Genomic DNA, 115,393 nt, shown 5'->3' with positions numbered 1-115,393 from the left:
ACCACCTACTGAGCTTTATGAATTATAACTTAAATTTGTAACAAAAATGATTATACAGTGGATATAAAAAGTCTACACACTCCTGTTAAAATGGCAGGTTTTCGTGATGTAAAAAAATGAAACCAAGATAAATCATGTCAGAACTTTTTTCACCCTCAATGTGAAGTTTCAAAGTGTAAAAGTTAAGTTAAAAACACTCAGAAACATTTTCCAGAAAAACAGGAAAATAAAAACTTTCAACAACCTGGTTGCATAAGTGTACACACTTGTTTATAATTGGGGGTGTGGCTGTGTTCAAAATGAATCAATCACAATCAATCTAATGTTCAAAAGTAATAATCATACAGCAATTGTCAGTGAAATTATTCTGATTAATCCCAAATAAAGATCAGCTGTTTCTGTAGGATTTTCTTGACATCTTCTTGGTGTCACCTGACTGCTGAAGCCATGGTCCACAAAGAGCTTACAAAACCTGTACAGGGTCCCTGTACAGAAAGGTTACAAAACCTGTACAGGGAGATGGGTATAAAAAATTTCCAAAACATTAAATGTGCCATGGAACACCATGAAAGCCATCATCAGCAAGTGGAGAAAATGGAGCACCACAGTTACATCAACAAGAACAGGATGTCCTGCCAAAATTTATAAAAGGACATGACAAAAACTTACCAGGGAGGCTGCCAAGAGACCTACAGTAACATTACAGTAGCTGCAGGAATATCTGACAAGTAATGATTACTCTCTGCGTGTAACAACAATCTCTCATATTCTTCACGTCTGGGCTATGGGGTAGGGCGGCTAGACGGAAGTCCTTTCTCACAAAAAACACCAAATAAATCACCCCAAGCCTTGTGGCAAAATGTGTGAGACCAATTCCAAAGGGTACAATAATTCCATAATTCCAAAAGGTATGTTTGGTGCAAAGAAAAGCACATCACCAAAAGAACACCATACCCATGGTGCAGCATGGTGGTGGCAGCATCATTCTTTAGGGCTGCTTTTCTTCAGCCAGAACTGGGGCTTTTATCAAGGTGGAGGGAATCAGCAGTAACTACAAATGCCAGTCGATTTTAGTGCAAAACCTTCAGGTGTCTGCTAGTAAGCTGAAGATGAAAAAGGAATTTCCCCTTTTAGCATGACAATGACCCAAAGCATACATCCAAATCAACAAAGGACTGACTTAACCAAAAGAGCCAGAGCCCAGACCTGAATCCAACAGAAAATCTGTGAGGTGACCTGAAGCAGGCTGTGCACAGTAGATGCCCTCACAATTTGATGGATTAAAAATGTTTTTGCAAGAAAGAGTGAGAAAATATTGCCAAGTCAAGATGTGCCACGCTGATACACTCTTACTTAAAAAGACTGAGTGGTGCAGTAAATTCAAAAGGTGCTTCCACAATGTATTAGTTTAGGGGGTTTTTACTTCATTTTTATACGTTGTAATTTCACACTGAGAGTGGAAAAAGTTCTGACATGATTTATCTTGGTTTCATTTTTTTTTTTTACATCACAAAAACCTGTCATTTATATATATATAGCATTTTGTTTACTATGTACATTTTATGTTTCTCAATCAATCATTACAGTCCGTTATGAAATTTGGTATTTCTGTATTATCCACTGAAAGGTTAAAAAATGCCTAAGTAATGTATGTTATACAGTAGTGTTCTCCTTTGTTTTGTCTTACTGCTGGCTCAGTGAGAAAGGTTGATATAATCATATCTGAGTGATGAGCCTAAATACTGTACATAAACATAAAAACAGAAGGCAATTCAACCAAAATATTCCAAATTATGGGTTTACCATTTTTGTAGTGTTACAGCCTGGAACTGACTTTTATATTAAAGTGGGGGATCAATACACACTAAAATAGTACATAATAAAATAAAAATACAGTTTGTTAAAATTATTTACAAATAAATAAATTTTTTAAAAAAACATAAAAATTGTGAGTGCATAAGTATTCGCCCCCGTTGCTGTGACAGCCCTAAATTCATTGGAAAGAGACATGGTTATCTTGAATCACATTTTTGGTTTGCTAATGAAGAGTTACATTTTGTCATAGTTTATGGCCTAGAGGTGTTTTTTTCCCTGGCTAGTGAAATAACAGAGAACCCGTGTGCTGTATGTTTGTGACCCCTGATCTACACGTTCACTGTGTGCGTCTAAACTCTCCTACAAGACCCGCTGAACAGCGTAGTCACTATTTCAGCATACACGTTATTACGCAGCAGCACTTTACGTTGTGATTGAATGACGTCACCGGCGCTTGTTACTCTGATTGGACAAATCCGCGCGAGCTCATTGAATATTCATGAAGTTGTGCGGCGCGTGCTAGGGAAGAAATAGAGTCGCGCGCAGTGAGCTCGAGCGCCCCCACCTGCCCACTGGTGAATTTAAACGCTCGCGGCCGGTGCGTGCGCGTAACGGTTTCCGAACAGTTTTAACGGTTCTGAGAAGCGATAAGAGAACAGAGAACTCCCGAAAGGAACCAAATAGCAGGTATATATACTCATATATGAAGAAATAATTCACACTTTATAGTGTAATTCTTACAGAAATTACTTTGGGACTGTTTTTGTTTGATTATTTAGGCTACCGGCCAGGTGGCTTGGCAACTCTAACGGTCAGCTTTAATAGCATTCATGCTAGCTTGTTACTGATAGTGATTTTCAGCTGTTACTGAACATGAATGAATAAATGTTATGTGTTAGCTAGCCACCTACTATCTAGTTAGTGCCAGAGTTCTAGTTCTAGATGAATAAATAACTACAGTTGATCTTTTTTTCCACCTAAATTCTTTAGTTGGTATGGAAATCGATGAGACATCTGTCGTCATCTCGATCAACCCCAACAACTTCCCTGGTAAGTTGTGGCGTTTGGTGAACGATCCTCAGATTTGCTCAATCTGCTGGGACGCCAGTGGCGAAGGAATACTCATCCATCAGCAACCCTTCGAAGCTGAAGTGCTGTTGTCCCACACCAGGCAGATGAACGATTACTTCAAAACGACAGACTTCACCAGTTTCATTCGCCAGCTGAACCTGTACGGCTTCAGAAAAGTGCGTCCAGACCATGACATCTCAGAGAAGCAACTCGACAGCTCGTCCGTCATGGCCCAACCGCACCACTTTCACAACCCGAACTTCAAACGGGATCAGCCAGAGCTGCTAGTCAACCTAAAGCGACTCACGCCTGTCAACAAGGCCAAGCTCGCCGCTGGGATAGAGCTGACCAGCAGGTCATCAAAACGTTTCCCTCATGCAATGCTGAATTCGCCCCAGGAAAACTCTGCTGCGATGAAAAAGGGTTGGTAGTGTTTCAAGAAGCAGATTAAAAGAATAGACACCACAGAATATATTCATTCATTCATTCATCTTCAGTAACCGCTTTATCCTGGTCAGGTTCATGGTAGATCCAGAGCCTATCCTGAGAAAACTGGGCATCCTGAATCGGACGCCAGTTCATCGCAGGGCGCCGTGCACACACACATTTCACACACTCATTCACACCTAGTGGCAATTTAATGTAACTACTCTACTTACTGTCATGTGTTTTAACCTGGAACATGGAGGAAACCCACCTCAACCCTAGTCCACAGATTTCTGGGCCACTGTGCAAATGCTTTACACCTTGAAACTTCTTTTAGGTTTGAAGGACTATATAGGGAAATCCACTAGCCCTGAAAAAAGATTAGTCATATACAGGAATGTGTAGAAAAAAAATAGAAAATGAACAAATAGAGAGAAAAGGTAATCATTTTGTTAGTACAGTGCCAGCTTGCTAACTTTGTGGCCTCGGTCATCATTCGAAATTTTAGTTTATTAATATTTGACTTGTCTCTATCTGTTCAGGTTCAGTCTTGGTTGGACATCAGGGAACTCCTTACCACCATCACTGTAATGGCCCTCAGCAGGTGAAGGAGTGCGACAGAACGCCCAAATCCTCTCAGGCATTTGTAGTGGGCCATGGTGATCCATCTCCAGTTACTTTATATACTAATAAAGTTGTGCCAGTCTCCGTGTTCCACCACTTCCCGATGGACTCGCCGTGTGCACATCCCTCCAGCCCCGCACACGTGCAGCAGGGCATCATGCCTCATCACTCACAGTACAGGTTTTACACACCAGGTGAAGACGCTTTAATAAATTTTGTCCCCTTTCTAATAGTTGTGAGCTCAGCTTTAATTACTGTAAGCCTCCTATTCACATGCTACTTTAGTAAATACAATAGTATGATGCTTTATTTTGACATCTGTAGTTTAATTGTAAGCAATTTAGGATGGAGCCCAGTCCATTGTTTCATGATTCCAGTGTGTATCTATCTATCTATCCATCTATCTATCTATCTATCTATCCATCTATCTATCTATCTATCTATCTATCTATCTATCTATCTATTCATCTATCTATCTATCTATCTATCTATCTTTCTATCGTCCCAAATGTAGATTTTTTTCGAAATATCAGTCAGTCATTCAGTATAATACTATATGTTTAGAAATTAAACCTACAATACAAAATTTGGATATACAAAATAAATCATTTGTTTTACTTTATTCTTGAGCACTGGGAGTCTATTTAAATATCTATTAACAACTAATAATATCTATCTAGCAGCTAATATTTTACTTGAATGTGTCTCCTTTCATCAGCTCAAACTTCTCGGTATAAAATTAAAAGGGCTGTAGGAGTGTACATGAGCGTGGCATCAACACTGTCACAGTCCATTTTAGGAACATGATTTTCCTTCATGTCTTTGGTCATATAACTATAAGCAGGAATTCCCACAATGCCTTGCATAAACTCATTTTTAACACTACCTGAATGATCAGTGCCCCCTAGTGCTTGACAATGTGTTTGGCTTTTGTTTAAAATCACATTTTGGTACTTTATGGACATGATTTCATCATTTAATGGAAGCTTAATTCAGCCAACAATATATCGGTCAGATCGTCTCTTTTAATTTATCTCTAATGTCCATTTAAAATATAGAAATTAGTCTTTATAGCACAACTACTTTAAAGGTGCATTAGGTAATATTTGTCTTTTTTTTCAAGATTAGGTCTCTAAGAGTTAGGTGGGTTCAACATTTGAATGATTTCCGCCCATGTTTGTGAAGCTCCGACCCCCCAGGATCTTCAGTGGTAGAGTGTCTATAAAATGACTGACAGGAGGCGCATCCAAACCCAAACAAACTTTCAGGAGCGGAAGTCAGTTTTCCAAACGGGTTTTCTCAGCGACTTAATACACTTTTGCTAAGGCACAGCTTAATGCACTGTTTTTTTTGTTTTTTTTTATCATGGTCCATCATGGTTTTATAATTTTACATATCTTCCAGTTTATTTGTACAAGTCAGGAATAAATAAAATTGACTTTTGCACCTTTAAAGCTTGATATTTCAACATGATATTTAGTAGAATAGGAAAAGAATGAACAAGAAACTGTGTGCAGAGGGGCCGCAGGAGCTGTTTTGTTATTGTAATATCGCTCCAGAATAATCTACTAGTGATGTGTTGTTATTGTGTTACCAAGCAATGAATTGTTTGTTAACCTTTAATGTTTTTTTTTTTTTTCCAGTGTATCAGTGCTGTAGCCCAGGCTTCCTGGATTCAAAAGTGCCATGCTCTCAACAACCAGCTGCTTCCTACTCTCATTGTGGCTATTACCCTGTGAGAGCTGAGAAAATTTTTTAAGTTTATATACTGATCAGTAGAAATGGTTATTTTAACAGTGCTGTTATTTTAGCCTGTGTAGCCGCATTAAGATTTGATGGAACATGTCGCAGTACGATGGGAATGCTGGGACGTCAAACAGTTAAAATTAAAACCTTGATGTGTAAATAATATTAATATGAATTTTACCACTCATTCCTCAGGACTACTCAGTCAGCTACCTTCATCCCTCTGATCAGGATCCAGACTGGAAAGCAGGTGATGTTCCAGATTCCAGGAAGAGCGACATGAGAGTGAACCTGGACACTGTATTCAAAGTGGCAGATGAAATGCAGGTCAGACTAGATGATCCCTATCAAGAACAGTCCTGAGTGTGTATCTGTGCTTACAGTGTAGTCAGTGCTGCTGTAGTGCCACATGGTCTAAAAGTCTGAATCCAGCACCAAGAACTGTTTACACAGTTCAAGAACATGAGGTTTAAATCTCTCGTTCTCATACGAAACTCATCCGAAATCATACCAGGGGCTTCAGTTTAAAATCGAAACTTTGAAATTGAAAGAATTGTGATGCAAATGCTAATAAGTGCACTTCTACCACACACTGTTAAGTCTCGTTGTCTTTTAATACCCAACTGTAGTGATGCACCAAAATTTATGGCAAATTCCAACACTCTTTTCCGAGTATTTGTTAGACTATTTGTTTGCATAATTTATACAATTTTGATTTGACTTTCAGGAAAACTGAATTACAAAACTACAAGGTAATGAAAAACACTGACACCAAAACGTAACCATAAAACGTTTGCAGTGTAAATCAGTGTGTAGTCACCATCGTTAATCTATATTATTCATTACACGACCCCCTTCCTTATTTCTGTTCAGCACATGACTGAACAAAACTAGAAATTTGTAGATGTTTTTAGTAATGCATTAGCACTCAGAAGTCTATAGACTATAACTCAGCATTTGGCTTACCAGATAGCATTAATTTAATTTTATTCATTTCTAAAATTTAATCTAACTATGGCAATTGGAGGCTGGTTTGGAGGAGATCAAGAGGAGCGAGTCTCTGTAACTAGACAGCAGCAGTTGAAGTGTGACTGTGACACTGGATCCCAGGGAATGTCCTAACAAAACAGACAGACTTGTTTGTGAGGTGATGGATTTGAGTTTATGTTTAGTGTAATGCTAAGCATTTGTGCTGGTGTTTTCTCTTTATTCAGGCTGCTGCTGATGTCAGAGAAGTTGCAGAGGCGACCAGTCACCTGGGAAGACAGCTTGAGTAGGGACTTGGTTTTATTTTGAGTGGAAATGTTGACTGAGTGCCTTTAATCCGTTTCCTGACAGTGAGTCACGTGACGGCAACTTGATTTATTGAGTTGATTATTGTCACTTTCCAGGTATATTCCTTTCTGAATTAGTCTAGTTTATTAAACAGTGTTTGACATGTAATTATAAATAGCACAGCTTTAATTAATCCAACCAATGTGAGTATTTCCTGAATAATTTTTTTTTGAAAGATACCTGTGACGTATTTACTGCAGACATAATCTGTCATTTATTTAACAGCTCACAATATTTATATCGTTTTAACATTTGTACATGTATTTTATTTAAGATTTAACTTAAACAAAATGCTTTATCTATTTATTATACTTTTTAGATTTAAAAATAATTTTTAGCTGTAGCTTGATTCAATAACGTAGCAATATTTTTAATGCAACCTTGTCTTAGTAACAAATTCTAACCATATTTTAAATAATACGCAGCCATGGGAGCACTGAGGCGCTTGATTTATTAAATGAATTAAATCGATTTATTCAGTGAAACAATTTCTCTCTTGTAATTTCTGTTCACTCCTGTGATGAGGTTTTGGAAATAAGCTATGAGCTCTGCCTACAAAACTGTCTAAGAATAAATCTGAAACAGAAATAAATGAGGTACATGACTTGATAATGCACAGGCATCAGAGTTATTTGTGGTGTGATGGTGCTGTAGAGCATCTATAAAATTTTATACACTGCCACAGAGGTTTAAGGCACAAAGACTGATCAGACCTTACGAAGAAGTCGAAGATTTAAAATAGATCACTATATACTCGCAATACACGCCTCACCAAAACAATTGCAGTTTGGTAAGAAATAAAACACAACAGGGCATGCTGTTTTGGGAAAATAATCAACGGTGGGGTGGTGTGATGCAGCATAACGTGAAGCGGAGTTACTGTTACCACCCTGAAGTTGATTATTTTCCAATATCTGATGATGTATCCTGAAGTGTTTTATTCTTCTTATACCAAAGCAACTTGCCAACTATGACAGTTTTTAATGCATTAATGAACAACATGTCTTTATTAAAGAATGAATCCACTTACATGAATGTCATTCCCTAAGCAACCTTTTGTTTTTCTCTTTCTTTAAGTTAACAAAACAAAACAACGCATCTTGTTGTACCAATTTGTCCAACTAAGACCTTAATATATAAAAATACAGTACTGTGCAAAAGTCTTAGGCACATGCAAAGAAATGCTCTAGAGCAAAGATGCCTTCAAAAACAATGAAACTAAATGTCTGTACATTAAAAAAATACTTTAAAGAGCAGCAAACAGTAATAAATGAAACGAAGTCAATATTTGGTGTGACGATCCTTCGCTTTAAAAAAATAGTAGTCTCAGGTACAGTGTGTGCAGTTTTATAAGGAAATGAGCTGTGAGTGTTACTGAGCATCTTGCAGAACCAGCCACAGTTCTTCTGGAGACTTTGACTGTCACACTTGCTTCTTATTTTTGCAGCAAATCCCAGCAGCCTTCATTATGTTTTTTTTTTTTTTTTTTGTCTGAAAAGTGTCTCTTATGTAATATGCTGCTTTCTTAACTGACATGCAGACATTTAATTTTGTGCTGGAAAACTAATGTTTGGAAATCTAAAATGTTTTTGTACTGAATCAATAATTTAGAAGTCATAAAATAAAAATCTATAACAAAGTTTCTACTAAAAACAAAATAGAGTGCCTAAGACTTTTGCACAGTTCTGTATAAACACAGGAACACCGGAGACCAGAAACAACCGAACAGAGAAACTAGGATAGCATAAGAACAGAATAACTCAGATCAGTCATTGATGAAACACTAATTTTGACAACATTTTGAAATTTTATTTTTCTCCTAGGAAGAGCAGTGGTGTAGATTTACATTAATTTACTTGGCAGACACTTTTGTACAAGGTGACCTAGAAACGGGGCGTAACACAATCCAGACACAGAGCTGTTAAAGGAGCCTGCAGTGATAAAAGGAGCCAGAAGATTAAGGCTGTGTTTATATTACAAGCTTTATTGCTCACTTCCAAGTTTTCCTGCCTTGCTGTTTCACACTGATATTTGTAAGTTGTATATTTTCCTATAACCGCACGGTTATATTCCGTACATCATGTGTTATTCCTTACTTACTTACAAACTATATTTCTGTGTTGTTCTTGATGAGGCTGAAATTTAACATAACACCTATTTCTTCAAAGCAAAAATATCAACATGGATTTTCTCAAATACAAAGTTTTTACCAAAATAGACACTAGTTTCATGGCTGCTGTCACAGAAAACACATTTATCATCTATATCTATCTTAAATCGCTAAACCAGAAGGGTTTAAACTGGGTAATTTCGATGAAACAATGTGTTTATTCCAATCCTGTTAGTTACAATGAATTAATCAACACCTTCTGACCAATCAGATTCAAGAATTTGACGGTGCTGTGGTATAATATGTGATCATACACATTTAGGATGATAAATCTCAAATGTGAGGTAAGTTTTTAATTTAATTAGTTTTTAGTTTTTAAATAACATTTGGAATGGTATGATATAAGGGATGTAGGTAGCAAATGATCCTTAATGATCAGTAAATTTCACCAAGTTTAAGTTATTCTACTGGCAGATAATTTAGCTTAAAAACTTTTATTTCTTAAATGAAGCAAATGAAATGAAACAATGTACAACTTGAAATTAGTTAAAATGTCTAGAAATAGGCTTAAAAATCTTATAATAATAATAATAATAATAATAATAATCACAAATTTGCCTAGATGAAAGCTGTATTAAGTTTTCAGACGTGGAATCTCTTCATGACAGAGGACTTCTGCGATGTCGGTTTCTCAGTAACATGACAAGCAGCATTTCTTCATTTTAATAACATTAGAGAAAGAGAGAGAGAAAAAAGAGAGGCTACTCCTAGTAAACTGTAAGCGATTACAGGAACTAACTTCTCTTACTGATGTTCTACAACATTAAATCTAACTATAAACAAGGTTTTGTTCTTTATTTAATAAAAAGAATTGGAATAATTGGCAAAGTGCTGCGATATAAGAGGAATAAAGCACTTCAGGAGGTATTAACTGCAAAATAATCAACTTCCGGGCATCAAAATCACCCCGACATTGATTATTTTCCTGTGACAGCACACCCCTTCGTGTTTTATTTCTGACATGCCATGTAGAAAGCCTAAGCTTTTATTTTGAAAGCTGCAGCGGCGGGTTTTTGGGTAGCAACCAGAAGCATCAGCGACAAGACACACAACATTAAAGTAAGTAAGTTCTCTAAAGCGATGAGATGAACACAAAGCTGATACAAAACCCTCGGAAACAGCCACAGAACTGATACAAAACTCCCGGAAATATCCACAAAATTGATACAAAACTACCGGAAATAGCGCGAGCAGCACTCACTGTTTATAACGGAAATGCTAATACTTTTAGCAAGTAAATGCTATTTTCAGTTTCATTGGATAACTAGCTGTATATAATTATATAATTGGATATAATTAGCTGTAGGTTTAAACTGAGCAATGTCACAACTCTTTAGAGCGGTCTAGTCTGTGAGGAATAGCCCATAAACGCTAAATGATACTGTGTTTGTTTGTTAAAAGCCTCGAGGAGCTACAAGCTACTCGAGTACGTCAACACATCCGCCATATTGGGAGGGGCGAGATTGGATTATAGCTCCACACAAATCTAAAGAAAGGTGCAGGTCGACCCTGAAAAAATTGTCATTTATTTGCTTATGTTGATTTTTTCCCCCCCCCAAGACGGCCTTTGTTACAGGCGTAATAATTATTCTACATATATAATATACAGTTGCTATTTTGGAAATCTGGAAACTGTAGCAAAGAAGTGGAAATTGAGAGAAAAGTTCATAAACTAAGATATAACCTGTCAGTCTTTGCAAGTGTTTTACTCCTATTCACGTTTAAATCACTTTATATGAAAAGCAGTTTATATATATATATATATATATATATATATATATATATATATATATATATACACACACACACACACACATATATATATATTCTCTATGCATATAACAGTGATTGCATATTGCATATATGGTGCTACTGTATGAGTGATGGCAGCTGTGAATGTACAGTGTGTGTTCACACAGGCCTGAAACACTGGCATTAGATCTGATCCACTGACATTTTACACAGAGAACACGTTCAGTTTACTAAAACAGCCCAGATCACTCACGTAAATGAGCATAGTACACAACATGACTTAAAGCATGGCTTCTCAAACTGTTTGCAGCCAGGGACGGCTTTAACTGTGAAATAATATCAGATCATCTGTTTTATGAACATGATCCCACTATTAGGGAAATTAATTAAAAGCCTAAAACATAAAACACTTTGAGAAGCACGTTGTTAAAGCATGTCATCATTGTGCCTCTGGTTTTTCACAAATCTGGGATCAGTGCATCTCTGATGGAAAGCCGAACACTACGACACCTTTAGGGGAAAAAAAAAACATTACATGTAGAACCCTAACGAGTTTTTTGGTGGAACCCTTAAAGGTTTAATGCAGAACCCTACAACACACGATCTCACTTTCAAAAAGGAGCCGTTTCACATGGACCCCTTCACCTTTTAACTATCTGAAGATTTTATTTACAAGTTCCGCAGTCCTGAGAAACTTCACATCCTTTACATTTTGAACATTTTGAATTTATTATTGTTCCTTGAACATTTGATATTGTTCAGCTTTGTGTTCTGATTTTCTTAAAGCATTTTCATTTTTGCACAATGTATAGTTTTTTTTAACTCACAAATTTTGTTACTAAACAAGCCCTAGACAGAATAAGTTAATAATCCTGCTCTATTTTTACTTTAATGTTGTATTAATGTTGTATAGTTTCTGCCTTCTGAATTTCATATCACAATAATAACCTCAACCTCAACGTCCTAGTATTGTTATAAATACTCCTGTTACTTTGCTCACTTAAAATTATTACACTTCAATTCTAAAAAGCCTTTACTGCTGCTTATACTTCTACATTTGTTCACGCTGTTTGCATTGCCGTGCAGCAATACACACTATTTATGTTAGTATATTTATAAACCAACTCATCATTGTAGAGTTATTAATGTATACTAATAACATCCACTAAGATAAGATAAGATAATCCTTTATTCGTCCCCCAATGGGGAAATTTGCATTGTTACAGCAGCAAATATAAAGATATAAAAAAATAAAAATATATATAAGTATAAAAAATATAAAAGAGAGACACCAAGAATGCACAAAAACACAAACACACGACAGTATTAAAGTGACCCTGCATTATTGCACTGTTCTCATGAGATGGGGGGGTTACCAAAGATTTACTTTGCAGTTAGTACCAGGGATTTATTGTCCAGTTAATTGGTGGGGTCTGCTGGGAGCAGTGCTGGTTGTACAGTCTCACAGCAGCAGGGAGGAAGGACCTGCGATACGGCTCCTTCACACACTTAGGGTGGAGCAGCCTGTCACTAAAGGAGCTGCTCAGTGCCACCAGAGTCTCATGCATGGGGTGGGAGTCGTTCTCCAGCATACGTGATAGGTTGGCCATCATCCTCCTTTCTCCTGCCACCTGCACTGGGTCAAGAGTGCATCCCGTGACAGAGCTGGCCCTCTTTATGATTTTATCCAGTCTCTCCCTGTCTGCAGCAGAGATGCCATTACCCCAACAGACAACCCCATAGAAGATAGCAGATGCCACCACAGAGTCAAAAAAAGTCTTATGAAGTGCTCCCTGCACTCCAAAAGACCTAAATCTCCTCAGCAGGTACAATCTGCTCTGTCCTTTGCAATTCAAAAGGAAGTTGCAATTCAATTTCGTCGTACTTGTACAACAGCAATAATAACAATAATTCAATTCTATTTTGCTTACTTAGACCTAGGGTTGGGTGATATGAAGATATAATAGTGATATTGTGCTAAATTAGGTCAGTATATTTTTCTGAGATTGCAGTCGTGGGTATTACAGTATAATTCTAACAGTCACTGATTATTTATGATTATTTATGTATTTATTAAACAGTGACAAACTCTGTATTTGATGTTAAAGTTTTCTACTGTTCTGAATCTTCAGAGATAACAGGAAAACTTTTCCTCCTATTCAGTCTTAACTGACATTCGTAGACAATAACGAAGTGTCATCAAAGTCAAAGGTTTATTTTTTTTAAATGCAACACTACTGGCAGTTTCTTAGCAAACCAGTATATAATGATATTGGTATATATGTTGTGTATTATAGAAAGACCTGATGATGGTTTTGCCGTATCCCCCCCATTACCCAGCTTACCAGCTCAAATTCAGCTCTGTGAAAATCTGGATAAGTTGAAATCAGCTACCAGCAGGTGGCATCACTGACCCATAACACAACCTTTCCCCATCATGTGACTGCCCAGCCTTCCTGTGAGCTAACAGCAAGCTCCATCAGTGCCACTGGGTGCTTCTCATTACTTTAGCTGAACCTCCTGGTTTAATTTCCTTGTTTCTTAGCTCCTCCTTCTGATGAGGCGATGAAAGGGTAGGATACTAGGACAGGAAGAAACCAAGAACAAACATATTTACAGTAACTTTTATGTTCACAACATCTTTCCAAGCTTTATTAGCAAATCTGCATATACACACTACATTATCCTTAATTACACATTATTATATATGTACATCACACGCTTAAATGTAAATATTTTAACCTAAACAAGATTCTGCTCATCACCTGACTCTTTAAAACATGGCATAATAATTGACGTTCGTGCAAGAATTTTGTTCGTACCCATTGTTTGTTTAATTAAGTATACTAATTTTGTATTTATGCTTCTTATATTGTAATTTGAGATGGCCCATTTGTACAGTAGGTGCTATAACAAATACTACTAACTCTGCATAGGAAGCACTTGCGTATCCTCACTCTGCAAATCTCGTATCTCCAGCTTTCCTTGATTCCTCAGAAGGTGTTTTAATAATTGGTCCATCCTTTAAGATGGTGGAATGCCATCGGTCTTAGGCTGAAGGAGGTTCAGGAATCAAGGAAGCATCAGTTAAAGTTTTGATAAGCACCCATTGTTTATGGTCCTGCTGCCCTGTTAGGTGGCATTTTTGACATGGACATTTACTTCTGATTGGGTCTTGGAATCCAAGTTGTTCCACATATAGACGATACACCCACCATCCACTTTATTAGGAACACCTGCACATTCATGGGTTATTGAATCAGCCAATCATGTGGCAGCAGCGTAATGCAAAATAATAATTATAATAATAATAAATCATGCAGATACAGGTCAAGAGCCTCAGTTAATGTTCACATCAAACATCAGAAAGGGGAAAAGGTGTGATTTCTGTGACTTTAACTGTGTCATGGTTGTTGATGCCAGATGGGCTGGTTTGAGTATTTCAGAAACTGCTGATCTCCTGGGATTTTCACACAACAGTCTCTAAAGTTTACACAGAATGGTGTGAAAAACAAAAGACATTAAATGAGCGACAGTGTACAGGTGTACCTAATAAAGTGGACAGTGAGTGCATTTTGCCACATTATCAGGACACCACTGTTTCCATATTGACAACTGGAGGCTACATGAGAGGTGAAAAATAAAACCATGCAAAAATAACAAGATCCAGATGGCTGGTGTCGTCATAGATAGTTGGTAGATATAGATAGTTTAGATAGCAGAAATACCGTACCTTGAAGACACGCTTACAATATTTACGTCTTAGGAAACCATTAAAGTCTTTTAGTAAATGACTTCAACAAAGCAACATTTACAACCAAACCTAAAATATCAATCATTAAGCTACTTTTTTTTTTTTTTAACTTCAGCTACCATTCAGCTACTTTCTCCATACTCTCAGCAAAGTGTATCAAGACATCATATAGCACAATATAGCATTTCTTTAGCACGGGCTTTGTTTATCAGTTGAAAGTGATTTTTTGTTTATTCAGCATTTAAAACAAAGTCAGCACTGTCCTAAGCAAATTGCAAATATCTCCATACTTGCATCTCTTCTCAAATCTGATTTTCATTTATGAGCTGTGGAATCAAAATGGGCTCCAAATGAAATTGTTCCCTGTTGCTTTCTCCACTCTCTTTCCTCTCCACTTATCCTCCCGCAAACCACAGATTTTTGAAACAGCAACTCATAAAGTTTTGGTTTTTTTCCCCCCATGTCCAGGCAATTTCTTGAGCTAAGGCAATCTCACAGTCCATTTAGTTTTGTTCCCCATGCCATGTTCTTCAACGCTATTTAGATAGCTTCACTTAGCTTTGCGCCTAAAAAGTGACCACCCCATTCCCAAGTTTACTGAGTCCCTGTTCTTTGCTTTTGCTTTTCAGTTTTCCCCTGATGAACCCTTCCCCCATCACTCCTTCCAAAACTCGCCTTCTGCCTGAAAACAAAAAGGCGACACAAAACAAGAGATTCGCCCAACCCATGGCTCGGGTGGCAGCTCAGCCTTGCCAAGTGTACGGTTCACTGTCCGGTCACCCCAATCTGTCAGTTTAGCACGTCTGAGGTCGCAATCAGCGCTGGGCTCCCGCACCCGAGGTCCCAAACATTGCCTGGCTCATTATTCCCCCTGGAGGAGGTCGTGGCCTTGGCTGCCTAGACGGAACCTGCTCACTAATTAAGCGCACTGCTTTGGCACTGGACGTGTCATGTCTGTGGGACTTCCTGCTGGGATTAATGCTACCCATGTTCACTTTTTTATAAGACTGCAGGGGGGCAGATCCATTCAGAGCCGGGGGCTCCTTTCTTGCTGGATGGAAGCCCTGAGCCTCTGCTGTTGTGCATGGCTTAAACTAAGTACAGCATTTCAAGTTTGTTGGATTTGGACAAAATGAACAGCCTATTGCTCGGTCAGCTTTGCTAGACTGTAGATAAAGATGGTATCTCTTCAATTGTATTAAGCTTCAGTACTCGGCTTTATGGTGGATGAAGAGAGGGGGAAGGAAAATTTGCTTGTCTGGCTTTGGCCTGCGGTGGCTAATGTGAGCTGTCCCATATGCGCATGCCCAGCCAGTCCCATGGCATCTTCTAATGTATCCGTTTATTGATCGCATCTCTATTTTCCTCCTTCTTTCTCTCTGTCTCATGTTTTCCTCTCTCGCTCTTGCTGTGTCTGATGTGAAAGTCATGCTCTGCGAGAACAGGGCCCTAATCGTGTACAAGTTACCAAATGTTTGCATGCAGGGTTCCACACAAAGTCAAACGATACCTCTTGGAAATATAAGGCCACCTGAGCCGGATTACAAATCGTTCGCTGATTGCTCAGTGAATGTCCAATAAGATCTGCAGCCAAAAACAAATGAAGAAAAAAATGAAAGCAGAGGACGCAGCTCTGTGGATGCCATATGTAGAGCAGCTATTGATCAGTGCTCCGTCTCTTTAACATGATCCTTTCTGCATTCTTCTAACACAGCGCTAGGAGATACAGCACGCCAGCCCAGCTGCTACGCTTAGATAAGCGCTGGACATTGGGAATGGTTGATTAAAGGATTTGGAGAACACTAAACACTTCCCGAAATCTGCATGGTCAGGGATTATAACGCTGCCTTTAACGCCGTGCCAGGGGAAAGCAGACCTCCAGTGATGTCCAAATTGTTCTGGAATCCTATTAAAGCAACAGCCGAGGCTTACAAAACATCTGAGATGTTCGGGTTAAAAACCAGTCGACTCAGCCAGCAGCTGGGTTCGCGCTTTTTATATTTGGACAAGTATGCTGATCTCAGATGACTCTTTGTACTGAGTGGAACAGAAATGATTCCAGATCTTGGGCCCTAGCTAGTGGTCATTAAATTACTGTTGGGTGATGTTCTTTTTTTTCTTTCCTCAGTACTTTAGCGCCTTTGGCCTGCTCTGGCTTCATAAATTACCAGGTCCTTACACATACAGAGAGACACTGACAGTCCACACATTTTAAGATTTAATGCAAACCCACCACCAGCAGCGCCTCTAGGCTGCAGTGACTCTTTACTTGTCTAGATGGCACTGTTCCCTAATACAGTTCACCAGATAATCTGTTTTGATTCAAAGGGCAGGCAGAAGCAATGCACATTCTGCTTTGTTAGTTTCGGTTGGAAGAGCAGCCTGAACGTTCCTCTGTGAAATCCAGATGTTTAGTCCTTAGTAGTGGGCAGTATGACTGCTGATCCCATACTTCTGTACTTTGCTGTAATTCTTTTTTATTATGGGAATACTCTGGGTATACTCTGGGGTATACATTGTTACAGATGTCCAGTTCAGTAAGAGTGCTCATTTCAACGTAAAATATAAAGTCCAAAATACAATCTGTGTACCATAAAAATCAGCAAACTGTAGGTCTCGGTTTACTTGGGTTAGAAAGAAATGTATTAATTAATGGATTAAATCACTAAGTCAGACAATAAAGTAGCCAACTGATCAAAAAATAAATATATAAAATAATATAGACAGCCATCCTTGACCAAAGGGTACAGATAATAGTACATTCCTAAAACATGTGAAGCACTTCATCAACTACTTTACTGTTGCTTAATCCACAGCACTCTTGAGTTCTTGAGTCTGATTGGTCAAAATGTTGATTAATTTTCTTTCACAGCAGCTCTGATAGTAATGTTGGCTGTGAGGCGAATCACATGAGCTTACGGGGCTTGTATTCTGAATGTTCCATATAAATAGATTTAAAAAAAAAAAAAGCATAATAGTTGATATGGTGAAGTTTCCAGTGAGGATATGTTTATTTAGCATTTCTATAAGGAGTCTCCCGTCTCAGTGGTTTGTAACAGTAAGAGGTAAAGCCGTAACTTTACGGTTTTCATCCTAGGAAAGTGTAAAGATAGAGTACTTTACTCTGTAGTAACTTGAAGAGAAAGTGTGAGAATAATCCTTTATAGCTGCTGCAGTGTAAGTGATAACAGGAAGTAATTTGTCTGTAATGTAATGTAACTATAAATGGTTAATAAGTACAGTGTGTTAGTCATTAATGAATATAAATTGTAATAATTGGAAAATTGCTGTGGTATAAAAGGAATAAATCACTTTGGGACGTGATGTTATAGGAAAATAATCAACTTTGGGGCAGTAACAGTAACTTCACATCGGGGCGCTTCACACCACCCTGTCGTTGATTATTTCTTTATTTATTTGTAACAGCACACCACTGATGGGTTTTATTTCTTTATGTAAGTGACAGTATGGATTGTCATCCTGCCATCTGATAGGGTTTTGAAGGAGTAGTATATTCCATGTGGTCGAGCTTAAAATAGATTTGCAGATGAGCTAGATTTCCTGACAAGAAAAAAAGGCAATAAATCAGACCCTGTGCCATGAAAGATCAGCTACTGCAGCTACTTTTCCCTCACTGCCGACTTTCCTTGACCTGCAAAACTTTTACACAAGCATACTGTTGCCCAGTAATAAGTTTAAATTAAAGGACGAGTAGTTAAATGAGCATCTAAGGGATGTTACAAGCCTGGAATGAAGTCCAGTTTAATATGAATCTGTAAATAAAAATATTACTGATGTTCTGGGAGAGAATAGGTTGTTTTTATGTCTTGGAAAGAGCGCATGCCATTATCGTTAAAAAGATTGCCCAAAGTTAATATACCCTTAGAGAACCAGATCATGCTCCTGAAAGAAATGTGGGGTTGTACCAGAGAAGGGAGGATGATAATATTTGTTCTGCAGTTTCTTCAGGACCATACAGCATGGCTTCTAATGAGGTCACATGATTTAGTTAATGTTGTATGAAAAATCAATGTGATGTAATCGCTGTGGTTACATTCTGTATCACAATATGCTGTTATCTCAGGTAAAATATAACGGACAATATTAAGGATGCATCAATACCAATACTGGAATCGGTTATTGATCTGATACGATCATTTACTCCACATACCATCACACGTAACAACATCCAGTATCAAGACAACATGAAACGACAGCGATCTGAACACGTTTCCTGATTAATGATGGCAGTCAAGGTAAAGCAGACTGCAAACTGTGCTCTGCAGAAATCTCACCTGGAGCCACAACAGCGTCGCCCTACAAAAGATATAACCTGATGAAACAACTTCTCGTGTTTAAAGTGTATCTTTAATAAAGAGTGTGAGGAAGGCCGACCTGAGCACGCAGAGCACTATCAGTGAGTGTGCTCATTAAAAATGTCCACACTCCGTGAATTGTGAATTGTGTGTTAACAAAGGCGAGTGCGGAGAAACTGTTGCACGGGAGAGCACTTCATTTCTGCGAGCACTGAGCACTGAGACACATGCATTCTTCTACATCAGGGGTCTTCAGTCTTATCCACAAAGAGCCAGCGTGGCTGCAGGTTTTCATTCCAACCAAACAGGAGCCACACCTGATTCCACTTGTATAATCAGTTCATCTTGGTTTCCAATCAGCTATGAAGTGTGCTTTCTATTTGGCTGGAATGAAAGCCTGCAGCCACACCGGCCCTTTGTGGATAACACTGATGACCCCTGGCCTGCACTGTGTATTTGTCTACACTTTGCTTGCTTGCAAATTCACGGCACCTTGCGCTCATTGTTAAGGACCACACTCACTGATATTGTTCTGCGAGCTCAGGTTGGCTGTCCTCAGCATACTTTATTAAAGAAACTCTTTAAAGTGTCATAACAACTTAAAATTTAGTGCGAGGAGCTCACTGCTAGCAGCACACAGCAGCAACCAACATAAACAGAGCTAAATAAAATGTTCCGGGATGTTCCTGATTGCTTAATAGAACCAAAACTCGTGTGCTTGTGTTTGTACTTGGTCTTAAAAATATGGACAAAATCCATGACTTAAGAAAAATTATAATCAGTGGATTTCCAGCATGAAAACTCAAGATGGCAGCCTGAATAAGGCGCTCTGTCTCTCAGAGCACATTTCACCTTATTCTAAATAAGATTCAGGTTTAATGAGCTACACACTATGTACACTCTGAAGAAGAGATCCTGATTACACACTCTCCAGCAAAGAGAAAAGGAAAATCCCTTATTGATTTGTTTTCCCACTGCTATTAATGCTAATCCCTCTGTCCTCAGTAAAGCTGTGCCTCTACCTACTAGTGACACAGCACTTAAAATATATTCATATTTAATGTTAGCAAGAAAACAGTTATTTAGTAAATAAATATAATCTCTACAAATGTAGATCGTAACATCCAATCTGGTAATTGTTAATGTACATCTCCATATGGATACCACATTTTCACATACTGCTCATCTTTGGCATTTTATTTTATTTTATTTTATTTTATTTTAAACCAAAATGTCAGTTGCACTTTAAGACTCAGTGTGTTTACATGTGCCAAATGATTGCAAAAGAATGGAGGGAAAAAGATTATGGAATATTTGATGCAAGTTTAAATGCATTTAAAGCAAACTAACAGTGAAAACTGTCTACATGAGTCAGTCAGTAATCAGATTTCCTTTAATGACGAAGCTCTAACTTTAGAATTTATTGCTACTTTTTAAATTAAGCACCTTAAAAGATGTTAGCATCTAAGTAGCACTGTTTCATTTTCTACCATTTGTGTTTTTGAACCTATCCTATGATGTATTTCTTGTCAGTTGGGTGGAAGCTCAGTTGATTTCAGGTTTTTGGCTGCTAACACACATTTATACAGAAGATTTTATGGTTGCAATTTGCACAAATGAAAAGCCCTATTTAGACGGGATTAGTTTTACTTTAGTTTTTATAGAGTTTTTATATATATATATATATATAGATACACAGGATTTTACTCCCATCCAAATCATTCATTTTTTATGGACTACTCATGCAAAGATTACACAGTATTTTAAAGAGTAGAAAGTATATAACATCAGGTTATACGTGTGTATACACACACACACACACACACACACACAAACACACACACAGACATACACTGTCTGATTTGACTGTTGGTCAAGTTTCTGTTACATCCTGTTTTTCTTCAGTATACAGTCCAGGAAGCAATCTTTTCTATCATCTGTCATCTTTTATCAGCCGAAATCGAACTGAAACCAAGTATTGGCTGAGTTTAAAACACAGAATCATCATCAGAGAAGCGATCCTCCCGGTGTTTTAAGTAAATTGAGTTCCTAGCACTGACATATTATGGCCATGCACTTCAAAAGAGCAATATCTTAGCAAGTGAAAGTGTCGTGAATATGGGCAAATTTGTCTATTTCTTATTAAGAGATTATTATAAATCAGATAAATTCTACTTTTAAATGCTTTTACTACAAGATATTGTGTTATTCTATTGGCAGATAATGTTTGCTTAAAATTAAGACTATTTCAAGCTTGAAATGAGTAAAAAAATAAGAAATAGTTCTGATAATCTTTCATTTACTTTATTGTAATCTTATTGTCGGAAATACTAGATAAATATGATTAAATTCAAGATATTTTCACTTGCAGTGTCATCTTTTGCAGTGTGTGACCTACTTATGATCAAGCTTGCAAGCACTTGCATCACAACCGGATATAATAAAGTTAAAAAAACAATCAGGTTGTATTAGAGTGAGGTGGAATAGACTGATGTATTCATGCTGGAAATAATTTGATTATTGGGCTAAATTCCAGTATTGTATTCCACAGTATTTATACATATTCATTAATACAGATGGCAGTAATTCCCCCCTCTGTCTCTTCTTCCATATCTGCGTCATGACAGAAATGCATTTGAAAAGTCGCCCCACCTCCCAAAGGAAGTGCGTACCACTTCGACGTCACTGATGAAAACCCCAATCAGTGCGTCAGTGTGTCAGTGTGTGTGTGTGTGTGTGTGTCATGGCTTTGTTTTAGGTTAATGGGCTGTAGTGTGATGAGACGCTGCCTCTGCAGCAGTCAGGTACAGAGCCCTGGAGGCAGGAAAGCATGTGTTGACCTGTAATTCTTTCCAGCAGCTCACACTTCTCTCAGATGGCACTGCACGGATTAGAGCACACGGCCCACTGGCCTGTTCCCACACCTCACACACCGGCCGGGCCAGATGTGCACAGCCACGAGCATTTGTCACACTTCTGCTCACTCTGTCTCTCTTTTCTTTCTTTTTTTTTGTGGGTTCGCTCTCTTTTTTTGACGCAGAGAACGAAAGAAACAAGGGAGAGCTTTCGTTTTTTTTTTTTGGCAAGTATCTTAAAAGAGCTTCAGCTGTAAATGAGTCTGATAGCGTCCTAATCCGCTGGAAAGTGGTAGAGTGGACGGGGGCGGATGGGGGTGGAGGGGGGTGGGGGTATTGGGGGCAGATGGGGGCAGGGGAAATCAAAGGGGTTGAGGTCATCACAGGAAGTTTGGCCCATAAATTACCATTAATATCTCCAGCTGTCTCTCTCTCTCTCTCTCTCTCTCTCTCTCCCTCTCTCCCTCTCTCCCCCTCTCTTTTCCTCTTTTCTTACTCTCTGCCTCTTTTCTGTCTCCCTCTCACTTCCCCACGTCTTATCTCTTGCTCTTCCTTCCTCTTCTCTCTCTCCCCCTCTTTTTTCTCCCCACCTTCTTTCTCTCTTCCTCGTCTCTCTGTCCATCTCCCTCTTTTTCTTCCCTCTGTCTCTGATTTCTCTCTCTTTCTCACTCTCTTCCTCATTTCTCTCTCTCCCTCTCTCGCTCTGCTCCTCTTCCTCTCACCCTCTTCTCTGTCTCTACCCTCTTCTCTCTCTGTCTCCCCCTCTCTCTTTCTTGCTCTCTTCCTCTTCTGTCTCCCCTTCCCTCTGTCTTGCTTTTCTATCTCTTTCTCCCTCTCTCTTTTGCTCTGTTCCTCTTGTCTCTCTCTCCACCCTCTTTCCTATCTCACTCTTGTCTCTCTCCCCTCTTTCCTATCTCACTCTTGTCTTTTTCCCCACCTTCTTTCTTTTTTCCTCTTCTCTCTATGTCTTTTTCTCTCTTTCTCTTCCCTTTCTCTCCTTTTGTGTTCTCTCTCTCTCTCTCTCTCTCTCTCTCTCTCAAATGTTGCATAAGTGCCAGACGAATGATTTTCATGAGAAATCCCAACTTGGAAAAAAACCTAGCAAAGGGTTAAAATAATAAAAAATAAATGAGCTCATTAGTTGTGTTGCAGCTGAGGAGGTGGAGCTGCTTCAGTTATTGACAGATCAGTGCTAATGCAGCAGTGTGCTCTTCTGGATGCTTCTTTGGATGCTTTTGTTTATAGACATGCACTTGCTTTCGTATGTAAAATGTCGACCCGGATTAAATGGATATTATTTTCATATTTTGCATATTTGTTTGCATTGTGTTAAAACACATCACCTCAAATCCCATAGGTTAATAAATAATAACTAATACACCAAATAGACTTGTTGCTGGATTCATTCTTCATCTTCAGTCTTCAGTCTTGTTTCTCTTTCTTATTTCCAGATGGCGCTCAGTAGGGGGAAGGGCTCGCTGGACAGTAGCTCATCAATCAGTAGTGGTCTGGAGAAATGTTCCCTCAACGCACACGCCGAGGCTAACGCGGTTATTGTAGAGGTACAGTGACTCATGAAAAACGCAAAAGGAGATGTGTTGTTCCTGTGACTGTGTTTATACACACAAAGATTTTCATCAGTCTGGAGTAAATTGGTTCTGATTGCAGATCAGTCAAATGACAGATAATCTGAACCAAATGTGTGCTCAAGTGATGAGCAGCCTTTAGTGTCACTGTTACCATAGCAACCAGATGCTCAATTGGCCTATGAGAGTGTAACAAGTAGCTAACGTTAGATCCGTAAGTGTTCAGTACCAGGACAAGCAAGGTGTTAAACAGAAGATCACTGCAAAGTGAAAATATCTTGAATACAGTCAGATTTATAAAATAACATTATTAAACTTATTGTTGGTCATTTTTTCAAATGTTATGTTTGAAATTCTCTTATTCTATTGGCAGATAAATGTCTTCTTTCTGGAAATAAATGCATCAAATGAGCAAAATTACCTGCAAATAGAAAATTTTAAGCTTTAAATAAGAAAGAAAAATTGGCTAGAAATAGACTTAATAAGCATTTTAATAAGCTACTAAGTTGAACTCTATTTTTCTTCCTTCAAATGTCACTTTGTTTTCATACAGAAACAGTACAGTTTGGTCATTGTGCACAGCATGAATACAAAGATTGTGACTGTGACTATATTATTTTTCTGTTTCACAGATTATTCAAAAGATTACCCACCTTGTTTAATCAGACAATAATTTTAATTCATGCCTCAATGTGCAATCCTGTCTTTTGTAATATACATAAGTAATGAGTAAATCAAGCAGGACGTGCTGTTATAGAAAACTAATCATCAGTGCAGTGGTTGATTTTGGAAAATAACCGGGATGCGCATCCCAAAGCGTTTTATTCCTCTTATACCACAGTAAACAATTTTTTATTTAATAATGAGCAACACATCATACTTTCTTTCATTTAAATTTTATTCCGTGTTGTGGAACATCTGTGAAACAGGAGTTCCCTCACCAGCTTTTCTTCTGTCTCTCTCTCTCTCTCTCTCTCTCTCTCTCTCTCTCTCTCTCTCGAAGTTAATAAGACAAAAAATGCAGCTTGTCATGTTACCAAGAACCCAACTTGAAGACTTTCCTGTGTTGGAAAACTTCAGCTCTGACTGAAGTTGACACTGAAAGTTGATACTCCTTCCAAAAATCCAAACGTGTCCTCACAGAAAAAATGCCATATCAACAATAACACACATTTTTAAAATCTGTGTATGTGGAGCATCCACCGTACAAATCCCTGGGTGATTTGGTTCTATACACTGTATTAGAATGAGTACATTAAAATAAAGCTGTGAGCTAAACATTGCTAGAGCTTTTGTTGTAGAAAATTACAACCAATCAGAACAACCTTCTGACCAATCAGCATTGAGAATTTAAGAGCTCTGTGATATAATGTTTATTCCAGTTGACCTATCAGTTAGATAGGGTTATTGGCTGGGTTATTAGATGACAGATTATTAGGCTGCATGTAAACATAGCTGCTGTTTAGTGTAGATGGAGTAGGATAACACATTTTTATTTTTAGTTTTAATATTCTAATGTGTACTAGTCATGTTTGGTACTTCTGATAGTCTTCATGACAGTCTTTTGTTATGGTGTTGGCCTCATTCATGTTTATGTGCTCTTAAACTTTATTGCAGAAACTCGAAAAGGAAAATGCCAAGCTGAAAACGCAGTACGAAGAACTGAGGTAACAGATGGATCTTCGTATTTGCCTTCCTCAAAGCCTGTCAGTTTACTTTATAAAGGACTCCTCTGAGAACAGTCGTTCACATCCTTCCTGCGTGGCACCACCATCTGCCTCTGTGTTCAGGTGTCAGTATGTGCAGCTCCTAGAGGAGGCCAAGGAGGAGAAGTTTGACGAGAGGAGAGTCAACCTGCTCAAGGCTCAGGTCATGCAGCTGGAAAGACAGGTACAGAAGTGCTGTATTTGTCACCGCGATGCACACAATGCACTGTAACTTTTTCCTATTGCTTGTTTGCAGCTTCACCGACAATTAAAGTGAAGTCAGGCCTCATACAGAGCACTCATCAGATACATAATTCACACAAGAGCCACAGTATGGACAGTAACATTCAGCTTTGAATTTGTGTTTTCTATTACCTACACTCTCTGGATAAACTGTACCTTTCCTCATCACTGATGTGGTACCGTCAAGGATACACCTTTATCTTTAATGTGTATTTTTTTACCCAAAATGTGAGAATTGGATCTTAAGGACCACTGATGTACCTTTAAATCTTTACTCTAAAAAGCTAGTTAAAGTTACACCACATGCAGGTGTAATATACTTCCCGGGTAAAAGACATACTAAAGGTACAAATGATGTACCCTTGATGGTACCACCCCAGCAACAATGATAAATACAGCTTGTATTTATTATATCTGACAGTGCACAGACCACTTCAGCCCTCTTACAACCCCGGATTTGTCTCTAGTAGAAATCTCACAATGAATTTCGCTATTTGAAATGATGTAAAAATGTTCAATTCTGAAGGCAAAAACAGTCATATTTGAATGTTTAGGGTCCCACATTCCATGATTAATGTCCTAATGTGAGTCTAACACAAGTTTTCTACACTTTTCCACTAAAGAACCCTTGTTATTGCCTGATGTAGGAAAACCTGTGTGTACATGCATGACATTTTATCCAGATTTTATTTTCTCACGTTTTAAAATAATGTACAAGTTTCCTGATTAAATTTACAAAAATGAATAAAGTATGTGTTCTAAAATTGATATTACATGCACACAGTTTAGATTTCAGCAGGCACTTTATTCCCTAAGTAGTGAGCACATACATGCATATACATTATGTTCTACCCTATGTAGTGAGCACATACATAAGTATACATTATGTTATACCCTATGTAGTGAGCACATACATGCATATACATTATTTTATACTCTATGTAGTGAGCACATACATAAGTATACATTATGTTATACCCTATGTAGTGAGCACATACATGCATATACGTTATTTTATACTCTATGTAGTGAGCACATACATACATATACATTACGTTCTACCCTATGTAGTGATCACATACATACATATACATTACGTTCTACCCTATGTAGTGAGCACATACATACATATACATTATGTTCTACCCTATGTAGTGAGCACATACATACATATACATTACCTTCTACCCTATGTAGTGAGCAAATACATACATATACATTACGTTCTACCCTATGTAGTGAGCACATACATAAGTATACATTGTTATACCCTATGCAGTGACCACACACATACATACACATTATGTTATACTCTATGTAGTGAGCACATACATACATATACATTATTTTATACTCTATGTAGTGAGCACATACATACATATACATTATTTTATACTCTATGTAGAGAGCACATACATACATATATATTGTTATTCCCTATATAATGAGCACATACATATACATTACGTTCTACCCTATGTAGTGAACACATGCATAAATATACATTGTTATACTCTATGAAGTGAGCACATACATACATATACATTGTTATGCCCTGTATAGTGAGCACATACATACATATACATTATGTTATGCGCTATGTAGTCCATAAGAAACTGACACAATTTTTGCCTTCTGTGGTTTATGCAATATGAACACATAGCACTACTATGAATGTTCACCTATGTGTCTGTGGCAGTACAAGAGACTACTACTGTAGATTCTCCAGATACTTTGTATTGTTGCTTTTTCAGCTGGTTTACAAGTCAACTTTTACAAGTTGGCCTGCACCTGCCACCTGCCAAATGAGTAATATAAATGTAATTCAGTACAGACCTACTATCATCATTTTCACTTTTCCCTGTATCCATCTTTATGCATTCTGCCTGCATCCTGATTGCTTTGCAGGTGATTTTGCTGTCCGAGGGCTTGAGCTCACAAGTCTGCCGCTGTCAGGATGTGGAGAAAGCCCTTGATCCTCTAACTCAGAGATTAAGGTATGCTTACTGAGGGGTGAGGCTACAATACAGTGACCTGACTGCAAATAGCATTTGTTCGTCCTCCAGTCAGGTTACCATAGAAGCAGAGTTGTTTGATTTAGGCAGGAATAAAATTTCAAGCGACATTTCAGTCCAACTTGAAAGAAAAACTGACTGCAGCTCGATAACATGGGAATGTTTAATCATTTCCCTTAGAAATGTGTGAAATTCCTGAAACAGGCCCAAGCAGTAGTGGGAGGTATGAAGGTTGAGCTTGTGTATCAGCTATCATTCTTCTTATGCTATCGGTTATATCTGTAACATTATACTGGTATGGAACTTGAGAAAACGTATTACACATAATCTATATCGAATGTAATGCGACAGAGAAAAAGACTGAATGACGGTCAGAACATGGGTTTATATTGCAACATGCACACTGGTTATGCGTGACAACAAGCACGCAGCATGACGTCACTCAAATACCTGTCTCTATTCAGTGGCTTTCCACTCATCTTCTCTCGCCTCCAAGGCACTGTCATTAGTAAGTCAGTAATAGAACAGATTTTGCTCGCTCCCGTGTAGAAAAATAACAAATATCATGTTTATCGTGGTTTTTAATAACTGTTATAATCACTAAGAATATTAAACATGATTTGAATGTATTTACAAAAGTAAAAGTGGCTATTTATTCTAATGATAAGTAATAATGAAGGAGTGTTCATTCAATGTTAGAGTAGTTTGCTAAACAGTTGGAGAAACAGTTCCAACCCTGAAAACTGTCTAGTTTGGGTGAGCCTGTGCCCACTGTAGCCTCAGATTCCTGTTCTTGGCAGACGGTAGTGGAACCCGATGTGACCTTTTGCTGTTGTAGCTCTTCCACCTTAAGATTTGAGGTGTTGTGCATTCTGAGATGCTTTTCTACTCGCCACATTTGTAAATAGTGGTTATTTGAGTTACCAGAACCAGTCTAGCCATTCTCCTCTAACCTCTCTCATCAACAAGATGTTTCCACCCACAGAACTGTTGCTCACTGGATGTTTTTTGGTGTTTTTGCACCATTCTGTGTAAACTCTTGACATGTTCATGCCTGAAAATTCCCAGGAGATCAGCAGTTTTTAAAATACTCAGACCAGCTCATCTGACACCAACAACCATGCCACTGTCAAAATCACTGAGATCACAATTTTTCCCCAATCTGATGTTTGAGGTGAACATTAACTGAAGCTCCTGATCTGTATTTGTGTGATTTTTTGCATTATGCTGCTGGCATATGATTGGCTGATTGGATAATTGCGTGTATGCCCAGCTGTACAGCTGTTCTTATTAAGTGACAGGTAGGTGTATATGTGAAGTTCATTTTATTTTTGTTATTTGTTCAAGAGGAAACCAAAGTATACCAAAAATGGCACTCAATAAATATGTGTATGTATGTATATGTATATGTATATATATAGATATAGATATAGATATACACACACAGAAGCTGCAGCCAGCCATAGGCATGACACCACACAGGACTGATCAGGCTCTGCGTCATCTGGCTTACTGATCTCAGATCAGCTCTGCCTAGGCAAAACATCCAGCCCTCCTCAGATCAGCTATAGAAATCAGGCCAGTGTGAGCCAGGTAGGGTCTCTGGATCTGTACAGCGGGGGCTGAAGTGATACAGTGTAGTTAATCAGCTCAGCATGCCGCCTCTAAGTGCCTGTTATTGGGGCCTGTGATTCAATAAAGGCCGGGATTACGGCACTTTGCTCTCACATAATTTCATTTGGTTACACCCCACAAAAGCACATTCGCATCTCCTCTCCCTGCTGACAGCTTGACGATCAGCAGAAACAAGCCAAGAAATGGGCTGGCCTCTATAAAAAGAACACAAAGATGCCACCGTCATGGCTGTCAAAGCTCTCATTTTGACATGTCTGACATGCTACGTCAAGGCGTTTGATTGTTCTTTATGAGTCGGCTGAGATGAATTTCCCTCTGTCCCTGCAGAGCAGAGGCTGTCATCATGAAGACACTCTAGGGTTAATGATATTATGTTTCATTTGCCAGCTGTAATATATCTTTATTACTGGCAATTAAAGAACTAATTAAACATTTGTTTGTGCTCAGATCGCTGCTGTGCTCCGAGGATCCTGCTGCTGGTGTGGTGATCACTCGGGCAGAGCTCACGCAGCTTACAGAAAGCTGTGAGGATGTGAAACAGAAGCTGCACAGAAATAATAAGGTAAAGTGTGTTCGGAATCAAACACGTTGGGGCGTGTGTATCGGAAAATAATCAGTGATGCGGTGGTGTGATGTGGCTCGACGAGAAGCAGAGTTGCTGTTACTACTCCAAAATTTATTATTATTTTCCTATAATAGCACATCCTGAAGTGTTTTATTCCTTTTATAGCAATGCCAATTACTTTTTTTTGTTAATTAGCAAATGGTACATTGCACTTTTTATTAATTTATAGTTTAATGTTGTGGAATATCTGCGAAACAAGTTAGTTCCTGTTAGCACTTATGTTACAGCAGTTATAATCAGTCATTCCTTCACCAGCCACTCCTTTTTTTCCAATCTCTCTTGAAGTTGAACAAAAAACCCAAAACAGCTGGTCATGTAACTGGAAAGGGCAAAGGCCTAAAAACCTAAAAACCTAAAAAATCTCTCCTGAGACAAATAACTTACTGATTGTTATAAAGCACTTGTATTAAACACCTGAAAATCGTCCAGAAATTTTACATAACTGTCTCTTATATCAGCGATTACATGTTTTCTTTGTTAAATAACACATTTTTTTATTTGTTTATTATTAACCATCGATATACTGTACCATTAGACAACAGCTGCAAGCGATGCTGCTAATGCGTTACATTTGTTCTATCAGATCCTGCCTGTAAGTCCTGTCCACAGTTATTCCTGACTATTATGCTAGGATTTGTTCCACTGTTTTGCTATGGTTGCTATGGTGATATGGTTTTTCAACCAATCAGTGAGCTCTAAATGAACATCAAATCATTTCTCAAAGCATACAAGCTTTAGGAACTGCAGATGCAGAGCGTCTGTTTGAACACGAGTAAGGGTGTCTTCACAGCATCTGCGCTCTGATTCTGAGTGGGTGTTTGGGGAAGGACAATATCATTGCAGGTTTGTTGTCACAAAAATGAATTCCCTCTGAGCTGTGGATTGATTAGATAATCTGCTGTACGTGAAATCTTTGCAAACGTTTGACACTGATTAGCGGTTCGGGTGAAGCCTTTCTTTCAAAGCTGCTTGTTTTGAAATTCCTTCTCACTCATTTAGGCTAGAAGTCGTCCTGTTTAATCTGCAGACACAACATGCCTTTCTGCACCACTGTAAAACCTAAAATAAAAAAAAGTAACATTATGGTGCTTGCAGTCATGAAAGAAACTCCAGAAGATGGTTTTCATGTGGACTGGAGATGCATTCCCGGGTTGCAAAACAACTTGACCAAGCATCTCACAAATTTAAAAACAGGGTCTTGTGTGGTGTTAGATCTTTTTGGTCCTTCACATTTATTTTCCCTAGTACTGCAGGCTAGGAATGAGCTGATAATACACTATATTCCAGTGTCATTTTGTGATAATACCCTGATAAACCTTTTATCACTGTTTATATTATGAAATGATTTAATAATTCCATCTAGCATTCAAAAGGGTTTGTCCCTTAAAGGAAAAATCCACTCTGACTTGACATGACTTGCAGATTAATCTTTAATATTAACAAGATTCAAGATTTATTATGTAATGACATAGAGTTCACTTTTTTTTTTTTTTAGTTTAAACTTCTTTCATGGACATGCTGTTCTATTTTCACTTATCCTACATTACCCACAATGCTGTTCATCTACCGGCCACTAGTAGTGTCAGTAAAGATAGTGATGCAGCAGTACTTTATACCGTCCAGCCCTGTCACCTCCTCATCTGTACACTCTGCTCAAACAGTTCAGCTTCCAAAGCTAATTCTAAAGCTATTCATTCTAATACCGCCGTCTACGCCATCACACTCATCATCTCGTAGCTCTCTAACTAGCTGAGCTGAATCTCCGCTGTAACTCAGAACGATTGTGTCATATAACTGCATTGCACTGTGGAACATTGAGTCCAAAGCTTCCTGTGTCCACTACTTCTACACTGGACTTCTTATTAACATGTCAATGAACATCGTTGGAAAATGGCGAGAAATTAGCACCAAATTAGCACCAAAATCATTAAGCACATCACACACAATTCAAAATTCAAAAGAAACGTATTTACATACGTCGTATTTAATATGTTTCAGGGTGGAGTTTTACTTTAAATATTGGCGCAGGAATATTGTTTCTCATTTAGAAAAGACATCAAGATTCCCTTTCGAAAGAAAGACCTTTAGATTTACAAAAAAGCCCTTGAGTAAACATTTTTTTCTTTTTTGGTTGTATGAGCTTTATGATAGTGGTGATAAATTAATTTTCATTAAATCCTCATTACTGCATGTAATAAAGGAAAATCTCACCTTACATACACTCTAATGAAATGTTTACTTTATTACTGGCAATAATAAACGGAACAATAATCATGTTTTAAACACCAAATAATATTACTGAACTAATTAAACACTGTGTGTCCTACTTCTGAATTGTCAACACAAACTGACGAGAGGTTCTGCAGCCAGTTTCATATTAGTGATACAACCTGAAACAGCAAGTGTCTCTAATCTACAAACCTATCATCCGAGAACATAAGCTCATCACCACAACCCCACTACCACCACAGATGGATCTTCTACCACCTGGAGTGGCATGCAGCTCTAAGAGGGAGATTTGTCCTCCTGACTGATCTAGAACCTGTTCGTCATGTGCTATCTGTGTCTTTCCCATCACTTTCTTTTGTTGAACATACACCAAAATACAAAGTCTATCTTTCTTGCTCCTCTCTCCCTCTCTCGCTAGATAATAACATGCCACAATGATAGAAAGTCCTGTTAAATAATAGGCATGGTGTTATTACACGCTCTGTCATTTATGTGCTTCAGGGGAGGATATTCTGTATACCTGTCAGGATGAAAGAATGGCAGCGGCCCAAGAGGTTTCTTTCTTTCTTTTTTTTTGTTTTGTTCTGTGAACATGTCAGAGAAGCACCTTGTCAGCGGAGATGTTCTTCTTGTCCTCGCTCTCACACTTCTTTTATTGTCTTGCTTTCCATTCTCTTCCCAGTGGGACCATCGAGACATAGAGAGCAGTTGCAAATAAAAGAGAAGCGAGAGCTTTTGAATTTCCTCTTCAGGTGCTTCATGTTCACATGCAAACGGTTAGCTATAGCAAAAGCATGTTTGCTAAGCACTCTTTGTTTATGCATTTCTTTGAGAAGTACATCTGGTGTATGTGTGGGTTTATGTGCTGAGGTGCCATATTGCTCATATTGAGCTGATTTCTACTAATCAGCATTGTTTATGGCTTTGTTAACTTAACAGGTGAGGAGAAAGAATGAAGTCTTTAACATAAGGTGTGCTTGTTTTCAGATGGAGAGCAGAAGCGCTTCTTGTTGCTCACATATTTGCTTAAAAACCTTAAATCAATATGCTGAGATGCTCCTGATACTTTATTTGTTTAAAAGAAACCTCCACCCTGAAACACATGACATATGTTTGATCCACGAGATGATGAGTACGATGGTGTTGACAGCGGAATCAGCATGAAAGCTGGAGTTGGAACATGATCTCTTTGAGCAGAGTGTACAGATGAGGAGGAATGAGAGCTGGACATACTAAAAGACTAAATCGCTGCTGCATCGCTCTCTATAGCCCACTGGTGCCACTATCAGCAGGCAGTCAACTGGAATTGTGGGGGAGATGCTGTGAAAATAAACCAACATGTAGACGAAAGAAGTTTAAACTAAAAAAGTCACCTCAAGAAATGTAATTAAAGATTAATATGCAAGGACCCCTAAGATCAGTGGAGCATTTTAATAGTTGTCTGCTTGTGATTTATTCAGGCATGCTGTACATGTTTGATGAAAGCCTTCATGGCTTTTTTTTTTTCCTTTTCCACCCCACACTCCCTCGACGTGGTTTCAGAGTCATTTGTTCTCCTATTAAGGTTGAACAGGTTGAATGGCTGTTAAGCAGAGCTTTCACAATCTCCTGCGTAATTGAAGTAATTACAGGTTCCAGCTGCTGCGTGTAGAACACGGCACCATAAACATTGTTACAAGGAGAATTAGGGAAGCACTAGATCCAGCGCAGGAGACTGCATCTTAATGTGCTCTTTCCACAGATTACAATTCAGAGAGAGTAGTGAAGCTCCCTTTCACCTTATTATTGGAAACTGTTATGTTTGGTATAAAAGTGGTGAGGCAATTTTGTCACTTATTTGATAGTAAAACACTTCCAGTTGCGTCTCCTCGCTCAGCTGCCTTGGATGGTGATTATGGGTGTGAGAGGAAAATCACTTCCCTTTCCAGCCTGGAAATTGTCTCCAATTTAGCAATTTTCTTTAATTGAATTCGTAATCTTGTCAAGATGCTAAAGCTGTTGATTCAAACAAACTGCTGTTTGTGGGTTTCTGATGCACGATGACAATTTTGTTTTTTTGTGTCCATGATTGCAGGCTTGTTTAGACAGAACTGCAGTATGTCCCTAATTACAAGCCTGTGAAACATACCGCTGTTTACCCAGCACAAATATAAATGACACAAGAACGTGCAACCTTTTCATAAAAGAATTCTCATGAAATTGTGTAGTGCATTTTACTGCATATTACAAACGTTGAACTACATGTAGAATATATACAGTATATTTAGATTCTTGTAAATTCATGTATATTGAAGATTTTGATTTAAGGTTAATTTATTGTTCATAATAAAAAAAAAAGACAATATTGCCAAGGACAATACAGTGACTTCATTCTACAATTTAACAGTATAATCTGCCAATTAAGAGTCAGATCCATTAATTTAAAGAGAATAAAAAATATTTCACTACATAATTACATAACACAAAGGTTCCTGGAACTGACTGTCTTATTTAAGTGCTCAAGAGAAGAGTTTAAAGCAGGGGTGTCCAATATTATCCACAAAGGGCCGGTGTGGGTGCAGGTTTTCATTCCAATCAAGCAGGAGCCGCACCTCACTCTATTGAAAGCCAATATAAGCTAATATAAAACTGATTAAACAGGTGGATTCAGGTGTGACTCCCATGGAATGAAAACCCACACCGGCCTTTTCCCGATAAGACTGGACACCCCTGGTTTAAAGGGTGAAATGGGTCTTCTAAGATTTTATTAGTCTATGAACAGTGACTGAATGATACAAAGACTTTTTATAGTTGCCTGAAAGTGTTGCTTGTCTGTTTTGAATAATAATAAACCATGAAACCGAACTAAAAACCTGAATGCTCTTCACCAAGAATCTATAAACCATGTAAAAAAAATTAGCCTCAATATTTATGTAGAAATTGTATATGTACTATAAATTGAATTCTAAGCAGTGTAGCTAGGCCCAATTCATATATAACTGAGCAATTGGGACAAGTAATTATGATGAAAAGATGAAAAGAAAGCAGAAGTGGCTAAACCTTAATTTCAAACACTCACACACAGCATTCTTGCAGTATTGAATTCATTACTGTTTGTTCCTACAACACATTATGAGCAATAGGAATATTAATAAATCAGTGAATTCATTTGCATCTAATACATTTGTGATGAAAATGGTGACTGGCTTTTGTGAGCTACAAAGGTAATTTGAAGCCCTACTCCCTTCCTCATCACATCTAGGATTTTGTGCACGTGATGTGTTTACTCGCTTGCTTTTATCTACATGCTGACATCTACGGTTTAGAGGTAGCGTTTATGATTTTGCCACTGCAGCCAGCTGAGAGCTATTCTTTTTTGCTTAACATAAAGCAGCAGTCAGACCAAACACAAATAAAATTCCCCTGGAGGAAAAGCCATTTCACTGAATGTGAATGAACGTGGCGTGTAAAAAGACGCATTTGTTCCTGGTAGCGGTTACTTTTGTTTCACACTGACTTTATCAGTGACTTTATTTGACCTATGAATTTGTGAACCACGTCCTCCATTTCAGTATTTTTTTAACACGCCCTTGTCACAGCGCAGGAGAAGATTTTAAAATAAGAACTTACCCATGGGACTCCCCAAGGGCAAATGGCAAGGGCATGTTAAAAAGAGTATTGAAACTGGGCCTCGTATTGAGTCAACAGAAAACAAGAAAGCAGGACTGTGGTATCTAGTCTGTTAAAAAACAAACACACAAACAACCAAAAAAAAAAACGCTACAGTCCATTTGGTAGTGATGAACCCTACTTTGGATTCTTGGAAGGGAGACCACCCACAGCAGCTATTTAGAGGGTCATTCCAAGCTCAAGTGATGAAAAACATTTACTTCAAATTCAGCTCCTAAATGAAATTGCTGGCAGTTTCGGGAAGTTTTTGTTGCTTAGTCTATTTGTTCATGTAAAAAAAAAATGCTACAGAGGCTATCCAGTATCTATCTTGTTCTTGCTCCTGGAGAGCTCTCTAGTGACGCAACAGAAAAATCTTCTCCCACTCATGACCGGAAGCCAAAGGAGCAAAATTGGCCATGATCTCTACCTCCCCTCAATCACATCGACACTAGCCAATCACATCTGCACCTGTGACCTCGTGTATGTGGAAGAGGGCGGATAGAGCTTTCCACAGAATGTGTTACACTGCCCTGTGATGCAGCATGAGCAGCAGTTTAAAAACATATGGTTTGTCGGTTTCGTGAGTTTCAGAGGAAGCACGTGTTAGGCTTCACCCTCCCCTTTTGGTAGCTGCTGTGTGATAAAGGAGAGCTGGCTGATGGGTGAGAATTGGCAGGTGACCAAACTGGGGAGAAAGTGCAGAATAGTCCAAAGGTCTTGCTTCTTGCTGTGAAGGGTGGACAAAATAAATATTATTTTCAAAAAGCATTTCTCTGATGTTTATTTTACTGTATATTAATGTTTCTTCACTTATGACAGACTTAAGGTTTTAAAAAAATATTTGTGCTTCAGGGAGCTGTTTTCTTTTTTTTCTCATTTCCTTTGATTCATGCCAAAAATTAGAGCAGCAGGCCAATTTTTTTTTATTTTGCACTTATCAGATGAGAGAAATGTCATCTTAAGTAAGCTCCTTAACAAGAGCAGTTTATCGGCCTGGCCTTGAGGACAGAGGGAGGATGTGTTTCATACAGCCGTGTCTGAGGCCATATTTGGTGCGAGGGCAGCGACTGGGATTCTCATCTCCTCTGCATCTGGATATCATCATATTAGCGTTCCGCCTTGTTAGACTCACACCCTGCCTACGCAAAGCTGCTGCTGATGTGTATTAAGAAGGATGATATGAATTATATCTAGGAGGGGTGTTTAAAAGCCTTGGTATGATGGTCCTTATTGACGCCTGCAGGATGATATCAGAGGTCATATTGCACAATATGTGATCCCAGGACTGATGTTTTACTGTCTCGGATAAGCTCATTGGTTCCGCTTGAAATCTGATGGAGAGCAAGCAGCAAATACTGAGCATAGCCTATCGAGCTTGTGATCTTCTATTCAGTGATGTATTTAACTGCAACTGCAGCACTGCCTTTGTCCGTCTTAATTAGAGCAGAGAATCATCTGTTTGTTTAACTCCAGCACAAATCCTAAGAGAGCTCTGTTGCTAAGAAAAGATGGCCGTGATACGTGATGAATAGCTGGGTGATATTAGGTGAGGTATGAAGATAGCTTGAAAGATGGATGTGTACACATACACAGCCACAGAAATGCTCTTGTGTGTTGTGATGTAGAAACGCGTTCTTGTGATAAGGCGCTGACCCCGGTAGGCGCAGGCCATCTGGATGGATTGCTGGCACCGAGCATCTGCAGAAGCCCTTATGTGAGTGAGAGAGAGCGAGAGAGGTTGCGATTGAGCTGAGCACATCCGAGTCAGTGCGGCTGTTCAGGGGCCGTGGCTGACACATGGATCACTGTAATTACTGGGCAGTCCAGGGCCGGTTATTAGTTTAGGGAATGTCAGGGGCGTATATCAAACCCAATTTGCTCCATAGCTTGAGAGGTCACTCATCTTCCTGTGCCTCGTTCCCTCCCTCAGAGCAGCAGGGCGGGTAGCCTTCGCTATATGCACACGACGACAAAGACTAGGCTGTGCTCTTATGCTATTGTATTTTTATTTATTTATTTATTTTTTTTTACAGAACTGTTTTGTTTGTAATATCAGTAATCCAACTGTGCAAATTGGCTTTATGAAAAAACAAAGTTTGTCAAAGTCAAGATAATGATATTGCTGGCCAGTTGCTCGAGCTGAAAAGGAATCCTATTTTTCCAATTTTTTATTTTATTTTATTTTATTTTATTTTTTTATAAGAGTTTACACTTGCAGGGCTTAAAAAGTCTAGTGAATTAATGTTCAGAAGAAATGTTTGTCTGTCTGTCTATCTGTTTGTCGGTCTGTTATTCTATCAATCTATCTGTTCATCTATCTATCTGTCTGTTGGTCTGTAATTATGTCTACCTATCTATTTGTATATTTGCATGGATGGAGGGATGGATGGATGGATGGACGAATAGATATTTCAAGCATTCTGTTAGTCATTCTATCTTTTTTGTGTCTTCTTGTTCTATCTATCTGGCACAGCTATAAACAGTCCCTGAGGTGGAAAAAAAAAAGTGCTGACACTGGAGACTCCTTCCATGAATGTTAAATAAACGTCTCCGTACAGAAATCTTGGTTTTGTTAAATCAGAGTACATTTTTAATCTGTTTATTATTCATTTTTTAGTTATGTGGAACATCCACCATACAAGTGAATTAGTTGTTACTATAGAAACGTTAACACTTTATAATGAGTGCATTAATATAAACTTGTGATAAACCCGCCACTATCGCCAGTGCTGCTCTTATAGAAAATTAAATAACACTTCCAATTAGAGAATTCAACAGTTGTGAGGTATAACTCAGTCTAACATATTCGTATTTCTGCCCTCATATTATCAATCAGATGATCCCTGTACAGTCAGTGTTTCCCCCAGCAGTGTGAAAACCCTGCTAAATACCTCTGCTAACAGACTGCACAGTTATGTGCTTCCTCCTCACCCCTTTGTTTTAACATGTTTCTTTGAACCCTCTGACTGCTTTCTGACAGCTTTATGCTAATTCAGCATCCTGGTCATGCCAGCTGTCAGGTGGCCTCGAAGGTGGCAGTGGAGCTGCTGTCCCCTGGAGGCTGATTGAATGTTTAACGGTTGTTCTGGAGTCTGGAAAGGCATGACTTGGGGCTAGGAAAAGGGTGCTGTCCTGGTTTGTGTACCTGTATCAGAGGAATGCAGCAGATGCTGGACTTGGCATGCCCACATGAGCACAGGGGAATGACGAGCCTTCATTTAAATTACGCTCCACTGCCCATGCTATGAGGCTGAGCCCACCTGGCTGCTCAGTGTACGGGAGATGGAGAGGAACTTCATTATGTTCTCTTTGTCTCTGCACTGATGCGCGACTGCTGGACCTGTCGTCAGTGGTGTTTGATGGGAGGCTGAACAAGCTGAAACAAGCTGGACACAGTTACGTTTGGGTTGGATTGGAGAAGGATGTTTAGTAACATACTCTTGGCTGTATTAACAGTTACCAAATTAAGTTCAGAAGATATACACTATATGGCCGAAAGTATGTGGACACCTGACTATCGCACCCGTATATGGGTCTTCAACACATACAGCTGTTGCCACAGAGTGGAAAAGACACAGTTGTCTAGAATGTCTTTGTATGCTGTGGCTTTAAGTTTTCCCTTCGCTGGAATTAAGGGGCCCAAACTTGTTCCAGCATGACAATGTGGACAAATCAAGGTTCATAAATACAAGGTTTGCCAAGTTTGGAGTGGAATAACTCAAGTGTCCTGCACAGAACCCTGACCTCAAACACGCTGAACACCTTTGGGATGAACTGGAACGCCGACTGCACCCCACGCCTCCTCTCACGGCATCAGTGCCTGACCTCAGTAAAGCTCTTGGCTGAATGGGCAACAATTCCCACGACCACACACCAACATCTAGTGGAAAGCCTTCCCAGAAGAGTGGAGGCTGTTACAGCAGCAAAGAGGGGACCAACTCTGGAATGTGATCTTCAACAAGCACAAATGAGCACGATGGTCAGGTGTCCATAAACTTCTGGCCATGTCGTGTATTAGTATTTAGATAGGGAAAGTTGTAAATGTAGTGATTCTATAGCATCTAGACCATACCTTTTAAATCAAGCGCTTGCCTTAGGCCTCAAAAAATCTGGGGATAGAAAATACCGACTCACATATGGCATTTTCTAATAATATTATATTATTGCAAAACATATTGTAAATATATTGTACTTAGGCTAGTTTTCATGAGGCATAATTGTCTATCTGCAATGAAAACAGAATTTCTCATTTTTATTTACTTCTTTAAAAATTATCCAGGGGGTGAAATGTGAGCTCATTTTATGGACTATGCTTAATTATTGTCCAACATGATTATTATAAGACAAGGTCAAGGTACTCAGGAAAACTTTTAGTTGCTTAATTGGTGTGGTACACCAGGCTAGCTCAAGCGTTAGAGCCTGAGACTCTTTAACTGAGGTAGCACGAGCTAGTGCACTCTCAGAGCCGGTCCCAAGCCCGGATAAAATGGGAGAGTTGCGTCAGGAAGGGCATCCGGTATAAAACCTGTGCCAAATCAAATATGATAATGGAGACAGAGGAGCAGTCGAAAGAACAACAACAACAATCTGTGCGCTATGCTAGTTAAATAACTGAGCTGATGTTTGCGATAAACATACCAACATATTGGTTATTATGCCAAATTTTGGCTTGTGATACATTTACTAATAATATTACTAAGCCTCAATGTTGTGAAAATCTGTGACAAAAGTGAGCTAGTTTACTAGCAGTCAGCTAGCTGGCTAGTTATTTGCAATGCCAAGAGGGCATGTGGATGTTTTCCATTTGCATATCATGTATATTTATAGATCCTTTTTTTTTTTTAAATGAGAATAGAGGTGTAGAGATTTTTTAGCCATTTATTTTTTTTTTTACTAGTTTCATGGAATTAAGTACTAGAAAACAGCTTCACAGAAATTTAAATGAGAAACATGAACCCGCACCTATATATAAATCCTTTAAATAAACATGCACATAGATTTATTCTTTATTCTATGGAGTCTTCACAGAGGCATGATTGTGATCGAACACTGCGCCATTGATTGCGAATGGTAATTGCAGCCTGGAGAAATGAAGAGCTAAAGTCTGTGGGCTGCTTATTTACTGACAGGAACAGAGTGTGTACAGTTTGCCTTAAAGTATTTCTGCTATGCAGAGCTCTGCTCCTGAGCGATAAGCTGTGAGGAGTAGAGGAAATGTTGTTTATTACAAAGTCCAACCTTGTTGTGAGCTTAGCATACAGACACTGATTAGCTTCCTCTGGGAATTTACACTAGCCTTGTTTGCACTTAAAATAAACGGCAGACTGCAAAGACAGCTAGAAAGCAGTTTTCCATGTAAGAGCAATGAACATATAAATCACATTTTATAGGCATCATTACATGCGTGATTGGATGTTGATGCAGATTCTCAAATTAGTACACATTCTGTAATTATTACATATTTCTTCAGTAGAGCTATCAGTGTAGGGGTTAATATGTCACACCTAACCCTTAGAAATAAAAAAAAAAAAAATACAATACTGTGCAAAAGTCTTAGGCACATGCAAAGAAATGCTGTAGAGCAAAGATGCCTTCAAAACCAATGAAATTAAATTTCTACATTTAAGAAATACTATAAAGAGCAGTAAAGAGTAATAAATGAAACAAAGTCAATATTTGGTGTGATGACCCTTTGCTTTAAAAAAAAAAAAAATAGTAGTCTCAGGTACAATTTGTGCAGTTTAATAAGGAAATTAGTTTTACTGAGCATCTTGCAGAAGCAGCTACAGTTCTTCTGGACACTTTGACTGTCACACTTGCTTCTTATTTTTGCAGCAAATCCCAGCAGGTTTCATTATGTTTTTTTGTCTGAAAAGTGTCTCTTACGTAATCTGCTGCTTTCTTTACTGACATACAAACATTTTTCTGTAGCATTTAATTTTGTGCTGGAAAAATAATGTTTGGAAATCTAAAATGTTTTTGTACTGACTCGATTATGTAGAAGTCATAAAATAAAAATCTATAACAAAGTTTCTACTAAAAAAAAAATAGGGTGCCTAAGACTTTTGCACAGTTCTGTGTGTGTATGTATATGTATATATATATATATACACACACATATATACACAGTACTTTTCCCCAAATACACCCCAAAAACATTTATATTAAAAGAGAAAATATGTATTTGGGGAAAAGGTTGAAACACTGCAACAGCAAGGGTATTCATCTAAAATCTGTTGATCAAGCTACATAAAAATTCTGGCTTACAAAGGTCTGAGTAGGCAACTCACATGACTGAATGGTGACGCAGTTACCTTTTAATGCGTAACCATTAGTGATTAGTATGGCTATAAATAAGACATCAATTCAAAGTGGTTATGTTTTGTAATGGCAATACGTGTTACCACTTTTGACTAGTGCCGTGGACTCTGAACAGATGAGACACCTTAGTTGAACTTGAAATGGAGAAAATGTATAGCTCTCTGTCCAATCATCTTTAAACATTCTGTTTTCCTGTTAACTTTTTCTTCTTTACCAAGCCATATCATCACTTCATTAATCAGACTAGTCGGGTATGTGAAATTAAAAACTCTACGGATATCTGTGAACTCTCTTACCTTTCTCGATGAGTTACCTTCAGTGGCAAAGTCAGAGAATCTGCTATAGAAGCCATGATGGTTCATTTTCAGAAAACTAGAGACATTGAACTACTGCCAGTTTATTATATGTTTATTGGTTCACATACAGTATTTCTCAAGTACTCACTTCGATCCTCTGAAATACTTTGTTGGGTCTTGTTCTGGTCTATGATACACCATGTAACAAGCCGTGATCTATTGTGTGATTCAGTTTTACCTCACTGCTGGCAAGGCAGTGTACATACAATACAATACTATATAATATAGTATTTTGTAGCTTGGCAATTCAAAAATATATTTCATAACGGGGACATGAGATCAGTAGAGCCACTTCAATTGATCAGGGTAATGTTAGTCTTTTGATGTATGACGGTTAATGCTCATGCTAAAGGATTTGATTGTGTGCACTAAATAATGAAGGGTTAATCAATCATACCATCTCTTTGGTTTCTAGAATACTATACTACTAACCTTAACCTGTGGTTATATTTATATCCTGTGTGTTGGAGAGAGGTAAATGTAGCTCCGAGATCATAGATTTGCCTGTTAGCGAAAAGTATGGTGACTAATAAAGGGCATTGTGAAATTGTGAACATGTTGTATAGAAAGAAGTCATTCATTTCTTCCATTTCTTCCCTGATGAGTCTTCTTCCTTATTTATAAACTGCAGAAAGTACTAGACTTTGGTGCAGGGGGAAATTTTTAGCCGTAAAACAACTTCTAAAATCCACCAAAATACAAAAATAAAGAACTCAGAAGCATTTTGTAAATATGTATTTCAGGTCATTCCTGGCTGAGGCTCTATCTGCTCTATCTTGCTCAAACTAACTTGTATCACTGTCAGTTCTATTAACCAAAAATTCTACATTTACTACAGTCTACATTTACTACATTACATTTACACATATTTGTTTGGTTCGATTTACCAAATGAATACATATAAATGTAAATGTTCTTGCAGTCCTTAAAGTGAACAATCATATGTACAGTATGTTGCTCAGTTTCACAGGTGTCCATATTTCATGCCAGCAGCTCTCAGATCAATAGCGCAGCTGCTGTCTGTGCTTTCAGGCTGCTCTTCCTGTCTAAGCTTAGTTTTCTCTTGCTGTCAGATTTATTTAACTCTGGTGTGCTGCAAAGTATGTACTAGCCCCGGGCATCATCAATGTACACTCTGCTTCTCAGACTAATTTTCTGCTCGTTATGTGAGCACCAGTTAGTGAACATTCCTTTGCATTCCTTTGCCTCTACAGCCTAAAGCAGTGTCATTAAATCAGAATAAGCTGTGATGACAGGAAATCGCACATGCACATATATAATGTTTACAGTCCTGGGCCAGTTCAGGCGCTGCAGGTCGACTGATAATGAGAGGGAGGGGTAAATAAGAATATGATATTAGCTGAAATGAATATGAAGCAATAAAGAAAAAATGAATACAAGTTATTACAGTGTGTGGGAAGCCTGGTCATAAATAACTACAAATTTGTAAGTAAGGGTATGATTTTTGCTTTTTACAACAGCTGTTTTTTTTTTATTGTTTCACAATTTATGTATGGCACACAAGAGTATTACAAAAAAAAAACCCTCTTCATATGCTTTAACAGCTGAGGAAGATTATTGAAAATCTTTATTGTAGACGGCAATGGAAATCTGTTTAAAGTCTGTTTTTACTCTTGCGTATAAGCATAGATGTGTTTTAATCCAGTTTTAGACTCAGCAGTCTTTCACGATTATTCCTTGTCAAGACTGTACGAGAAGATCCCAATAAAATTTTGGCCAAACATATTACCGACTCTGAGATAAGATATGTTCCCAATATCAAATTATATGGTAAAGATCCTCTAACGGTAGACCTTTGATTAACAAAAATTACTACGTTATATATCTTACGTCATCAATCAGCACAATCTGAGCTTGTGCAAAAATCAGCTTGCATAAACAGAAACGTTTTTCAACATAAGCTTAGGGTAACAAGGATATTTTTTGTCCATTAACATGTTTCGTTTACATTTTGCTATTGTCTCTAGCGTCTTTGTAGCTAACCCATGAGTTTTGCGTAATCCTATGCCGTCATCCTAATGGTGGCTTTTAGACGAGTATGGTACTCTGGGATTTTGATCAAAAAATTTGTGAGAACTTTGTCGTGGATTATCTTTGGTTGCAATGGATCACAACTTAAGACTCTTAAGATGTGCTTTTTTTTCAGCAAAATCAGGCTGAAAAATGGTACAGTGTTAAAGCCGGCTTTAGCAGAAGGCATGGAGGTAGGCGGAGGGATGTGGAGTAAAAATATTCCCCAAAGGAATATTGTCAGACTTTCAAGTTCATCCATTTTTTCCTGTCTCTCTCTCACACACACACACACACACACACACACACTGTTTCCTCTTCATACTTCATTTCACAAAGTATTAAATCTCTTTCTTCTTTCCTTCTCACAGTAGTAGTAGTAATAGTTTTTCTTCATTCCACAGGCAAAGATCACAAACTTTCACTTCAACCCACGCCATCACCAGCTACAAAACGCTGTAGTAGTGATCAGAGCACATTCTCTATAGAAAGGATCACATTCAATTTTATTAATGCCACTTTTGGTACTGATGTTAGAACGCAGAAGTCTATTTTTCATATTCCACTCGATCAGCATAGCCTCTGATGGTGCAATTGCTTTGATTTTCCCTGTTCTGCACTGCGGCTCTATTCAAAAAGACTTCTGTTGCCGTTTGAAGTTCACCTTTACATAAAAGTAAAGAAGCTTTAATCTTTAGGCATTGTCCCAATAATCCTGTGCCTTTGATGTCCAAGTGTAGGAAGGGCCCTAAAGAGCGGAGGCTGGACAGTAGCCGAGGGTCACCGACTGAAGCTAATCTGCTCTTGCCGCTCTTCTAGGTGACTTTCCCGGAGGATCTCGCCATGCCCTGGATGCTGAGTGGGTCGAAATTGAGCAAGCAGCCCACCACCCTGCTGGATCTCTGTTACGGCAAGACGAATAACCTAAACCTTCAGGAAGTGGTGAGTCCGTTAAGCCCAAGTCCACCATTGAGTAATATGTTTCATTTGGTAGGGGGTTATCATCTGTTTTTGTGGGATGATGGGTAAAAAAAATTCTGTCCTCAGTGTGAGGCTGCAGATAACACAGAGCCCTCATCTCATCCATTGTCCTGGTGACAAATCCCACCCCCGGTGACCGTCCCCATTGTGTCATATCACAGTATCACTAATCCAACCGCACCTTGGTCTGTGTTACAATGGAAATCAATTTAGCTCCCAGAAGATTTCATAAGCTGTGAACAATTCGAATGAACAGGCAATGACTATCCTCAGTGTACTCACTTCTATACTTCCTAATCATACATTATTCTTATTTACATGTTAAATATATCTCTTAGAAATGCAGTACAAAATATACGTTCAACAAGAATTAAAATGAGTCAATACTAAAAGTCAATACTAAACCTTTTCGTGAGTCATGTTTGGCTTACAATTCACTGTTATCTCTCATTTCACTGCTCAGTGAATACAACAAACTGGCCTCAAAGTCAAAGCTCTTCATTGTCATGTGCACAGAAAATACAATGAAATTCTTAATTGAAAACACTGCAGCCATATTCACACCCCGAAGACACCACCACTACAACACCTAGCCTACATTAACCTATTCGAGTTTATAGGTAATTGTGGAATTTCAAACTATATTTTGTAATCTCTCTCTGCTGTGCTCACACCAGGATTCAGGATGTTCGTCTCGAACTGCAGTGGCGTACTGCGTGGTTGATTGCTTTGCAGAGCAAAAAAAAAAAAGTTTCTTCTTTGAACGGCTTGAGGCAGCGAGTCACTTAAATCATCGTGCAGTCGAAGCTGCAAAGTGTGCAAGGGAATGTAATGGATGAAGCGCAAAAGTAGTACATTTAAAGAGGCTTGATGTATCTTCCTGCAAACGTCCATGCAAATCATTTTACTTGGGAAGGACGAATGTGGTGAAATCACCATCTCAAAATAACTGGACATTTTCACAATGCACTATATATACAGTACTGTGTAAAAGCCATAAACACCCTACATATTTATACACATTTTGTCTTACATACTTACTAATGCAGTGGCCATTATATGTAAAGAAAAAATAGATTTCGAGATATTAATTTAAAAAAAAATCAGCATTACAGAGAAATATCTGTATTTAGTAATACACTTTTTTTTCTGGTAAGAAAATCATTGAGGCTAGCTTGCAGTGACAGAAGAACAGAAGATGCCTGTAACATCCTAGCAGCCAATTTCCTTAGAAAACTGCGCTATAGTGCAACTAAGAGAATGTGTGTCCCTTTAAATGTGAAAGCAAATTATAATTTGATTAAATTCTTATTGGTTGTTTTATAGTTCAGGAGTGCACAGAATTCATTAGCTAGCCCACTGTGTAAGTGAAAGCTCCAGTGTGCTTGCCCAGACCCATGGATTGCTTTCCTGGATGCCTAATTAACTATGCTAAGAAGCAGCAGCTAAAGTAATTACGTGTATTAATACAGACTATGAGAAAAAAAGAAAAAAAGAAAAAAAAAAACCTTGAATCCTTGGCAAGGATGACTTTATGTAGCCATAGTCTCTTATGTTCTCTTGTCGCACGTGAAGTTATTATTTTATTTTTTGCTCGATGAAGTGTTTAAATGCATGTTGGGCTAGCGTTGGAGTTATAATAACGGTTTTCGTGCTGCACAGTTTAGACACCGTTTTCACATCCCTTCATATTCCTGATTCTGCAAAGATGATCTAGAATCAAGATCATTAATAAGCCTAGTAAAATTACGTCCGACCAACAGCCTGATCACGTGTTTGTTTCGTGTGTGTAGGAATGCCACAGCATTGAGGAGCCTTTTTTATGCCAATGAAAAATACATGAACATATTAAATGAAAGATTTTTTTTTTTTGCAAAAAAGTCCATAGAGACTTTTTTTTTTTTTTTTTTTTTTTTTTTTTTGGTCTTTCTCTGATTTTTGGACTTCAACTGCACATGAAAAACTCACAGCCCAGATATGTAATCTGCTTGTCCTGGATGCCCAAGCTAGCAATTTGTCCACTCCTGCTATTTACTTCTCAATTTAAATGTTTCATTTCATTTCTTTAAAATGCCTCAGATTTTTGCGCAAAAAAGTATTGCATTAGTGTCGCGTGAAAAATTTCATTTAACATCTACAAAAAAGATATTAACGTTTAATCAGTCAGTCAGTGTTTTTATACAAAAACGATATTATATCATCACATTCCCCCAGCTCTACCTTCTACTGCTGAGTCGAATGTATTTGCACCCCACACTTAAGACATATTGTATGTTCCAGTACCATGTATTGCACTACATATGTGGATTTTTCAAAAATATTTGTGAAATGCTAGTATTTTGATATAGTATTTCTTTACACTTCACTGTTGGAGTAAAGGGAGAAAACTATTACCATTATAAATATCGAAAAGGCAAGAAAATGGATAAAACAACAATTTATTTGGTTGAATGTCAACATTTAGGCAAACCACCTATCTCAGACTTGCCTTCTTTAAAAATTACCTTCCTTGAAGTGTAAATAAATCTTCCTGGACATCAAGTCAAAATCAAATTACAAATAATTGGAAGCCGAGCATGATACAACGCTTGAGAGCGAGAGATCTACATTTGTTATCAGCTGGGGGAAATTGTGTGTCATTCATAGCTGTAGAAATAGAAATCGTGTGGAGACTATTTTCAGGGTGTCTGGGTGTTTTTCCCCCCTCTGTGTCCAAGAGTAATTGTTTGTCAAATAGATTGTTCCTCCTCTGTCCTCGGCTTTGTAGAGCTTCAAGAGAGATTTCACCCTAAATTTCACTCGGTTTCTTTCCCATTTCCACACCCTCCTATTCTCCACGGTGGGCAAAATAACAAAAGGGAATGTCATGAACCAATTTGAATTTAAAGTGGATTTTTCTTTGACCACCGTCCCCGGAGAGCAGCAGCACAGCTGCACACGAGGAGGATGAACGCGTGACCGTAGAATTCCTCACAGAATAGAGAGCAGCTCTTTAACTGCACAGTTGTGCGCTAAAAAGTTTACACAAAGAAAAAAATTTTAATAAACAGCACTCAATTGATTTTCTAATCAGTATGATGAAAATGAACAGAAATTGCAGAATGGTATTTCGTTTTAATCACTTTTCTCTCTATTGACTAATTTTGTGATATCGGGCTTAAAATATGGTAATAATCTATTTAACATTTGATGAGTTTAATCGGAGTCAGACTGGGAGATGGTAAATGGGGACCGTGGGGGTTTTCAGCAGCACCTTCACAGCCTTAATGACATTTGTATATAATGAGGCCTCATATGGCGTTGTGTTAAAGACATTAGAAGAAGACCGTGTGATTTCGTTCTTGGTTAAATGAATTCGAATAGAGTTGGAGTAATAGATAGTACACATCTGGTGTTTAACTCCTCTAAAGTGTGATGTATTTCATTTTCTTCCGCTGCATTTGTAAGACACATTGTTCATTTGATTAAACCACTTAACGATGATTTATTATTAATAAAATGATTTGCAAATGTAATAGGTTCCATTGTCTTGGCTACAGTTAGAGGCGATTCATTTCAGTGTCAACTTTAATCTGATTGCAGACTACGAAATAAAAAGTGAACCTCTTTAAAAAAAAAAATGAATTTCGATGCACGTATTACTGGTGTAGTTGTGACAACGAGCTGTCCAGTGGTCTCCATGATCCTGTTTGCACGGAGAGAAATAGACAGTTGAATGTGGACAGGGATGATTAGGCATGGCAGGACTGATGGGAAACACATGGGGCTGGACAGGCATGCGTTTTCTCATACACACACATATAGACAAACACACAAGTACCTGCATGGCGGGAGGAGCTTCCTGTGGTTGCGTCTCGCTCGTTACTGCTAGCCAGTAGCTGTCAAAGTGGATGTGTTCAGGCTCAACTCTCAAGGCCATGTGCTATGTGTGTGTGTGTGTGTGTGTGTGTGTCTGTGAGAGAGAGACCTGAGAAATGCAGCTATTCCAGTGGTGGAAGCATTATTAGCTTTGAATTTTTATCTCGGGTGTGAACTGAGCAGTGTAGAAGCATATTGTGTGTGTGTCTGTGTCTGTCTGTGTCTGTGTGTGTCTGTGTGTGTCTGTGTGTGTCTGTGTGTGTGTGTGTGTGTGTGTGTGTGTGTAAGTAATTTAAGTCTGAGTTCAAGTCAAATTGCAAAATACATATTAACAATTACATTATCATGAACAACAACATACCATGGCTGCCAAAAATAAAATAGTCTTTTGACATTTTATTTTCAGTGTGTAAACTGGTATGATTCTACCATATTGAAAAATAATTACATTTACAAATGTGATCCATGCACTTTCTCATCCCTACGCTACAACTCAGCCGAGAATAAAACGCCTTTGCAAACCTGTTTTTGCATTTTTGCTGTCAGTGAGGCTCATCAACTCAACTGTCAATCAAAGATCAAACATTCTGGGAGGGCCGTCTAGGTGTTTTGTAGGAAATGTTGGAATCAGTTTAACCTTGTGGTGGTAGTGTTGAAAATCCTGAGATCATAGCAACAGTTCAAGCTGGAGGACATTTCACTCAAAGCTGACTTTCTCTTGTTTTGGGCTGAAGCCATCCTTGTGCAGCTGGGAGAGTTTGTGGCTGGAATAAACACAAACAACATTAATGAAGCTGTCTTTGCAAACTCCACCAAATGTGTTTTCATTTTGGCAGCCATTGTACGTTGCTGTTCATGTAAATGCAGTTAAAGGTTTTGCAACTGAATTTGAGTTATGGCTTAAATTATGCACGCACACACAGGAAATGTGAGTGCCAATTCATGTTTGAATTAGCATTTTCTAATTAGCATTTGAATTTGAATTAAGTCTGGAATACGTTGCCATAACTCTGTATCAGGTTTAGATGTATGGGAGCATTGACGGCATCGTTCTGAGCGACATTGCAGCATTTCGTCATGTCACTGGAATGTTGGATGAGTTCAGTAGCACGGAGTTTATATGCAAGTCTACATCTGGAACATGAGAAGGGGTGAGAAGTTGAATTACATTTATCTCTCATGTTTTGGATGTTGGACAATGTCTGATTTAGGTGCAGGATTACAGCATAATATTTAGCTTTCCTATATCCTGCTGTAAATCCTCTAGCAGTTGTTAAAAAAAAAAAAAAAAAAACATGAACTCTTGTAGATCGGGAATACCCAGCTTCAGTGCTAGTTCTCACTGCCATGCTTAAAGCTGTTAGCATTTAGAAGGCAGTTAGATATGGTGAGTAGAACGGTCGGGTATCTCATCTGGAATAATTTCACACTTCAATTTATTCTGGCCATACCAGAGCACCATGTGTGTCCACTAAATCAAGGCTATGGCTGCCCAGGCTACAAATTGGTCATAAGTCCACTCTAATGGAGAGCATCTGATGCCTGGAGACGCTTTGTCCTGACAGTGTGGTCAAAAGGCAAAGCTGTCATTTTTTTACAAGACAGATTTCTGTAAATCTGCCAGAGGCATGCAGGAAAGAGTCTACAGAACGAATTGAAATGCACCAATAAGACAACTGGAAAGGTGCCTCAGGGAAGCAAATCATTTCATTTTATTTGACACTACTTTCTTGCTTGTGTTATACCATTTGGAAATCTGTGAGAATATTTTAGTTACAGTTACAGCTTCGTGTTATATAGGTCAGGTTTTAATCAGCAGTAAGCCCCACTGTATTTCAAAGATATCACTGTAAGATTTCATTTTTGGCATTCGCATCCCATTATTTGCTGTTAACAAATATTTTAAGGCAAGCACAACAGCACCAACAATGGTTGTAAGAAAAGTACACAGAATGGTATGAGCAGGCGGGGCTGGGGCTGATTTCCTTCTAGCCCAAGCTGTAGATTCATGCAATCTATCAGCGACATCAGTCGTGAAATACAGTCATGGGTGTAATGAATGTGTATGAACAAAGTGGATTATTTACTCTATCATATTTTTCCCCTCAAAATGCATTTGGAGAAGAAACTAAAAGTAGTTTGTTTGTTTGAAAAGGTTAGAAGTTTTTTGTTTATCACATATATGTGGAGGAAACATGGCATGAAGCCAGTAAATCATGAATTACGCTGTCTAACTGCCTTCAAGGGTGTGTGTGTGTGTGAGAGAGAGAGAGAGAGAGAGTTTGCTCACATATTTCTGTTTATTCCGTCTATGAGTCTTCATGATATAATGTCAAGCTATTCATAGATAGTAAATTTGAGCCTCCCATCTAATATTCCAAGCAGCCGTCACTGGTCTTAATGGAACACAAAACTGTAAAAGACAAACAGATTATTACAATGTAACCCATTTGGTGTTTCTGTGGCAAAATTCAAATTTTATAACCATTTAGTTTATATTTTATGTATTTCGCTTCTACACTATTATACAAAAGGTTACATTGAGAAGCTTTAACGGCTTTATGTGGAACCCTACAACAGTATGTTTCTCTTTGAGAGAGGGTTCTCTGTAGAACTCTTCAGAAGATAACTTAACCCTTGAGAAACCTTTTTTTTCCCCTCTAATAACGTATTGCCCGTATCCATTTTGTAATTGGTGTTTGATCCTCGTTTTCACAGCTCATGTAAAAGCTATGCCTTGGCTGGTCTTTGGTCTTGTTCCGACTTTGTTATTATTCCTGTCACCTTGAGCTACTTTGTGGCATTCCACAAACAGAGGCCCCTCATTCTGCTGATGGCTCTGACTGGTGTCCAACAAGCCTGGACCAGCAGGACTGCTCTGTTTCAGACAGGTGCAAGACCCCTGCAGCCAGTCACCTGTGTCCAGCTCTCTTGCTTTTTGACGATTGTTGACATTGCTTTCTCCCTCGCCTACTTCCTGCAGAGCGCCCTGGAGTCCAAGCTCAGCCAGCTGTTCAAACACCTGCACGGAATGAGACAGACCCTCAGCCTCATCCTGGCTCCTCACCAAGAACCTGACAATCCCGCAGAACACACAACTCCTACAGCCGTCTACGCTCGGCTACTGAACCAGTCGCACCACTGCTGCACAGTCCTGGACCGCTGTTGCCTCGACCTCCTGACCCTGTCTCTCATCGTGCCCTCGGCACCCTGGGTAAGCGGATCGCCTCCCTGCAGCCCTCTTTGGCTTTCCTGATATCCATCATTTGTTGTGCCATTGTTAGCTCAAAGCTTCAGCATGTTTTAGGTATCCGGGGTGACATGAAGGTTGTCCTTGTTTTGGAAACTGATACATTTGCACTTGACAATTAGCCTGCATGAGGGATTCAGGAGCTAGGCTCAGGAATGTGCACGGTGGAAAAACAAAGCGAAGAATGCAAAACAGTGAAATGTAGCTGCTGATATTGAAGCTAGTTATCCAGGCATGTAATTCAGCCCTCTCATTACTAACTAACTGAGATATCATTGAAGCCATTTACCTACAAAATGTGTGCTATTTAATTATGAGGCTTGTATAAGTAATTGAAGCAAATCATAGGCTCAAATGCTCAAAACACCCAAAATGATGTAATACAAGAAACAGCAGTAGTTCTCAAATAAAATTCTTTATCCTATTTCCTGTCATTTCCTCCCACAGCAACCACTTTGCGTCATCTTCCCACCTGATCTGGGTCATGCCATGTCTCTGAGCCCCCACCTCATGTGTCTGGCTCTGGTCATATTGACTATTCTCGGGGTGATTTAGAGAAAAAAGAAGGAAGCATTCAGGCTATTGTTCCTTCTTTAACTCCCCATGGACTAGCTCATCTGTGGCCCTAAAGATGAAGCAGCCAGACCCACATTAACCCCTGCGTTGCCCGTCTCCAACCCCACTCCACACCCAGGGGCTTTAAAAAACGTGCATTATTCATTTCCCATTCAAATGACATGCTATCCACTCGTGACAGAGCATAATGAAACCTGACGCTGTTTAGAATTCTGACTTGCCTCAGCAGTAGCCGAGAGCATACACAGCTTCAGAGAATTTTAGATCTCTCATTTGTAGTGCAATTCAGATTTTGCTATAGAGTCAAATTCATAATTCAGTTATGCAAAGAGAGTCCTTCGTGTAGGATTATACTAATGGCTTGCAATCAGTAGCACAAATACCACAAATCCCTCTCCACTTATCTCTGTTTTGTCATTTACCGCTGTTGATTGGATTTGCCCTGGCTAACTACAAACTAGGGACGTAACCGAATATGAACACATTATTCCTAATTAACAGATAACGTGTTTTAAACAGATACAAATAGGAGGTGTACTAAATTTCTGGTTGAGACAAGCGGGAGGTTCATGAGGGCACAAAAGAGTGGTCAGATATGAAGCTCACTGGACAAACAAAGACCACATTCAATTAACACATTGCATTTACAGCATTCATTCATTCAGCCTTAGTATCTGCCTGGTCAGGATTGCAGTAGTTTATATTAGGATACTAGTTTGTTTATATTTTGGGAAATAGAACCAACTAAATTTGTTAGAAAATATCATGGGCAGGTATAAAACAAAAATAATAATTGTGCAAGCAGGATTTAAAAAAAAAAAAAAAAAAAAAAAAAATGAACCTCTCTAGTTGAGACCAATTATGAGCTGGAGTGATGTAGCTGAGGTTGAGGAACTGTCAGAGCCAGAATTCAGAGACCATGCGGAGGGAATTTCAGTGTTTTCCAGTGTTTCTAGTAGGCATAATTATGTTTAAAGAAAAAAAAACCACTTTGAGTTTAAATGTGAATATAGATGCTTAGAGGATGTTTAGAGCACTAAACAGATACAGATACTGATACAGACAATTAGCATTGTGTTGCACTTAATACAAACATTTTATTCTCTTATGTATTATGAATTCATTAACTGGAATGTCTGATGAGAATAAAGGCTACAAGAATTTAAATCAGTTAAATCATCAGTAACTGTTGATGCAGTTTAAATACATTAACTAATGTTTAAAATACATTAGTATCCCCTTCTATTAGCTGTAAATTAGCACAAAAAGTGGCTAGTTAACTAGCAAGATATTTAATCAATATTCCTCAGAGTTTTAGCCTGTAGCTAAAAACAGAACTGCAAAATGAGTACTGAGGAGAAACTTCCTTAAGCCTGTGATATTGGTAGGGCTTAAAAATAGTTAGCATCAAAAAAATAGCTAGCTATGAAGAATAAAACAGGACGCACAGCATACTATTAACCTGATAGTTAATAGTAGTCGTTGATTTTTTTTTTTTTAATGAATAGGATTTTTTTAATAAATAAGGAATTTAAATTGGTTTAATGTGTTTAAAGAGGGTGCCATAATTTGAACAGTTTTCATTTATGAAATATTTTGTTTAGAAAATACAGTCCTACAAAAATACATCTGAATGCATTGAAAATCTGATATGTCATCTGCTTTTTAAAGTTACTGAACACTGTCATATTGACTAAATTAGATGTCTAAATAGTCTATAAGGTCTTTTTAAAGAGATGCAGAGATTTAAGATCAATTGTAATGGATCCATACAGAACTTTATACAATTAAATGCTTTTTAACCTTACAAAATAGTAAGTGTTCAAAAAAATCCAAATGATTCAGGACTTTAATTTATTTCTGTAGGCCATAATTGAAATGTACATTTGTGTCATAGTGAAAGTTTTACCTGCTGAAATGCTTGTTATGTGAGACCTAGAGAATATTTTAATACTGAGGTCACAACAAGTTCCAGGCTGTCAGAAAGCCATTTGTGCCTTCAGTCGTCTTCAGGAAGCACTGAAGCTAATGGTAGGTGAGGGCGGTTTGGGGCCGTCTTCACAGGGGGGTGCCTGTTTCTGCCTGAACGGAGATGCACATATGAAGATCTTCATCATCTGTGGAGGATATTCGTCACTCCCCCAGCCTTGTGACAAATAACCCAGCTCCAGACTAGGAGAACCCCCATCAAACACACAAGATAGATGTGCCCAGTTTGTACAGTGGAACCTCAACCGAGTGCAGTCAGGGACCCATCTGTGGGATATTAGGACAAGGCCGTGTGATTTATTTCAATTTTGCATGTGTATACACAGATTGTTATTAGTCATTTAGAAGGCGTGCCCTCCCGGTGTTTGATGTAATTGGTAGTAAACGTTTACATGCAATGATGGATTTCGTGGCACTAACGGCAAACCACAACCCCAGTAATCATGTAACTGCAAGCAAGCAGATTTACGTAAAAAATGTACGGGGAATTTAGCTGGCATCAGAGGGTGCCTGATTACCATAATTACATCTGTTGGCTTTTAATTGTGGGATTTTAGCCGTTAAGGGAGAACAAATAGAGAGGATATTATATGCTAACCAAGAGCTAGCAAAGTGTGAGATGTAAGATAAATGGTTTTTTTCGGGGACATGATTTCATGGAGTAGCCCATTTCCATAGCAGGATCTGTAGGGATAAAAACGGAAACCCCATCCTTACAGATGGCACAGCAAGAGGTGGAAATGTCTTTGTTGTAGGTTCCACTGTGCTCTCAGGAGGGATAGGATGGGCTTTGTATCCAGGAGAGAAGAGATCCATAGGAATAACTGAAGTGCCTACCATTAAAATAGATCTAAAGGCAGAACAGCTGGTGCCTCTCCACTGCTGGTGGGCTTTTTCCTCTCTCTCAGCGGCTCCTGATTGATCTGTGTATCTCGTATTAGCAATGATTTACACCAGAGGCACACCATGTTCCCGAGGTGCACTAATTATCACAAAATTCAACTGATTCCCTTTTAACTCTTCAGCTGTTTCAACATGACTTGTTTCCCCTCATGCAAATTTTCAGGCACTGCTTTAACAGCAATTGACTTCAGCAGTTGATTTCACACCCACACGTGGCTGGTCACCATTTCTCAACCACCCTCAAAGTAAAGACTAGTGCTGCTGCCAAAATTTCCTGCTGAAAGCTGAAAGCCCAGAATGTTGGTACAAGGGGTTAGGTTTATCTCAAGGTGTCAGAAAACATTGGTTCGAACTCGCTATCTGGATTTTGCTACAAAGCTCCTTTAGCTTGAGGTTGGCGATACTTGATAAGGACTGTGTGGGCGCTTTTGTTCAAGTGTCGGAAATGTTTGATAATCATTCTCAAATATTTCCGTCTGGTAGCTATGATTAAGGTGGCCCGTAAGAGTGCAAAACACATTAATTAAAAACAACAACAACAGCAAATCAGAAAATGCAACAGCAAAATCAAAAACACAACAAAAAAATATGAAAACACAGCAGCAAAATCAGAAACATATCAACATGATCGCCAAGTTGTTATTGAAAATCACACACTCACATGTGGACACTGAATCCCTGCCTAAACGTTGCTGAGTTATTCAGATGAAAGAATTACTCCTCACTATAATAACATAAGTAACTTAAGTAAGAGAACAGTGCAGTTTGTTTCCTTGTGATAGTCATATGGGATATCCAATCAGCAACGAGCATGTAATGTTTAGTAAGGACCCACCCTTTCTGCTTTTAGTTAAAGTTGATGTGTTTCTGATTTGCAGCTGTGATTTTAGTTTCGTCGTTGTGTTTTCTGATTTGCTGTTGCGTTTTTAGTTTTGCTGACATGTTTTATGTTTTGCGCTTGCATTTTCTGAATTGCTGTTGTGTTTTCTGATTTGCTGTTGTTTTGGGTTTTGCTGTTGTGTTTTTTGATTTGCTATTGTGTTTCATTTCGCTGTTATGTTTTCTGATTTGCTGTTACGTTTTCTGATTTGCTGTTATGTTTTCTGATTTGCTGTTATGTTTTATGGTCTGCTTTTGTTTTTGGTTTTGCTGTTATATTTTCTGATTTGCTTTTACGTTTTCTGATTTGCTCTTGCGTTTTCTCATTTGCTCTTGCCTTTTCTGATCTGCTGTTGTATTTTCTGATCTGCTTTTGTTTTTGGTTTTGCTGTTATGTCTTCTGATTGGCTGTTATGTTTTCTGATTTGCTTTTATGTTTTCTGATTTGCTCTTGTTTTTGGCTTTTGCTGTTATGTTTTCTGATTTGCTGCTGTTTTTGGTTTTGCTGTTGTGCGTTATGATTTGTTCTTGCGTTTTCTCATTTGCTCTTGCATTTTCTGATCTGCTGTTGGATTTTCTGATCTGCTTTTGTTTTTGGTTTTGCTGTTATGTTTTCTGATTTGCTGTTATGTTTTCTGATTTGCTGTTATGTTTTCTGATTAGCTGTTATGTTTTCTGATTTGCTGTTGTTTTTGGCTTTTGCTGTTATATTTTCTGATTTGCTGTTTTTGATTTGTTAATGTGTTTTGCACTAGCGTGCCACTGTCGGTAACTGTGCTGATTGAGTTACCAGTAAGGAAAGCATACCAGGCAATTGAGAATGGTAATGATCTTTTGCTTGTATGTCCATTTAGACAGGTTTTACTTGGAAAGTGTAGATATTTACATCAATAAATGAATTTGCTTCTACAGTAATAAAGAGACACAGGTTTCCTCTAAGACATTTTCCCAGGTGTTAACTGATTTTACCTTAGAACCTTTTTGGTGTCTGTCCATTTCATGCTGAATGAAAAGGTAGATATACTAGATTCTCTAGCAACCAGTATCGTAGTTTAGCCTTGAGTAACAATGGTTGCTAGGTTTAGGTTTTTATTCACAGCTCTATTTACTCTGAGTTTCCAGGTGCTAAACTAAGCTGCTTTATCTCCTATATTTTTTCAGAGGAATTTCTTCGTGACCTTAACCTTGTGTGAGCACGTCTGTTTGATCTTCAATGGATTCACTAACTTGGCTTTCTAACCTCGATTTTAATTTGAAAGACCCCGTATGTGTAGCTTTGATGTTTTATTCACACTCCGTGCTCTTTAAACTCTTTAATACTTGAAGAGAAAGCATAGAGGAATATATAGGTATGAGGAAAAAGGAAAAAGAAAGTTTTTTTTAAGAGAATTTTTAAGCATGCCCTTTATAGGATTTTCACACAATTTATTTCACATTTAAGGCTGCATGTATTTCTATAATAAAAGGTTGATTGGATTAAATTGCACGCACAGTTCATAGGTTCCAGAGTCAGTGCCAACGAATTCAAATGGTCAAAATCATTGTGTGGCTTTTGTTCGTTTTTAGATTTATAGTGTGTAAAATATTGAAGGCATTTAACAGCTCTGGCCTTGATCAAAAGCCATACGTAATAAAGAATTCTGTTTAAATAAGCCTACTGAAGAACACTTATTTCAGAAGTAAGTGGTAGATATTTATTCTTTTGATTTTGCTTGTGGAGGTTTTAAGGTGTGAAGCTGACATTAAGCTAGCCTGAAGCTAAAACACCTGCTCCCACCGTAAGCATTTAAATGAGCCATCATCCTCTTTGTTAAAGCTGTAGGGAGCCTTGATGAGAAACAGAATAAAAAACGGTGTGTGTCGTCATCATTTTTGTTTCAAGACAACAGAGTGAACTGCTGCACTGCTCTGTCGTTATTGTTCATGTAGTTACCACTGAGCTGTGACAAAAAGAAAGAGGAGGTGAGAAGGAAGATGAGAGATGGACAGGAATTGTGATTGACTCCCAGCAGGTGTCCTTCAAGCTCGTTGTGAGGCTTAAGGCGGGGGGAAAGATAGAGTTTGATGTACATCCTGACAGCAGTCACACACACGCTTATCGTCTTCCAGTTGAAGCTGTGTCCTGTATGTTTAATTGCAATGCCAGGCTAATTTGTTTTCACCGTCTTTCGCAAGGACAAAAAGGGAGTGATGAGTTAGAAACCATACAGTAGTGTCCTGATTTATACACACGTATGGGTGTGTAAAGTGCCAGCTTTCCCCTATCACATGACAGCTACTAACCAGGGAGGTCGAAGGCTAACGTACACTTCCTCTAAGACAAGTGAAGCCACAACATCTTCTCAAACTGCTGCTCATGCTGCATCACAGGGCAGCGTAACACACTCTGAGGAAAGTGCTAGCTACCCTTTTCTGCATACATGAGCTCACAGCACCCATGTTTAGCTAGCGTCGCTGTGATTGACATGAGGAGAAAGTAACGCTGTCCCTCCCACCCGGCCAATTTTGCTCACTTGGACTCCCAGCGACGGAAGATTAGACCTCGCAATCTCTCATTGTTGCCCAACTCAAGAACACTGAACATGCAATATGAGGCATTTTAGCTAAGCATGCAAATTACAGGTTGTTTATATAAATAGATTAATTAAGCATCTGCAGTACGATTTAACAAACCTGAACGTCACTATAAGACTTGTCATGGTGTGGGCAAATTAATATGACCACAGGGCAGGTATTAATTGTGTGAAGACAAAATAAAACAATTTACTTCCCAAAATGATGGCTTATTATTTCCACAATATTTTTATAATCGCTATTTAGCTCATATTTCTGTGTGCACACTTAAAATTTTATTCGTATTGTATATGAACAGTTTCTCACCACCTTTGACCAGAGTTATTTGACATATACTTGGTTATACAAGTGGCAAGTTGCAGATTACTTTTCTGGGAGGATCTTGGGGATCTGAACTCGCCTTTGCTATTGAGAACATAAACTCAAACGCAAACTATATTTAAATATTTTTTCCTCCGCCCACTTTGCATATTGTTATAATCTAATAATCTAATAATATAAAGTAAACTACAAATAAACTTGCCCAAACAAATAAGTATGTGTCTGTCTGGTACCTTAGCAAATCAGGAGCTAAATGTATAATAAAAGGCAGTTTTGCAGTTTAAAAAGCTTGCAAGTGGTTAAATATAGTGTCATTACGTCACTTGGTGTCTCAGTAAGATGGAATCAGCTAGCGTTGAGCAGAACAATGGACTGATTGATTTGGATTTGTAATCCTGCGGCAGCTGTATCCTCTTGCTGCCAACCTCGCTCACTGAGCCAAAAAACCCCAAACTCACATGAGACGATCATTATAAATCTCAAACACTTGAGCTTCTTTAACCATAAATATCCCCACCCCCTTCTCTAAAAATCCCTTGTTTTAATGAACTGGATTTTCTCCAAGTGGAGGGCTTGGCTGTGGAGCAGACACCTTATCTGTCAAAGGAGATCAAAGTAGCTCATAGGATCAGAGCTAAGCGAGCTCTACTGGTGCACCCAGCATTTAATTAGGTCCTAATTGGCTCACGGGTAAATGGACCTGCTGTGCAGGTGTAAACAAGCTGGTGTACAGTCCATTTACCTACAGGGGCATCTCTAAGGGGAGGAAAAGGAAGCTGTTATTATGGGCAGGGTGATGAAATTATGGTAATGAATGCGTAAATAGCAAAACGAGCACTGAATTTTGAAAGGCTGTTGGAATCTCATTTCTCCAAGCTTAAAGCGGGAGAAGAAAGAGTTCACTAAGCCATGAGACCTGACATGAACGCTGGGATACCTGTGACAGGTCCTGTTATTGTCATACCTGTGTGTGTGTGTGTGGTTTTTTTTTTTTCCAATGGTTCCTGAAGCTGCAACTTATCATATTAATAGACTTGGAGATGCATGTCTGAGTATTCAGCAATGGCTTCTGCATGATTCAGGAGCTGGAGGTACATGACAGCCTTCGATGGCGGAGTTTATAGTCTGCAGTTTAGAACTTGCTATTCTAGACAGTACATTATTGAATCCAGTGGGACGTTGTGGGGCTTAAATCCATTATTCATGGTAGTCAGGGTTTTTTTTTTTTTAACATTTGCCTCATGTGGTAGTGCAATTTTTTTCTCCAAAGTGCAAAACTGTTAACTTATCTCAGAAGTCAGTCTCCCAGGATCATTTTCAGAGAGTTAATGAGTCCCTCCCAAAGCTCAGCTTAGACACAGCAACAAATATGACCTAGCAAAATAAAAACAAGCAAATAAACAAACAAATAGATAAATCCAAGGCTTTTGTGTCCATTTTGCTGATAACTGCTCAGGTAGGCTGGCGTAATTGTGCTATTTCCAACTACCATCACTACTGTAAATGCAAAAAGCATTGTGGGGGAAAAAAATGGTTTTTTTTTGTTTTTTTTTTGTCACTAGCATGGTACCATCGATGGTACATCATCTGTACATTTAACGTGTATCTTTTACCTGGCGACATGAACATAGTGTACTGTAATTTAAAAAAAAAAAAAAGTAATATATATATATAACTGAACCTTAAGGACCACTGGTGTGACTTTTAAAGGCCTGTGTCTTTTTACTCTAAAAGTAATATCACGTAGTCAGACGTAATCAGACATAGTAATATCAGTGCTGTAGTTTGTTTGGCTCAAATTTACAAGAATAAACAGACAAACAACCAAATAAATAAAAGAATACTCTTTCTCATCCTTTGTATTAGATGGTCAGCTAACACACAGTTAAGTACAAAAGTTTGTACACCTTTAGCTACATGAAAAAGTACATTTAATTTATAGCAACATAGTTACTATGTACATAGTACATACATAGGAAGTGTTATGATTCACAGATGTTTCTTCAATAACAGCAACAAAGATTGTCAAATAGTGCATGCTAAGGTGTTATTAGTGGGAAAAACAATATCATATCAGTTAAAAAGTTTGTATTCACCTTTCTAAATGTGATAAATATTCTCTAATAATTTGTAGGCCCAACTTTAACCTTTATAACATTTACAATTCTACCAAATGTCATACTTTGCCTTTTCAAAAGTACACTCACATTTCATTTTTAACATCTCAGAATTATATTTGTACATTTTCCTCTTTCCATTTTCCGCTTTCTACCTAGAAAACATGGGGGATACACGTAGCACATTAAATGATTGAAAGGTTCATTTGCATGTAGTGTTGTTGACTGGCACTCCCATCAGGTGGCAAGGTAACGGTGAAGGGATCCCAGGGAGACATTCACGCCATGTGCAATGTAAATGTACAGCTAAGCCTTGTCATAGCAATGGATGGTGTTTATTCATACCCCACTAAACAGCCTGAGGCCCTGTAGTGCTCTGTTACTGTAAACAGTGAAGGAACAGGCTTTTAACCCTCACCTCTGCTACATTCATCCAGACAAATGATCAAACTGCTGAGGCATTTCGCTGACAGATTCCTCACATGACTGACCCTCATAGAACCTGATTTACAGACAGAGTGACGACCTTTCCATGAGAAGTGGAGTGAACTGTACCTTATATTTGACCCTCCATTCACATTCAACTATGTGTATCCAGTCTGCCATGTAGCTATTTCAGTAGAGACAGTAAATTGCTGGGGGAATTGGTTTGTCCATGCACAAATACACCACCATATGCAAACTATGTCTCTGTGTTGATGGCGTTCGAATTCAATTCAATACAGTGTTGTATGATTTGGGTGTGTGCGGTTTTCTGCACAGCAGTGTCAGGTTATGTTATATAAAAACATCACATGCATGAATCTCATCCAAGAATAAAATACCATAATATGCACCAAGGGCTCCTGTTGGCTCCCTGTTTGGATGCATTCAGTGGTGTCCATGAGCAAGAGCTGATAAGATCTCTCGCAGCACAACTCTCTTCATTATTGAATAATTCATCAAAGTAAATGTGTCAGATGAGGACCTGAACTGGCCCACTGTCTCGTTTTTCCAAGGACTAAGCAGATTCACTTGACTTGCCCAAAGATATAGTGTTTCCTGATGCTTTGTGATCAGGAGGTAAAGTAGACAGAATCCTGTCAGCAGGCGTAGTTTAGTGGTTTTATTCTTAGCAGAAAATCGCATATTTGAAATGGAGTTAAAAGAACTTAATTACAGAATTATATTCAAAGTCCTGCTAATAGTGTTTGTGTGTTGGAGTGGATTGAATGTCCCAGATGGATCACCAGTAGATATAATGTAGGATTGGAATTCTGGGTGTGAATCTGACCTCACAAATCACAGTCGTGTTGTGTCTTATTTTTTTTTGCAGTGGCCTACTTTCATAGAAGCAATTAACAATGCACATTTACATTCCCATCAAGGACAGTGGAAAACCCAGGAAGTTCTGTATGATTGGCTGCTTTATGTCTCCCTCAAATAAAACCAAATGCAGATTAAAAGGTAATTCAGACCTCCAGTGATATTACCATTTCCCAACCACCAGAGAACCTTCTACCTTCACGGATCCCATTATGTGATGGAAAACAGTCAGCCAGGGTGCACATAGTTGTGGGTGCAGTTATATTTTACTACATTGTTTTATATTCTCCCAGCAGCATAGCTACTCAATCAGCCCCTTTAGCAAGAAATGTCTTGGCTCACGGTCTATAGCTCACTGTGACTGTGTGTTTGCAGGCCAGCCCAAAGCAGCGGGTAATTCAGGAGCTGGAGGTGGAGAACATCCTGGCAACGCTGCCAGCTTTTCCCCGAGGAGCACCCCTCCAGCGGGCAAGACGCGCCGCTCAGGCCCTGAGCCGAGCCGCCAATTACTCAGTACTGATGGCCCAACAGCAGGTGGGTGTGCTGAGAGAAAGAAAAGAGAGAAGGCGGGAGACTGACTCACAGCTGTATTGGCTCGTCTGCGATTGTCTGGCTCTTTCGCTCTCCTCTGCAGCCAGCAGGGTGGTCGTGGTCATGCTTTTGTGTCAGTTATCCTTGTTAATTCCTGTCTTTTTCCATCTTTCTTCTTTTTCATATCTTCTGTTTCCTGTTCTCACTGCCGAGCCCAAGCTCACGCCTCCTCTTTGTGGTAATCTACCCCGCTCTGTATGCTAACAGTCTGTCAATGCCAATCAATATTTCATACTAAAATAACCTGACCGGGGCGTTCCTGTCTAAGCCTCCTGCTTCAATCTCAGGAGTCATCAAAACTGTTATTTCAGGAAAAAAGTCTTGATTGTACTTCCCTATTGTAGCACAGAAGGGCTAAGCCATGAATCATTCATGATACACTCTGCCTGACCAGGAGAAACACAATGATTAATGCAACACTTGTTGTGACGCCTCTCTACAGTCAGGAGCAGCATTGCCCAGGCGCCTCCTGACTCCGGGTTATGGGCCCATTATGCATTTTTAAAGACCTGGCATTTGTGAGATAGAGTGAGGAAATACACACTTATAAGAAGGCCATTTCACTCCATCTGTGTGCAATGTTAGATAGCGTGTTCATGAGATGTTGTGATTGCCTTTCGTCGAGACGAGGTCATGATGGTTATGATCTTTACCCTTTGAAAGAGTCTTTTTGAATGTGCTTCAAGACATTTGCTAGAATATAGAACTACAAAGTAGCACCTGCTTATCCAGTAAAAACCGTCTTCCTCAAAACAACATCTGGCCTTTTGGCTTGTTGTTGGAGATGCGTATTTTTGTCTTCTGTTCTGGTGATGTAGGTGAAAGCTCTTGAGGCTGAGTTGGACTTCCATAGAAGCTTGTACAGCCTGCAGGTCCGGACCATAGAGGAACTCATCCAGGGAATCCGACAAGCTTATCAAGCCTTCCAGGAGAACATCTCTCGGAGTCTGTGTGTTCCACTGCAAGGTAAATAGTCCTAAATTTCCAAAACAATTTGAATAGGCCCATGTGATCTGAAGGCAGTCATGTTTTTGGGGTTGCAGTGGAAATAACTGTCCTCTCACCAGGTTTGATTTGGTGTATTCTAACTTTCAAGCTTCAAACAGAAAAGTCATTAATGAAACATGAATTAACACCTCGGTCTAATACTGAGCAGTTTAGCCTTCAGCATAACGTGTTGCTGTATAAACCTGTTGTCTGCACTCTCACAAACTATTTTACGATCTTTACCTGAAATGATGCCATAGTGCTATTGAATTCTCGGCTCTGATTATTCAGAAAATGTTCATTAAACAGCAGCTCTGACAGTAGTGCAAGTGCAAGGCAAATCACAGGTTTATATTAATGCGTTCATTCTAATACATCATTGTTTCTATAGTGCCAGCTCATTCTCAGGGACATGTATGGCTCCACATAATCTGAGTCAAATAATAAACGGATTAAAAAACATGTTGTTATTTAACAAAGTATAATTGTTGATATGCTGAAGCTTTCTGTAGTTGTTTATTTAACATTTATGGAAGGAGTGTACCGTGTTAGCGCTTAGTAACAGTCAGTACTGAAGAGTCTTCAGGACAGAAGAGTTTACGCTGTTCATTTTGTTCTTTTTTTTGTATTATTAACTTCACGGGAAAGAAAAAAGAGAAGCTGGTGAGGGTACGATTGTGTATAGATGTTTATAGATTTGCCCATAATGTAAATGATAACTTGTGTTGTTGACGTTCCACAACATAGATATACAACTAGAATTGGCTAAAAAAAAAAATACAGGGTATTATTTTTAAATTAATCAAAAAAAATGTGATCACAGGGAATTTGCTGTAGTCTAAGAGGAATAACACTTCAGGGTATGCTGCAGAAAATAATCATCTTTGGGGTCATAACAGTATCTCTGCATTGTATCGGGACACGTTACACCACCTCGTTGTTGAATATTTTCCGATAACAACATGCCCTATAATGTTTTATTCCTTACATAGTCCATGATGTAAAAAAAGAAACTAATATATTTAGTAAATTTAACTTATATTGAACAGTATAGCAATCTTTACTCTCAGGAAGCTGAAAATTCTGTTTTTGCCATGCCTACAATTTTGAATACGATTTTGCTGCTGGTACTCATATCGCTTTTGTGCACAACCTCATGATTGCAATTTACTACCACAGAGTTGTATTTTGCTGTCAGTATGTCAAGCAGTGTCACACTCCATTCAAAACTGACATCAGAAATGGCATCAGTAGGCTATCACAGGCTCCTGAAGGGTGAAACAGCAGGACCTGAGTGACAACTAGCACATTCTTCAACCATTTGGTGTTTTTACAGAGGGGTAAAATGACATACTCTGGCATCGAGCATCTAACAGCTAGCAGAATGTTATCAGTACATTTTGCCCACCTTACACAAAGTGCCGTTCTAGGCAATTGCATAGTTCGCCTATATAGATGCAGCATGCAATTTGAAAAAAGCAGCAGGATAAAAACAGCGATCGGGTGCAGAACATTGCACTGTGCATCATCTTAGCCTGAACATTTTCTGGAAAGAGTAATTGTGTCTACCTGCAGCCCGCAAACATGCAGTTCCAGACATCAGTTATTTCTGCTTAGAACAAAGCACGTGATCAGGACACTGCTGTTTGGTAATATTGATCCTGCTGACTGTGGAAATGGGGATGGATGGGTTTTTATTTTATCAGACACTTGCTTGAATAATATATATATATTATTATATATTATATAGTATATCTCAGAGCTAGTGAGTGGTATCTCAAGTGCATCCTCAGCGCCTGCCCATTTTCATCTGCAGCTTGAATGAATGAATGAACGGGAAGGTTTCGAGCTAAAGTGGTGCGTGTAGTGTTCTTGCGTGCGTTTGTATTTTGGCATGTGTGAGTGTCTGCAGCATTACATGAGAACAGCTACTTAGTGAAGCCATTCAGGAGGTGATGAAAACAAAGTGCTGGTGGGGAGCGGCAGGCATGCATACCAAATTGTGTGTATATAGATGTGTGTGTGTGTATGTGTGTGTCCTGTATGTGTGGTAAATAAGCTCAGTCTTGCACCTGAAGATGCATTTGTTGTTGGAATAGAGCATATATGGCCTAGTGCTTCTCCACTCCTTTTCACTGGCACACATAACTCCTCATTAAAAGCTTAATGCTGGACCTCCTGCTTTGCCTCTGCATAATGTAGAGCATTTCCCCTAATCCAGTCCCCCAGATGGTCAACAGTTCTGCTCTGTTACAGATTGCATCACACCTGGAGCAAGCAAACAAACTGAATATCTGGTATTTGTGTATTTGTGTGTGTGTGTGTGTGTGTCTGTGTGTCTGTGTGTGAGAGAGAGAGAGAGAGACAGTGAGAGACAGAGAGAGAGAGACATACAGAGACAGACAGAGACAGAGAGAGAGAGACATTACAGGCCAACAATTTGGGAGCAGGTTGTTTAAAAAAAAAAAAAAAAAAAAAAAAAAAAAATCTGCAATAAGTCCATTTGCAAAAAACCAAAATGGTTGCCTGGAATATTGGTTCACAGTGATGTGGTATGATATGGGGAACACCATCATTGTTGCTAACAGTGAACAGTTCATAAAAATATATATAGATTTCATTAAAGGCAGCTGAGTAGTGAAACCCTAGCAAGCATCTGATGGCAAGAATCATGTTCAGTTTTAAAAACAAAATAGATAGGTATTATTGCTGCACTCTGCAAACATTTACCCGAATCCCATTTTTCTCTGTTGATGAACAAATTACAATCTATTATCTCATGCTTATGTAGTTCCTCACATAATTACAGACTTTTTTTTTTTTTTTTAACAAAGTTAATGTTCCAAGCATTTGGTCTGTCAGCATTTTGCCATCCATTTAGTGAGGCCATTCAGGAACTGAGACAGAGCAAGACATGTGGCCCGTGTGGATTTCCTGAGGCTTGACTTGGGGAAACACAGCTGTAAGAGACTTGTGAGGTCACCACATATCTGCTCTTTCTGTGTATTGTGCATACCAGAGCTCTGGAACATCATTAGTACAATGGGTGCAGGGTCTATAGATTTTAACATCTTACATATCATTGAAAGCACAAGACCACATTCCTTCCAGTCTTTAAGACAGACGTCTAGCATTCACTAGAGAATCTAGCATGTTTGCATGCTAACATGGCCAAAAACTGTCTAGTTTCCAAGGAATCTGACTGACAGAGAGACCAACCCATTGGCAAACATGCAAGATTATCTTGTTTAGTAACTGCTTGAAATAAAACACTTTTGGGATTCTGTAAGCTTTTTTTTTTTTTCCACTCCAGTGCCTATATTTTGTTCTGAAGAGCTCATTCTGTCAGAGCATTCAAAACGAAACTGACACATAGTGCATATACATAGATGTACATACTGTATAAACAGAAATGTAGAGAGCCAGTTTGGAACCGCCAAGATTCTGAAGCTTGTTGCCAGAAAAGGGTCCAAAAATGATCTTTCTGAATGGCCTCACTAAGTGGCTAGCTCACAGGACAGACTGAAAACTGGGAAGCAACACTAACTAAAAAGAAGTTTGAGGCTGAGACTACATTCCCTCTAAAGAATAATTTTTCTGTAAAAGAATTAAGTACTTCATACCTAAGTCCATATTCCACTGTGATTAATTTCAAACAGTTCCAGTGTATCAAGACGTGTTTCAAAAGTACAGCAATCTCTGGTGTGCATTTTTAAACCTCACTGGTGTCAGTGTGTAATTTTCATTTTGATTAACACACTTCACATAGAATTGCAAATATGCCAGCTCCTCTGTGTTTTGAGATGAATTAGCCACGCACATCTGAGCCATTCTGTTTCATACAGAAGACTCTTTCTCTCCTTTTTCTCACTTTTTTCTGTCGTTTTTTCCCATTTTTTTCCCAGATGTCCTTTCATGTTATGAGGATCTGAGGAGCACAGCGTCAGAGGCTGCACTTCACCGCTTCCTGTCAGCTTTTAAGAGCAACTTGGCGCAGATACGAGAGGCAGTGGATGCCTTCGGCCCTTCAAAGAGTGAAGGTGGATCAATGCCTGTCTCAGACTCTATCTCTCTGTCTCTGTCTCTCTCTTCACTACGTCTCTTTCGCTGTTGAACTGAAATCTACTTTCTAAGCCTGAATCAGCTCGTGATCCTAGGGCTGTTAAGCTTTTGAATTATTGGTAATGTCCTAGAAAATTCCAACAGTTATCCCAGTATTGCGATTTCTGCCAAAAGTTATGCAAATCAGAGCATTTTATTATTACAATATACAGTTGAGTGCAAATGTTTGCATACCCTTACTTGGAAATGATGAAAGAGTCATCATTTTTCTTCCACTCTGGTTGTGTCTTTGCGTCTGTTTCTTCCATTTCTGAATGATGAGTTTCACTGATGGTAACGGCATCCCCAAACAGACTCCTGTCATCTCCTTCTTCGGCTTCAGCAAAGATCAAACATTTGAGTTTGCTAACAAAAATAACTGCTGACTTTAACTTGATGTAATATTTAGGCTGTATGAGGTAACAGGTTTTCAATACAACACCACCATTAACTGAACGTGGAATTCTGTTCTGTAGAGAAAATCTCAAATGTAGGCCTTTTTTTTGCAGAGAAATGAAGGGGGGTGCAAACTTTTATACTAAACTAGAGTTACTAGCAAATGAAAAAATGTCATTATTCACTATTTCCTGATTCCTAGCACTTTTCTTTGCTTCCATTATGCGTCATGTAGCAATTTCAATATTCTGGCTACTAAACAGGACACCAGTTTTGATTCACCTAAACACATTTCCCTGTGAAAATGAACAGATGGAAGAAACGCCTACAGCCTAGGTGCGGCTTTGAATCTGTGTATTTATTTTTAATATGTAACCCGAATGTTTAATTCACTGCTGTCTGCTCCTTCTCGATCAAGTCTGTCCTGCTACTCCTTCCTGCCAGAATCTTTCTGCCCTAATACAAATCCTTGTATTTTTCCATTACAAACACAGACAACAGCTGTTAGGGGAATCGTACATGCTTTCACACAGAGTGGAAAAAAGATTCCGGCAGGCAGGGACATTTCGGCACAATGCTGAAAGCCGTTGCTTTCTTCCCCACCCCCCCAAAAACCCGCCAACGCTTTCACAAATTTAGTTGCTCCAGTTTCAGCTGTCAGTTTGCACGCAGTATTAACAGATTCTTCAATCCAGTGTTACGATATCAGAGTTTAATTCACAAGTTTATTATTATAAGAGGTGGGAAACATATCAAAAAATCTCATATGAATAGAAACGAAAATATTTAGGCTTTTTTTTCCCCCCACATAATGCCAGGGGGAGAAAGCGAACAAGTTTAATGACTCCTTTACTTAATGTCTACCATGGAAAATATTTACCATGGAAAATAAGAGAAAATAAAACAATTGGTACAAAAATACATTAGAGTGCAAAAGTTGCATACCTTTTAACTAAAGAAAACAAAGAACTTTATTTTTGCCAAGAAGACATTAGGGGTGTGTTTTACAGATGTTCAGATATTCCTGCATCATTACAGGTAACTAAAACAGCCTTTTTCTCCTGGATATCTCAGTTTAACTCTATCAGGTATCATACACTGCCTTTGTTAAAACTGTCAGTTTTATAGAAGTACTGATAATACACACATTATCTAAACGGTTGATCATGATACGTTATCATATCAGCTAGCTCTAGTTATTGTTTGAATCATCAGAAAATTCAATAAAATAAAAACACTATTCTCTGAATTTTTTCTGATTACTGTGTGCTGCATCCGAGTAGCCCAGATTGGTATGTGGCCCAGATTACAGTCTTACACTGGAGTGCAAAAATGCAATGCTCTCCTGTGAGTGAGGGAGTGTGGGAGTAGGAGAGTAGGTGAGCATGAGGTAGGGTGAGAGTGTGGGTGTGAATGAGTGTTGGAGGGAGGGAGGGAATGTGTGGCATTGGGAGGGAGGAGGTGAAGCAGTGAGTGAGGCAGTGAGTGTGGGAGTGAGGGAGGGAATGAGAGTGAGTGAGGCAGTGAGTGAGAATGTGAGTGAGAGAGTGAGGCAGTGTGTGTGGGAGTGAGTGAGAGAGCAAGTGAGAGAAAGATTGTGGCAGTGAGTGAGTTAGTGAGTGAATGAGAGAGCGAGTGAGGCAGTGAGTGAGTGAGTGAATGAGAGCGCAAACGATTGAGTGAGAGAAGAATTGTGGGAGTGAGTGAGGCAGTGAATTAGAGAGTGAGTGAGACATCGAACGAATGAGTGAGAGAAGGATTGTGAGAGTGAGTGAGGTAGAGGGTGAGTGAGGCAGTGAATGAGTGCGTGAATGAGACAACGAATGAGTTAGTGAGTGAGTGAGAGAAGGATTGTGGGAGAGAGTGAGACAGTTTGAGGGAGAAAGTAAGGCAGGAAGGCTGGCGTAATGGAATGACTCAACAAAAAGCTGACACGAGTGTGTGAAAGGGTGTAACGTGGTGTGAACATAAACAGGCACCTTGTGTTAGTGTGTGATTATGTTAAAGTGTGCACTGATGTATAATAGCTTGGTATAGTATGGCGAATGTGTGAGTGTGTATGTGAGAGAGAGAGAGAGAAATAGCAAGGAAAGATTTAGTCCTCTATGTGTGTAGGCATGTTTTTATATCTTGGTGGGGAACAAATGTCCCCACAAGGATAGAAATATCCTTTAAATATTAGAAATATTTTAAAAAACTAAAAGAGCCAAAAGTTTTAATTTCGGTTACTGCAGTTATGGTTAGGATTAGCTTTAGGTGTAACATATCATTAATTAGCTGCATTAATAATTACACCATTGGAAGGTCCTCAGAAAGTTAGTAAGATGTGTGTGCGTGTGTGTGCGTGTGTGTGCGTGCGTGCGTGTGTGTGTGCGTGTGTGTGTGTGTGTGTGTGTGTGTGTGTGTGTGTGGGCACACCGCAGTTGGCCCTGGTGTGTGGTTCTGCGAGTGTGTGAGTCACTTATCCGTGCTCGGTGTTGGTGTGTGGTTATGGGCGTGTGACAGACATGGACTGCAGCCCAGACCTCCCCGTGTAGGAGCCCGTGGCAGCACAGGCCTGATTAGACTCCACTCAGCAGACTTGAGTGTTGACATCAGCCCTTAATAACCACACACACACACCATTACTGCATACTCTTGGATAATAAATATGACACCCAGGGCTGTGTGACCGTGGTTGTGGCTGCACCTGTCACAAATGTCCCACACTGTAGCCTGCACACACTAAAGTTCACACTTCAGCTCATGCTTCTCTTATTTTCCTCTCCTGAATTCAGTGAACATGCTGATAGAGTGTAGTGAAATGAAACCAATGTCATTACTGAGTAGTGTTCATAGAGCTACAGGACATCTACAGAAATCTACAGAAACATTTATAAATGCTTTTTCCGATGCACATGAGTGATCATAAAGAGTGAATCTGTCAAGTGATCAGGTTGTCAACATTTTTGTTCACATCAGGTTGTGTTATGACATGTTTTGAGCTGACTGACTTATAAATGCGGACACAGCAAAAAATGTAGGAAATACTCTAGCAGAGCCAATAAACATATTACAAAAAAAAACTATTGTTTTTAAACACGAACCAGTGCAGCTTCTGTAGCAGATCCTCTGTTGCTGCTTATCCAATCATTTGCCTTTATGCAAATTATTTAGCTGAAGGCAGCTGATCAGACCAGAGACTAGCTCCAAGGCTAGAAAGGGGAGAGTTCATGGATTCTCATAGATTTTCATGTTATTTACCCTCTTTTGCCTGATTAGCTGACAACCTGGCATGTTTGAAGAGCTTTGAGAAAGAAAACATACCAGTTTGAAATGTTTTGTATACGAAATGTAAATAAACTAACCACTAATAGTTTAGCATTACAAGGTAACTCTTGTCACCATTCAGTCACATTAGTTGCGTATCTGGACGTTTGTAAGTAAGGAATTTTAGGTTTAAAAAAAAAATAATCCGAAAATGTTGCCTTGCTTAAGTATTTATAAATATAAGATAAGAAGCTCCCAGCAGAATAGTGTTTGCCCTATTGCCCAGCACTCATGAGTTCGAATCCCGGGCAATGTCGTCTAGGCCGTGCTCTCTGGGTGGAAAGGATACTCAGGATACTGGCATACTCTCTCTCTTCCCTGTCAATCACGGAGACGAGTATCTGTGAGCTCATGTATGAGAAAGAGGATGGATAGCACTTTCCTCTGAGTGTGTTACGTCGCCCTGTGAAATACCATGAGCAGCAGTTCGAAAAGAGGAGCTTGGCTGGCTTCACGTGTCTTGAAAGAAACACGTGTTAGCTTTCACCCTCACATGTTGATAGCTATGTTCCATGTTGATACGATCCGTGCTATTCCCATTAAATTCCCATTTTGAGTTCAGGGCACAGCCCAGATTTCACCATCACTTGACAAGTCATGTCACATTTTTATCATTATGTCACTGTGAAGTAGTTTTCACCCCAGAAAGAGTCATGCTTGTTATTGTTCATGGGGCATATTCTAATAAGCATCAGAATGCTTTTATAAATGTTTATGTAGCTGTATCTCTGTTATCATGAAGGGTTTATATAGATGTCATGTAGCCATATGAGCACTACCCTTCGCTAAAGTGTTAGCATTAAGTTATTTGCCTGTTTGGCATCTGTGTGATCTGTAGCAGCTCTGTGCTTTTCAGAAACAGTACTTTTTTGGCAGGCATCATAGCTTTGCATATAGAAGTTCTTTATATTAATATAATATTTATATATACAGTGTGTGTATGTATGTGTGTGTGTGTGTGTATATATATTTATATATATATATATATATATATATATATATATATATATATATAATATTTAAAATGTTTAATGATGTAGTGTCTGTGTATTTAGCTTAACAGAGGCTTAACAGACTCTTTCTAGTCAGTTTTTTTTTTTTTTAAAAAAGGTGCTTTTACACTATTACCTCACTATTACAAACAAGAAAAAAAATGGTGAACCTGATTTTTGCTACCATTTATTTGCTTTAGCTTTTAACAGACCAGTTTATTATAAAAAGATTCATTTTTGTTTTGGGGAAAATTCTGATTAATACATTATTTTATTACTTTTGAACCACTTTTACAGATTTATGAATATTATTTTCTGTTATTCCTCTCCTGTAAAGCTGCTTCTTTCTACAAAAATAAAGATTATTATTATTATTATTATTATTATTATTATTATTAGTATTATATTTCCACCATAGCCATGCGAAAGCCATCTGAAACACAAGCCATTGCCCTGCTTCACTTTCTTCCATCCCAAACACTGGAATGAACGGCCTTCATCAGCTTTCCAACTCAAACACCTCCTCTTCATCTCTCTGCACCATTCCAGGTTTTTCTTAGGTGGCCCTGGTTCCTCGGGGCTCTTTCTCTGTGTGTGTGTGTGTGTGTGTGTGTATGTGTGTGTGTGTGGTCTTCAGCAAGGCAGCCACTAACCGCCCCGAGCTTTTCCTGTGCTGCTTCTCCCTTACACCTCTCTCTTACCCTCTCTCTCTGTAAATCTATCTATTGCTCTCTTTCTCACCCCTGGTGCCAAGCACTCGCTCTCTGCAAAACTGCTCTGACTGGAGACACCGACGGCAAATATTTACACAATGAGCTGATGGAATGCCGCCTTTTCATGGCCTGACGTGGCTCTGCAGAAGGGGTGCATCATTGCATTCAATCATCCATATAATGTTGCCTCTCATAGATATTTATGTAGCCTTATGGAGCATCTTCTCTTTAGTCTGGCAAATAGCAGCGAGAGTGTGGCAGCTCACTGCAGGCTTCAGTTGCCCCAGGAAGAACTTGAAGCTTGTGATCAAGGAAATAATTCAGATCGAAATATATTGTCACTTTTATGGATTGGAAATGAAGAGCAATGCAACCTTGCTGAGTTGGACAGCTATGTCATTTAGCACTGTGTCACTTTAAAACATTATATATGGTGTCTCCTATTATTGTGTTCTGTGCTTCGTTATGAAGATTCATTTTCATATATACTGATAATCGATTGTCCTAATACACTTGACTACGTATGATACATCTTCAACAAGCGGTAGTCCAGCGGATCCTCCCCATCATGCTGCCTCGTAGCTGTGTTAGCCAGATAACTACTTTATGGGAAAACTGGAAAATTTATCTTGGCAGCAAGTATTGTTAACATTATCAAAAGTTACTTAGTTACCAGATATTTCTTTACCCTCCCTATACGAGGGTTGTTTTTTCCCTGTAATGAAAAACCCTGGGATCTTTTATCCACCTGAATGTATCCACACACACTCATCAGCTGCTTTATTAGAAAAACATCATCTGGTCTTTTTCCAATCTTCAACCGTCCAGTTTGGCTGAGCCTGTTCTCACTGTAGCCTCAGATTCCAGTTCTTGGCTGACAGGAGTGGAGCCCGGTGTGGTCTTCTGCTTTTTGGAGCATATCCGCCTCAAGGTTTGATGTCTTGTGCATTCTGAGATGCTTTTCTGCTCAACATGGTTGAAAAGAGTGGTAAAGAGTTATCATAGACTTCCTGTCAGCTCAAACCAGTCTTTCTGTTCTCCGTGGACCTCTGTCATCAGCTAGGTGTTTCTGGAACACAGAACTGCTGCTCACTTGATGTTTTTATTTATTTATTTTTTTTTACTTTAGCAACTGCTGTGTACTGTATGTGCATGTGTATTTTCTGAAATATTCAAACTCTTCTGGCACCAACAACCATGCCATCCTGAAAGTTACTGAGATTACATGATGTGAACATTAACTGAAGCTCTTAACCTGTATCTGCATGCCACTGTCATGTGATTAGCTGTTTGGATAATAGCATGAATGAGCAGAGGTACAGGTCTTCCTTACAAAGTCTATTTTACTGGCTTTGTTGCAGTACTCTTTATTTTCTTCTGAAGTAAAGTGAGTAATGTTAGCCATCTTTCACCCCAGTTACATTCATGTTGTGCAGCGAAGCCAGAAATACTGTTCCAAATATGGCGATCACAACAGAAAAATCATGTGGATATGAATCACTAGGATATGAAAGCAAGGAAAGATAAGGTGTCTCTTCTGACCTTTGAAATGTCAGGTTTGAGGACTGTTCAAACCTTCATTTATCTGCCCCGACTATTTCAGAGATATGAAAGCACCTTGGCAAAACGCAATTTACTTCAAAACAAGATAGTGCTTGGTCTTGAGCTTTTCATTTCCCAGTTACAAGTGTTTGTTATCAGGCTGTGTAACGTTTCTATAGAATACATTGTGCTATAGGTGACGGCAGTGCCTCAGTTATCAGCTAGTGCTTTTCCTTTGTCTTTTGCCTGTTATCACCATATCTTTGTGTGTCAGTCAGTCCAAGGACCTGCCCCTGAACTGCTTATCTCAGACGGTAGCTCTATACCGTCGAGGTGATGTGTTAGGGCACTTAACACCCAGTGAGCTGATATAGACTCACCTAGAATTCATGCAGGGCATAAGAGACCTGTCGAATCCATACTGCTTCTGTCTGTTAGCACTATCAGAGTGAATGGGGTATTCCTCTCAGGGTGGAATGATCGTATTCGTCTCTGCCTGCAGCTCGTCTCAAATTGGACAGAGGATCATGGTTGAACGGAAGCATGAATTAATGCTGGAAAGATGAAGTTTGCAGAAGAAGTGCAAATAATACAATGATAATCAATGCTTCTGAACTTTTTTTTTTTTCTTAAAAACATTTCGATAAAGAGATAAATGACATGTCAGCTCATAAAATATGTGCTTTTGTCCAATACATATTTAGATTACATACTGTAGGTAGTCAAATATCTGGTAACTACACTAGGTAGCTATCTAATGATAGATTATTTAAGTAGCAGTCAGTACTAGTTAACTAGCTAACGCTACCTCAGTGTGTAATGTTATGAATGTTAGTGTTGGTGATGTAGTTAACGTTAATGCACGTTGAATAACGGATAATGGGAAAAAAGTGTAACAGTGTTACGTCAGTTTTGAACAGAGATAGCTAACATCAGTAATTTGGTGTGACGTAGCAAACCAGTATTAGCTTAGTTACATGATAGTGTAGTTTTATTTTGAAACGTGTAGTTGAGCTACCAAAAAGGACTGTCTCTAGCTAGAGGATGAACATGATGTTTGAAAAGTAAACTCCATCCACTGGCTATTTGAAACAATGAATTTCCTCCTGCCTTTGTCTTCCAGAACAGGTTTTGAAGTGAAGTAATTAGTAGTTTTGCACATGAGCAAAAAATAGATAAGGAGGGTAAAGTAATGAAAGAGGATCAGTATGGTTGTGTTTTTATAAGACTGTCCCAATTTCGGTCAAAATGAAAGTGTCTCTGTTCTGTCAGACAGACGACTAAAATACTTCAGAAACAAATAGCTAATGTGACTTGATTACTCGTCTGTATTTGGGGTTTATTTGAATGTCTGTAACTTACAAGCTTTACATATTCTGAATGTGTGAGATGCCACTGCACAATAAAATAGATACCATTATCTCACCTTACACCTCTAATTTATTTCTTCAATGCTTTTAAGTCATTTTCCATATGAGAAGCATTGTGGCATGAAAGTGAGCGAGTTAAGGGGTTTTCCATGCAGCAGCTGCAGCCCTTAGCGAAAGTATTTCCTCTGTTAGTCAGGTGACTTTGCCGAGGCCTGACAGAGATTTACAGCCCTCCTGATGCATACCTCTCCCCATCTGAACAAACTCCTCATTTATCTTCCCTTCGTTTTACACTCCCACCTTTTGAGCCTCATACTCTGCCTCTCTGAAAGGAAGAGTGTAATGTAAATTGAATGTAAACTCTGGATTAAGGCTTTCATGCACGCAAAGAGCTAAAGGTCCATCGAGGCTCATTTATTACGGCACTGCATAGCGGGTTTGTTTGACGTGAGTGAGTGTTTAGATTGAGAGTAAAGTTACAGTAATAAAGCTGTATGCTGACTTTTTGCACTGGTGATAGAAATGCTGCTGGTGTTGTAGCACCAATTAGTATAGTACAGTAATAATACTTCTGAACAGTGGTAATGAAGATAGAGTGGTAACAGGCTCGGTATTGGCCTGAAATGCTGAATGAGTGCACTGTAACTGAGACAATTATGAACTCGAGTGATGTAGCTGAGGTTGAGGAACTGTCAGAGCCAGAATTCACACACTATGCTGATAGTACTGGCATTTCTACCTCTGGGGTTTTTCCAGTGTTTCCAGGGGCATGATGGTAGATGTCATATTTAATTTAAATATGTTAAATTTAAATTAAACTCTCTTTTAGGCCACACCCACTTTGGGTTTAAATCCAACTAGGGATAAAGATATGGAAATTTGGAGCCCTAAAGAGATACAGATAGTGTCATTGCATTATACCCCTAATATGCTCATATATTTAACATTAGCTTGCGTGATCATATTTTAAAAAACATAGCTGCAATTTTCTTTTTTTCCAAAAGGAATGAGAAAAAAATGATTTGACACATGATGCTGTGTGTCAGATTTTTATTTTATTTTTATTTTATTTTTTTGAGGTTTTCATCAGTCCTGTGTTTCTGTGTGTGTAGGAGATGAAGCCCTGGCGCAGTATGGCCATGACTTCCTGCACACTGTGGAAAAGCTCCTGAAAGAGTGCACTGAGAACAGAGAGAAAGCAGCAAGTCAGCTGCACTCCCTCCAGCAAGAGCAGCAGCAGGCAGTTCAGACCCTGCACGTCTTGCGAGCCCAGAGGAAGGAAGTGAGCACAGAAAAGGCCCAGCTCCAGTCAGCATGTTCTGGGAACGCTCAGTGCGAGAGTCCTGCTGCTCAGTCTGGAAGTGCGGAAAAATCCAGAACTGCACCTAAAGAGCCGTCTACAACGCCAGCCGAGCAGAGAAACCGAGTGATCCGAAGAGCTCTGTCAGTCCATGCCTCCAGAAACAGCTCGTCTCAAGAGAGGGGGGTCAACCAGAGGCCGGGCAGAGAGGAGGATGGGCTGAAGAGGAGGAGTTCTTTCAGAAGCAAGAGCAGGAAGACAGCAGATAGACCTGATTGGCAGACCTAGCCATGTTGAGAGAAAGAAAAACCGTTTACCGTTTAAGCCCAACCTCTCCATTTTCATACTACTTGCCTGTCCTGTGAGATAGTGAACTCTTGAATAGTGAGGTGTGTATGTGTGTTGGGGGGGTTAGGGGGGGTTGCTAATGTCTGTTAGAAAAGTCTTTCCAGCTACACAGACCTGCTGGAAGTTAAAGCACTTAAAGAGCGTTATTCCACTGATGTCAAGCAAAGTCCACGTGTATTTTTTTCAGCTTTCAGGGCCTCAGTCAAGGCGAGAGGACGACAAGCCTGGGGGTGCGTTACAGGATGACACAATAACACTCTGTTTTTATTCACTTCCTTCAAATAGCTGTCAAGGCAGGTGTGTTTTTTAAAGTTCAACATGCCCTGCTCCTATTATAAAGCCTATTTCTGTGTGTTGCCTTTGTTTGGATAGGTAGAGTTTACTCTGTGTTTATTTAAACTGACATTTTTGTAAGGAACTCTAAAGGCAACATGAAACTAAACCTGCAAACCTGACCATTTTTACCTTTTTAGTTCATGTCCTGATCACACTATCAGTATCAGCCACTTAAATGACAGAATTCTTGTTTCTTCCATCAATATGCAATGGCTTATTATGTCTATAAAATTCTTCTGATTTTTGACTACATCAAAATAAAAACATCAATTAATAAGATCATTTCCTGATTTACCTTCCCCTCCCCCGGCTATCAGTGGGCCTCATTTATGGATCTTTTAATAAATATTTTCGTAGGCCAAAGTAATACTGATTTTCTTCAGTAATACGGATTTTCTTCATAATCTTGTGTGTACATTGATAAATGCTTAATTAACAAAAATAAATGAACAAGCACATTCACAGCACAGCTGATTTCGATTTAATGATGCCCACTAAACACACACTAACTCTAACACTAACATTCTCATTTTTATAGGGTGCTATTTTTTTATCCTTAATTAAAGTCTTATTTGTTATACTTTATTTATAGCTTTGTTTTCTTTGCTTACTTTCATTAATGTGAAACTACTAAGTCTCAAAATTTTCACTAAACGTGTGCGCTATTGCAATAAATAAGCTATTTAAACTTGACAACGTAATCCTTATATAAATTTGAAGTAACTTGAGATAACGATACGATCTGAAGCTTATGCATCATGGATCACATTAATGACTCTCCTTATGCGTAATCTCAGGAGCTCTTCTAGGAAATGAACATTGAATGAATCCCAAATTTTTTACGTAAATGCTCCTGTGAATGATTTAGGAATAAATTTGTTTGTATCTGGCTTGATGAGGCCCCCTGAGTGAAAACACATATTTGCTTATTTTGGAAACGCCCTTTTTTCACAATCCAGTAAAATTCCAATGGATAAAGCGAAATTCCAGCCGTACAATATTTCCTGCCCAAATATCCAGTTTCACTCAGAAATCTGTCACGTCACTGAAAAATGCACTATGATTTTCATTTCACGTTGTCTTTGATAAATAAGTTGTGTCTGTGTGTCCTTGCTGATTCGAGCACAATGAGGTTTGATATATCAGCTACTTCACGTTCCCTTTGTAAAGCATTGCAGTCTTCGAGCTGTTAGATTTGTTTATTGTACACTTTTGTGGCTTGTTGCCTTTAGGCCACAGGATTCATTGAATATTCATGATGCTTGAATGTTTGTTACTGACACCATTAGCATATTTCTTCCAGATTAGGCCCTCCACCCACAGCAGGTCATAAAAGACACCCCCCTGAGTCCTCCATCTCACGCTTATTGTACAATACAGTATGACATCTCTGCCATTAGACAGCAGCGTTGTTGTCCCCTTTTTCTCTCCTCCTCTTTTCTCTTGCTGCTTCTTTCTCCACACAAAGGTAGTCATGGGACACATTAGTCACCTCCATGCATCTGTCTTCCTCTCTGACGGCTTCGATGTGAAAACAAAAGGCAGAAAGACTGAGCGAGAAGATGAGATAAGACGAGTAAAATGCGAATAGAGTCATTCTTCTTTCTCAGCCCTGCAGCTTTTAGATGGAAAAAGTGCTTTCTCTTAAGTCTTTCTTTCCTAAATTTCACTGTCATGCATTATGCATAAGACTCCCGCCCTCGTACACAAACACTTCAGGGCCTGCTTTTACTTTTACTCTCTTGCCATGAGCATGTCTCTCTCTCTCACTCTCTCTGTCTATCTGTATTCACCTCTCTCTCATTTCAACTGTCTGACTCTCCTTCCATCCTCCCTGTAGGAACACAAATGGCTCAGGATGAGCTATTTCCTCTCTGAACTCTAACTTGATTATTCTGCATTTGTCCTCCATCTTATTTTTTTTATCCTTCCCTTATGCCTTGTTGCCCCACACACACATTTGTCACAACGAAGACTCATTTAATAAAAATCTCCCTTGGGCCATCAATAGAAAAGGCCAAAAGCATCATCAGCCTCAGTTCATTTCTTTAATTAAACAGTTCCAGGGATAAAAACAAAAATGTTTAACGTGACTAATCCGTTTCAGGCACATAAATGTGGTCTGTGATATGGAGCTTTCAGAACTTATTAATGGATTTTAAACGAGTTCTAAGATATGCTTTGAGTTATGTGTACTGATGAACTTCGGTTAGGTTGGACTTGTTTAATGGGGATTTTTTTAATACAACATTTTAAAGGAATACTCCTGATTTTTTCAACCTAATCTCCATCTGTATTTGTAATGTATGTGTGATTACCATGCACAAGAATTTTAATCTGTTTCCCTGTACTGAGAAAACAATGTAAAACCTGTTGACTCACCACTATTGTATTTATAATGAAAGTCTAAGGGTGGTTGTTCCATTTGACTAATAAACACATAAAATATACAAAAAAAAAACCCCATAAAAGTACACCTGCTCATTCATGCAACTATCCAATCAGCCAATCATGTGACAGCAGTACAATGCATAAAATCCTGAAGATACAGGTCAAGAGCTTTAGTTCAAGCTCACATGATCTTTAACCGTCCAGTGTCTGTGAGCCAACTGTATCCTCAGATTCCTGGTCTTGGCTAACAGGAGTGGAACCCGATGTGATCTGCTCCTGCTGTAGCCCTTTCGTCTCAAGGTCTGACATGTTCTGAGATGCTTTTCTGCTCACCACGTTTGTAATGAGTGATTGAGTTAGCATAGCCTTTTTCTTTCTTTCAGCTAGAACTTTCAGCTTTTCATTCACGCTTATCGAGAAGGCATTTCTGCCTGCAGAACCACCGCTCACTGGATGTTTTTTTGTTTGTTTCTTGCACCATTCTTTCTTGCCACATGATTGAGTGATGGGATAATTGCAGGAATGTCCAGGTGTATGGGTGTTCCTAATAAAATGAATGGTGAGCGTATATAGATAACTTTATTCCCTCTGAAAAGAATTCTATCTCTGTAAAGACAAATTAAACCAATTTAGGCAAATTCCAACAAATTATAGTGAGTAAGCTCTTTATAAATAACTTTAGGTGAATAATTCTTAAAAGTGCTCATCATTCATGGAAAGACGTATTTCACATAAATGTTTACTGATGCCCCCAACAACTGCAACTAATGAGTTTCAAGTAATCTTGTTTTCTGTTCTTTCATAAGATAGGCGAATTCGTGTACTTGGTAATTGTTTATATGCTACAGTTGTCTTGGCTAAAAATTAGGTTGAAAAACGATGGAGTATTCCTTTAATATTCTGAATTTACTAATAAACTTCAGTTTGGTTGGACTGTGTAACAGGACTATTTCCTGTCTTCTTCTAGCATGTTGTGACATACTAAATATGTGCATTCCTGCACCAACTGATGTTTTCTGACAAGGCTGCAATGATAGGTATAAGGGACATATCCTGAATATGTACAGTATGGACAAAAATGTATCTAATATTCCTATAAAAACTTAATTTCGTATCAGAGACATCAGCCAGAAATATACACTGTGCATAAAACCCAGTTACATCACTCATTGTTTCTGGCAGCTTGGTGCTTAGGGAATTATCTTTATCAGTGCCTTCAAGTGTAGCATCCCACTAAGACTGTGTTCATGCGCAGAAATCCAGACTAGATTGGACGGAGGTTGTGAAGCATGGCAGGGGTTTATAAGAAAGCTAGAGATAAGTGCACGGGCCCGCAGATCGACCTGGCCCTGTGGCATCTTCAGGGTGATGGGAGTGGATTTGCACTCTAATGAAGCAAATCGAGAGAGAGCAGCAAGGGGAGGTTAATGTAGTCAGGAGTGTGTGTGTGTGTGTGTGTGTGTGCGCGTGTGTGTGCGCACATGCATGCCACATCAGCTGCATAGATACCAACACAAAGCTGGTTGTATTGTTTCTGAAACCTACCTGGGGGGAGAAAACGAGCCTGGAAAATGAAAGATTATGCATTACAAAGCAAGAGATCCAGAGAGTGGGAGAGGAAGAGAACTGAAGAAAGTTATGGAGAGATTTCTCCTATATGCCATACTTTAGGAACAGTCTATTATAGAACTTAAACGGTTATACACTAATTACACAATAATTATACACTTTAGAATCTCCATAAGATTTTGTCATACTGTTTTAATAATGGAGCAGGTAATTAGAGTGAACCATCGTTCCACGGGCCGCTCATTTGCAAATGTGTGTTCAAGGGTTAAGAAATGTGCAGTATTAATTATTCAGCTTTGTATCAAGTGAACAATGAGCAGAAATGCGTTGCCTCAAGATAATTGAATATTGTGCGTGCGTGTGTGTGTCTGAGAGTGCATAGGTAATAATTGCAATTCTGATATATTGATATATTGTTCTGATATTATTTTGCTAATATTAAAAGCACTCAAAGCTCAAGCTTTCATTTAAAAAGGTATAGTCCAGGCGTATTCAAGTAAAATTTACAAAGGTCCAGTTGCATAAAATCTCTTGCTTATATTTCTTGGCTAATATGACCGAATGGAAACAAAATTTACATTTAATATTTATCCAGTAGTAAGCCAAACTGAGGCGATTATGTTTTATTTACAGTGATACAGTGTTAGACCTGCACTATAGACTCTGAACAGATGAGACATGTCTGTCTTGAATTTGATGCAGGGAGAAGAGAAACACATAGTTCTCAGTGCGATCATCTTTAAACATTCTGTTTTTGTCATCTACTTTTTCGTCAGATTGTTAATCAGACCAGAGAGGCTAAATAAAATGAAAAATCAATGAAAGTCTGTGAAAACTCTTTTCTTTTCTGAACTAATGTCTCTAGCCCTGTAGCTACTCTCTGGTCTGATGAGCTGCTTTCAGATAAATAATTTATATAAACACATGTGACAATCCCTGGTATACTCTCTAATTTTGGTGACTAAGCTGAATCGTCAATTGTGTGCAAATTACAAACCTTTCCTCTAAAATTGAGCTCTGAGTACAAACAGGTACAACAAAGAAATGCAAATAAATACAATTCACTTGTAATGCAGCTGCTTTGCCTTATCCATAGTTTGGTTTTATTAGCTGTGATTAGAGCTGGATAAAATGTACAATTAGATTCTCAGAACTCAGCACCTGCTGGAGTCTGACTGTGTATGTGTGTGTGTGTGTGTGTGTGTGTGTGTGTGTGTGTGTGTGGTTTTGATTATATCTGATTTGAGCACCAGCGGCCATTCAGTCCAGCGAAGAGAGTCCAGACTGTTATTGAACCGCAGCTGACAGATGAACGGACAAATATAGAGACGGGAAACGAGCTTACTGACAGGAAGTATTTATCGAAAATAGACGCAAGCGTTCAGATAACATCGTATTTATCACTTTTCCATTTCTAATTATCCAGATACAACAGGACAGTTTTGAGCTCATGGGGATTCTGACACTATCACGAAAGGCTTCAGTTTGATGGCTATCATTTGAGTGATTGCTTCATTATACTATCACATCAACATAGAGGAAACAGAGCAATCAGAAAAAATCGTTATACGTCACAATCCTGTCAGGAGTGAAATTCCTGTGTAAATCTTTCTCTGGCCTCAGGCTTTCCCTCAAATATACCTTTCCTCAGGACACCGTAAATTTGCTTGAGAGACATTTAGTAATTTAGTGGATATATTATGCACGTTCAGGGAACAGGGGAATGGCCTTATATCTTACGTTATGAGGTGTTTTTTTTCCCCAAATAATATACTGAGCTTTCGACACCTCGCAGGTGTTTAAACCCGACGCGTCCCCTGAGCGAGGCAGAAATGTGTAGCAGTTTGTTTGGATTGGAAAGCGTCTGGGCTATTCTTAGCCCTGTCTGGGGAACCTTTCGGGAATGTTCTACGTGCGAGGCGTTTTTAATTCCCCCATGTTTTAAAAGTGTGTAGTGCTTTAGTTCACGGTTTAGTACAAGCTCACAAGTTTTGCCCAGCAGAGGAGTTTTCATAGAAACTGGCACTGTTGGATAGTGAAGGAGTTAGTTACCGGAATAAAGACAATGCTCAGGTTTTTGGTTTTAGCTGATGTTGCTCAATCAAAAAAAAAAACAAAAAAACAGCAAGCACTTTAATATGTTGCAAGTGTTTTTCCAGGAAATCCTGACGGAAAACATGGATGAGCTACCTCAGCTGACCCTTTCTCTTTCTCTGGATGTTGTTTTCCATTCCATTTATGTTGGATACACATCCAAAAAGCACATCTGAGTAATTAAGAGTATGCACCCTATGCATAATGCCTGTTGGTGTTTCTCAGACTGGCATGAGCTAATCTCTGCAGTCTGTGTTGTTTAATACAGGCCAGTGAGATATTAGTTTCTGCACAGAAAGCAGAGAAGGAACATGTTTCAGCTCTGGGAAGAAGTTGATCTTCTTCCAGACCACATACAAATCCTAATCAAACAAGAATGAGCATTAAAGCAAAGCGCCATGTTCCTGCTGCTTGTCTCTGCTCGATGGCCTGCTGCTCTGCTGCTAATGGACAAGGCCTGTCTACTGCAGACACAGTGAGGAAAATCACTTCATCTGGCAACACTCGAACCCTGCAGCTGCACGCTGTGTGTGTGTGTGTGTGTGTATGTGTGTGTGTGTGCATATACAAGTGTAGGCCTGTGAGGATGTAAGAGAGGGTGTGTGTGTAAAAATGTAGGCTTGTGTGTAAATGTGAGAAAGTATACGTGTGTATTTCTGCAACAGTCCAAATGAGCACATCCTTCAGGGGATTTCCTTGGATAGGTTTGATGGAAATATCTGTAGGCTAAAACTCTGAAATCAAATTCTTACTTTTTCTTCTTTTTTTTAGGCCAGTTTTTCCAGATACAGTCATGGCTGCTTGTGTTGTAATGGGACCAAATAAAGTTACACAAATTTTATTTACTTACTTACCTATTTTCTTACTTATATGGTTATTTACCTACTTGTCTACTTACTTACATAGTAACTACCTATTTACCTCCTTACTTACCTACTTACTTATGTGTACATAGTAACTTACAGTGGATATAAAAAGTCTACACCCCCCTGTTAAAATGGCAGGTTTTTGTGAAGTAAAAAATGGAACTAAGCTAAATCATACCAGATCTTTTCTCACATTTAATGTGCAATTGCAAAGTATACAATAAAATGAAAAATAATCAGAAACTTTTTTAGGGAGAAGAGGAAAAATAAAAACTTACAATAACTTATGTGTGCACAACCCTAAACTAATACTTTGTTGAAGCACCTTTTGAATTTATTTACCACTCAGTCTTTTTGAGTAAGAGTCTATCAGCGTCGCACATCTTGACTTGGTGATATTTTCTCACTTTTTCTTGCAAAAACATTCTAGATCCATCAAATTGTGAGGGCATCGACTGTGCACAGCCTGCTTCAGGTCACCTCACAGATTTTCTGTTGGATTCAGGTCTGGGCTCTGACCAGAGAGCTAGGTCATTCAAAAACATTGATCTTTTGGTGAAGCCATTCCTTTGTTAATTTGGATTTATGCTTTGGGTCATTGTTGTGCTGAAAGGTGAAATTCCTTTTTCGTCTTCAGCTTACTAGCAGCACACCTGAAGGTTGTGCACTAAAATTGACTGTTATTTCTAGCTATTCATGATTCCCTCCACCTTGATAAATCCTGCAGTTCTGGCTGAAGAAAAGCAGCCCTAAAGCATGATGCTGCCACCACCGTGCTGCACTATGGGTATGGTGTTTATTTGGTGATGTGCGTTTCTTTGCACCAAACAAAACTTTTGGAATTGTGGAATTATTATACCTCTTGGAATTGGTCTCATCAGACTATAACACATTTTGCCACAAGGCTTGGGGTGATTTATTTGAGGTTGGATGTTTTTTGTGAGAAAGGACTTCCGTCTAGCCGCCCTACCCCATAGCCCAGACGTGTGAAGAATATGAGAGATTGTTGTTACACGCAAAGAGTAATCAGTACTTGTCAGATATTCCTGCCGCTCCTTTAATGTTACTGTAGGTCTCTTGGCAGCCTCCCTGGTAAGTTTTTGTGTTATCCTTTTCTAAATTTTGGAGGGACGTCCCATTCCTGATGATGTTACTGTGGTGCTACATTTTCTCTCCACTTGTTGATGATGGCCTTCACGGTTTTCCATGGTATATCTAATGTTTTGGAATTCTTTTATACACTTCTCCTGATCAGTACCTTTCGACAGTGGGACCCCGTACAGGCTTTGTAAGCTCTTTACGGACCATGGCTTCAGCAGTCAGGTGACACCAAGAAGATGTGAAAAAAATGGTACACAAACAGCTGGTCTTTATTTGAGGTTAATCAGAATAATTTCATTGATGAAAGCTGCATGATAATTACTTTTGAAAATGAGACTGTATGTGATTAGTTCATTCTGAACACAGTCACATCCCCATTTATAAAAGGGTGTGCACACTTATGCAACCAGGTTATTTAATTTTTTATTTTTCCTATTGTTCCCTAAAATGGTTCTGATTGTTTTTCACTTAATTTTTATATACTGTAATTTCACATTGAGGGTAGAAAATGTTGACATGATTTATCTTGGTTTAAATATTTTTACATCACAAAAACCTGCCATTTTAAGGGAGTGTGTAGACTTTATATATCCATTGTACCTATTTACTTACATGCTTACCTATTTGCCTACTTAATTAAGTAAATATCTATTTACTTACTACTTAGGTAGTTACTTGTCTACGTACAGGCAGAGGCTAGCAGTTACTAGAGATGTCTGACTCATGATTGATTCATACCATTTCTAGACTTAGTTAGGAGCAACTAGCAAGACCGAGTGCTTAAAACATGTTCCCATAAGCACAAGTCAACTGTGCGTCCAACCAACAAGAAATACAGTACATCACATGACATACTAAATAACGGCTATGTTGTGTAAATTAAAAAAATGAAATTATTCAGTGATAATCGATACGACTTGATCTCAGTCTATAAAAAAACACTTAACCAGTTTCTAGTTGAAAATGTAATTAAACTAATATTCTCATTACTAAAAGAAGTCCAGTGATTATAAACCCTGGTTTTACCTGTTATCTGATTACTAAAGTGGATGTAAAATAATTTGTTAGCCAACTTATTGCCAAAATCAGACATTTTTGCTGAGTGTAAACAACAACTCACAGTCAGGTTAGTTTCTCTTTCATTAGCACCTGACTAATAACTCACAAATGCGTTTGTGGGTGTTTCTCAAGAATGCAAGTAACCTGGGAAGAACATTTTAAGCAAGTTAGCTTGTCAAAATGAACTCACAAGAACAATAAGGAATAGGAAGAGTTTCAGAAAGTCTGCTCTTTGCTTTTTAGTGCTAGCAGCCTTCATCTTCAGCTGTGGCTAATTCAGCTAGCTAGCTAAAGCTACCACAGAAGGTTAGTGTTAGCTAACTTAGCTAAAAGGAGTTTTTTTTCTGACAAATGTCTAAATACACTTCTGTTTTACATGTTTCTTGTACCAAATGATCAAATATTCAACAAATGCATTTTTTCAGTAACAGATTTTAATGTATTGTTTGGCAAAAATGACAAAAGTGAAATTTTATAATTATGCATCGCTTCCTTTGCTAGTGTTATGTTACTGCAGCTGATGCATTGTTGATCCTTTGTCTGTCTAAGCCTCAAAATACACGATGGAAAACAAAAACATGACCTTTTGGCATGAACCAAACTTGATTTTGCTTTATGAAGAGCCTCTGACTGCTACGCTATTTGAAGCATTAGCATGTCTTTTTTATTAGTATTAGCTTCAACACAGTTCATGATGTCATGCTGGGCATGTGGGGAACCTATGCATTTTCAATAATTTGCTTGTAGGAGTAGTTTTATGGTTGTATATTTGCAGAGAAGTTGCCAGAGATGTAATTTATAATTATTAATTTATATATTTATATAATTTATATGTATTTATAATTGCACTATCCAGTGTCACCCAGCTGAGGATTGGTTCCCTTTTTGAATCTGGTTCCTCTCAAGGTTTCTTTCTCATACCGTCTCAGGGAGTTTTTCCTTGCCACCGTCACTAGGTATAAATTCATATATTTAAAAATTATATCCTGAATTTAAATATTTCTGTAAAGCTGCTTTGTGGCAATGTCCATTGTTAACAGCGCTATACAAATAAAATTGAATTGAATTGAATATGTCACAAAATGAACCACAGAAGAACCACAGTCCAAGCCACAAGTATAGATTAAAAACTATTACCTGTATTTTAATTTGTATAAGGATTAGGTAAAAGCTTTACAGTGCATTACCAACTCCCCAGATTAGAGCCACAGAAAATCAAAAGCCCACAGATGAAGTATTGATTGTTTCTCATTCTTCTGAGCGATTATCTTCAGAATTATTCAAATCCCACAGTTTTGCTTGCTTCTGCCTGCAGCTTGCTTATGACAGGAGTAATGTGTGTCAGCAATTCTTACCTGAAGGGCTTCAGTCGTGCTAGGATTTCAATTGTAAACCTCTGAGTGTGCGATACACAAGCTTACTCACACGTGCATTGCTGCCGGTGCTGCATACCAGAGATAGACGCTGCCACTCATCTCTTCATGCAGTAAAGTGTAAATTAGACAGTTGGGGAAGTGGAGCGTGCCTTAATGAGCGAAGAAATGAATTTTGAAACTTTGGAACTAAAGCCAGTTGATAGATGGTGTGATTGGCATGCTGTGCTCCCTTCCCCACCCTCCCTCTCTCTCTGTCTCTCTCTCTCTCTCTCTCTCTCTCTCCTTCTTTCCTTCAGATGTTGTGCATCCCCCTGCTTCCTGTCATACTGCCAGACACAAGCATCTGGCTCACACTGGATCTGTCATCCTGTCAGTGCAGAGACACAATTAAAAGAGCGCTGAGGATCCAGGTTCAAATTAATGATGACACCTTTGCTTTTTGAGGGCGTCCGTCAGCTACATTTATTGCCTGTCCTGACCTTGTTCTAGTGACCTTTTTTTTATGAGAGACTTTTATGATTTTTTTTTTTTTTGCTGACGTTTTTTTTTTTTTCATTCCCCTCAAATCACATTGCATCATTGTGATCTCTGTTCATCCAGCCTCGTCTGAGATGCGTATAGTACAGACAGCTTCTTTTGTGTGGTGACATCTCATACAAAGGTTCCGAGCTGCCTCGCATCCTAGGAAGTGCCATCCTCTTTGTTGTTGCACAGTGAACCAAAACGTGATTTTAGGAAAGCCTTGAGCCTACTCTTCACTGCATCACTCTTTTCTCATATCTCAATTGAAAATCAGGCCAATCCGTAATCTTTTTTTTTTTTTTTTTTTTTTTTTAAGAGTCATCTCGACTGGTGTGCAGAGCTAAAGCTGGGAACAAAGCAAGCAGTGCAGCGTGGCAACCAATTTTGCTTCATTAAATCCCTCGAACAGATTTGCTTCGTTTTCATCCCGATTAAATGCTTTTGACATACCTGAGCATTTCAAGGAGACCTCCTTGATCCAAGATGACTTTTATTTCAGTTGAGTTGTATTGATCTATAGCTCACATGATGGTGAGGAAAAAAAACATAAATGGCTCTCAAGGTCAAATAAGCCCAAACAATATGTGTGTTTTGTTTGGTGAAGCTTTTCAGGTAAAGCTCACGTCCATCAAAAAACGCTCCAGTGCTGCTCTGTGTGTTCAGTGTTAGTGTTGTATTATTTGGGTGGTGTCTGTAGATGCTGTTTCAGATGTGTGTATTGGTGCATTTCTCTGTTTGTTTGCATCTACACAGTTGTTATTGTTGGCTTGGTGTTTAAATTTATTTAATGATAGAACAATCCTTTAGTAAAAGCCACAACTACATTATTTTCACAGCATTTACTTTCAATAAAAGCAGACTGCAAATTACAAAACAAACCTAAAAGCCATTCTGCTTCTCTATCCATCACTTACACGCGTGTTTGTCTGCGAGTAGACTATCATCTTTTTTTTCCTACGACAAAATTTTCGCTGTGATGTGCCGCATTTTCAGCTTCATATGGAGCCTTCTATTACCCTGTCACGAGTAAGGAATGAGTCAAGGTGAGAGTGTCATTATGGGAGTATTATATCTGCAGATATGCTGCACTGGGCTTGTCAGGATTTATAATGCGTGGATGAGGAATCCTCTGACACACTGCGGCCTCATCATGTTTCATAGAGCTATTTTAGATATCATCTAGAGCATTGGAGTCATTGGAGTTAGCATTAGGAACCAACCGTTTGCTCATATGATTGGCCGCCTGCTGCCTGTCTGAGCCTGATTAAGACACTGAGGTCACTGTAACACTGAGAAAACCTGTTCTGGGACATCCTTCAAATTAATTGAAAGACGTAGACTCCTCTTCCTTAATTTAATTGGAAGGTCACCAGTCGTGTAGCGCCAGCAAGCCCCTGATTAGCTCCCTCGAATCATTCTTAAACTGCTTAAATGCCCCCTCTGTGACACGCTGACTTGCTATATGACATATATCACACATGGCATGGAGCAGATCTCTCTTTTTTCTTCATGATGATGCGAGACACTGGAAATGAAGTGCTTTATTCTGGATACAGCAACATAGTCCTCACTTATGGCTCTATTACACCATACAGCCTTTAGAGCATTAAATAGTGTAACAATTTTAAAGTCATTTAGAGAAATTATCTGCATGATCTCTAACAGGAAGCAAAATGGCCATTAATTAAAGGAATACTGCAGCATTTTCAACTTATATCTATATTAATGTACCTGTTCTAACACATTATTGTTTAAATAATAAGAAATTACAGAGGGACTTGTACAGTAGATGATCTAAGCCTAATTATAAACAAATGTGTTCTTTAACAAAGAAAAAAATTTATGATCATTTATATATCATGAAGCTTTCTATAAGTAGATATTTACTGAACTATTTTTTTAAAGGAGGCTCCAGTGTCAGCTTTTTGTTAGTTAAAGTTAAATTTGTTGCTTTTGGTTTTCTGTCACGGGAACGTCTTCAGGACAGTGATGTGGTTTCTCAGTAATACGACAAACTACATGTTCATGAGGGAGGGAAAAAAGAGTCACTGGTGATGGAACAACTGTTTATAGATGGCAAACTTGTTTTGCGGACATTCCACAACATTAATTGTGACTATAACTGGCTAGAAATGTGTGTGTTGTTCATTACGAAATAAAAAAATGAATTCTTGGCATACTGCTGTGGAATAAGAGAATTGATAATGTGGAATAAGTGGAAAATGATCAGCTTTGGGGTGGTAACAGTATAACACTGATTCATGTCAGGCCACATCACACCTCACACGTCATTGATGTTTTTTCTATAACAGCACACGCCCGAGTGTTTTATTCCTTAAATATAAACCACACTTCTTCACTAGTCTTCTGAATTCGTCACTCAAGCGTATTTGTAAATTGAGCGTTCAGAGACATGACTACTTTTTCCAGAGGGAAGAATCTGTGGTTATGTGTGACCAGCATAGCTCAAAGTGAAACATGGAAGTGCGTCAGTTTCTGCCTGATGCTGAAAGAATACTATGGAAAGCCTAAATAAATGGAATTATTTTACACTGTATTGTTCCAGTGTTTGAAAGAGTGTAACATTTGTGGTTTACGTGTTTGTGTTTTTGACAGAATTCAACAACTGCCCTTAGACTTCTTATAGCTAAGTTTAGAATACATAGAGTTGTTGTTGTTTCTCAGTACATGGAAATGAAATTCTTGTTTGTGGTAATCACACGTACGCTACTGAAGAAATAAATAGAGATTGTGTTGAAAAAACATCAGTGTATTACTTTAGCAGGTTTGTTTAATGTAATTTAGATTATAGCATTATATAGTTTAGTTATGTCTTCCTCGAGCAGTAGTTTATGATCTGTAACACAATGCTGCACTGTATTCATGAATTTTCAGGGAGTTCCTTTGGAATACAAGCCATCAAATAGTCCTCACTGTGCATGATAGACAAAGAATAGAGATTGACACATGTGACACTTAGCATCCAGTTTCTTTTCAAGCCAGACATGCTAGCCACATCACACATCTGGTTCTGATTGTCTAACTGACGAATCAGTAATCAGCATATCTTACTGAACATGGGACATCCTGAGCAGTTTATTCAGATAAGCTGAGGGAAAAAAATACAGTTCTATCCTGTTGTTGGTCTACAGGGTGGGAACTATTGTCTTACCTATTACTGCTATCTTCCTGGCATTGACTTTATGTACTTTATCTGCTGTCAGGCCTGGATTAAGTTGTCATCACTAATATTCCAGAAGATCCACACAGGCACACACAGGGATTTGAGAATGCTGGTTTGTTTTGTTAACCATATTAGGCCAGTGAACCCAGTCAGAAGTTATTTCTTTCATAGTCATTTCAAAACCAAGCTAACTGAAGGAGGAACAGGGATGTTTTATTAGAGTATGCATAGAGCAACCAACAGTACAATATGGCAAATTTATAATCCCACATTTTGTTATTGTCTTTGCCATGTGACTGAATGTAACTAAGCACTATGTTGAATTTATGCCTGGATACCAAGATAATGGCAGTATGTTCCTGTGTGCAATATGATTTTACAGTCAGTTAGATACAGCATTGAGGCATGTACGTGATATTTGAGTGTCAATATTAATCAGTTTTAATATACTGTTATTATATAGTATATAGTATTATATAATATATATAGTAACAATTTATGCAGGACGTTGTATGGTGGGTGCTTCAGATATTCTTGGTCTAAAAACAAATAAACATTTAACAGCTAAAAATGTATATAATTGATACATACAGTCTCCAATGTCAGCACATTGTAATAGTTAGACGTAAGGCTGTTCCATTCCATAGCTAATTTTTATAGCTACTATGACAGAAGCAATAACAGGAGCTACCTTGCTCTGTGAACCAACTTCATTTCCTTTGTGAACTAACTTCACTAACTTTTTTTTTTAACAGCAATATTGCTGACTGGAGCACCTTTTGTGCTGATACACACTAAAACAATAACGCTCTTCCCGGTCCTGGCTTGTATCATCTACCTACCTAGCCTAGCTTGGTATCTAGATTATACTTATTATTAACCATTACAAAGATAAATAACAATTAAATAAAGGTTGTTTGCCTTCACTGTGGCTTTGGAGGCAATAGAGAAGAAAATAAAGAGAAGAGGAGCTGTTTTGGCAATGTTGTAATATTGGCAATGAAAAAAAAAAGCGTCGTCGACAGCGCTTCCCATAGGATTACATGTAAAACTTATTGGGGGAAAAATGGCAAGTGTGAACGTGGCCTAGGTTTGTTCTAAAATTATCTTAAATGGCTAATTAGAGTAGCTACAATGTAATAAACTGGCAACTTTATAATAAACACACAAAACTTACATTTTCAGTAATGTTAGCAGCATAAGTAGTAGCATATATAAACATTTTCTCAGTGTTAGCCTCTGTATATTTTTCACTTTTTCTACTGATTATTTTTGAAAAACACGGTAGGTATATTAATATTCCTCGTTCATGCAACAAGCCCTGTATCCATCTTCTCTCTGTGTACACATTTTCCCCATCACAAATAAAAGCTATATTTTCCCATTTTCTGGTAGTTGCTATAAACACGTGTTGTGAAATGTCAAGGACCAATCTCACACAGGTTGCTTTTTGTTTATTAACCTTTCAGTACCAACAAAATTTATTTCAACCACAACTGAAATTACCGTTCAGAAAGCTCTCTCTGATGTTAATTACATGCAATTTCAAATCTGTGACTTGCCAGTCTAGCGTGAATGGCTTGGCTGTATTAGCATGTCAAGATGATTCTTGAGTAGTGAATTTCACATTCAAATCTGAAATTCCAAAAATGAATCTGCATAGGCCTTTCTTTGTGTGCCCCATTTACAGGGCTGGAGATGTTCTTGTGTGCTGTAGGTAGAGGTCTGAGGTCAATGAAACCTCTTAGAGAAACTGAAGTGGACAGCTGGTGTAGTGTAAAGTGGGCTCTAGTGTGAGCTTCATTTAAATATGAAACAAGACTGATCATTTGAAATGTAGAAAAGACTACAGGAGGAGAAACAGCTTGCTTTATGGACATCAGGCTGAATATTACATGATTCCTTTTGTCATTTGCTTCCCCCCCTTCTCTGAAATGAGAAAGAATTCATCCATAAAATGATGGGCTGACGCTAAACGGTTTGTTCAACAGGGAGATAATTTTCAACCAAACATATTTGTTAAAGGTAAACAACAAAGTGACTCCACATAGCACTCTCAGGCTCATCAGCACATGCTGTACGCTCGCAGACAGTCTGGCGAGGGCCACTGGAGCCAACACTCTTTACACAGTGAAGATGGAGAAAAGGCTGATTGCTTATGCATTGGGTCCACACACAACTAAAATGGAACGATTCTGTTTGCTGATTGTTCTTTGTTCATCTTTGTGAGGATTAATGTGGGAGCGCTTCAGCTGGATTCCCGGTTAGTATGCAGACTGAGTCGCTGTAACTGCGGCAGTGAGCTCATCAAAGCTATCATTGGCCTAAAAAGCCCCATCCATGGGTAATGAATGAGCTATTGTAATCTGGGGCCGAGGTCTATCAAAAGCCCTGAAACAAATGAAATGGGGGGTGGGTTCTCTACAGATGAGTCTTTTTACAAAACAGCTCACGTCGTTTAATTAACATGGCTGAAATTAAAGCAATTTATTAATTATTCCTACACTGATTCTTTATTGGTGAGAAGTAGATGAAACAAGGGTAATTTGCATTGCATATAATAGAATATTTCTGGTAAGACTTGGTAATTCCACAAAGGGGGTGCCATTTGCATCCCACTGATATTATATTTACAAATGGGTATGTAAAGTAAAGGTGACGGACTTTTTAAATGAAGTCTCCTACACAACCACAGATGTGCATATTTCGGAAAAATCACTTAAAACATTAATAAAGTCTCTACAGCACATAAAACATTTTTTTCCTGTCAAATGCCACTGGGACAGGAATGTAAATCACTGAAAAATGTCATTTTTTTTTAAATTAATGTGTGAATTCAATTTCATTTTTAAATCATCGTTTCCATGAGGCATCTATTATAGGTTATGAAAAAATGTATAGTCTAACAACATTCATTTAACCCTGTTACACTGAAGAATATATATGTGTGAGATTTACTTAAGAAAAACATGGTAACAATTTCCACACATGATGTCATAGTATGGTTTACATACTACTGTGAGTAAATTTAACTAGCAGTTTTCTTTCTTTTTTTTATAAGTAAATTTTACTCAATGTTTTTAACTGTATAAATAAAACAAGTAAATCAAACTTTTGTTCCTGTGTTTGAAGACAACTTTACTTCTCTACTTTATGCAAGAGAGCTCAAAGTACACATCATCTAAAATTTATCATTACTACTTAATGGCCACTCACACCTTGAATGGTTCCAAACAGACGTAGCACTCCAATAGGTAAGTGCACTTACCTACCCAAGATGTTCACTTCGCTGACTTGCTTGCACACACACAAACCATACACCTGACTGAGAAACACAAAGAGTGTGAAACACCAAGAAAACTTTACCGAAACACTTCAAACACTTTCAAAACACTTCATAATACAGTAGCTTTAGGCCTTAAAGCCTACACAAAACAAGAAATATTGAAAACAACCCATTCGAAATGCTCAAATTTAAATCAGTTTAAAGTTCTGCAAATGCATATGCTAATCGAGTTTAAAACCACACCCCCTACTTTAGTAATGCAGTGGGTTCAAGCAAACTGCACTTGCAAAAATAATATTAAATTTAATCCAGTAAAGTAAGTAAAATATACACTGTGTATTGTATGTCATATTTACTGAACCACTAAATAATTTTTTTAGTGTACCTGAACACATTCACCCCGCAATATTCCACAAGTCACATGTTTGACAGGAAGTTGCGTCATCCAAATTTTCTGAAGACCATGGGAAGAAGAAATTATATTTTTGTTTGTGTGTTTTTGTTTATATTAAATGATATTGTGAAATTGACTGACAAGGTCACTCTGAAAGTACAACCCTGATACCTGAATTATAGATTAGAAATGATAGCCTCTTTAACGTTCTCATGCCATTAGCATGGATGCTAGTTAACCACATTTTGTGTATTTGCTAATTCTATGCTAAAATCACAACCTTGTTACTTTCAACCCTGTTACTAATTTTTTTTTTTTTTTTTTTTTTTTTTTTTTAAAGGTTAATTACTGAAAGTTACAAGGGCAACCCAAATATAGAATTACCCATTTAATGTGAACCTTTTGTGTGAACATCACAAAATTAACATAATTTTTTTCTTCATTTGTTAAACCATGCCTTCTTGGCTGAGCGTACAGGTTAATTATGTACACTGGAAAGTAACAGGAGTGTAGTAAATTTAAATGTAACATTTTCTCCCCTTCTACTGTGATTAAAAAATGTATTTACATATTGTAGTAAATTTATGGTGGAGGATTTGTTTAGTCTGTACTAATAAAGCACGTAGGGATTCAGACATGACAACACATCAAGCTGAACAACCAACACCAACCACATGTGGACAGTCGCTTCCCCTCAACTCATGCATCCAACCATTCTGAACATATGTAGCGTTATACACCGCTTCACAGCATGAGCACTACTGTTAAAGTCAAAACCATGAATAAATCAGGCTTTGTTTAAAGAATGAAATATGAGTTGTAAAGTTATCATCGTTCTACCTGATGGACATTGACCTTTTGACAATCTGCTTCAAATATGGTAGTATTTCACAGCATATAACAGTTCCTACCTGCTGGTGTGCTGTATATGGAACAGGCGATGAGCTGATTTCTGGAAACTTGGACTGGTTTATGTAGGGCCACAGATGGATGAACAGAGCCTCCACCCTTTCCAAACTCCTCGCCTTCCCCAAGAGAAATGACTCGGGGGAAACGGCCCAAAATGTGCTGATTTGACTCTCTACCCAAGTGGCTTCTGCAAATATTTTGCTTGAACAACCCTTATGGTGCCATTTGGCGTGGGTGTGAGAAAGGATTACGGCGATTTACTGAGCCGTTTGTTTAATAGGCATGCAAATGGCTTCCCAGCGTGTGAATCAACTCAGCTACATCAGGACAGCTTGTTCACACATTGTGCAGATTTGTCAGTTGGATTCAGTCATAGGTCCATTTCTGTTGAACGAGAAATTTTATTCGAGTGTGAAATTTGCATTATGAGGTTTTCCGTACATTCTGAATTCTTTCTGAGCAGACAAGTGTCACGGATGGCACAGAAATGATGACACTGTCCTGGACTTGATGTAATACATCAAATTCATTTCAGTGAAAGGCCTACTTCAAGGCTGATGCCATCTAAATTCACACCCTGCTAGCTGGGGGTCCCATTTTGGGGTAATTGGTGCCAATGATGTAGAAAGGGAGAGATAAAGTGCTATCTCTGACATCTGCACATCGCTCAGATGAAAGCCTTTCTATTGGCTGCTGTACCCCCAAGGGCGGTAAGTGCTGCTCATGTTATACTCCATGGACCAATTAGTGCAATGGGGAGGTGCTACCCAGGTGGTGGCCACTCACAGGTCTAATTTAGGTGGTTGTGCTTCAGTAGAATAGCACTGATAGAGGCAAAAGAAGTGAAAGCAAGCTCAGAATCAAAGCTGGGAGAGATCGAGTCGAATCGTCCTCTTTGTTAATGCTGATCCTGTGTTTAAGCTCTGATTCTGGGAGATGCTTTTCAGAAATGCATGCAGATGTATTCCACTTATTAGTCACTCTGGTCCCTTGGCTGAATAAACCTAATGCTTCCTTAACAAAAAAAAAAAAAAAATCCCTAAGCAGAATACGCCAGGTTTAAATGGAGCTTAATTAAAGCAAAGTCTGAGTTTTTTAAGCTTCGAATTTATGCTAATCCATTTGCAAATCTGTTTGGTTGAGAGCTTTTGGCTCTCAACGTGGTGGCTTTCTAGGAGAGGATTTTAATAAGATGAGAGAGTCTTGAACTAAACAAAACATGTCTCTGACTTTGCTATGATATTGGAATGGCAAAATATCTAGAAACGTCTAAAGACAGTTCCTCACACAAAAGACAACGAGAGAAATTAGAGCACCCCGAATCAAGCACCACTCCTGAGTTGGTGTGTAAACGTTTAAAAGTGTGAATAATTCATCTGTTTCCTGCAGCACATACACACACACACACACACACACACACACACAGTGAGAACGTCCTGGAGAGCTCATTGGCCAGTGAATAATGAAGCAGTGCACTCTGGGATGGTCTGTCGCGGACAGGCTTCTTTAAAATGCAATGTCTGTGACATGAATCTAATTTCCGAGCCATTTCGTCTGGGTGAAATCGAGGACAAAGGCCTGGGGAAGCAGATCAGCACACCAGATCCCTTCACTGCTTCTGGTGCTTATGAGAAGACCAGGAACGTCGTCCTGGGGTCATCCTAACATCCCTGCATGAAAGTGAAGGGGAAATTGCTTTGCCAGACATTATGACAAGAACAAAAGAGCTGTCTTAAACAGTATACTCAGTCCGAAAAATGAAGTCCAAATTTAAAACCTGGACACAGGAGGTTGAGCCTTTAAACATTCTGCATAATCATCTTTATTGCCTGTATTATACTGCGCTGAAGAACTGTAGAGATCCTATGATCATATGATTTGGACAAAATTGTCTCGGTCTCATTTTACATAGCTCGGAGTGTTTTATGATTCAATTTTTTATAGAACTAATAAAATCACTATTACTGTGGTTTAAAAGAGCCCTAATCATAAGAGCCATTTTACCACAGTGCTACTTAATTCTAGATCCTGATTGGCCAGAATGTGTTGATTCATTTTCTACAACAGCAGCTCTGACAGTAGTAGTATTGCTTTGTAATGGTCAAAGGTAAAGCTGTTCCTTTTACGTTTTTCAACATGGGAAAGTCTTCAGGACAGAGGACTTTGTGCTTTGCATTTTCTCAGTAACAAGACAAACTGCTTTTTTTTTGAGAGAGAGAAATTAGTGAGGCTGATGAGGTTAAGGCTGTTTATAGCTGCTTTAATTGAAGTGATTACAGGAACTAACTTGTCTCAAGGACATTCTACAACATTAAATGTAACTATACAGTAAATAGAAAAAAAATATATGATGTCATTCATTAATTAATTACAAATGTTGGCAAATTGTTGGCAAATTGCTGTAAGGTGTTTGGTGCGGTAATGGCATTGATTATTTTCCTATGACACCACATCCCATGGCATGATCATTTAAAAAGTGATATTAAAAGTGCTATAAAAACACTATTCCAAGAACTCACTTTTGCACTTCTGGAAAAAAGGGGAAGAGTTAATATTAAGGAAGTCATTCATTTGCAACCTCATCTCAGGTGAAACATAAATCCTAGTCATTTTTAAATTCAGATTTGTAAGATATATATAGTACATTCAGCATTCTACCATCATTCCCCCTTTTTCATTGATTTTGAGACTCACCTTGACCATGAACCACACATTCGCCTTTATGGGAGATGAGAAGTTACTTGCCGTGGTCCTGAGAAATACAGCCAGTGGCGTTTATTGCTCTGGGTTGATATATAGAACCTGAAGGAGTCCCAGGGCTCCGAGGCAGCAACCACTGACCTTCCTATATAAACTTCAATCAAGAAGACACGGCTTCATTCGGAGAAGGAGAAAGCTGTTCATGTTTTCCACTACAAAACCTGGACAAAGTGAAAAAAGGTCAGCGGCCATGAAAACAACTCTAACCATCAAAAGAACACCTACTTTCTCCAAGTCATGTGTTAATCACAAGGTTGTGATTTATTGGCTTTATACCAGAGGCCCAGATCAATACTGACATTTTTATGATACAGTATGTTTACACACTTTCTAATCTAAATTTGATGAGCTTTCCTGAAGTCATTGCAGTGATTAGATATGAAAGGAAAATTCCTATTTTTCTAGGAACTGAAGTGTGTAGCATGTCTTTGATTGGAACATTTGAGAGAATGGTTTAAAACTAGAGAAGAAATTCCACCAGAGGAGGGGTTAACCCACCACAGCTGTAATTACCAAATTACTCCTTAAATCAAAGCACAGGCAATTTGGACCAGATAACAATGTATACTCTTTGCACCCAATTTAAGATGGGCTTAAACGGTATGATTCTTTTGGCCAGATCATGCTTACAAAAAAGCCACACATTATAAAAGAATTCTTTGGTTGTGAGTTGAGACCAGCTGTCTTATAATGCATAATGTGACATGCTCTTTAGTGCCATTGCGACCAAAGACAGCAGACGACAAATTTCTGAGCAGTGTCAATCTCAGAGTGAGACTGCTTCTACTCGTCTAACAGCCACAAATAGGGGCAAAGAATTATGCGAAGCTCAAGGGACAGCTACAAATATGGTAGTAGTAATGGTGAAACATAATCGAAACGTGCTGGATTTAAAAGTTTGTTGAACTGAATGGGGGCAGAATGGAAGAATGGCTACAAACTCCTCTTCTTTAACGTATAAAGTTTGTTTTCTCTAGACATAACATTACCTCTCTAATACTGAGGGCTTGTTTTTGTTTATGCAAATTTTCTGCATGAGCCTGAAACATGCTGATTGATGGCGTAAGCAGAACGTCGTAATTTTCTTTAATTGCAAGTTTGTTGTTAGAGGATCTTCATCATATAATCTGATACGGGGAACACATTATCACAATGTTTGTTATAGATTTTGATTAGGCTTATCTTGTACAGTGATACAAGTAATAATCTTAAAATACTGCTGTAATTGTACAGTGTAAAAGTGGCTGTACTGTACCTAGTGTACAGCCTTCTTCTATCATACTATAGCTACCAATCTGAGAGCATGAGGATTAGCTATTTGCTAATGAACTTGACTATTTGTTTACACTATATGATAGTTAACCTAAAATTAGCTTACTTAATAGTGCTTGGAATTAATTACATGCTAACAAGCTTGGTAGTCAACATGTTCAGCACTCTCTATAGTGTTTCATTTCCTCCACCAGATAATTTACAATGTAATAAGACAGAGTGAGTTTGTGTGTGTTATACACTTGAGTCTATGTGTGTTAGGAGTATTGTATTGTTCTAGGAGAACAATAGAAAGTCCTGCCAACTCCACAATCGGAGGAGTTAAACATCCCAGACAAATGCAGAAGACATTCACACATCTGTGGTCACCCTGAAGTGACCATAAATATTGTCAGCGCGGATGCCGGTTGTGTCAACAGCAGCACCCAGGTGCACTGCCTCAGGATGCAATCTAATACACACGTCTGACACCAAGGAATCTCAGCTTGGCTTTGCCTCTTTACTGCTTGGGGGAGGGAATGAGAGCAAAAACATTCCTTGTACGTCTCTTCATGGATGTGTTGATCTGCTGTTCGGTTGTTACGTTAAGTGGGCCTGGTCGCACCTCTGTTTGCTTGCTCGCTCAATGATGCGTGAAATGGCTGTGCAGCCCCTGTGATGATGATCAGTGCTAGAGATACACTCGTGAAGTCACTGTGCTGAGAACCAGTGGCAAAAATTCTTTGAAGTGTGTTGTGGAAACATGCTGGAACAAAACGTGCAAAGCGATTTCTCGGAAACTGACGCCACACTATGCTGTGTTATAAACACGCTTCTATTATTGTTACACTGAAATATTACTGGAGATGTTTGCCTCAGATTACTCAAATTGACTGTCATCAACAAAAACAGGCTCTGACCAAGATATTACTATTACTACTATTACTATTAATACATAAAAATTAAATTCTTAAACTCTTATATAACATCTCTACCTGGAATATGTTACAGGTAATCAAGGTTTTGATTAATGTCTGATTCGCACAGACTAGAGATTTTTTTTCTTAGACGTGGTTGGGTCTCGGCTGCACTATTATAAACAGAATGAGAGGAGCTAACCTTTTTAAACACAAGGGGCCTTCTGAGTGTTTGGCAAAGGAAGTAAGACACACTGAGATGTTCAGCTTGGTCCAGGCAGAATAAATATTTGGGTAGCTCCAACACTTCAAGAATGGGCTTTTACAAAACTGACGGCACAGGAGCTATCCATCCACGCAGAGCAATAACGCCTGACAAATAAACCAAAGGCCTAAAAGAAGTAATTAATGATCCATGAGAGGTTTAGAACACAGGCCTGCCGTTACTCTCTCAACAAGGAAACCAGAAAATCCTGTAATCCTAGTTAATGTGAAACTACTGTGTGCTTGAAAATGTGCTTGAGTCTCACTTGATATGAAATGCTCAATTAGTATGAAATGAGCTTTCGACTGCACTGCACAGTTGGTTCTCTTCCTCAACTTTAATCTGAGATATCTACAGAATTACTACAGGATTTTAGATTTCAGAGGTTTCTATAAGAGCGTCTGTCATCGTGTGTAATTATGTTCATCCAACTACCAACCAATAAGGAAATTGGTCACAAGAAGAGGTTAAATGTGGCAACAAACTGGTCTGAGGTCAGCAGTAAAAGCACTATCTCTACCAATTAGGCTGAAGAAGAAGTGATGCAGGCCACAGCTGTTTAAGCCCCGATTAATGGAGTGCTGAAAGTGGCTCCAGGGCTTCTGCTCAGCTTCATCAGCTCCACACAAAAGCCTGCAGCTCTCTCCGAGGTGATGATTCTTCTGCCAACCTACTGGTTATCATCATATGCCTTTGTCTTGTCCATGGCTTGTACATTAAGACTCTGGATATCTCACAAACAGTAAAATTGACCCTTCGTTGGGGTCAGTGTTCATGGTGAGCAACTCACAAAAATGGGATTTAGACAATGTCTTTCCTCAGCTCTGTTTATACTTTTATGGAGTTTTACTTGCTTCTCAGAATTATGTAGGAAGTGCGTTGATAAACCAGTGATTTGGCATCCAGCTTCACAGATGTGATAGGAACATGTGTCCACAGATGGGTCTGGCAAAGGCACTGCACTCCTACCTTAATTTTAATTACTTGTCCTGAAGCCAGACGTGGATCTTAAGCCAAATGGCTGTAATTATAGTTCAATCAGGCATCTGACATCGTGCCATTTGGAGGAAAAGATGGACGGATGAAGCCTTCTCTAATTTGCATTTCATCAGGGAGTGGGGCTGTAAATGGGGTATCATTAATCTGGCAAGGTGCTAAAGGCTGTTGTGGGGTAAACATAGTTAATATGTGCCAAATATCAGCGAAAGAACTCATAGTTATTATCATGGCCATTATTACTGGGTTACTATGCTCACAATCTGACTGTAATTCCTTCAAAAATTGGTTCATTGAATGGTTAACGGTTCAAAAGGGGGCTACATTTTTGGAAAGGAAAACCCTTCTGTTATTGGTTTCTTTAGAAAACCTTCCAGGGTTTCTTCTTTCTTTTTTAGAGTGTATTTAGTCTTCATTGTTAGATAATTTCCTTGTACGTCTTATCAAAGCCATTATACATGACTTATGTGTTAAAATTTAATGAACGGAAAAGGAAGAAAGCATCATTGATGTTTTTTATGAAATCATAGGGGCGTCTCCTTTTAGAACAGCTCCTATTAGTCTCATCGGTATTGATTATATTTTATTTCACTCCCGGAACATTACAGCCACCTGCACTGCTAAAATCCAAATTCTCCAGTAAAGAGGGCCGCTGTCTTATTCAAAGTTACCCTGGTTTATTTAGGTGCTGTGGCTCATAAAAACACAATCTAAAGTCCATACTGGGTTTGACTTTCACCACAGTGCCCTGAGGGTGTGGCTGTGCAAATTCCAGCAGCGCGCTCACATTGTGTTCATTGCTCTGCTATTTGTTTTGACACCGATCTGACAGAACCTGATCACACGACTGGTTTGAAGCAGCCAAAATGGCCGCCTCGAAAGTCAGGAACTGACAGCGGACATCGGGATTTTGTTTTTGAAATCAGTGTTGTGGTCTGTTGCGATTGCTGTGCCATAAAGCTCGAATAGGTCCATGAAAGAGATAAATTGGTTGTTTGGGTTCAGGTGTTGCCATTGAAAGCAGGGGGTCTGCTGGAAAACCTCCGCCTAGACCTGAAACAACAAAAGAAGCTCCAGCACTGGCAGTGAAAGCCTGAGGAAAGGCACAATGCCAAGGCACATTTCACAGCGCTAAGCTTAAAAGTACAGAACGATAAATCAAGCAGTCTTTCATTTCAGAGATGCTCGCCAACTTTCCAACTTCTCTCTCTTTGCCAGCCTGGATCATCTGCTTTACTTAACATGACTGCTGTTTTATTTGTCTTCTCTAGACTCTTTGCCAAAGTAATATATGAAGATAAATGATTGTGCATACTATTATTTATTATTTCTTCAAAAGCTATGATTAATAGGTGTAGCTTTATATATATATTTTAATATGCATTTTTATATGATACTTGGCACTCACAAAGAGCTACACAGCGATTTAGCCTGGGACGGCCTTGGATTCACACTGCAGCCAACAAGCAACGATAAGCACATGTTCACAACAAATAGGCTTTGCACCAAGCTGAAAAGTTCAAAGGGTTGTGTGTTTAAGATGGAGGCAGATTTAGTTTGAAATGTTTTTTTTTAAAGAAAGAAAGAAAGAAAGAAATCAGCATCACTATGAAACAAAGGTCAGATTGGTGAAACACTTTCCTGAATGAAAGAACATCTATCTATCTATTGGAAAATAATAATAAAACTAATTGTTCTAATACAAAATGATAATAATGTATTCAGATCTTTGTTATATAAACGTATAGATTTCAAGAGTAGACATAGCTAAGAGGTCTCTTGAGTATTTGGCTATCAATAAGAATTTAATACTAGTCTTGTTATTCAGGGCTAAACAGCAAGTGAAAGTATAGTGAAAGCAGAGCAACATAACATGATGGATTAGGCTGATATTGAATATTAATCACCGACCGACAGTAAAAAGAAAAGATTTTACTTTTATAAGTGACTTTAAAATCTTGAAAAGATCTGTGAGGTTTTTTTCTTGCTATTCTGTAATTCTGTTTTCACTGGGTTTATTGGACTGATTTTTGTTGATTAAAAATGTATATGAATTAATTATTCATGATGTTATTTTAGCAAATGCCTGTGGAGCTGAAAGATGATGTCTGCTTGTCACAATCAGCTCATTCAGCTACGCAGACTCTATCTGTCAGCTCACACTGTAGTCTTACTGAGAGTTGTTGAAAGTGAAATAACTTCAAAGTTTTAACCAGGATTCAAACATGATCATTTTTATGTCTCGAGTAAGATTTTCACTATTTAATAATCTCTCACATACCTTCGTGTTACTGCATGTGCACTCATGTGTGCTGAAAAAAAGGAAAAACATTCATCAGGCAATTACTATGCTGATTTGCTTACAAATTTCCTGGGAGGAAATCCCTGAGGATAGAATGACAGACATGCCTCCCACAGGGAATCAGTCACATCATGGTGCTGCATTAAACATAGCGTTACAAACCGACAAGCAGCCAAACAAACTAGTTCAGATTTGCTGTTGAGTAAAATGAAGAAATGTAAACAATCAATCAGCACAGTATTTAATATATAGGTTAAAATGGGGTGCACAAACCTTCTGCATCCTTTCAAAGACAAACACAACCTGCTTATGAATGCAGGAAAGATTAATTTTATATTCAAATGTTAGGCAAATATATGGAATTAAAGCATTTTTTTTCCTGAACTTTCCACCAAGAAAACCTTATTTACATACATTGTGTTCAAATATTCGAAACATATAAACATTCCGTATCAACCTCACTTTGACCTATTTTCTAAATCCAGTTGATATTATTTAAGCTTTAGATGAGGAATAGTGGCCTGCACTGTAACAACTGTAGTCGATAGCAGTTGATAGTGATCTCCACCATCATCATGTCATTAAACAATCATTAAAAAAAAATACAGTCATTAAGAGAACTCTGGAAGTAGTGAGGCTAAAATACAGCCCTCAGCACAGTGTGACATTGCATGAGAAAGTGCAAATGCCATGCACAACTGGTCTCAGCGTGGCTACGGGAGTTTGGAGGTCTCTCTGGGGGACAGCTGTAGAGGGACTGGAAGAGTCATTTGTTCACAGCGGCTGTGCTTCATGGAAGGTGCTGACAATGCGGTGAATGTTGAGGAAGTGAGTGTGCATCTCTGGCCCTCATCCCTCAGCAGGCCAGATGGTAGGAACACTTGTCTCACCACTAGTCCCCTTGGCACCCACACCCTCACACTCTCTCAGTCACACACACACACACACACACACACACACACACACAGCTTCAGCTGTTAGCTTTCCTCAAGTCACAGCAGCATGGAGGTCCTATTTTATGGACACATGTCTATATATTCACATGCATATGAATGACACATAAAGAGCAATGAATCTTACACAGCACATTCAAACTGAACAATAGGAAGTATAAAACCCACTTTTGTAACTGAAGCTCATGCAAACCAGTTATTTTCATCAGACTCTGCACCGTTCCCATAAGGTCTTAGGAATTTTGACATCTGCCCCAGCACACATGGGAACACAGATGTGCGCAGAACTTAAAAAAAAAAGAAAGAAAGAAAGAGAGAGAGAGAGAGAGAGAGAGAGTAAAAAAGAAAAATCCCTGATTTCCTGTCTTTTGCGGTTCCTGGGGATACTTGCTGTTCATGATTGAAGAGATCTAGCTTGTTTCAGGAGACTACAATCAGATTTAAAAGAGATTCATCATATGCTATATTTTACTAGGCAGTATCTTTGCTGCAAACTCAAATGATTTGCTTCCTAAAAAAATGTGTAACATGATTATTTTTTTTATAATGCAGAGCTGCCTTTTGGATTAAACTCAATCTATCCTTGTCAGATTTTCTGCATGAAAAAGCACTATCCACATACTCCTTCCACCACAACACATCAGCTTTCACTCACTACATTACTATCACATGCATTTCAATTTACACAGCTGTTTCAGGTAGGATTGTGCAAGATTGTGCAAGCTGACAACCAGCAAACTGAAGCAGCTCTAACTGGATGATCTTTGGATTGCAATCTGCATAGAGTTTGACTCACGCCGAGCTACGGAATGACGTTAACAACAAGTTCTGAGTGTCTGCCTGGGAGGGCTGCGAGCTATTGCATTATATCCGCTGGAGGGAGAGTGAGTAATGGACGTGATGAATTCACTTTATGAACAGTCTGAATCCGTGCCAGAGGCTGAGGAGGATTGATGAGGCTGAGAGAAGCGTCATGTCCATAAATGACAACCAAATACCGTGCAAGCTGCTTCATGATCACGTATGGTATAATCTTCAGTGCTGAATGAAGTCCTACTGCAAGATTATTTTTAATAATGCATCAACACATTTACTAGCACCTCAGTAATCTGATAAAGGGAAATCCTGAGTCTACAAAAGTTACCAAGTAATTGGATTTCTTTTTAATATCGCTACTACTACTACTACTACTACTACTACTACTAAAGGCTAGTAGTGGGTGGAGTATGTGAATGTAAAATAAGGACAAAAGTAAAAAAAAGTCATCCCGATACCTGCTTGAGAATGAGTAGGAAGCTCATGGGTGTAGTTAACAGGGGACCTGGGATAGTCTGGAACCCCCAGCAGCAGTGGCGCTAATATTTTGCTTAAATAATTGTTAAAGTAAATGTTAAGAAACAATTAAAAAAAGATGGTTATTTTGTCTGGATTTGGCATCTGTCTCTAATATCTTGCTACATCTCAACTAACTATTGTGGGCATTAATTATTATCATTATTTGTGTATATAGTTATATATTCACTGCTATATTTAGTATCTCCAGTATCTCTACTGGAATCTTAAGAATCTTAACTTTTAATTTTGGTCTTAACTGTCTAGCTAGCTATAGTACACTGTAGATTTATAAAACTCACCCTGTTGTGACGTAGGATGTTTTTTCCTGTCTCGTTTTTTGCAATAATGTATCGCAACACTTCATTCAGCCATTTATAGATGCGTTCCAACTGGTAGAGCTTTGTACAAAAATATGGATATTAGGAATTTTTTTAATTGTCCACCCCACACTCCGCAGGATGGCAGAAAAGATGTCTACTTCTCAGTTAGGCGTGTGGGTGGGATGTTATCACTTTCATATCACTTTTGGATGTAGGGTATAGATTTGCGAAGGAGTTCCTGCTTTGATGTTCTTGAACGCTAAATACAATAGAGATTAAATGCTTACACTGTGGCGTAGTGAACTTGTCAAAACGCACACTCAGTGCTGCAGGTTGGTCATGCCAGCTCACAGAGACTGATTCAGACTCATTTTTGACTATACTAAAGCTGGAGTCGAACATGGCAGAAATGCCTCCCATGCGCAGCTGCACTCACCACCCTCCCGCTGTAGAAGGCTTTTCATTGGCTGTAAGTAACGCTTTGTCAACGGACATGAGCTTCCATGCTGCGCAGTCTCAGTTCTGAGTTCAGCTGAGCTGCCAGATTCTCCATGTGAATGCATTTTAAGAATTAGCACATCCTTAACTAGTGTAATATGACACTACATTAACAACAGATAAATAAATTTACAAAATATATTTATTATTTTGCACATTTATTGAATTAATTTATTTATCTTTGTTGTTATTGTAATTTGTAGCGTGTGTTTGGTCGTTTGCCACATTCTTTGATATTATTTATCTGCATTTAACTGCAATAAAAAAATATGCTATGTCCTGAATCAGTTTTTGCCCTAACTGTGGAAAAGGTGGCTAGTCGACTACTTTTTTGAATTATACCAGTTAAATGTGATTTGATCATTAGTCAGATTCTGTGTGAAATGTAATTTGTCATCAGTGGCATAACTGTAGCATTTCTAATGTTTTTGATTTTGTTCTTGTTTTTTTTTTCCGGTACCTTGGACTGTATGAAATGATCTTTCATCATGTTGCATCATGTTTTTTTTTTTTAATTTATATATAGTGTATCATATGTAGTATAACAATACTGTAATAATGTACAGATTCTTAACCACAAAAGACACTGAACTCCAGTCCACTCATATTCATTACAGTACCATAAAGCTATTCTCTCCTCAGTCAGAATCATGAGCATCATCCCTCAGTATGAGTATCAGGGAGGGGCTTCCTATGGTCTTTCTGCCACCTCTGACACCCAGGAGACACCTTCGGATAATGAAACGGCACACGCACATTTGGCTCCTGCACTTCAAGAGAAAGCAATCCACTGCACCCCTCCAAAAGAGCTATTAGATTTTATAATTACTACACAGGATGAGCATGAACCTCTGTGTGGGGCTTTAAGGACTGGGGCTTGCCTCTTAGTGCTATTGTTATGCATTAAACATGAAGCTCAGATGCAGCAACGTGGAAGCTACACTCCCTTGAGAGGATTCTGAAGTGTCTGAGAGAATACCAGGATTTCCCTTAATGTGTATGAAAAAACAAGAATTAAAAGCGCATACACATGTCTACACTGAGGCTCATTTTGGATTTTGGTTTAAAATGATACTGCTAGTCAAAAGTTGGAAAGGATGGGGCATGAGTTTATAGCAAAACAATCAGTGCCAGGGTAATATGATGCTGTAACAGCACAACCTGAAGTGTCATATTCCTCTTTTACCACAGCAATTTGCCAATGATTAACATTTTTAATTTGTAAAAAAAAATACCAAGATTTTTAAATATTAAACATAAACTTCTCTTATGTACACATATACTTATATATACGTATACTTACTTATATATATGTATACATATATACTTATACACACATATATATATATATATATATATATATATATATATATATATATATATATATATATATATATATATATACTATATATATATATATATATATATATATATATATACATATATATACACATAGCCGAAAGCACCTACAATGGGCACGTGAGCATCAGAACTGGACCATGGAGCAGCGGAAGTAGTCTGATGAATCACATTTTCTTTTACACTGCCAGGAAACCTTGGATCCTGGCATTCAAGTGGATGTTACTTTGACACATTCCACCTACCTAAACATTGTTGCAGACTAAGTACACCCCTTCATGGCAACAGTATTCCCTAATGGCAATGGCTTCTTTCAGCAGGATAATGCGCCCTGCCACACTGCAAAAATTGTTCAGGAATGGTTTGAAGAACATGACAAAGAGCTCAAGATGTTGACTTGGCCTCCAAATTCCCCAGATCTCAATCTGATCAAACATCTGTGGGATGTGCTGGACATACAAGTCCGATCCATAGAGGCACCACCTTACAACTTACAGGACTTGAATCTGCTGCTAAAGTCTTGGTGCCAGATACAACAGCACACCTTCAGAGGTCTTGTGGAGTCCATGCCTCGACAGGTCAGAGCTGTTTTGGCGGCACAATGGGACCTACACAATATTAGGCAGGTGAATTTGATGTTATGGCTGATTGGTATATGCACTCACCATCTACTTTAATAGGAACACATGTACAACTGACAGCATTAATATAAACCTGTGATGGCATTCCTGTCAGATGTGCTTTTTACAGAAGATTCGAGAATTCAGCAGTGTTGTGGTATACTAGAGTTTATTCACTGTTAATGCCACAGATCAAACAGATCTAGAGAGAATGATAGAGCATTGAAATTAGGAATAAGGAAAACGAAATCTTTGTGGAACTTATCAACTGGTTGCTCTCGGATCATAATGAACCTTTATAAATGGCAGGCAGACGTGGAGGTTAAATCCAGTAAACCTACAAAAAAAAGATTCATAGACAGTGCTAGTGTTAACTGTAAAACATAAATTTTCAAGTTCCTAATTAGCATCATAAAAATCTTGGCCTTTTCCAATTAGATTAGGTCTAGGTTCTTGCAATAAACTATCATTTCTAACATTTCTCAATTCAATACACATTTAATAATAAACATTAGATTTTAGAGTATTTAAAATGAAATCATTTAAACAGAAAAGCTAAATTATAGTGTGTGTGTTCAGAAATTTTTGACTGACAGTGTAGGTTTGTTACACTGTTGGGTACCAACCCAAGACCCAGGAATGTTCAGAACGCTGATGTTTTTTGCATTTGGGTTCATGAACGAGGTGATGTTTGATTTCTCAGCAGAGAGAAAGAGAGAGAGAGAGAGATACGAAGCCAGGTGGCTGACCCGGTGTCACTGTGCAATGTTTCGGTAACTAGTAGAACCTCCCACAGGATAATGACAAGGGTTCATGCACGCTTCACCAAGAGCAGGTGGTGGAGGTCGTGGTCACATCACCTACCTGAACTAGTTATGCATGTAGACAGCTAGCAGACTTCCTGAGAGCAGAAGAGCACACAGTTTGCAGTGGGAGGTATGCCAAACAGGGCTAAAATATTGCTAAAATTATTAATATCCAATAATAGTACAAAATTTTGCATCTGTTCTATTTTTATGACACTCTGATTAAATTGTATGACACTCATTCTACTACATTCATTACTAATTTATTGTAGTATAGTAAGCACTATAATAGTCAGCATATGAAATCCATCCCACTATGATCTTCTTCAAAATTCTATTAGATCCCCAGTTGAAAATCACATGCCCAACATAATTTATGACACGTATCATAAGACCCAGCATGAGATGTGTTGCATATTTCCTACAATTGCTCATCTTTGTTGACACATTACTCATTAGCCAGTTGTATCCACTCTTTTCCTGCTGAAAAATGATTTTTTTACTATTATTTTCAAAAAAAACATCTAGCAGCTTATCTATAGAGCAGCTATAAAGCACCTGTCAAAGACATTCTGCTGGTGTGACATTTGGCTACATTTGGCTACTGGTGTGAGCCAGACAGCTAAAATGGGCCAGCCAGAGATCTTATGATCTCCATGTGCTTCATTGGATTTTTGTCAGCTGTATTATTAGGAGACAGAGAGGAAATGTGTGTGTGTGTGTGTGTGTGTGTGTGAGGGGAGGGGGGCGTATTTATCAGTCCATGAAGACAAGATCCTGTTCACACACCAACCTCATGAGGACAAACAGCATCTGGAGACAAGAAAAATCTGGTTCTTGTAATGAAAATGCACTGATACATGTAAGGAGAATGTCATTGAGCTCATTTAACCTTAGTGTGTGAAGGAACCAAATGTTCTCACAAGAATAGGAATATTTGACAGTTTTGACCTTGTGGGGACATTTGGCCTGTCCCCATGTGGGAAAGTGCTTTTTTAGCTGCTTTTTTATACTAAGTTTTTTTTAAAAGTTACTGGTTACTGAGGTTAAGGTTAGGGTTAGGGTTAGGTTTAGCGTGGCATTAATTAGCTGCATTAATAGTTGTGTCAGTGCAAGATCCTTACAAGGATAATAAGACGAACGTGTGTGTGTGTGTTCTCTCAAAGACAATAAAATATGATGACAAAGGCAAATGACCAGCAAAAGGACCTCACAGGCCATTTTGTCACATTATTCATATTTTTTGTATGAACATGTGTGTGTAAACATAATCTGTTCCAATTGTGCATCGTGCATGTATATGTGTTGATTACGAGTGTGCCCATGGGTGTGTTTCTGCATACATATACTCAAATACAGTATATTTGTGTGTGTGTGTGTGTGTGTGTGTGTGTGTGTGAGTGTGCCCGCCTACATGCGTAACTAGGTTTGCATTCCCTTCCAGGGAAACCCTGCATGAGCACAAAGGCCCCCTTGTCTTAAGGTGTCATGGAGCAGTATGTATCAGACACAAGATTGAATGTCCCTTAAGCATGGAGGAAGCAGAGAGAAGGGGCGAGACCGTGCCAGCCTGCCACCAAAGAAGCTTTTGACTACGGGCCAAAACAGATGGCTGGGAATGGAGAAACAAGGTCAGAGGACAGCGAACACAACTCTCGCCCCTCCTTTGGCCTCCCCACATTTGATACGGCGGAGCATCATCTGATGTCCGCCTTTCTTTTTAATTAAAATGGATGGTATGGAATAAGAGCTCGCTTGTTTTCCCTGGAAGGTGCTTAGGGGAGAAGTAAAGCTACACAGTGGCTTTGTGCGGCCCTGTCGGGATGAAAAGAGCTACTGTGTCAGTCGCTCGGAGTGCGAGCAGTCAAAGATAACCCAGGCCCGATTGATAACAGTCACGACAATGTTTAGAAGACATGTATCTACATGGGAGTTGATAACTTATGGTAACACGACCTCGGGGTGGTCCCTGCCACATTCACACTGCCACAATGCGGACCAAGGCTCTTTCCGTGTTTTTGTGGCCTAATCTACCGTTATCCGATGCCTTCTTGGCCTGTGTCAGATGTTGCGTGATGCTCACACAGTACCGGTCAGTCACACTGGAAATGGGTCGACTAGAGCACTAACACATTAGCCTCCTTAAAAAAACACTCTTTCAGCACTAGACTATTACACTCAGTTCCAGAGTGTTGGTCATTATATCAATTCCAAAAAAAAATTCATGGTAATATGTATATTTAGGTTTTTTTTTTATTTGCTTAGATTCTCTTTTAAAGAAAAAGTAAGAAAAAAGAATTAGACCTTACACTGCATGATGCAGTTATAAATGTAGCTATTCTGTCAGTATATAGTAAAATAGAAAATAATAGCTACATATAATTTTAAATATGCATTTTTTTCTTTTTAAAAATAAACTAATCAATCAGCACTGAATGTGCCTTACTCATCCACTTCACATTCCCTCCTTGCATTTATACTTGCTAAATTTGCTAAATTTCCTGATTTCCTCAGTTTTAAAACTGAACAAAGCTCAGATTAACATACAGCCATTTTTAAGCTCTTGATTTCATCATTTATTCCTTTACATGAAGCTGCCACTTCAGTAGCAAGCATGATCAGTTCGCAAGTCTCTGCTGGCCAACAAGATCTTATGAATAAGTTAGCTTGCCAATCTAAAAGGAAGAAACTTGATCCTTTCCAAATGCAGGTGGATTTTCTACCTATTTATCTCAAACAAACTGTTTTGGACATTTTGCCAGCATCACAAAACAGTGCTGCTATACAGTGCTAGTGCTATACTAGCAATGTTCTTCAATAAAAGGGAAGAAAATATATATTGTATACACCTTCTTTTAGGGCTTTTAGGGCTTTAGCAAGGACCACCAGTGTCATGTTCTAGACAAGTCCAAGATCAGGACTAGCCGAGATCAAGTCAAGACCGTGTCTTAAGCAGGTTGAGACCAAGTCAAGATCGAGTCCAAATATAAGTGAGAGTGAGTCAAGATTGATACCAAAAACCACCAGTTCCTTTTCAAGCCCAAGCACAACTAGTTGACTTCATTCATGCATTGTCTCAATAATTAGACAATACAATAATTAGAAAAGACAGTATAAATATTTTTTTTACAAACTCTTGGTCAGACCAAGACCATATCTAACAAGACCATTGTCCTAGACCGAGACAAATCTAAGTACAAAGGCTAATAATTCCAAGACAGGTCCAAGTCCTACAGCTCTACCTGCTTAATTAACTCAAT

The 115,393-nt window shown here is 38.6% G+C and overlaps 2 protein-coding genes across 5 annotated transcripts; both read left to right on the top strand.

The window, feature by feature from the left end:
- The first annotated feature begins 2,376 nt into the window (after nt 1–2,376).
- hsf5 (heat shock transcription factor family member 5) lies at nt 2,377–7,029 on the top strand. The gene is made up of 6 exons (XM_053228725.1): nt 2,377–2,502; nt 2,806–3,309; nt 3,855–4,130; nt 5,505–5,671; nt 5,878–6,009; nt 6,897–7,029. Exons 2-6 carry the CDS (start codon nt 2,811–2,813, stop codon nt 6,957–6,959), a joined length of 1,137 nt encoding a protein of 378 aa, XP_053084700.1. The 5' UTR covers nt 2,377–2,502; nt 2,806–2,810; the 3' UTR covers nt 6,960–7,029.
- A 3,079-nt stretch (nt 7,030–10,108) lies between these two features.
- LOC113536957 (uncharacterized) lies at nt 10,109–79,580 on the top strand. 4 transcript variants are annotated; one of them, XM_053229150.1, is made up of 13 exons: nt 10,109–10,246; nt 23,316–23,426; nt 25,068–25,117; nt 25,241–25,340; nt 27,308–27,396; nt 29,497–29,611; nt 45,082–45,204; nt 52,085–52,315; nt 63,391–63,549; nt 64,425–64,572; nt 68,499–68,633; nt 78,129–78,705; nt 78,852–79,580. In XM_053229150.1, the coding sequence occupies exons 2-12, from the start codon at nt 23,316–23,318 to the stop codon at nt 78,602–78,604; spliced, it is 1,737 nt and encodes a 578-aa protein (XP_053085125.1). In that variant the 5' UTR covers nt 10,109–10,246; the 3' UTR covers nt 78,605–78,705; nt 78,852–79,580. The 4 variants fall into 4 exon arrangements, with proteins under 4 accessions (XP_053085125.1, XP_053085128.1, XP_053085126.1 ...); XM_053229151.1 differs by having other exon boundaries at nt 10,188–10,250; XM_053229152.1 differs by lacking the exon at nt 10,109–10,246 and adding an exon at nt 22,741–23,221.
- Nucleotides 79,581–115,393: the final 35,813 nt, after the last annotated feature.

The sequence above is a fragment of the Pangasianodon hypophthalmus genome, chromosome 24 (genome assembly GCF_027358585.1).
Source record: "Pangasianodon hypophthalmus isolate fPanHyp1 chromosome 24, fPanHyp1.pri, whole genome shotgun sequence".
NCBI classification, from domain to species: Eukaryota; Metazoa; Chordata; class Actinopteri; order Siluriformes; family Pangasiidae; genus Pangasianodon; species Pangasianodon hypophthalmus.
Note: the sequence above shows the minus strand (reverse complement) of the source record. Positions and strands in the feature narration are given on the sequence as shown.

Excerpts from the sequence above, each read along its gene's own strand:
- LOC113536957 (XM_053229150.1), top strand. The coding sequence starts at position 23,316 with ATGGCGCTCAGTAGGGGGAAGGGCTCGCTGGACAGTAGCTCATCAATC. Across the intron at positions 64,573-68,498 it reads TCTGTGTGTTCCACTGCAAG|ATGTCCTTTCATGTTATGAG; the intron begins GTAAATAGTCCT and ends TTTTTTTCCCAG. Across the intron at positions 68,634-78,128 it reads CGGCCCTTCAAAGAGTGAAG|GAGATGAAGCCCTGGCGCAG; the intron begins GTGGATCAATGC and ends CTGTGTGTGTAG.
- hsf5 (XM_053228725.1), top strand. The coding sequence starts at position 2,811 with ATGGAAATCGATGAGACATCTGTCGTCATCTCGATCAACCCCAACAAC. Across the intron at positions 5,672-5,877 it reads CTCATTGTGGCTATTACCCT|GACTACTCAGTCAGCTACCT; the intron begins GTGAGAGCTGAG and ends CTCATTCCTCAG. Across the intron at positions 6,010-6,896 it reads AAGTGGCAGATGAAATGCAG|GCTGCTGCTGATGTCAGAGA; the intron begins GTCAGACTAGAT and ends CTCTTTATTCAG.